This window comes from Panthera tigris, chromosome E2 (genome assembly GCF_018350195.1).
Source record: "Panthera tigris isolate Pti1 chromosome E2, P.tigris_Pti1_mat1.1, whole genome shotgun sequence".
In the NCBI taxonomy this organism is placed as follows: Eukaryota; Metazoa; Chordata; class Mammalia; order Carnivora; family Felidae; genus Panthera; species Panthera tigris.
The window spans coordinates 5671049-5815227 of NC_056674.1; the positions used below are offsets into that span (position 1 = coordinate 5671049).

General features: G+C 42.1%; 5 protein-coding genes and 1 non-coding gene across 9 annotated transcripts; 4 read left to right on the forward strand and 2 right to left on the reverse strand.

The window, feature by feature from the left end:
• Positions 1–542: 542 nt before the first annotated feature.
• Positions 543–615, forward strand: TRNAQ-CUG. Its single transcript has one exon. It is a non-coding gene; the product is annotated as a tRNA-Gln (tRNA).
• A 4720-nt stretch (positions 616–5335) lies between these two features.
• On the reverse strand, positions 5336–8807 carry LOC122234250 (zinc finger protein 354C-like). Its single transcript, XM_042970023.1, has 3 exons — positions 8676–8807; positions 8428–8493; positions 5336–5664 (listed from the first exon to the last, which is right to left on the reverse strand). The coding sequence occupies exons 1-3, from the start codon at positions 8805–8807 to the stop codon at positions 5446–5448; spliced, it is 417 nt and encodes a 138-aa protein (XP_042825957.1). The 3' UTR covers positions 5336–5445.
• Positions 8808–22365: 13558 nt separating this feature from the next.
• LOC102953335 (zinc finger protein 665) lies at positions 22366–70796 on the reverse strand. Of its 3 annotated transcripts, none has more exons than XM_042970218.1 (4): positions 70265–70796; positions 65954–66119; positions 55563–58440; positions 22366–23413 (listed from the first exon to the last, which is right to left on the reverse strand). In XM_042970218.1, exons 1-4 carry the CDS (start codon positions 70376–70378, stop codon positions 22804–22806), a joined length of 3768 nt encoding a protein of 1255 aa, XP_042826152.1. In that variant the 5' UTR covers positions 70379–70796; the 3' UTR covers positions 22366–22803. The 3 variants fall into 3 exon arrangements, with proteins under 3 accessions (XP_042826152.1, XP_042826151.1, XP_042826150.1); XM_042970217.1 differs by lacking the exons at positions 55563–58440; positions 65954–66119; positions 70265–70796 and adding exons at positions 32351–32477; positions 33934–34015; positions 37257–37416 and having other exon boundaries at positions 22366–24095; XM_042970216.1 differs by lacking the exon at positions 22366–23413 and having other exon boundaries at positions 54873–58440.
• Positions 70797–89976: 19180 nt separating this feature from the next.
• Positions 89977–90918, forward strand: LOC102954402 (vomeronasal type-1 receptor 4-like). The gene has a single exon (XM_007091062.2). The coding sequence runs from the start codon at positions 89977–89979 to the stop codon at positions 90916–90918; it is 942 nt and encodes a 313-aa protein (XP_007091124.1).
• A 468-nt stretch (positions 90919–91386) lies between these two features.
• On the forward strand, positions 91387–103067 carry LOC102954110 (vomeronasal type-1 receptor 4-like). The gene is given in 3 exon segments (XM_015541551.2): positions 91387–91417; positions 102099–102772; positions 102774–103067. Coding segments are annotated over 3 exon segments (999 nt in total).
• Positions 99926–119162, forward strand: LOC102953041 (vomeronasal type-1 receptor 4-like). Of its 2 annotated transcripts, XM_042970263.1 has the most exons (4): positions 99926–100069; positions 108927–108972; positions 112320–112452; positions 118188–119162. In XM_042970263.1, exon 4 carries the CDS (start codon positions 118233–118235, stop codon positions 119160–119162), a length of 930 nt encoding a protein of 309 aa, XP_042826197.1. In that variant the 5' UTR covers positions 99926–100069; positions 108927–108972; positions 112320–112452; positions 118188–118232. The 2 variants fall into 2 exon arrangements, with proteins under 2 accessions (XP_042826197.1, XP_007091120.2); XM_007091058.2 differs by lacking the exon at positions 108927–108972.
• The last annotated feature ends 25017 nt before the right edge of the window (positions 119163–144179 follow it).

Genomic DNA, 144179 nt, shown 5'->3' on the forward strand with positions numbered 1-144179 from the left:
AATCTTGCCATTTGCAACTACATGGATGGCAGTGGAGGGTATTATGCTAATAGAAATTAGTCAGTCAGAGAAAGACAAATGTCATATGACTTCACTCACATGAGGACTTTAAGAGACAAAACAGATGAACATAAGGGAAGGGAAACAAAATTAATATAAAAGCAGGGAGGGGGACAAAACAGAAGAGACTCATAAATATGGAGAACCGAGGGTTATGGGAGGGGTTGTGGCAGGGAGGGATGGGCTAAATGGGTAAGGGACATTAAGGAATCTACTCCTGAAATCATTGTTGCCACTATATGCTAACTAATTTGGATGTAAATTTTAAAAAATGAAATTAAAACAAATAATAATAATTGAGATTTGTTCGAAGAATTCAAGGGTAAATGGTTCAACACATGAAAATCTTTCAATGTAATAAACCACATTCATGTAAGAAGGCAAGAAAAAACACAAACCTACATAATCATCTCATTGTATGCAAAATGTTTGAAAAATCCAGAACTCTTTATTGATAAAAAAAAATTCAGCATACGAGGGGTGCCTGGCTGGCTCAGTCAGTAGAGCATGTGATTCTGGATCTCAGGGTTGTGAGTTCAAGCCCCACGTTGGGTATAGAGATTACTTAACAAATCAAGGAAAATATTTTTAGAAATTCAGTATACTAAAAAGAAAAGTGAACTTCCTCAACCCCTTAATGATCATTTATGAAAAACCCACAGCTAATATCACAGTCAACGGTGAAAGAATAAAAGCTCTCCCCCCATAGGCAAAGAAAAAGACACAAATGCACACTTTTACCACTGCTATCAATGTGTTCTGGAAGTTTTACCCAAAGCCATTAAGCATGAAAAAGGAATAAAAAGTATACATATTGGAGAAGTAAAAGAAAAACTACCTCTGCATGTAGATGGCATAATCCTATCTACAGAAAATTCCATAAAATACCCCCAACACACACACACAACCTTCTAGTGTTACAAATGATGTCAGGAAACACAGCATCAATACATGAAAAATCAGCTGTGTTACTACTACACATTAAATGGACAATGTGAAAAAGAAATGTTAAAAATTATTCCCTGTATAACATAACATCCAAAGAATCAGATACTCAGGAACAAATTTAACCAAGGAGATGAAAGATCAACAGACTGAAAACTATAAAACGTTGCTGAGAGAAATTAAACACCTAAATAAATGGAGAAGATGTTCCATATTTATGGATGGGAACACTTCATAGTTTTGAAAATGGTAACATTCACCAAAGTGGTCTGGAGATTCTACAGACACACTATCAAAATTCCAAGACTTGTTGAGAAATAGAAAACATGATCCAATACATATGGAACCACAAAGGGCCCTAAAGAGTCCAGACAATTTTGAAAAAGAAGAAATCTACAGAACAGAAAAACAGAGACAGAATGCACACAGGCAGTTTCAGGGCCTGGGGACAGAGGAAAATGTGGAGAAACTGATTAAGGGTAACGGACACTAATTTGGAGTGATGGGAATGTACAACCAGACAGAGATGGTGGTTGAACACCTGGTAAATGCACTAAATGCCACTGAATTATTCAGTTGAAAATGGTTAATTTTGTTACGTAAATTCCACTTTAATTAAAAGTGCATCTTTAGGGACGCTTGGGTGGCTCAGTTGGTTAAGTATCCAACTCTTTATATCGGCTCAGGTCATGATCTCACGGTTCGTGAGATCAAGCCCCATGTTGGGCTCTGTGCTGACAATGTGGAGTCTGCTTGGGATTCTCTCTCTCCCACTCTCTCTCTCTGCCCACCGCCCAGTATTTTTTAAAAAGTTAATTTTTAAATAACAATGTAAGTAATTTCACAACAGCTTTAAAAATATATATCTTCCAATTTTAATACCTTAAAATTTTGAAGCTAAGTCTGTTTATATTATATAAAAATAATAGTTTCTCTTAGGCTGGCTTCCTCTAATACCCTGAAATTCTCACTGGATCCCTCATCATAATTCCATGCATGAAACAGACATGAGGTGAGGGTAATACATTTTACTATGTATTAGTAAACATATAATTATCAAGAATAAATAAAAATTAATGTGCACTTGCCCACAATTAATAATCCTGACTTCATAAAGATTATTAGGGAACTATAGATAACCTTAAGGGTCATATGACCAAAAGAACAAGGAATAACTTTTTTTTTTTTTTTAATTTCTTTTGAGAGAGAGACAGAGAGACAGAGAGAGCGAGAGACAGAGGAAGGAAGGGGCAGAGAAAGAGAACCCCACGCAGGCTCTGCACAAGCATGGAGCCCAATGCAGGGCTCAAACCCACAAACTGTGAGATAATAACCTGACCCAAAGTCTGATCTTAACCAACTGAGCCACCCAGGGGCCCCAGCAAGGAATAACTTCTAATGAAGGCAGTTTTATCAGTTAAAAGAAGAAACAATATTTGCCAGTTCCAGAAGGTCCATGCAGGAGGTGGCTGTGCAGCGGTGACCAACAAATAAAAACCAATAACAGCCTGAGAACAACAGAACACCAGGATATGGGTCAAGAAGGACAATGTGCACTTCAAACAGAGTTGAGGTTAATAGAATATGGGGAAGAAAACAGCCATCGTGGGTTAATGAATAATAGGATTTCCAGAACCTTAGAAATTTTGTGGATACTGTCTCATGAATAACAGTGACGAAGAAGTACATGAAATGTAAGAAATTGGCTATGTTTCTATAAAATGAACTTAGATATTTAAGTACTAGTTCAATGTACCAAGAGTTACATGGTGAATCTAGACTGGGAGATGATTAATTAAAATAAAGCACTTAAACCAAAATATAAAACATCTATAAAATTCATATAAAATTCAACAAGTTATATTTAGAAAATTTTAAATATACCATAGAAAAAACAAGGTATTTTATATAACAAATTATGAATAAATTACTTTGTTTTTCTGGGATGAACAGAGTCACTTCATAACAAAAGCTTATTCTCAAGATATCCAATATTCTTGATTTTAAAAATCCAAATTCAGGGCGCCGGGGTGGCTCAGTCAGTTAAGCGACCGACTTCAGCTCAGGTCATGAACTCAGGGCTTGTGGGTTCGAGCCTCGCGTCATGCTCCGTGCACAGCTTGGAGCCTGGAGCCTGCTTCATATTCTGTCTCCATTTCTCTCTCTCTGCCCTTCCCCTGCTTGTGCACTATCTCTCTCTCTCTCAAATATAAAACAAACATTAAAAAAAATTTTTTTTTATTCTAAATTCATTCAGATGGGCCAGGTATTTGTTAATGAGCAGGTATGAATTCAAGCAAAACATGTGCAGGAAGGATAAATATGATATATCTTCCCAAAATTCTAGACATTACATAGGTTTTAGAAAAACGCTTGCTCCACCATAACCCTGAACACTCAGGAAGGAAATCTGTAATACCTGGAAATGTGCATCAAAGTACCAGCATCTTCAACAAAAGAAATGGAGTAGAGCTCAATAATGTAATAAGCATCATGAACTCATAAATTCCCTCGATACGATCATTTAAAATCTTATTTGCTGGGGAAGGAACAAGGACGTACACATGGAACGAACACTGTTGTGTGAATAATAGTTCAGTTAACAGTCTCATAGATGGGGTAATGAAGGCGGACAATGATCCCTCTAGAATAACTTCCTGTAATTCTTCAGCCAAATCAAGGGGGGTGACCCTTAGTGTACTCAATCACCACTGCCACAGTGCCCTTGAGAGGCACTTTTGTGACACTCCAAAAACCAGAAGTCCTGGAGCCCTAAGCCAGGCTCTCCTGCTACACTCGATGCCAGCATCCAGGAACATGCTGACCACTCTACTCAGGTGCTTTGGGGCACAACTCCACTTAGCAGAATGGTGCTGTGACATCTAAATATAAGTGTTCTGCATCTAGAATGTTCTTTTTACCACTAAAACTTCGTATGGAAGAGTTCACCACACAAGTCGTCTCCAGTACATAATGGGTAGGTTATCACAACAGAAAATACGAGGATAAAAGTTCAGACACTAAGGCAGTGTATTTCACAACCCAGAAAGTTTCAGAGGCAAAACCACACAAACTCAGGAGACTATGAAATCAGGGAGAGCCAAGGTTTTCGCACACTCCCAGACTAAGGAAGACCTGCAAGACAGAGACAAAGAAGATAAGAGACTAAGGAAAGGGGTTATACTTTGTGGGATGTTGAAACAGGACCTGGGATCTACCTACAGACTCCTGGCTGATGGCCTAAAGCCTGAAATATGGTTCCCATGAAGGACTGGGGATCAAACAAAGGTCCCCCCACCCAACCACCCCCCTGCCACACACTGTCTTTACAGCATTGCTGAGTAACAATCTTGAAACACCCACTCCATTCCCAGTACACATGCCCCTAGAGCGTGAAAGTGGAAATGAAGAAATGGCAGAGGCATGGAGCAGGCAGAGGGCTTGGGAAAGCCCATGCACCTGCCTCTGGCCCTAGATGCAAAGAGTGTTCCCATCGGTCACTCAAGCACATGAAACAGGATACAAGCTGGAGAAGGCCCGCAGTCAGGACCAAGGGGGCCTCACCTAAGATCTGTGTGACTGACTAGAGAAGGAGACGCAACGAAGGAAGACGCCCCTTACAAACAGCCCTCCGTGTGCTCCCCAAGGTCGAACCAGTAAGGACTCCTGGGGGCAGAGAAGGGCATGCCTGGGTCGTGACAAAGACTTTGCCCTTGTCGCTGCCAGGAGCTGCACTACCACTGAGGAGGGCAGGAGACACGCACACACCAAGAAGAGGGTGAAGGAGGAGAATAACACCCTCCTTTGAGAGCCCACAAGAGATCAACTCTTCTTTTCCAAACACCTCTCCCACCCGGGAGAATGTCCCAAACAACATTTCAGGGAGTCATTTCCTCTCTGCCATCTGACCCTCACTTGCCTTCACATCTTTGATACCTTCCCACCCACCTGGCTTTTGCCGCTAGTTTCACCCCACTCCTGGCCGTGCAAGGCTCTTCCTTCCTCCACAGTGGAGATGATATTCAGCTCAGAAAGAGGGTCTTGCTGACATGGAAACCGGTAGATGATGCCCTGCAGCTTTTCCATAAATTAATCCCAGTTCCTGGACAGCTGAGACCAAGGACATTCAACACAGGCGGGTTGTGAATAGCATTTCACAGACTTGTTCAGTCACCGACCTACATCTTCCAAATGCTTGAATGTCTGACATACACAGATATCCAGCTCTCTTCCCAGCACTACTGAATCAAGAGTACAGGAGTAAAACCAGGCAATCCGATGTGTCAAAGTTTTGACATAAAGTCTTGTGTCTCCTCAACTTCTAGCGCCACCACTAACCTGCATGTAGTGAGCACATCATCGGAAGAAAGGGGGCACTTCAAATCCAGACACCTCGGTGTGAAGCTTTTCATTTCTGGATCAACAGGGCTTCACTCTCAGTCAAACAGGGCAGGGACTCTCAAGCGCCTCCCAAAAGAAACACAAAGGTAGCCTAGAGCAGTTCCCAACCTCTGCAGGGAAACTATCCTCACCCAGGGAGACCAGGGTCCTGTAGTTCTCCAACATCACGTCCCGGTACAAGGCCCTCTGAGCGGGGTCCAGGCACTCCCACTCCTCCTGAGAGAACTCTATGGCCACATCCCTGAATGTCAACAGTTCCTGAAATGAAAGCACATTTCACCAAGAGGCCATCAGGAGAGTACTTCTTTCACAAAAACGAGAGGAGGAGAGAGGTATAAGCATCAACTAGAAATGAGTGCTGGAATAATCTACAAAAGATCATTTTCAGCAAGTCATATATCCCTGATTTTATACTTTCCATCAGAGAATTTCCCTTAGCTACACTCTGAGATTTTACAATATTGTGCAAGAAAAGAAAATATACATACAATACTGTATATATGAAAACTGCTGAGTTGATCTGAAAAGTTCCGATCATAAGAAAAAAAATGCCGTAACAACGTATGGTGATGGATGTCAATTAGACTTACTGTGGTGACAATCTCACAGTATATACAAATATCCAATCATTAGCCTACATCCCTCAAACTAGATTGATGCTATTTGCCAATATTCCTAAATTTAATAAAATGATTAAAACAAAAGAAAAGTAATGATAAGTAGTAACTCTACATATACTTAGTGGAATGGAGAAGCTGAGGGTACAATATTGTGACTGGGTGGAAATGAAAGGTACTTTTTTTTTTTAATTTTTTTTTAAATGTTTTTATTTTATTTTTGAGACAGAGAGAGACAAAGCATGAGCAGGGGAGGGGCAGAGAGAGAGAGGGAGACACAGAATCTGAAGCAGACTCCAGGCTTTGAGCTGTCAGCACAGAGCCCAACACGGGGCTCGAACTCATGAACTGTGAGATCATGACCTGAGTGAAGTTGGATGCCCAACCGACTGAGCCACCCAGGCGCCCCTGAAAGGTACTTTTGATGGTCATTCTATGTATGGCTTCAACTAGAAAACAAAGAAAAACGGTACCTGGGAGGCTCAGTCGGTTAAGTGTCTGACTTTGGCTCAGGTCATGATCTCATGGTTGAGGAGTTCAAGCCGTGTGTAGGGCTCTGTGCTGACAGCAGCCTGGACCCTGCTTCAGAGTCTGTGTCTCCCTCTCTCTCTGCCCCTTCCCCACTCACACTCTGTCTCTCTTTCTCAAAAAATGAATAAAAACTTTAAAAAAAAAAAAAAAAGGAAACTGATACTCTGAGGATGAACATACTTTTGTAAACAATGTACTGGGAAGCAAAGAATATCTAAGGAAATGCTTTTTGTTTTTTTGTTTTTACTTTTGAGAGAATACAAGAAAATTTCATGAAATCATCACATACTAGAAAGAAATAATGGTACAGAAGAAAAGACAACATGATCTTCCCATTAGGACAAAGAATTAAGTATGCCGGAGGCTTAAGGATGTTTGCTCACCTTCCACTGATATTTTCATGGAATAAAGGGGAACAAATGGACACTGCATTAGCTCTGGAAGTTAGCAGTATCACCCATCCACAGAATGATTTTCTAGTCCCCAAATTACTAAACGGGGCCCTAAGTGACAATAGCTGGCCCAGGAAGAATGGTGGATTTATATCATCTCCATAATGTACCCCAACATACAGACTTAACATTATGTGAAGGAAGGGAAAAAAATACACACAAACGAAAAACCTTCAATGGTAGATTATATGCAAGTTCTAGATAGTATGATTATATGAGTTCTATATCTAGAACTATTATAAGTTCTAGATAGTATGTTGTATACACCAAATGACAGCTAATTTCTCCATGAGCTAGGGCATGAGTAGTGTCTTCAGGGATGACCAAGTCCATACAGGCATCACCAAAGGTAAAAACTGGAAAGATGGGAAGCTAATAATTACAGAACTCACTAAAAGTTTTGAACATTTCCCATATGGTAAGCATTACTCTGATGCTTTACAAGTTTTAACTTGTAAAAGGATATAGCATCCAATTAAATTAGTATTTGTTCCCATTTTATACAGGACCCAATTCTGTCACACACACTCTAAGGAACATGCCTCAAGTCATATAGATAATAAGTGACAGAGCCCAGACCTGAACAAGTTGTCAGGCTTTAGCATGGAACCCATGGCACCACACAGTGAAGTAATGGACACAACAGTAAGAGTGTGTTGACAGAGGGCTTCCTAGTGGAGAAAACCTGAAACAAGTTCAAGGCTGAAAAATAAACACGGATAAAGATCAATATATATGTCTGCACACGTGCATGTGCACACAAAGTATTCCTACTGCTGTTATCTCATTTAGGTGATGGTGCAAAAAAGAATTAAAGGCCATGGAAAACATGTCAGGCATACTTTCAGAGTTAAAATAAATAAAAATTATTTATGAAATGAAACACACTGAAAATAACTGAAATCAAAGTACCAGTCTCTAAATGACATCTATGTTTAGATAAATCTTCATTATCTATGATTTTGTGCATTTCGTGTGCATTTCAGCATTTCTAGTACAACGAACATGTATAAATTGTACTAAATGTAAATAAAACTGTCAATGTTTTTCTCTTAGCCTACGACAAAAACCTTGTAAAAACTTTTTTAAAATAGCAACATGTAAATCCAATCTCCATTAAATACATCCACAGAATTGTAGGAGCTGGAATCTGCGTGGAGATAGAGGGGCTGAGATAAGGTCCTGGGGTGAGCGTGAGCAAGCATGTCAGGGGGGACGCTTCAGAGTGAGATGAGCATGGCCCAGTGGTGGTACAGGACGGAGAGGACAGAACAAGGAACCCAGATGTGACTTTACCTGAGAAAGTTATTCCTGACTCCTAGGCTTTCCTCCTCTTCCTTCTCAGTGATTCTCAAAAGGGGTCTTGAGACGTCAAACCTGAGTGTCAAATATATGCTGTTTAACGCTTAGAGTCAACTTACCCCTTTCTGTGCCACAACCACAGACAGGTAGACCTCCCCATGTGGGACACGGCCCTCTGCTGCCCACTGCCAAAGAGGGGTTCAGAACAGTAAACTGCTACACAGAGACCTCTTTCTGCAGAACGCACTCCCCTCCTGGTGAGGCACACACACAAGCTGCAGCAGGGGGGATCTGGGCTGCACTAACCCTCCCCTTGGAGTCACAGGCTCCCCCAATAACACCCCATGTCAAGGACAGCCCGCCTCACCTCTCTCCCTGTCTCTAGATCCGGGGCTGGTTCATTCCTCATTAATGGATGAGCTAAGGCCCTGGGGCCCAATGCTGGATACAAATTAGAATCACCTGGGGCATTTTCAACACCACAGAGTCTGTTCCCCATCATCCCAAACACAAGAAAGGGAATTCCTGGTGACTGGGCATAAGAGGTAACTACAAAATGCCTCAGCAATCCAATGCAAAGCCAGGGTCGAGCACCACTCAGAGGGCACCAGCCCAGCACACCTCCCACCTGAGGCTCTGCTCTCTCCTGGGCCCCTGTCCCCTGTATCCAGACAGTGGAAGAGGAAGGAGCAGAGAGACCCATGCGGAGCAGGCATTACAGACCAGAGCCGGGGTAGGGACGAGGCTAGGATGTGACAGGGCAGTGTCAGAGATGGCCCCACAAGAAAGTGATATCAAGACAAAGACCTGGGGAAAGAAGTTCACCACGTGCATTTGAGGAGTCACAGAATTCTAGGCAGAGGGACCACCCTTGGGAAAGCCCTGAGGCAGTGCTGACCCTGGCCCCAGGAAGAGCAGACCTTTGAGTGCCTCTATCCCAGCGAGGGAGGAAGAAACAAGCCGGGTATTAGGTCACAGAAGTAGATCAGGAATAGCCAGCCGGCCATTGTCTTCAGACACTGTTCTCCCCTATCCCAACTGAATTTTGGAAACCATGTAGTGTTTTACCCATATTAATGTATTTTCTTTTAATCTATTTCTTTTTTTTAACGTTTATTTTTAGGGAGAAAGTGTGCATGCACACATGCAGAAGTGGGGGGGGGGGGGAGAGAGAGAGAAAGAGAGAGAAAGAGAAAAAATCCCAAGTAGGCTCTGCACTGGCATTGCACGAACCGTGAGATCATGACCTGAGCCAAAACTGAGTTAACCAACTGAGCTACCCAGGTGTCCGCCCCACCCCTTTTTTTTATTCTGTCTTAAGTAAAAACACACACAATTAATGTAATATGCTCTGGAATTTGAAAACATGCCAAGATGGTCACCTAAGCCCCAGGACGGATGGCACTACTCTTGACTGAGAAGTGGAGGACTGCAGGGAACATAATTGGGGGAGTTCAGGAGCTCATGTTTGGACATCATTAAGGTGGAGATGCCTGTTAGAAGTCCCAGCAGACGTGTCAAGGAGACAGCTGGACAACACAATCTGGAGTTCAGGGAGGTCTGAGATGGAGTGTGTAACTGGGAGACTGAGGGGGTTTAAGGCCCTGAGATAAGGTGACATGGAAAGTCACCAGGTATAGATGGAGAAGAGAAGAGGTCCAAGACTATGCTATGGGGCCCTCCCCCAATCAGGGAGCAGGGAGTTTAGGAAAAATCAGCAGAGGAAACTGAGAAGTGAACATGGTGGGGAGAAGAAAACTGAAATGGACACACAGATGATAGATAAGATCTGTCAATAGTGGGATGTCCCAAAAGCCTTAAAAAAATGTCTTTAAAGGAAGAAGGAGTCATCAGTGTTCAACATGTTGCTGCTCAGACAGATGAGGAGAGCCAATTAGCCAGCGTTTCTGTGAAATGAGAGGACATCAGTGCCTCTGACACGGAGAGTGGAACAACAGCTGGGAAGCCCTGACTGGATGAGGGTCAGTGTTAATTACAGGGAAGACTGAAGAGAACATAGACAATTTTTGTGTATTTTGCTCTGAAAAGGAGCAAAGGGCTCTTAGTAAAGAAGACAATGTCCATAAAAGAAAATTTTTGTTGTTGTTGTGAAGATGAGAGAGAGAGTGAATGAAGGGCTTTGTTAAGGTTGGGCTATACTACAATCTGCGCATGATGGCTAAAATACTTCCCTAGAGGTAAAAACTGAGCACAATTTGGTAGGATACAATGTCCATGCTGAGATTTGAGGTGTCTGGGAAGTGGTGTACACCGTCAGGGTGGAGGACAGCTGTGTGAGAGGGCGGTCTATTCCTCGTCCACAGTGAAGGAGAAGACCCAGATGCATGAGGCTTGTAGGTGGCCCAATCAGGGAAGATCTCTTTCTCATGGTTCCCAGGTGCTCAGACAGACCATCTTGGACTGAAGTGAAGACAGGAAAGGAGCAGATGGCCTTCTCGGGGGCCCTGAAAGAAAAGGTATGGTAGGCAAGTAGGGAAATTCCAGAGGAGGTGGTCCAGGAATTTGAAGGGAGACCAGTCAACCTTGGTTTATGTTTTCCTCTAGCTCTGATGGAAGACGGACACAATAAGTAAGCAGAGCTGGAGGAGATGATGATATGGAGGAGAAAGCAAGGAGGTCAAGGGTTTGCAAGGGAATGGTTACATCAGTCCTTTGCAGGTGTTTAATTTGCGTGGCTCTTAGTAAGTGAAAGGTTTGTCTGTCGCCATCTTTTAAAATAACCTGAAAAGGTGAGGAGGGCATATTCATGTTTACCATTTATCCCCCTACAGCAGAGAAGAAAAGCCTGGGCCCCACACACACAGAATGAATGATTGAAGGTCTCTAGTGTAACCTTCATGCAGTGGTTTACGCAAGGGTCCTTGATGTCTACAAGGGTCCTGGTTGTCCTTAGCATGGTCTTCTCACAAGTGAAGAGCGAGCCAGCCAGGGGCACCAGAAGAGGCCAGAGCCAAGGGTCCTTCACTGAGACCACTATCCTCACCCCCAGCAGGTAAGAAAGGCACACTTAAGAAACTGAGTCGGTTGAACCACTGCCGTAGCCACCTCGGGCGGAGCACACCCACTCCAGCAATAAAGGAGCCTGAACTCTGCAGAAAGAGCAGAGGCCTCTGGGCTGCTGAGAGCCACTGATGGCGATGGTCCTGGTGTCAAAGATTTCTGACTTTGCAATGACATTTGGCTGAAATATTCACAGCCCAGATGCTGACTTATTTGGTCTACGACTGTGCAAACTGAGAGGTGGAGCAGATTGTGTGTGTGTGAACAGAACAGTACAGGGGAAGCTGGAAAACTGGAAGGAGGGGACACAGGAGAGGCACAGACAGACAAACCAGCTTTGTCCCTCAGGTCACCCACTTGGAAAAGCACCACTCTGCCATTCCAGAAAAGATGAAGGACAAAGGGGGAATCATGTATGTAGGGTGAATGTGTGCCTTGGGGGGAAATAACCCTTCTCTTTCCTTTTTTTTAGTTTTTTTTTTTTAATTTTTTTAATTTTTTTTTTATTTTTGAGAGAGAGAAAGAGAGTATGAACAGGGGAGGTGCAGACAGAGAGGGAGGCACAGAATCTGAAACAGGCTCCAAGTTCTGAGCTGCCAGCACAGAGCCTGATGTGGGGCTTGAACTCACAAACTGTGAGATCATGACCTGAGCCGAAGTCAGATGCTTAACTGACTGAGCCACCCAGGCAGCCCTGGACTCAGACACTCTTACAAGCCTCCCATGGAAGCCAATGCATTCCCTGGAGACACCATCAGGATCCTTCTATTCAGCTATGGAATCCCACAACATATTCCAGGCCCCAATAACTCAAGCATTTATGATAGAATAATACACATAAAAACGCCCAAAGACCCACTGATCCCTGAAGCTGTATTTTCATTCACAGTGACCCCACCCCAAATGTTGGCACCTCTGTAATCTACTAAATAAAATAACATCTCCAATGATGTACATACCCCAACAAGACCCCGGCATCTTCTATGGAAGCACCTCAAATTATCATTTGTATCCTCCCAAATGCATATAAAACTTTGACTTCCACCCTAACCATAAGAGTTCCCCTAAAAGACCAAAAATAACCTCCAAAATCACCTCTATTTTCCCTGTAATTCCACTGTTGGTTGCATAATGAATCTTACACCCTCAAGACGGCCTACACAAGTCACTTGCGGAGCAATGCTAAGGTACAGCTCCTGGATCCACCCCGTCAGGACCAACGCACTCCTGTCCCTGCAGACTGAAGGATAAAGAGCCAGAGTCATCATGGCCAAGGAACAAAAAGTGCAGGGAAAAAGACTCGAGACAGAAAAAAACGTTGCTGTGTGGGAACAGAGAAAAGGCAAATGTGACTGAGGCACAGGTAGCCATGAGAGGAGGGTAAGTGCTCTGAATACATATATATATATACCCCTTAAACAATAACTGCCATACCTCCCTGTCCCCCTGTGGCAACCACCACTCTACTTTCTATATCTGAATTTGGCTGCTTCAGGTACTTTACATAACTGGAAAAACACATTTGTCCTTTTGTGTCTGGCTCATTTCAATAAACATATGTTCATAGTTTATCTATGTTGTAGACTGTTTCTGAATTTCCTTCCTAAATTTTTAATTTTTTTTTTTTTACATTTATTTATTTTTGAGAGACAGAGACAGAGCACAAGTGGGGGAGGGGCAGAGATAGAAGGAGACCCAGAATCTGAAGCAGGCTCGAGGCTCCAGGCTCCGAGCCGACAGCACAGAGCCCGATGCGGGGCTCAAACTCACGAACCATGAAATCATGACCTGAGCTGAGGTCGGACGCTTAACAAACTGAGCCACCCAGGCGTCCCCCCTTCCTAAATTTTTGAGCTGAACAAGGCTCTGTTGGATGTATATACATTTTGTTCATCATTCATCCACTGACGCACATGTGGGCTGTATCTGTCATGAACACAGGTATAAAAATACGTGTTCGGGTCCCTGCTTTCTATTTCATTGGTACATACTCAGAAGTGGAATTGGTTGATCATATGGTAATTCTATCTTTAATCTTTTTGGGAAATCACTACATTCTCTTCCAGAGAGGGTACGCCATTACTTTCCCACCATCAAGGCACAGAGAGTTCAATTCCTTCACATCCTCTCCAATGCTGGTTATTTTCAGTTTTTTTTTTTTTTTTTTTTTTTAATGTTTATTTCTGAGAGACAGAGAAGGACAAAGCACGAGTAGGGGACAGGCAGACAGGGGGAACAGAATCCAAAGCAGGCCAGGCTGAGCTGTCAGCATAGAGTGAAACATGGGGCTCAAACTCCCAAACCGCAAGATCATGACCTGAGCCAAAGTCAGATGCTTAACTGACTGAAGCACCCAGGTGCCCCTTTCGAGGTGTTTTTTTTTTTTTTTTTTTTTTTTTTTTTTTTTTTATAATACATATCACAAAAACTGTGAAGGTATCTCATTGTGGTTTCTATTTGCTTTCCAAAATGATTACGGATATTGAGCATTTTCTCACGAGCTTACTGGCTATCTGTATATCTCTTCTATGGAGAAGCGTCTTTTGCCCATTTTTATTTAAAAAAAAATTGTTTTTTGTTTGTTTGTTTTTTTTAATTTTTTTTTTTCAACGTTTATTTTATTTTTGGGACAGAGAGAGACAGAGCATGAACGGGGGAGGGACAGAGAGAGGGGGAGACACAGAATCGGAAACAGGCTCCAGGCTCCGAGCCATCAGCCCAGAGCCCGACGCGGGGCTCGAACTCACGGACAGTGAGATCGTGACATGGCTGAAGTCGGATGCTTAACCGACTGCGCCACCCAGGCGCCCCAAAAATTGTTTTTTTTTTATTTGAGAGAGAGAGAGAGAGAGAGAGAGCGAGCGCACAGTCGTGAGAAGGAGAGACACAGAATCCCAAGCAGGCTCTCTACTGTCAGCACCAAGCCCAACGTGGGGCTCAAACCCAGGAACTCTGAGATCATGACCAGAGTAGAAATCAAGAGTCAGCTCCTTAAATGACTGAGCCACCCAGGTGCTCCTTTTGCTCATCTTTAAATTGGTTGGTTTTTGTTCTTCTTGAATTGTAGGTCTTCCTTTCCCTACACCTACACTTTCCGGGGAACTCTTCACACCTATTTCGCCTTGTCCTACTCTTTCTCCCCAGTCTTTCTGACTGTTCCACTCGCCATACGTTTCTGCCTCTCTCTGCCCCCACCGGTGTCCCCTCTGCTCTCCCTGTTCCATTCCCGCTTTCCGGTTACACCCCCTCCGCCCGGCTCACTGGCACCCCCATCGGATCTCGCACCGCTGTTTCTCTCCCCGCTGTCATCCTACCCTCTCCTGCTGTCTCTGTCTCTGCCTCGCCCGCCCGCAACCTTTTGCTCCTTCCCGCTCTGCGTTCGAAGCGCCTCGCTCTTGTGGCCCCACTTCTGCTTGTGCTCGCTATTTGGCTCCCCTTGTCCTGGGGCGCCTCCCTTTTCTCCACGTTTCGCTCTTTTCTCTTCTCCGCCTGCCACTCTCCCGAGTTACTGCGTTCGCTCCCACGGTCCCTGTGTGTCGACCCTCTCACTGATCTTCCCTCCCTCATTCTGTCTCTCTCTCCTCATCCCTGGCCTCCCTGCCGCAGTCACGGCTTCCACGAGGCCCCTCAGCCTCGCGTGCGGGACGTGACCCGCGCTCTGACACCCCGCGCTCTCCCGTCCTCGGTCCCGCTCCTGAAAGCCCCTGCTCAACAGCGTGCTCTTCCCGGGCATCCGTCCTCCCATCACATGCGGGGCTGCGGGGGAGACTCCTAGGAGGCGGCGGGGTCTGCGCCACCCCAGGGCCAGACTCCGAGCCCCGATGGGCCCAGACCTGCCAGGCTGCGGGCACAGGCGCCGAGCGCTGCCATCCACCCCGCACGCCCATCTCCCGAGACTCACGCGGCGCGGGGGACACGGGTGCCCAGGGACACAAGGCGGCAGGCGGCGTCTGAAGGCCCGAGGGCCCCGCGCACCACAGGCGGGGACCGACTCCGAAAGATCCGAACCGAAACCATCCGGGACCCCCGAGCCAGCCGCAGGGTTCGGTGTGTCCGCGACGCCACTCACCGCGGTGGGAGGCGCGGGGGAGGCGACGCTAACGTGCATTGAGACCCCAGACGCTGTGATGACCTTATAAGCTCTCTGGCCACTTGTGTGAGCGGCCTGTTAAACGCTGCGCGTGCGCGTTAGTGGAAGGGCAGGGCTGAGGCGGGCCCTAGGGAGAGCACTACAGGCCACGTGTTGGGTACGATAAGTTACACGCCTTGGGCGTGGCTGACGAAGCGCTCTGGCAATGGGCAAGTTATGAATAGTTATTTATATAGTTATGAATAGGTTATGAATAATATTTAGCCCGGATGCTCACCTTGGCGGGGCCTGGGAGGAGCGCTTCCGGCAACCGCCCGCCGGTCCTGGTCAGACCTGGGTCGCAGTTCCGGGTCGCAGGATGGGTCGGAGGTTGGGGACCGCTTCCGGTAATGAGATGGGGAAATAGGCCCCTGGAGCCCGGGCGGAGGGAGCGGTGCTGACAGCTTGTAGCCCTGGAATCGCCCGTAAGTTTGCCCTGGCTGGTCCCTTGGGGGTGAGTCCGGGACCTCTGGACGGGGTGGGCGGAGCTCCCAGGAGGAGTCTTTTTTGGAATCTCTGTGTCCTGTGTCACTGGACTGCTCCCTGCCTGTTTTGAGTCGATGTCTCCAACAATTTGAGGTAGAGCTCAGAGTTGTGTGGGCCACGTGTGTTGAAAGCGAACATGTTTACGTTTTATCAAGGTGAGCCAGTTTTCGTTAAAACGCTTTTGTTATAGAGGTAGAGATTGGCCTCCTGGGAGAGGCGAGCTGGGCTCTGCTGTCTGGGACCTGGTCCTGGGTGCGGAGTGATGTGGGGCCACGGCTGGATCCAGGAACTGCTCCTCTGCTAGAATTTAATTTAAGCAATTTAACTAAGCCAAGGAGTCCACCTGTCTGTGCAGGAGATGCAAACTGAAATATGAAATGTGAAAACCTACCAATGTGAAATGTGCCATTTTTACAGACATTTTTCAGAACCTCATTTCCACTATATCGACTTTCACCATGTGCTTATTTCCAGAGACATTCATAGGCACACACTAGGGTGTGGTAGATGATTTTTTTTTTTTTTTTTAATGTTTGAGAGAGAGTGCAAGAGATTGTGAGCAGGGGAAGGGCAGAGAGAGAGAATCCCAAGCAGCCTCTGGGCTGACATGGCCACTACCATGAGATCATGACCTGAAGCCAAAATCGAGAGTCTGACGCTTAACCGACTGAGTCACCCAGGCTCCCCAAGACATGTGATAATTTAGGTCACTAACCATTGCTTAAAAAAAAAAAAAAAAAAAAAAAAAAATATATATATATATATATATATATATATGTATATATATATATATATATATATATATATATATATATATATATATATCAGCACTGTTGACAATAGCCAAAGTATGGAAAGAGCCCAAATGTCCATCGATGGATGAATGGATAAAAAAGATGTGTTGTTGGGGTACCTGGGTGGCTCAGTCGATTAAGTGTCTGCCTTGGGCTCAGGTCATGATCTCACCATTCATGAGTTCAAGCCCCCCCCCGTCAGGCTCTGTGTTGACGGCTCAGAGCCTGGAGCTTGCTTCGGATTCTGTGTCTCCCTCTCTCTCTGTCCCTCCCCTGCTCATGCTCTGTTTCTCTCTGCCTCTCAAAAATAAATAAACATTGAAAAAAAAAATTTTTTAATGTGTTGTATACACACGCACGCACACACACACACACACACACAATGGAGTATTACTCTGCAATCAAAAAGAATGAAATCTTGCCATTTACAGCTACATGGATGGAACTGGAGAGTATTATGCTAAGAGAAATTAGAGAAAGACAAATATCATATGATTTCACTCCTGAGGAAGTTAAGATACAAAACAGATGAACATAAGGGAAAGAAAAGCAAAAATAATATAAAAACAGGAAGGGAAACAAAACATAAAAGTCTTAAATATAGAGAACAGAGGGTTCCTGGAGGGGTTGTGGAAGGGGGGATGGGCTAAATGCGTTAGGGGCATTAAGGAATCTACTCCTGAAATTATTGTTGCACCATATGCTAACTTGGATGTAAATTAAACAATAAATAAATTTTAAAAAAATAAAATAAAAATTTAAAAACCATAAAAAATCCCTTTAAAACATAGATCTAAGTTGAGTTCTCTGTATTTTTATTTATATATTCATTTTGAGAGGGAGAGCACGTGGGAAGGAGAGAGGGAATCCCAACCAGGCTCCACACTGTCAGCTTGGAGCCCAATGTGGGGCTCTAACCCACGAACTTTGAGATCATGACCTGAGCTGAAATCAAAAGTCAGACACTTAACCTACTAAGCCACCCAGGCGCCCTGAGTTCTTTATATTTCTCATTGCATTCCACACCTAACATGACTGATAAATTCAAATAACTTTGAGCTGAACTTTTGTGACATTATAATTCATTGCTCAATAATTTCCAAATATAATTTCAAATCCACTTTACTTTTAGCCAAAGTAACGTGTTTTTATACAAAAATTATTTTATATTTTGGCACTTCTGTTTTCTATTTCTGAATGCTCTGTGAGGTGTGGATTATAAAACTCTCTAACATATACATTCTTTAGAAGACTATTGAGTTAGTTTTCATTTAAATACTTTTGCAATATTTCCAGGGGCATTTGATAGGCATGTGTATTCTCATTATATGAACCCTAAAGAAAGTGAAGCTAGTTATCAATATTCCAATGGTTTTATTTATACTTTCAATAACCTTTAAGAGAATATCCATTAGTTACTATACACCATGAAATACAGGTTTCTCTAAAATACATTCATGTTAAAGATGAATTCCCCTGTAAGAAATGTTAATGAGATAAAGGTGTTTTGGATATGTATTTTAAACATATATTAAATTTACAAGGTTTCACTGTTCTATATATTACATAGTGTTTCATAAGCTTTAAGCATTAGTCATAGCCTTTTGATGTTCATTTCATTTGAATTACTTAACATTTACTATGGTTAAAGTATCATTACTCATAAAATTCTTAAGTTTTCACTCAGAAATTAATACCCTGGGGACACCTGGGTGGCTCAGTCGGTTGAGTGTCCAACTTTGGCTCAGATCATGATCTATCTCATGGTTCATGAGTTCAAGCCCCGCGTTGGGCTCTGTGCTGACAGTTCGGAGCCTGGAGCCTGCTTTGGATTCTGTCTCCCTCTCTCTCTGCCCCTCCCCCGCTTATGCTCTGTCTCTGTCTCTCAAAAATAAATAAATGTTAAAAAAAATTAATATTGTGATGATCCCACAGGATTGAATTTTGGATGAAAACGTTTTAAGATTTCTCTGAGGTATTTGCTGGTTTTAGTAATGTTTGACCCCTTGGTTAAATACAGTGGCCCACTGAGTATAATTTTAAGATCTCCCAGTATGAATTTCTGATTAGCGAAGATTCATCCTGTCTAAAGACCTTCCAAATTCATTACATTTGCCAACTTGTTTTCTACACACTTGATCTTAGCCAAAAGGCCGAGAAGCGATTGCCAAGTTCTTTTCTAATATGTACAACTGTGATATTTAATTATCAACAAAGGATGGATCTATTTAACATGAGGCACCTGGGTGGCTCAGTGGGTTAAAGCATCTGACTTTGGCTCAGGTCATGATCTGGTGGTTCATGAGCTGAAGCCCTGCATCCGGCTCTGTGCTGACAGCTCAGAGCCTGGAGCCTGCTTCAGATTCTGTATCTCCCTCTTTCTCTCTGCCCCTCCCTTGCTTGCACAAAACTAACCCATGTAGCTTTAGAAAAGGGGGGATAGATCAAAACTTCCCACATTTATGCCAATGTTAGTTTTGACACCAGCAAAGCTTCCTTCAGTTTGTGAAACTAAGAAACCATCTTGCTACATGTATTTACCTGATTACATTTACAATGTGCATCCTCAGTTTTAAATGTCAGCAAGTCACTCAGGTGTAACTGAACGAGAATCCAATCCTATTATCAAATCATTCCATGTGTTTTTTTTCTTGCATTTTAAAAAACATACAGTGCTAAGGATAGACTTGGTGATCGTAATATTGACAACCAGCCATGTTGGCATGGAAGATTTCAGCACGGACTCCCATGTTCACAAGCAAATAAGTGACTAGTGGCACTTTCACTAAACACTCCACAGTTGGGAAGAAGCCCATTATAAGTCAAAGTCATAGATCCATTTTGTTTATGGGGAATTTTGCTGCTGGTAAAATTTACAAGTCACTGGCTGCGGGGGACCCTTCTTTCCAGGGGCACGTCTGGAAGTCAGCTGAGTCCGCGGGCAGCACCCTTGACTGCAGCGCGGCTGAGAACCTACTGCTTGGGCTTTGGGACCCGCCTGACTCGGCCGCCATGCGCTCCGGGCTCTGCCTCCTGGTCCCTCAGCTTCCGCCTCCGTTTCTGGCCCGGGGAAGTTGCCCACAGACACCCCGAGTGCCAGCTAGAGTTCATCCCCCGAAGGCTGGAAGGCCTCTCCGCGCGGAGCAGTGGTTGCCCCAGCGCTCCGCTCCTGACCCGGAAGAGCTGGACTCCTGGGGTGGCGTGGGCCGCTCGGCCACCCCGTGTACTCCCCAAGCCCTCGGTGCGCGCAAGGCCAACCCCGCTGCTGGTCCCGCGGAACCACCTTGGGAGCAGGAGACTGAAAGGAGGCGTGCGGGACAATCAAGGGACTGCAAAGGGGCAGTGACAGTCCTTACCGTGCGAAGGCTTCGGCTTGTCGCTCCCTTTGGGCTTCCCAAGGTCTGGCCCACACCCTGGCTTCCCCAACCAGACAGGGCTCAGATGTGGGGAACGCATGAGCGGAGCGAGCAGGACCCGATGGAAATAGTGCTTCCGTCGCTGCAGGTAAGGGGCTCAAAATCTTTTGGTTTTCACTAAAAATTAGCGAGAGTTGGAGGCTAAAGGGCTGGAGGAAGGCACCTGAGCATGTATGTAAGTAAATAATCTTGCTTGCAGGGAATGTGGGGGCGGCCATCGTGTTGGGGGGAATCAGCCCTACACTTCCGTGTTTGAGCTGTGCGAGCAAGCTGGGTGAATCTGGTTCTTGGCGGTTTTCCATAAAGTGGAAGTCTCTACACCGTCACAGAACCAAGGACCTACTTCCAAGCTGACATTAAACGGAAGTTGTTTAATGGTGACCAAAGGGGAAGATTCACTAGGCGGACAGAAATCAGCCCCAGTCATGCTCCACGTTCTTACTGGGTCTTCCGTTAGTCCTCTTCGTGCCGCACGGTTTTCCTAACCGAAGAGAAAGTCAAGTCCCAGTGCTGTCCAGCCACACTTCGAATGAGCTCTGGGCCCCGGTGCATCTGCAGCTGCATGGAGCTGGGGAGGCAGTTCTCTGACCAGATGCGCTCATGTGGTGGCCCTTAGCTGCTGTTTTCCATCCCAGTAGCATTCCCTCCCTCACAGGAGACTGACTCCCTCTGGGAACCCTCCCCGCTCTGCCTTTTTCTGAAAAGTCCAGCTAAATTGCTCAGGAAACAGGCCAGCTTTCCTAATGTTCCAAGCTTCAGTCCTCAGGGCCTGCAGGGATGTTGGATGGGGGGGGCAGGTGCACCAGCCCCGCATTCTCCCTGGGACCCAATCCACACCGGCTATCCTGGTCAGCCAAGTCCCCAATTCCCAGGAGGCTTCTGTGGCTACCCGCAAGTTCTCCAGGATCCGAGTAGCCACTGAGGTGCACACCGGCCCCGGGGCGGGGGGGGGGGGGGGGGGGGTGGGGGGGGGTGGTGGTGGCTGTAGATGTGCTCTCAGAGTCCCATTGTGAGAAAGGGAGAGTCTGGATGTGTGGACCCATCTCTAGCTCAGAGAGAGCTAGGGGAAGTTTCCTGAAAGTGAGCAGTGCTGCTAACTGTAGGAGCTTTTCCTCCAGATAAAAATAATAATAATAATAAAGTCATATTAAAAATTTAGACTAGTACAATAATAATAAATTGGTCAGGAACTTTAAAGTATGTATCTCTGAATGGCACTGAAGGTCCCTGCATCTTTGATATGGCTGTTGTGTCTGTTCCTCTCACAAACACATCCTTAAGAATTAAGGCACATAGGGTTGAGTGATTTCACTAACTTCATGCCTTGTTTAGCAGCAGACTGAAGACTTGAACTTATGGGCGGTGGTAACAAATCACAGGATTTAGCCATCATGATACACTGAAAAAGCTGGATGGCAATGTTCTTCCAGTAATCTAGATTTACATTTAGGTGTTTTCATAACTTGTTCTCATATTTTAGATTACTGGTATATTATTTATAATACTGGCTATGACCAGTTTCCATTTCCATTCTGTGCAAAGATTTATTTTATATGCTAATAAAAATTAGGCATAAAGCTTCTGAGATCTTAATAAACTATAGATACTCTGATTGCAACAGAGTACCATAGGAACCTGCCTCATGACCAAGTTGGACTTAATGACTGCAAGATTCACTTGATAATAGTATGATAACAGAGAGTTCTTTTATACTGGGAAGAAAACAGAGTGGCACCTGTCACCAAAGCATTGAACTATTTCATACAATGTCCCAAAGTATGGTAGATAAAATACCATTTACACCAAGGCTGCAGGCTACAAGGTTAAGGTACAAAAGTTAACTGCCTTCGGAGATACCAGAAATGAACATGTGAATTGAAAATTAAAAACAAAACCCATTTACATTAGGACCAAAACAAAAGGTTCCATCACGGGCACTGTTAGGGCAATATGTGAAACGTCTGTGATGAAGACATAATGTCAATAACATATTTTCAACCACAGGTTCAAAGTCAGTAATAAAGTAACCTCATTAAGAAATCTAAAAGAACAGGGGCGCCTGGGTGGCTCAGTCAGTTGAGTATCCTGCTGAGGTCACGATCTCACAGTTCGTGAGTTTGAGCCTCACATCGGGCTCTGTGCTGACAGCTTAGAGCCTAGAGTCTACCTCAGATTCTGTGTCTCCCTCTCTCTCTGCCCCCAACCCCATTCTGTAGCTCTCAAAAATAAATAATAAATATTTTTAAAAACAAAAAAAAAGAAATCCAAAAGAATAAAAAGATTGTATAAACTTAAGGGGTTTCCACAGATGTCCCTGCTCCTTTGACACCCATCATCTCATGAATTTTAAAGCATTTTGACTTTTAATTTACCTGCAGAGTGTAACATTTGATTTGATTAACCTTCAAGAACTAGACTAAGTTCTCACTATTAGGAATTCTCTAATGCACAGTACATTGTAGAACCTGCTTAAGCAATGTACCACCTAATTATATTTGTAGGGTTTTTTCCAACATGAAATCTTGTGAATCCTGAGATCAAGTCATGGCATGAGGGCCGTGCTACATTCTTTTGTAAAGTTTCTTCACAGTATTCATTCCCCTATGACTCCAAAGGTGAGAACATTTAATAAAAGTCTTAACACACCTTCTATACCTTCACTGTATGTATATTCTGATGTCTACTGAGGCTTGAATACTGCTTAAAGGATTTGCCACATTCATGACATTTGTAAGGTTTCTCTCCAGTATGAATTCTTTGGTGAACTGTAAGGCTTGAATTCTGACTAAAGGCCTTGCCACATACATTACATTTGTACGGTTTCTCTCCAGCATGAATTCTCTTATGCTGTGTAAGGTTTGAACTCCCAGTGAAGGCCTTTCCACACTCATTACATTTGTAAGGTTTCTCTCCAGTATGAATTCTCTCATGATTCCAAAGGTGTGAACGGGTGGTAAAATCCTTACCACACTGATTACATTTGTAAGGTTTTTCTCCAGAATGGATTCTCTTATGTTGAGCAAGATTTGAACACTCAGAAAAGGCTTTGCCACACACATTGCATTTGTAAGGCTTCTCTCCAGTATGAATTCGTTCATGGCCCCAAAGGTGGGAACGTATCATAAAATGCTTACCACATACATTACATTTATATGGTTTCTCTCCAGTATGAATTCTCTGATGCCTTGTGAGGTTCGAGAACCTGTTAAAGGCTTTGCCACACTCGTTACATTTGTAAGGTCTTTGCTCAGAATGAATTCTTTGATGATTAGCTAAGGTCGAACAATGGCTAAAAGCCTTCCCACACTCATTGCATTTGTAAGGTTTTTCTCTACTGGGGGTCTTCTCATATTGTGTCAGTAATGAAGGATGCATAAGAACCTTCCCATATTTATTAACAATGTTGGTTGTGACACTAGAAGCAATTCTTTGAGGTGGTGAAACTGAGGACGTTTTGGTAGACTTCTCAATTTGATTACTTTGAAAAATTTCCTCTTGGGTTTGAAATCTCTGCAGTTCAGCCAGATGTGAATGAAAGCTTACTCCAAGCTTATTGCCCAAGCAGTTCATATACTTGTTTCCTGAATGGCCTACCATGTAGTTTAGTTCCTTGTTTGTCATATCATGTTTATAATATGGAGATGTACTTCTTCTTATGGAAACACTGTGCTTTACAGGGAAATTATTCCAGAATTTAGGATGTTGTTGGTCTTCTCTACAGGTGAGATTTTTATAATGGGATGTAGTTATTCCTTCATAATATTTTTCTTCATAAATCCACGGAGTCTCAAGTTTGTTCACATCTTGCTGGTCTTTCTTCAAATCAAAGTCATCAAAGTCATGACTTAGGTCTCTTTCAAAAGTCAACGTTTGCAGTAATTCTCCATTATTAATGTAGTCTTTTGGTGGTAATTGTTTGCCCACACATCTAGTAGCCTTATCTGTAAGATATAAATAATCGTAGGCGTCTTATTAACCAGAGTTGAAGATGGGTATTTACATTGAAACGTATTACACCAAAAGTAAAACTCATAACTGACAAGGGTTATCAAGTTTCTCAACCATGGCGTGCAAATGTACAAACACAGAAAAGACATAAAATTCTTCAGTAAAGAAAGGATGACATATGGTTTAAATTATTTTCAGGGAAATCTATGTTCAAAAGCTCTGTGGTCAAAAGTTCCAACTGCCCTGGGGCGCCTCGGTGACTCAGTCAGTAAGGTGGCCAACTTCAGCTCAGGTCACGATCTCATGGTTCGTGAGCTTGAGCCCTGTGTCAGGTTCTTTCCTGACAGCATGGAGCCTGGAGCCTGCTGGGGATTCTGTGTCTCCCTCTCTCTCTGCCCCTCCCCCACTTGTACTGTGTCTCTCTCAAAAATAAACATTAAAAAAAAAAAAAGTTCCAACTACCTTGAAATAATAGAATTTTCCCCAGGCACCCCAAAGTTTACAGAACCTCACAAGAGGGATAAAGGTGAATCATATTTGTAAAAAATATAAATATTAAAGCTAACTGAATACTTATTTTGTACACAATATTAAGACCACATTTTGAAGATAGTAAAATATTCTCCTGAAATACTTCTTCAAAAATATATCCATGCAAACAGGCATTCTGCAATGTTAATAATCAGTGCACTGAGGTTATATACTGTAATATACATAAAAATTAAGTGTTAATCAAAATAAAAAATAATAAAGACTTTAGTAACCCAAGGCAAATCCAGCACTAATTAATAAGTATGTTCATTTATTAAAAATATATGGACTTCAGAATTCTAAAGAACTCACCCATAAGAAAAAAAGAGGTTGTATTTCAGAAGCACATAATATCATAAATGGAAAACATGAATATTTTGAAATAGAAGTTCTGATAAATAAGTCATATTACAGAAATTAACAATGAGGAACTGTGACATCAAAATGGCAAGAAGGGAACTCCAAGTGTACCTCTTTTTACAAAGCAGGAGATAAACTAGCAAAAATTGTCAGAATGAAATTTATAAGACCTCTAGAAATGAGTCACAGGATTCTAGGCACCAGATACACTCTTAATCAAGAAAAAGGTATTTGTTTTAACTTGCTGTGACTCTGTGCTCTGCACCCCAGCTAGGAAGTGGCCTTGAAGATGGGAGCCTTTAAAGAATTGTGACTAGTCATTTGTTTGTTTCAATCTGTCTGCTGGCTCCCTGAGGGACTGGCTTAAAGTGTCTACCCTTCTTTGGCCTACCTCACATCTCTATCTAGGTGGAAGTGATAACTAGGGGCCATTTGTCACAAATATTTAAAGGTAAATGTAGTAGCCACTGCCATCTAGGGAAAGGGATAACAATTGGGGCAAATACTGGACAAACCAAAACCCTAAGAAAAACCTTGGGGAGTGAGGTGCAGTGGGGAATAAGGCTCTGAAGTCCCCCTACATACTCCAGGGACTCTAGAAGGATACAGGTATGTCCAGGACCAGGCTCATGAGAAGACCTGAGAAACCCCCAAGCTTTTACCTCCTGCTGACCATCAGATCCTGAGCAAGCAGAAGTGAAGGGAAGGCACCACTGTAAACTTCTATACTGTGTGTTTCATGCACTCCCCAACACACACACACTCATCTACAAAGTATGGAAAGTTGGTTTGTTTTGTGTTTGGTTCCAGCTGTTCCAGGAAATCTGTTGAATCACTAGCTGACCAATAAGCGAACCAAAGACTTTAGTGGCTACCTGTAGCAAAGAAAATATGCCACACAAAATTTGTTGAGAGAAACAAACACACAACAGTAATCACAAGAGACATAAAAAACCCTAGGAAGGGAGAATATTATGATTTCCAAAGTATCAGCATATTCATATTCATAATGTCCCGTTTTTTTAAATTGTTTTTAATGTTTGTTTCTGAGACAGAGAGAGACAGAGCATGAGAGGGGGAGAGAGAGAGGGGAAGACACAGAATCAGAAGCAGGCTCCAGACTCTGAGCTGTCAGCACAGAGCCCAACACAGGGCTCAAACTCACAAACCATGAGATCATGACATGAGCCAAAGTCGGTCACTCAACCAACTGAGCAACCCAGGTGCCCTAATAATGTCCCATTTTTTAATAAGAAGGTACAAAGGAGGCAACACAACAATGAAGTGCGACCCATACAGAAAAATAAATAATAACAAAGCTTGACCCTAACAAAGCCCAAACTTTGGAATTATTAAACAAACACTTTAAATCAACTATTTAAGCTAAAGGAAATGATGGGCAAAGAATTAAAAAGAAATCAGAAAAATTGTGTTTAAATAAACAGAGAATATCAATAAAGAGATAGAACGTGGAAGATGAAACAAAACACTTTCTCAAGTTTAAATGTAAAATACTCAAAATGTAAAATACACAAAATGAAAAACTTCACAGAGAAGTTCAGTAACAGATTTCATGAGGTAGAAATAAGATTCAGCAAACTAGTAGGGAAGTCATTTGAAATCACCTTGTCTGAGCAGCACAAAGAATGAATACAAATGAACAGAGTCTAACAGTCCTAGCAGACAACATCATGGGGAACAATATATGAACAATGAGAGTCCCACAAAGAAAGGGAAGGAGGCAAAGGAATATGGAGAAAATATGATAGACAATTCTGTAACTGTTAAAAGACATGAATCTACAAATCTAAGTACTCAATGAACACACAATTAAGAAAAATTCAGAGACGTACACTGCAACAAGTCATGATCACTATGTGGAAAGACAAAGGTAAAAAGAGAATCTTGAAAGCAAGAAGTGAGAAGCGTCATGTAGAAAGCACACACAATAACTTTCAGAGCTGAATGTTCAGCCAAACCATGAAGCAAAAGACCATGGGATAACATATTTAAAGTGTTGACAAAACAAAAACAAAAACCTGGCAATCAATTCAATCTCCAGAAACCCTGTCCTTTGAAAATAAGGGAGAAATTAAGGCTTACTAGAGAAACAAAAGGTGAGGAAGTTCCTTATAACTAAAATAACACTACAAGGAATAAACAATGGCACTTCCTAGTTTATTCTGAGGTAAACATTATTCTGATTCCAAACCAGACAAAGACATCACAAGAAAACTACAGAACAATACCCTTATTAATAAAGATGTAAAAGTCTTCAGCAAAATGCCAGCCAACTAAATAGAAAGCATATTAAAATAACACAACATAAGTAAAAGGGACTTATTCCAAGAATTCAGTGGTAGAAAGTTCAACATAAACATCTATCAACGTTACAATCCACATTAATATTAGGAAGACAAAAAGAAAAACAAAACCTAATGATCTCATTGTATGCAAAATATCTGAAAAATTCTAGAACTCTTAAATGACAAAACACTCAGCATACTCAGAAGTGACTTTCCTCAACCTTTAAAGATTATTTATGAAAAACTACAGCTAATATCCTCTAAGAAACAGTAAAAAACTTCCCCCTGAGATAAGAAATAAGACATGAATATCCACTTTCACTGCTGGTATCTAACATTATTCTGCAAGTTCTAACCAGAGCAATAAAACAAGAAAAAAGGAAAACAAGCATAGATAATGGAAGAGAAAAAGGAAAATTATCTCTGTGTGAAAATGACACAGATAAATAAATATATATAATATACATATATGTAAATATATAAAAATATATCTGTTCTATAGATTTTCTTTTTCTATTTTGTCTGGACTCTTCACAGCCCTTTGCAGTTCTGTATGTTTTGAGTCATGTTTTGCACTTTCTTTAAAAAAAATTTTTTTTACATTTGTTTACTTTTGAGAGACAGAGCAGGACCAGAGGAGGGGCAGAAAGAGAGAGGGAGAAAGAGGATCCAAAGTGGGCTCCACACTGACATACCCCCCCAACACACATACAACCTGCTAATGTTTAAAAAGATGTCAGGAAAGTTGCAGGATACGGTACCAAAATTCACTTGTGTTTTACACACTATAATGAACAATCTGAAAAGGAAATTTTAAACATGGTATCAAGTATAAAGTACCATCCAAAGAATAAAATACTGTGAAATAAATTTTAACCAAGGAGGTGAAAGACCTATAGGCTGAAAACTGTAAAATGCTGCTCAGAGAAATTAAACACATCAATAAAGAGAAAGACAATACATAATTATGGATTGGAAGATTTCATATTTTTCAAGATGGCAATATGAGGGCCCTGGGTAGCTCAGTCAGTTAAATGACCTTGTTCTCAGCTCAGGTCTTGATCTCAGGGTCGTGGGTTCAAGCCTGTATTGGTCTCCACGCCGGGCATGAAGCCTACCTAAAAAAAAAAAAAAAAAAAAAAAGGTAATATTGACCAAAGTGATCTGGAGATCCTACACAGACATGTCAAAACTCCAAAAACCATTTTTAAATAAGTGGAAAACATGGGGCGCTTGGGCGGCTCAGTCGGTTAAGCGTCCGACTTCAGCTCAGGTCATGATCTCGCTGTTTGTGAATTTGAGCCCCACGTTGGACTCGCTGCTGTCAATGTGGAGCCTGCTTTGGATCCTCTTCCCCCTCCCCTCCCCCTGACCCCTCCCCTGCTCCTGCTCTCTCTCAAAAAAAAAACAAACATTAAAAAAATTTTAAATACATACAGAATTGCAAAGGGCTGTGAAGAGTCCAGACAAAATAGAAAAAGAAAAACTACAAACAGATTAAACAGAGACAGAATGCAGACTGATGTTTCAGGGACTGGGGACAGAGGAAATTGGGGAAAAACTGCCTAATGGGTAAACTGGAGTGATGGAAATGTGCAACTAGGCAAAGATGATAGTTGAACAACCTGTAAATACACAAACTGCTCACTTGAAAATGGCTAACTTTATGTTATGTGAATCCTACTTTAATTAGAAGTTCTTTTTAAACTAGCTAAGAACTGAAGTTATTAATTTCACAATAGATTAAAAAATTTGAAACTAAGTCTATTTATATAACGTAAAAATAACAGTGTCTCCTAGGCTAGCTTCCTCTCATACTCTGCAGTTCTATCACTGGATCTATCGCCATGAAACATCCATGAGGTGAGGGATGCTATCACCAAATGTATTAAAAAACATATAATTATCACGAATGAATAAAAATAACGTGCACTTGCCCAAAATTAATAAACCCTGACTTCACAAAATTATCAGGAGACTATAGATAACCTTAAGGGTCATATGACCAAAACAACAAGGAATAACTTCTAATGAAGGTGGTATTACCAGTAGCAGTTAAGGGCAGAAACAATATTTGCCAGTTCCAGAAGATCAATGGAAGAGGTTGGCTGTGCAGAGGTACCAACAATACAGGAAACAATAATGGTGGCAGAACAACAGGACAGCGGTATGTGGATCAACAAGAACACCATGAACCTTAGAGTTCAGGTTAAATAGAAGATGAGAAACAAAATAGTAATCATGGGTTAACTGAAAAATGGTATTTCCAGAACCTTAAAAATTTTGTGGAGATCTATGCCATAAGTAACAGTGATGAAGAAGTACATGAAAGAAATTGGTCATGTTGCTATAAACTAAAATTAGATATTTAACTATTAGTTCAGTATACTCAGAGTTACATGGTGGATCTATACACAGAAATGACTAAAATAAAACATTTGAACCGAAATTAAAAAATATATCAAATTCATATAAAACCCAACAAGTTATCTTTAGACAAATTAAAACATACTATAGAAAAGGATGATATCTTATATAACTTTATGGACGAAATTTTTATAATTCTGGAATTAACAGTCATTTCATAACAAAACTATATTCTCAAGATATCCAATATTCCCAATTTTAAAATCCAAATTCATTCAAAAGAGAAAAGTATTTATTATTTTAATGTTTATTGATTTATTTTGAGAGAGAGAGAGAGAGAGAGAGAGAGAGCGAGCGAGCTTGAGGAGAGGAGGGGCAGATAAAGAGAATGAGAGAGAATTCTAAGCAGGCTCCATACTGTCAGTGCAGAGCCCAATGCAGGGCTTGATCTAGGGAACTGTGAGATCATGACCTGAGTTGAAACCAAGAGTCAGAAGCTTAACCAAGTGGGCCACCCAGGAGCCCAAAGAAAAGCATTTATTAATAATGTGTTATAATGTCAAGCAAAACTCATGCAGAAACAGTAACTATGATTTTACTCACCCCATTTTAGAGGTTATATAGGTTTTGGGAAAAGGTGTGCTCACCCATAACCCTTAACGCTCAAGAAGGAAATCTTGTAAAATGTATGAGACAACATTCATTCACTGATTAAATAGTCCCACAATTGCAGGTATAAGACTAACAACACTAACTTGAGGAGGAACAAGGGCATACACATGGAATGAATACTGTTGTATGAACATTAGTTTAGTCAACAATCTCAAAGACGGGTTTCTGAAGGCAGACAAAGATCTCACTAGAATACTTTCCTGTATTTCTTCACGCCAAATCAAAGGGGGATGACCCTTAGTGTACTCGATCACTATTACCACTGTGCCCTTGAGAGGCACTTTTGTGACACTCCAAAAACCAGAAGTCCTGGAGCCCTAAGCCAGGCTCTCATGCTACACTCGATGCCAGCATCCTGGAACATGCTGACCACTCTACTCAGGTGCTTTGGGGCACAACTCCACTTAGCAGAATGGTGCTGTGACATCTAAATATAAGTGTTCTGCATCTAGAATGTTCTTTTTACCACTAAAACTTTGTATGGAAGAGTTCACCACACAAGTCGTCCAGTACATAATGGGTAGGTTATCACAACAGAAAATACGAGGATAAAAGTTCAGACACTAAGGAAGTGTATTTCACAACCCAGAAAGTTTCAGAGGCAAAACCACACAAACTCAGGAGACTATGAAATCAGGGAGAGCCAAGGTTTTCCCACACTCCCAGACTAAGGAAGACCTGCAAGACAGAGACAAAGAAGATAAGAGACTAAGGAAAGGGGTTATACTTTGTGGGATGTTGAAACAGGACCTGGGATCTACCTACAGACTCCTGGCTGATGGCCTAAAGCCTGAAATACGGTTCCCATGAAGGACTGGGGATCAAACAACGGTCCCCCCACCCGACCATTCCCAGTACACATGCCCCTAGAGCGTGAAAGTGGAAATGAAGAAATGGCAGAGGCATGGAGCAGGCAGAGGGCTTGGGACAGCCCATGCACCTGCCTCTGGCCCTAGATGCAAAGAGTGTTCCCATCGGTCACTCAAGCACATGAAACAGGACACAAGCTGGAGAAGGCCCGCAGTCAGGACCAAGGGGGCCTCACCTAAGATCTGTGTGACTGACTAGAGAAGGAGACGCAATGAAGGAAGACGCCCCTTATAAACAGCCCTCCGTGTGCTCCCCAAGGTCGAACCAGTAAGGAGTCCTGGGGCAGAGAAGGGCATGCCTGGGTCGTGACAAAGACTTTGCCCTTGTCGCTGCCAGGAGCTGCACTACCACTGAGGAGGGCAGGAGACACGCACACACCAAGAAGAGGGTGAAGGAGGAGAATAACACCCTCCTTTGAGAGCCCACAAGAGATCAACTCTTCTTTTCCAAACACCTCTCCCACCCGGGAGAATGTCCCAAACAACATTTCAGGGAGTCAATTCCTCTCTGCCATCTGACCCTCACTTGCCTTCACATCTTTGATACCTTCCCACCCACCTGGCTTTTGCCGCTAGTTTCACCCCACTCCTGGCCGTGCAAGGCTCTTCCTTCCTCCACAGTGGAGATGATATTCAGCTCAGAAAGAGGGTCTTGCTGACATGGAAACCGGTAGATGATGCCCTGCAGCTTTTCCATAAACTAATCCCAGTCCCTGGACAGCTGAGACCAAGGACATTCAACACAGGCGGGTTGTGAATAGCATTTCACAGACTTGTTCAGTGACCGACCTACATCTTCCAAATGCTTGAATGTTTGACAAATACAGATAACCAGCTCTCTTCCCAGAACTACTGAATCAAGAGTACAGGAGTAAAACCAGGCAATCCGATGTTTTAAAGTTTTGACATAGAGTCTTGTGTCTCCTCAACTTCTAGCGCCACCACTAACCTGCATGTAGTGAGCACGTCATTGGACGAAAGGGGGCACTTCAAATCCAGACACCTCGGTGTGAAGCTTTTCATTTCTGGATCAGCAAGGCTTCACTCTCAGTCAAACAGGGCAGGGACTCTCAAGCGCCTCCCAAAAGAAACACAAAGGTAGCCTAGAGCAGTTCCCAACCTCTGCAGGGAAACTATCCTCACCCAGGGAGACCAGGGTCCTGTAGTTCTCCAACATCACGTCCCTGTACAAGGCCCTCTGAGCGGGGTCCAGGCACTCCCACTCCTCCTGAGAGAACTCTATGGCCACATCCCTGAATGTCAACAGTTCCTGAAATGAAAGCACATTTCACCAAGAGGCCATCAGGAGAGTACTTCTTTCACAAAAATGAGAGGAGGAGAGAGGCATAAGAGTTAATTATAAATGAGTAATTGGATAAGACACATCATTTTGAGCAAGTCATAAATCCCTGATTTTGCTTTGCTACACTTTCCATTAGAGAATTTCCATCAGCTAAACTACGGAGAATTTTACAATATTGTGCCAGATAAAATTCAAAAATGAAAAACGTCAACAAATGGTAGACTATATGCAAGTTCTAGACAGTATGTTGTATACACCATATAACACTTAATTTCTCCATGACTTAGAGCATGAGTAGTGTCTTCAGGGATGACCAAGTCCAAAGTAGCATCAGTGAAAAGTGAAACTGGAAAAAATGAGAAGCTGATGACAACAGAATCTATTCAAAGTTTCAAACACCTCTCATATGGTAAATATCACCCTACTTGTAGAAGAACATAGCATCCAATTAAATTAGTAGTGGTTCCCATCTTACACAGGACCCAACTCACACACACACGCTAAGGAACCTGCATCAGTCAATCAGGTAATAAATGGCAGAGCCTGTCCCTAAACAAGTGGTCAGGCTTTAGCATGGAACCCACAGGGCCTCACAGGAATGTAATGGACACACGGTAAAAGTCTGTTGACAGAGAGCTTCCTAACGGAGAAAATATGAAAGAAGTTAATGGCTGAAACTTAAACCCGGATAAAGATAAATATATTTGTCTGCAACAGGCGCATGTGCACACACAGTATTCATACTGCTGTTACCTCATTTAGGTGATGGTGTAGAAAAAAATTTAAGGCCATGGAAAACATGTCAGACATACCTTCAAAGTTAAAATAAATATGAAACTTATTTCTGAAATGACACGGTGTTTTATACACACCACAGGCTCCTGCTCACACACGTGTGCACCTACAACACACACACTGAAAAAAACCGAAGTCAAATTAACGGTCTTTAAGTAACATCTTTTTATAGGTAAATCTTCATTCTCTGTATCATTTTTACTCATGTGCATTTCAGCATTTCTGGTACAATAAACACGTATGAATTGCATTACAGGTAAATAAAATTGTAATGTTAAGCCTGCTTACAAAAACAACACTGTGAAGAAAAAAAAAATCTACGTAATCACACTCCCAAAGTCTGGCTTGAACCTCCAGATCAAGAGTCACTTGATCTACCTACTGAGTCAGCCAGGCAGCCTCTTGCAAAAAAATATTTAAAAATAGTAACAAGCGACTCAATCTCCATTAAATACACATACAGTTGAAGTATGAGCTGGAATCTGCGTGGAGATAGAGGGGCTCAGATAAGGTCCTGGGGTGAGCGTGAGCAAGCATGTCAGGGGGGACGCTTCAGAGTGAGATGAGCATGGCCCAGTGGTAGTGCAGGACACAGAGGACAGAACAAGGAACCCAGATATGACTTTACCTGAGAAAGAGTCATTCTTGACTCCTGGACTTTCCTCCTCTGAGCTTCTGTCCCAGGCAAGAGGGGTCTCGAGACGTCAAACCTGAGTGTCAAATATATGCTGTTTAACGCTTAGAGTCAACTTACCCCTTTCTGTGCCACAACCACAGACAGGTAGACCTCCCCATGTGGGACACGGCCCTCTGCTGCCCACTGCCAAAGAGGGGTTCAGAACAGTAAACTGCTACACAGAGACCTCTTTCTGCAGGAACGCACTCCCCTCCTGGTGAGGCACACACACAAGCTGCAGCAGGGGGGATCTGGGCTGCACTAACCCTCCCCTTGGAGTCACAGGCTCCCCCAATAACACCCCATATCAAGGACAGCCCGCCTCACCTCTCTCCCTGTCTCTAGATCCGGGGCTGGTTCATTCCTCATTAATGGATGAGCTAAGGCCCTGGGGCCCAATGCTGGATACAAATTAGAATCACCTGGGGCATTTTCAACACCACTGAGTCTGTTCCCCATCATCCCAAACACAAGAAGGGGAATTCCTGGTGACTGGGCATAAGAGGTAACTACAAAATGCCTCAGCAATCCAATGCAAAGCCAGGGTCGAGCACCACTCAGAGGGCACCAGCCCAGCACACCTCCCACCTGAGGCTCTGCTCTCTCCTGGGCCCCTGTCCCCGGTATCCAGACAGTGGAAGAGGAAGGAGCAGAGAGACCCATGCGGAGCAGGCATTACAGGCCAGAGCCGGGGTAGGGACGAGGCTAGGATGTGACAGGGCAGTGTCAGAGATGGCCCCACAAGAAAGTGATATCAAGACAAAGACCTGGGGAAAGAAGTTCACCACGTGCATTTGAGGAGTCACAGAATTCTAGGCAGAGGGACCACCCTTGGGAAAGCCCTGAGGCAGTGCTGACCCTGGCCCCGGGAAGAGCAGACCTTTGAGTGCCTCTATCCCAGCGAGGGAGGAAGAAACAAGCCGGGTATTAGGTCACAGAAGTAGATCAGGAATAGCCAGCCGGCCATTGTCTTCAGACACTGTTCTCCCCTATCCCAACTGAATTTTGGAAACCATGTAGTGTTTTACCCATATTAATGTATTTTCTTTTAATCTATTTCTTTTTTTTAACGTTTATTTTTAGGGAGAAAGTGTGCATGCACACATGCAGAAGTGGGGGGGGGGGGGGGGAGAGAGAGAAAGAGAGAGAAAGAGAAAAATTCCCAAGTAGGCTCTGCACTGGCATTGCACGAACCGTGAGATCATGACCTGAGCCAAAACTGAGTTAACCAACTGAGCTACCCAGGTGTCCGCCCCACCCCTTTTTTTTATTCTGTCTTAAGTAAAAACACACACAATTAATGTAATATGCTCTGGAATTTGAAAACATGCCAAGATGGTCACCTAAGCCCCAGGACGGATGGCACTACTCTTGACTGAGAAGTGGAGGACTGCAGGGAACATAATTGGGGGAGTTCAGGATCTCATGTTTGGACATCATTAAGGTGGAGATGCCTGTTAGACGTCCCAGCAGACGTGTCAAGGAGACAGCTGGACAACACAATCTGGAGTTCAGGGAGGAGGTCTGAGATAAGACTGTGACATTGGGACCCCGCGAGGTATTTAGAGCCATGAGATATAGTGACACAGAAAGTGACTTGGTGTAGGCTGAGAAGGAAAATGTCCAAGACTATGTTATGGGGCCCCCTTTCAATTAGAGAGCAGGGAGCAGAGGAAAAGTGGGCAGAAGAAATGGGCAAGTGAACAGCAAGAAGAAAACTGAAACAGACACACAGATGACAGGTAAGATTTGTCAACAGAGGGATGTCCTGAAAGCCATTAAAAAAAAGTCTGTAAAGGAGTCACCTCTGTTCAACATGTTGATAAGACAGATGAAGACAATGAATTAACCAGTAGATTTAGAAAACTGGAGGACATTACTGCCTCTGACAAGGAGAAAGAAATGGCAGATGGGAAAGCTGGGTTGGATGAGGACTGAGACAATACACACAAGCGTTTTGCGTTTTGCATAGAAGGGCTCTTTGGGTCTTTTGACTACTGTGAATAACGCAGCTATGAACATAGATGTACAAAATACCTGTTTGGGTCCCTGCTTTCAATTTCTTTGGGTATATACACAGAAGTAAATCTGGCGGATTATATGGTAATACTATGTTTAATTTTCTAAATTTATAGTGAAAATAATTATAAAATTATTTTATACAGGAGCTGTATAAACAGGAGTTCTGTAATTCTCTTTCCCATCGGTTCAATTCAAACAGGCAAATTTCAAGTTAAAAACCTTACGAAGACACAGGTCACTGGATCACAACTTAATCACCCATATCCCATCAACCACCACTCATCCAGACCTGGGTTCCCCCACTTTTCTCCCTCCGGAGCACTGATTTCTATCAATCTGTTCATGTCTCCCTCTTTCCTGATTCTCTCCGCTGTTTTTCCTGTGTTTCCCCATCTCCTCCTTGCTTTCTCCCCTTTCCTCTCTTCCTTTCCCTACACCTACACTTTCCGGGGAACTCTTCACACCTATTTCGCCTTGTCCTACTCTTTCTCCCCAGTCTTTCTGACTGTTCCACTCGCCATACGTTTCTGCCTCTCTCTGCCCCCACCGGTGTCCCCTCTGCTCTCCCTGTTCCATTCCCGCTTTCCGGTTACACCCCCTCCGCCCGGCTCACTGGCACCCCCATCGGATCTCGCACCGCTGTTTCTCTCCCCGCTGTCATCCTACCCTCTCCTGCTGTCTCTGTCTCTGCCTCGCCCGCCCGCAACCTTTTGCTCCTTCCCGCTCTGCGTTCGAAGCGCCTCGCTCTTGTGGCCCCACTTCTGCTTGTGCTCGCTATTTGGCTCCCCTTGTCCTGGGGCGCCTCCCTTTTCTCCACGTTTCGCTCTTTTCTCTTCTCCGCCTGCCACTCTCCCGAGTTACTGCGTCCGCTCCCACGGTCCCTGTGTGTCGACCCTCTCACTGATCTTCCCTCCCTCATCCTGTCTCTCTCTCCTCATCCCTGGCCTCCCTGCCGCAGTCACGGCTTCCACGAGGCCCCTCAGCCTCGCGTGCGGGACGTGACCCGCGCTCTGACACCCCGCGCTCTCCCGTCCTCGGTCCCGCTCCTGAAAGCCCCCGCTCCACAGTGTGCTCTTCCCGGGCATCCGTCCTCCCACCACATGCGGGGCTGCAGGGGGGTTTCTCAGGAGGCGGCGGGGTGTGCGCCACCCCAGGGCCAGACTCGGAGCCCCGATGGGCCCAGACCTGCCAGGCTGCGGGCACAGGCGCCGAGCGCTGCCATCCACCCCGCACGCCCATCTCCCGAGACTCACGCGGCGCGGGGGACACGGGTGCCCAGGGACACAAGGCGGCAGGCGGCGTCTGAAGGCCCGAGGGCCCCGAGCACCACAGGTGGGGACCGACTCCGAAAGATCCGAACCGAAACCATCCGGGACCCCCGCGCGCGCAGCGCCGCCAGCACGATTCGGTGTGTCCGCGACGCCACTCACCGCGGTAGGGGGCGCGGGGCAGGGAACGTTAACGTGTATTGAGACCCCAGACGCTGGGCGTGTGCGACTGTGGACTGGAGACGCTCACGTACAAAACAGAAAGTTCAAAACCCACTGAGGTCGATTCGACCTTCGCTTCGGCCAGCCGCTTCCGGGTCTTTCAATAACTGCGCAAGAGCGCAGGGGGAAGATCTGGCCTGGGACATGCCTGGAGGGAACGCTTCCGGTAATGGGCGGGGTGTGTCTATTGGCCAGGCCCCGACGCGCAACGGCTGAGGGCGGGGTTGAGGCGGGGCCTAGGAGAAGCTCCTCGGGCAACGGAGTGGACGCAGGCACCTGCCACACCTTGGCCCAAACGCTGCAGGCAGGATGGGGCGGAGCTTTGGAGGGGCGCTTCCGGTAATGGGAGGAAAACAAATATGGCCGCTGGACTGAGAGTATCCGGAGGGCCTTGACAGGGCGGTGACCTGAGCAGACTGTTTAGGCACCCGTTGAAACGCGATGTTCGCTCGGACTGGGGCTTGAGGGCAAGGCCAAGACTTCTGGGCGGGATGTGCGGGGGCTGGGGGGAGCCGTGCTGGTCTTCTCTGGGTGCCGATCCCTGGGCGTGTCTTGTTTTGGAAATTCCCACTCTCTGAATATGCTTTGTGTTCTCTGGGTCAAGACTGTTCCCTCCCCCCCAATAAATTTTTTTTTACGTTTATTTTTATTTTTGACAGAGTGCGAGGGGGAAGGGACAGAGAGAGAGGCAGAATCCGAAGCAGGCTCCAGGCTCTTAGCTCTCAGCACGGAGCCTGACAGTGGGGGATCATGACCTGAGCCGAAGTCAGAGGCTCCACCGACCGAGCCCCGGGGCGCCCCTAGAGTTTTAGAGTTGTGTGGGCCGCTTGTGTTGAAAGTTTACATTTTATCAAAGTGACAATGGCTTAACTCAAAAACTTTTCAGAACAATCTCTTTATCCCTCTCTCGCTGCCCCTTCCGCACTTGCACTTTCTCTCTCTCAAAATAAATGAACTTAAATATATATATATATATTTCCACAACAAGAAACACTAAGCCCCTTGGCTGGGTGTGGAGACAAAGGAACTCCCTTGCACTGTTGCTGGGAATGCAAACTGGTGCAGTCACTATGGAATACAGTATGAAGATTGCTCATAGATTTAATTCTGTAACTACCTTATGACACAGTAATTTCATTGCTGGGTATTTACCCAACCAAGAGGAAAACACTAATTCACAAGGATACATGCACTCCTGCGTTTATAACAGCATTATTTACAATAGCCAGAGTATGGAAAGCAGATTAGTGTCCATTGATAGAGGAATGGGTAAAGAAGATGTGGCATAAATACACAATGGACTATTACTCAGCCGTAAAATGGAGTGAAATTTTGCCATTTCAAAGAAATAGATGGAGCTAATGTATATTATACTAAGTGAAATAAGCCGGTCAGAGAAAACAAATACCATAGGAATTCACTCGTGGAATTTAAGGAAAAAAGAAAAAAGAAAGAACAAAGGCGGGGGGGAAAGACCAAAAAAAAAAAAAAAGCCTTTTTATTGTTTTGAGAGAGAGAGAGAGTGTGTGTGTGTGTGTGTGTGTGTGTGTGTGTGTGAGAACAGGAGAGCAGCAGAGGGAGGGAGAGAGAGAGAGAGAGAGGGAGAGAGAAAGAATCCCAAGCCAGCTGTTCATTGTCAGCCCAGAGCCAGACACATTCTGGTCTTGATCTCACCTACTGTGAGATCATTACCTGAGCTGAAATCAAGAGTCAGACACTGAACTAACTGAACCACTCAGGTGCTCACCCCCTAAAACAGACCTTGAACCTTAGAAAATTTATGGTTAGCAGAGGGGGAACTGGGTGGGGATATGGGAGAAATAGGTGATGGGGATTAAGACTATACTTATGATGAACACTGGGTAGTATACGGATTGGCTAAATCATGATACTGTACACCTGAAACTAATGTAATACTGCATGTTAACTATATTGAAATTAAATTTTAAAACTTAATTAAAAAAAACTTTTCACAAAGTGGTAACAAGGTGAGAGGCTAAGAGAAAAATTACCAGGTGTACTCACAACTGCAAAGAAAAGATCTCCCCCCCCCCCCCCCCCCCCCCCCACCGTCCAAAACCAGCCAGGGCGCCTGGTTGTAGTCTGACATAAAGGTGGGAACCAATCAAGTTCTGATGAATGGTTTAAAATAAAGACGGGAACCAATCGAGTTCTGCTGAGCATTCAAATTTAAATGTCAACCAACAACAGCTCTGTAACCTCTAAAAAAGGTCCCTAACTTGTTTGTGCCGGGCTGTAAAAGAAGCTGTAAGATCCTTACTCGGGGCCTCTCAGCGCCACCGGCAACGAGTGCGCGGAGGACCGGGTTCGAACCTGCAATAAACAACCCTTGCCACTTGGCTTTGATTCTGGACTCTGGTGGTTTGTTTTCGGGGGGGTCTCTCGAATCGGGGCATATCATTGGCACATCCTGTGAGAGGCAGGCAGGGTCTGCAGTCTGGGACCAAGTCACCCATGGAGAGTCTATGTGGGGCCATGGCTGGATCCACATATGTCTCCTGCATTAGAATTTAAGCAATTTAACTAAGTAAGGAGCGCTTCTGTCTGTGTAGGGGATGCAAACTGAAATGTGATATGCAATGCTCTACCAATGTGAAATGTGCCACTATTTACCGACATTTTTTCAGAACGTCATTTCCATTTCTATCCCCGTTTACCATGTGCTCAACCCTGTGCTCATTTCCAGAGATGTTCATAGCCACAACACCTGGGATGTGGGAGATGAGGGATAAGACGTGATAATTTAGCTTACCAACCATTGCTAAAAAAAGAAAAGAAACCCAAAACTTCAAAATGTGAAACTAAGTTGAGTTGTTCTTTATATTATTCATCGTGTTCCACACTTGAGGTGATTGATAAACTCAAATAAGTTTCAGGTAATCTTTATGACATAATAATTCATTTCTCAGTAATCTCTAAATATAATTTCAAAATCACTTTACTTTTTTAATTTCAGAAGATTTTTTTTATTTTTAAAAAATTGTTATAGTTTATTTTTATTTCCACTTAGCTAACATATAGTGTTAATATTAGTTTCAGGTGTAAAGTAGAGTGATTCAGTAATTCTATACATCACTCAGTGTTCATCAGGACAAGTGCACTCCTTAATCCCCATCACCTTTTTAATCCATCCCTCCATCCACCTCCCCTGTGGTGACCATCAGTTGTTTTTTTTTTAATGTTTTAAAGTTTATTTCTTTATTTTTGAGAGAGACAGAGAAAGAGTGGGTGGGAGGGGGCAGAAAGAGAAGGAGAGAGAGAAAATCCCAAGCAGGCCCCTCACTGTCAGCACAGAACTGGTCACGGGACTCGAACCCACAAACCCTGAGATCATGACCTGAGCTGAAATCAAGAGTCAGATCTTTACCCAACTGAGCCACCCAGGCGCCCCCTACCCCCATCAGTTTGTTTTCTATAATTAAGAGTCTGTTTTTTTATTTGTCTTTCATTTTTTCCCCTTTGGTCTTTTGTTTTCTTTCTTAAATTACACATGAGTTAAATCGTGTGATATTTGTCTTTCTCCAACTGACTTATTTCACTTAGCCTAATACACTCTACCTCCATTCATGTTGTTGCAAATGGAAAGATTTCATTCTTTTTTATGGTTGAATAATATTCCAGTGTGTGTGTGTGTGGCACGTCTTTTATTATTATATTTTAATTTTTTAAAGTAAGCTTTACACCGAACATAACACTTGAACTCACAACCCTGAGATCAAGAGTTCTGTGCTTTACCGACAGAGCTAGCCGTGCCCCTATACTACATCTGCTTTATCCATTCACCAATCGATGGACATTTGGGCTGTTTCCATATCTTGGCTATTGTAAATAATGATGTTGTAAACATAGGGATGCATGTATCCCTTTGAATTAGTGTTTTTGTATTCTCTGGGTAAATACCCAGTAGTGTGATTGCTGGATCATAGGGTAGTTCTATTTTTAACTTTTTAAGGAAGCTCCATACTGTTTTTGACAGTGGCTGCAACAGTTTTCATTCCCACTAACAACGCGTAAGCGCTCCTTTTTCTCCACGTCCTTGCCAACACCTGTTGTTTCTTATGTTGTTGATTTTAGACATTCTGACATGTGTAAGGTGATACCTCACTGTAGTTTTGATTTGCATTTCCCTAATGGTAAGTGATGATGAACATCTTTTCATGTGTCTTTTGGCGATCTGGTTGTCTTCTTTGGAGAAATATCTGTTCATGTCTTCTGCCAAATTCACTTTACTTTTTATCCATAGTAACTAACATGTTTTCATTGAAGAAAATTATTTTATAGTTTAGCAATTTTGTTTCTTTCCTGTTTCATTTTGGATAAAGACTTTTAACATTAAATTTGTAAGGTTTTTCTTCCTTACATGCATTATGCATGTAAGTAGTGCTTATAGTCTTTTGATGGTCATTACATTTGAATCACTTAACATTTACTAAGGTTTGAATATCATTACTCATAAAATTCTTAAGTTTTCATTACAAAATTAATAATGTGATTATCCCACAAGGATTGCATTTTGAATGAAAATGTTGCCACATATATGACATTTTAAGATTTCCCAGCACCTGAGTGGCTCAGTCAGTTGAGCATCCGACTTCAGCTCAGGTCATGATCTCGTGGTTTGTGAGTTCAAGCCCTACATTGAACTCACTGCTGTCAACCTATCAGCACAGAGCCTGCTTCAGATCCTCCACCCCCCGCCCCCCCCCTTCCTTCTCCCACTTGGGTTCTCTCTCAAAAAATAAATAAAACATTTTTTGTCAAGATGTCTCTGAGACACTTATTTACTGGTGTTTAGTAATGTTTGACTGTTGGCTAAGTACAGTGCCCCATTCAGTATAATTTTAAGATCTCTCCAGTTTGAATTTCTGACTAGTGAAGATTTATCCTAAAGACTTTCCAAGTTCATTACTTTTGTAGGTTTTTTTTTTTTTTGGTAATAACTGTGATATTTTATCAACAAAGAAGGGACCAAAACCTTCCCACATTTATACAAATGTTGGTTTTGACACTAGGGGAAATTGTTTCTGATTGTGACACAAAGGGACTATTTTGCTAGATTTCTTTACTTGATTACATTTACAATGTGCATCCTCAGTTTTAAATGCCTGGAATTCGCCCAGATAGATGTGAAAAGAGAATCCAATCCTATTATAAATCATTCCATGAATTTGTTTCCTGCACATTAAAAAAAGCACAGTGCTGGGGATATATTTGGGGATCTTCAGAAGGTAATGTATATAGATTATGCTGTATTACATAATATTAACAACCAACCATGTTGGTTTTAGAGATTTTAGCATGGACTCCCATGTTCACAAGCAAATAAGTGACTTGTGGAACTTCCATCAAACTCTTAATAGTTGGGGAGAGAAGCCAATTATTGGTTGAAGTCATGGACCCATTTTGTTTATGGGGAGTTTTGTTCCTTATAAAATTTACAAGTCAGCAAAATTAAGACATTCACAGGAAAAAGAAGAATCTATCTCCTCAATCACAGGAAGATTTTGACATATGTCTCCCTGTTACATCATTATATAACAGATGCAAATTATTAAAGATGGAAGACTGCAAAATCATTAGACTTCAAACTTCAAAAAAAGCATAGGAACTAGCTTAACTAGGTGAATTAAAAATTAAACTTTGTACCACAAAAACAGAGACATTTTTAAAGAACACATATTTATCAGTATAAAAATTTTTAAATCTGGACTTAGATAAGGAGAGTATATACAAAACATTCTTGCAATAGAGAAAATTCTCTGATCACAAAATGTGCAAATATTTCAAAGGACAGACAGAAAAAAAGTGTTTCTTTTATAAAAAGGAGTAAACAAGACCAGAGAGAAGAGGAGATGGGATAGTTGGATGAACAGGTGTCATGACCTATAGCTGATGAGGGAATGTTTTGCCCAGAGGTCAGCCCTCTCTTTGGACAGGCTATTAGGAGGAAGGATTTTTTCCTAATTATAATGCTCAAGGATGAGGCAATGTTCAGGGTCCTTAGGAGATAAGCTTAAGTAACATTTGATTAAATCATTTACAAATATTAAATTCTGATTGATCAGTAGGACAATCAGTTCACCTAATTATTCATAAGAAATGGGAATTTCAAGGATCTGTGTCTGACCTTGTCCTAAGCAATCTATGGGCTATCTATAAGTCCTAACAAGTAATATAAGAAAGGGTGTTTTTGCAGGAAGTTGTTTCCTGGAACAGATATAATTGGGGGAATTTCTTAACCATACTGTTTTCCAGGATCTCATACAGATAAATTTCAGTATTGTCACTACCCATTAGGAGACCCTAAAATGAATGTAGTTCGAAAAATGAATACATGTTATATTTGTAAAAAGTAACATTAAAAATGTGGATTAAAAATGTGATGATGAACTTGCCTAGGAACTTTGAAGCATATACCTTTGTATGTCACTGAAAGGCCCTGCATCTTTATGTCATTTTTGCAAAATTTTGACAGGAAGCTTAAAAATTATTATACAAAATACGATGAGGTGCAGAATGATAACCCCATTTTGTATGATAGTATCACATTTTATGAGAGTCCATTTCATCTTAAAGGGGTCTTTTCTAAAAACCTGGAAAAGAGAGTCCATGTGTATTTTCCTAGGATGCAGGGGAACAGATCATATTTAGGTAAGCAGAAGAACATGGAGAAGTGACGGTCGTATAATTGACAAAAATGGTGATGTTTAGTTAGTTCAGCTAGTATGGTTATGACTGGGGAAAGATCAAAACAAGCTACGGGAACACCTACTTGTAGCAACCTAATTTGATAGATAACATACCTAGGCTTTCGGGTATAATCAGTAGTAGCATTTGGGAACTAAAGGGAAATTGGTTACAGTAAAATCAAGTGGTCTTCAACATAGTGAACAGATCACAATTTTTGGTGACAAATCCAACAGTCAGAAAGATTTTCCCCTTTTGGAATGGATTGACACAGTGTTGGAGTACTGTCTAGGAAAGAAACCCCAGAAATTAAATCTTTGTGTGAAACCACAGAAGAAGAGTTTTCCTTGCTCAAGCACATGAATAAGTCCTGGAATAGAAGAGGGGTAGTGAGGAAACCAAACCCTGACCACTGGCCCCTCCAAGACAATGGCTTATTTTTTGGTTGGGAGGTTTTGATAACAGATTCCACTTCCTTACTTGTCATCGGTCTGTTTAGATAGATTTTGTTTGTGATTTAGTCTTTGTAGATTGTATCTTTCTAGGCACTTTTTTAGGTTATTTAATTTGTTGGATGGTTCATACTTTCTTATGATCCTTTGTATTTCTATGTTATCTGTTGTAATGTCTCCTCTTTTCATTTGATTTTGAGTTTTCTTTCTTTTCTCTCCTAGTGTAGCTCAAGTTTTGTCATTTGTATTTATTTGTTAAAAAAAAAACGGTCTTTAATAATAAAGGGGACAGTCCAACAAGAAAATATAACAATTATAAAATTTATGCACCCAACATAGAACACCAAATACATAAAACCATTAATAACAAACATAAAGGAACTATTTGATAATAATACAATCATAGTAGGGGACTTTAACACCCCACTTACATCAATGCACAGATAATCTAAATGAAATCAACAAGGAAACAATGGCTTTGAATAACACACTGGAACAAATGAATTTAACAGATATACTCAGAACATTTCATCCTAAAATAGCAGAATACACATCTTAAAGTGCACATGTAACATTCTCCAGAATAGATCATATATTAGCTCACAAAACAAGACTCAACAAATTCAAGATAGAGTTCATACCATGCATATATTCTGATCACAATGCTATGAAACTAGAAGTCAACCACAAGAAAAAAATATGGAAAGACCATAAATACACAGAAGTTAAATAACATGTTACTAAGCAATGAATGGGTCAACCAGGAAATAAAAGAATAAATCTAAAAATATATATGGAACTAAATGAAAATGAAAACACAATGGTCCAAAACCTTTGGGACACAGCAAAAATGGTTCTAAGTGGGAAGTTTATAGAAATACAGGAGTACTTGAAGAAGCAAGAAAAATCTGTAATAAACAACCTAGCCTTACACCTAAAAGAGCCAGAAATGAACAACAAACAAAACCTAAAACCAGCAAAAGGAAGGAAATAATAAAGATCAGAGCAGAAATAAATGATATAGAAAGTAAAAAACAAGAGAACAGATCAATGAGACCAGGAGCTTGTTCTTTGAAAAGGTTGGAAAATACACACACACACACACACACACACACACACACACACGCTAAACCTCTAACCAGACTTATCAAAAAGAAAAGAGAAAGGACTCAAATAAAATTGCAAATGAGAGAGGAGAAATAACAACCATCACCACAGAAATACAATTAGGGGCCCCTGGGTGGCTCAGACAGTTAGGCCTCTGACTTCGGCTCAGGTCATGATCTCACAACTCATGAGTCGAGCCCCGTGTCAGGCTCTGTGCTGACAGCTCAGAGCCTGGAGCCTGCTTAGGATTCTGTGTCTCCCTCTTTCTCTGCCCCACCCCTGCTTGCTCTCGGTCTCTCAAAACTGAATAAACATTAAAAAAAAAAAAAAGAAATACAAACAATTATAAGAGAATTATGAAAAATTATATGCCAAAGAATTGGACAACCTATAAGAAATGGATAAATTCCTAGAAACATAAACTACAAAAACTGGAGAAAGGAAGAAATAGAAAACTTGAAAAGACTGATAAAGAAATTGAATCAGTATCAAAAAACTCCCAACAAGCAAAAGTCCAGGGCCAGATGAATTCACAGGTGAATTCTACCAAACATTTAAAGGAGAGTCAAATCTTACTCTTCTCAAACTTTTCCAAAAAAGGAAAAGGAAGGAAACCTTCCAAATTCAATCTATGAGGTCAGCATTATCCAGATATCAAAACTGGATAAAGACAACACTAGAAAAGGGAATTATAGGTCAATATCCCTGATGAACATAGAGGCAAAAAAACTAAATAAAATACTAGCAAACCAATTAAAAGAATTGTTCACCATGATCAAGTGGAATTTACTCCTGGGTTGCAAGTTGGTTCAATATTTCCAAATCAGTGTCTACATCACATCAATAAGAGAAAAGATAAGAACTATATGATTATATTATTAGATGCAGAAAAAGCATTTGACAAAGTACAACATCCATTCATGATAAAAATCCTCAACAAAGTAGGTTTAGAGGAAACATATCTCAACATAATAAAGGCCTTATATGAAAAACCCACAGCTAACATCATCCTCAAAGGAGGAAAACGGAGAGTTTTGCCCCTAAGGTCAGGAACAAGACAAAGATGTCAACTCTCACTGCTTTTATTCAACATTGTACTAGAAGTTCTAGGCACAACAGACAACAATAACAACAACAACAAATTAAAAGGCATCCAAATCGGTAAGGAAGAAGCAAAACTTTCACTATTTACACATGACATGATACTATATATATAGAAAACCCGAAGACTCCACCTAAAAAATTTGCTAGAACTGATAAATACAGTCAAGTTGCAGGATACACAACCAAAGTACACAAATATGTTGCATTTCTATACATCAATAATGAAGCAGCAGAAAGAGAAATTGAGAAAACAATCCCAGAGCATCTGGGCAGCTCAGTCAGTTAAGCGTCTGACTTGGGCTCAGGTCATGATTTCACAGTTTGGGAGTTGGAGCCCTGCATTGGCTCTTTACTAATAGCTCAGAGCCTGGAGCCTGCTTCTGATACTGTGTCTCCCTCTCTCTCTGCCCCTCCCCCACTTTCTGTCTCTCAAAAAGTAAATAAACATTAAAAAATATTTTTTAAAATACCATTTACAATTGCACCCAAAGTAATAAGATACCTAGAAATAAAACCTAACCAAAGTGAAAGACCTGTACTCTGAAAACTTTAACACTGATGAAAGAAATTGAAGATGCATACAAATGAAAACACCCACACCCCCCCATGAGCGCACACACACACACACACACACACACACACAGGGAAAGACATTCCATGCTCATGGATAGGAAGAACAAATATTGTTAAAATGTCTATACTACCCCAAGCAATCTATACATTTAATATAATCCTTATCAAAATACCAATAGCATTTTCCACAGAACTAGAGCAAACAATTCTAAAATTTGTATGGAACTGTGGCACCTGGGTGGTTCAGTCAGTTAAGCGACCAATTTTGGCTCAGGTCATGATCTCATGGTTTATGGGTTTGGGCCCCATGTCAGGCTCTGTGCTGACAGCTCAGAGCCTGGAGCCTGCTTTGGATTCTGTGTCTCCTTCTCTCCCTGCCCCTCCCCCACCTGTGCTCGGTCTCTCTTTTTCTGTCTCTGTCTCAAAAATAAACATTAAAAAAATAATAAAATAAAATAAAATTTGTGTGAAACTGCAAAAGACCCTAAATAGTCAAAACCATCTTGAAAAAGAAAAGCAAAGCTGGAGGCATCACAATTCTGGACTTCAAGTTATATTACAAAGCTGTAGTAATCAAAACAGTATGGAATTTGCACAAAAATATTCACATAGATGAGGGAACAGATGGAAAGTTCAGAAATAAACCCACAACTATATGGTCACTTTCTCTTTGACAAAGCAAGAAAGAATATCCAATGGGAAAAGGACAGTCTCTTCAACAAATGGTGTTGGGAAAACTGGACATCAACATGCAAAAGAAAGACACTGGACCATTTTCTTACACCATATACAAAAATAAACTCAAAGGTCTAAATGTAAGACCTGAAACTATAAAAATCTTAGAACAGGCAGTAAACTCTTTAACATCAGCCATAGCAACTTTTTCCTAGATATGTCTCCTGAGGAAAGGGAAACAAGAGGAAAAATAAGTAACTGGGACTTAAAATAAAACTCTTCTGCACAGAGAAGGAAACAATCAACAAAACAAAAAGGCAACTTACAGAATGGGAGAAGATAGTTGCAAATGACATATCCAATAAAGGGCTAGTATCCAAAATATATAAAGAACTTATAAAACTCAACACCCAAAAACCAACTAATCCAATTAAAAACTGGGCAGAAGACATGAACAGAATTTTTTCCAAAGAAGACATCCAGATGGCCAAGAGATACATAAAACGATGTCATCACTTACCAGCAGGGAAATGCAAATCAAAACTACAGAAAGATGACCTCACACCTGTCAGAATGGCTAAAATCAACAACACAAGAAATAACAGGTGTTGGCAAGGATGTGGTGAAAAAGGAACACATATATTGGTTGGTGGGAATGCAAACTGGTGCAGCCACTCTCTTTTGGTTTCATTTACATGGAATATTTTTTTCCATCCATTCACTTTGAGCCTTTGTGTATCCTTAAGTCTAAAGTCTCTTGTAAGCATCGTGCAATTGGGTCTTTTTTTTTTTTTTTTAAGCCTTCCAACAACTGTCTTTGATGAGATAATTCATTCATTTACATTGGCTAATTATTGATAGGTAAGGGCTTACTAATGCCATCTTATCAACTGTTTTTCTGGCTGTTTTGTAGTTCCCTTATTCCTTTCTTCCTTTCTGGTTTCCTTTAGGAATTGATAATTTTCTATAGAGGTATGCCTTAGTTTCCTTTTCTTTCTCTGTGTATCTACTGCAGGTTTTTGCTCTGTGGCTATTATAAGGCTTACATAAACCATCTTGTAGATAAAAGTTCATTTTATGGTGATAAGAACTTAAATTTGATTGCATATAAAAACTATTCCCCTCTCACATTTTGTTTTCGATGTCACTGTTTTTACATTGCATGTGCATTAAAAAATAGTTATATTTTTATTACTTTTGTCCTTTAATTTTTTTATACTTGATCTAAGTGGTTAACACACCACTATATTGCAATATTAGAATATTCTGCATTTGACTACATACTTTACTAGTGTGTTTTCTATTTTCATATTTTTATATTACTAATTAGCATCCTTTCATTTCGGCTTGAAGTCCAATGTCTGGACATCCTCAAAGGTTGTTTCTGTTTTTTAATTTTTTTGTTGTTGTTGCTTTAATACGAAATTTATTGTCAAATTGGTTTCCATACAACACCCAGTGCTCATCCCAACAGGTGCCTTCCTCAATGCCCAGCACCCACTTTCGCCTCCCTCCCACCGCCATCAACCCTCAGTTTATTCTCAGTTTTTAAGAGTCTCTTATGGTTTGCCTCCTTCCCTCTCTGTAACCTTTTTTTTTCCCCCTTCCCCTCGCCCATGGGTTTCTGTTAAGTTTCTCAGGATCCACCTAAGAGTGAAAATATATGGTATCTGTCTTTCTCTGTATGACTTATTTCCCTTAGCATAACACTCTCCAGTTCCATCCATGTTGCTACAAAAGGCCATATTTCATTCTTAATTTCTTTTTTCTTGTGACTGAGTCATACTTTTGTTTCTTTGCGTTCCTCGTAATTTTGGTGAAAACTTGCATTCAAAATAATATAAAGTGGAACTCTGGAAATCAGACTCTCCTCATTTTTTAGAGTATGTTTTTGCTGTTTGTTATGGGTTATAATTCGCTTAGTGACTTTCTCAAACTAATTTTGTAAAGGCTGTTTCCATTATCATGTGTGATCAATAGTCTCTCTTCCATTAGCTTAGTAATCATATTGTGGTTTGACAGATTTCACCAAATGTCTAGCACTAAAAGAAAGAAAAGAGGAAAAGAAAAAGAAAGAGGAAACGAAAAAGAAAGAGGAAAAGAAAATATTCTCCCATCATTTGCAGATTTGCTCTTAGTTGTGACACTCCAACTCTTAACGAAGCAGTTTACCACTCTGCTTTTACCTTTGTTTTACACTTTGTGCAGAGCCAGAGGAGACAGCTTATGGTTTTCTCAGGTACTTTATTCTCCAGTATATGTAGGCTTTATTCCATACCCTTTTTTTTTTTTTTTTTTTTTTTTTTTTGCTCAGCCTCTCCCCATGCTTTTGGTCTATTGCTTATCCTATTTTCAGTCTACTATGGTCAATCTTTTGCTTTTAAATTTTTTTTTCAACGTTTTTAATTTATTTTTGGGACAGAGAGAGACAGAGCATGAACGGGGTAGGGGCAGAGAGAGAGGGAGACACAGAATCGGAAACAGGCTCCAGGCTCCGAGCCATCAGCCCAGAGCCTGACGCGGGGCTCGAACTCACGGACCGGGAGATCGTGACCTGGTTGAAGCCGGACGCTTAACCGACTGCGCCACCCAGGCGCCCCAATCTTTTGCTTTTAAACACTGTATGATTCTCACTGGGTTGCTAATGAGAAAAACCTAGATGGAATTTGGAAGGCAAAGTGAAACAGAAAATGTTAATCTCGGGAGAAACCAGTGACCGGATAAAGATTTTGCAGACCTCCCCACTAGCTCTAACTACATATTTAAGGCAACCAGAGGCAGTAATTTCTCAGATATATGCATGATTTTTGGCTTCTCCACCCACTGTGGAGCTTTAAGATGTAACTGTTAGTAACTGTTCCTATGATCTACCAGTCTTTCACACATTTCACTGCTCAAACTCCTTCCAAAATCTTGCCTTAATTTATACAATTTTTACTCTTAAATAATTGTATGTATATATTTCCCTGACCAAACACTGATCACTACAGTCCCTCAGAATACTACTATTTACATATTTTCAAAGTCTAAAAATGTCAACCAGCCTGACTATATTGATTCCATGGCCTAGTGGTCTTATCATTTCTCTTAATAAAAGAACAATTTTGATCTTTTTAAATATAGTAAAGGAACTCTGATGCTTAAAAACATTGAATAGATGGTGGGGAGCCTGGGTGGCTCAGTTGGTTAGGTGTCCGACTTTGGCTCAGGTCATTGATCTCACAGCTTGTGAGTTCAAGCCCCATGTCAGGCCCTGTGCTGACAGCTGTCTGGAGCCTGCTTCAGATTCTGTCTCCCCCTCTCTCTCTCTGCCCCTACCCCACTCATGCTCTCTCTCCCTCTCTCAAAAATAAACATTAAAAAATTAAAATATATATATATTGAATAGATGGAACAACTGGGTATCTACATGGAGAAGGATGAAGTTGGACCCCTACCTCACACCATATACAAAGGTCAATTCAGAGGCACCTGGGTGGCTCAGTCGGTTAGGCATCCGACTTTCGTTCAGGTGATGATCTCATGGTTCATGGGTTCAGGCCCCACATTGGGCTTTGTGCTGACAGCTCAGAACCTAGAGCCTGCTTCAGATTCTGTGTACCCCCCCCCACCCCTCCCTTGCTTGTACTCTCTCAAAAATGAATAAATGTTAAAGAAATTTTTTTTTAAAAAGTCAATTCAAAACAGATCAAAGAACTTAATGCAAGAACTATAAAATATTTGGAAGAAAACATAGGTATAAGTCTTCCTGACATTTGAGTTAAGCAATGGTTTCTTAGATACAACACCAAAAGTGCAAGCAACCCCTTCCCAAAATAAAGTTTCACCAAAACTTAAAAGTTGTGTGTCAAGGACATTGTCAAAAAAGTGAAAAGATAACCCACAAAATACTTACAAATTATATACCTGATAAGGGTATATCTATCATATGTAAATTATTCTTAAAACAAAAAACAACTTCTCAATTTAAAAATGTGTATAGCACTTGAATAGTTTTTTTTTTTTTTTCTCCAAACAAGATATACCTATGGCCAACAAACACATGAAACACATTAGTCATTAGAGAACGCAAGTCAAAAACACAGTGAGACACCACTTTCACCTGTTGGGGTAGCTGTAATAAAAAAGGTGGAAAACAACTGTTAACGAGGAAGTGGAGAAACTGAAACACTTGTGTATGATTCTTATGATACTACAATCTCAACTCAATACATGTACCCAAGAGAACTGAGAATGTCCACCAAACACACACACACACACACACACACACACACACACACACCAAAAACCAAAACCCAAAAGGTTGTAAGTGCAACATTACTTAAATAGCTTAAAAGTAGGAGTCCAAAGAATTTCTTACAATGATTTCATATACAATATTTCAGGACACTTATAATACTACAATTCAGCCATAAAAAGGACTCATGTAATGATCCATTACAACATGGATCAGTCTTGAAAACATTTTCACAGAAAAAAGACATGACAGGCCACATATTGTATGATTTCATTTATATGAAATGCCCAGAATAAGGACAAACATGGAAACAGAAATTACAGTGCAATTTCCAAGGGGTGGGGGTGTGAAGTGCTAAAGGGTATGGGGTTGCTTTATGGGGTGATGAAATTGTTCTGGAGTTAGTACTGATAGGTTTTACAAAATTGTGAATACAAAGTGACTTAATTGTACACAGTTAAGGTGCCAGTTTTATGGCATGTGAATTATATATAAATAAAATGAACAAATATCCATTATATTTGCATTGAATTCAGGAAAACATTCTGACTGACTGTCCTGCAAGACGTTGGAGATATGGGTCCCAATCTCCATTGCAATAGAAGTGATGATGACAGCAATTTTAACAGCAGAAAGAGCATGTATTTTAGAAACTTTTCAGGTGAAATGAGCATATTTTTAACTAAAATTCTAGTGTGACTTTCAGGGAAGCACTAGGTCTCCTGCCTCCACATTACAAGATACCAGTTCATCATCCTGTACCATTGCAATTGTTGCACTGAACTAAAGACATGACAGACCCTCTTTGTTTACATTCATAAAGCACTTTGTACCTCTCATTTTTATGTTGTAAAAGTTTCAGAAGCCCTTTGTCATACATCCTCCAAATTTTTTACTGACTAAAGGGATAAAATGTAAATTAAATATATAAGTTGATTTAAAAGATGTGAAGGGAAAAGTGGTAAGAAAAAAACTTATAAGAAAATCAACATGAGAGGTGCCTGGGTGGCTCAGTCGGTTAAACAGCTGACTTCAGCTCAGGTCATGATCTCGTGGTTTGTGAGTTTTAGCCCTGCATTGGTCTCTGTGCTGTTGGCTCAGAGCCTGGAGCCTGCTTCAGATTCTGTGTTTCTCTCTCTTTCTATCTCTTCCCTGCTCACACTCTGTCTCTCTCTTCCTCTTAAAAATATATAAACATTTAAAAAGTTAAAAAAAAAAAAAGAAAATTAAAATGAATCTCCAGCAAAGTTGAAAAAGAACCATGAACCATAAGGCTTGTTACCATAATCCCAAATTGAGATTTTGATAGCCTTTGAAAAACTGCTTTCCTAGTAAAATCCCTAAATCATATCTATTGTCTGATAAAACTTCCTACACATTCATTTTCATGAAATTACCCTAAAAATGTCACAGGCAATTTATCTAAACAGTATTTCACAAACACTTTCAACATATTATATAAATGATCCTACATGTGCAGCAAAGGACACGCGATTATTAGTACGAGGAAAACTCATCTTTCCCAACCAAGAAGTGAAAAACTTAAAGAGTAAACAGTGTTAAATTAGTCTGACTTTATTTTTTGTTTATTCATTTTGAGAGAGGGAGGGAGGGAGGGACAGAGAGAGGAAGAGACAGAATCCCAGGCAGGCTCTACATGTTAGTGCAGATCTGATGTTGGGCTCAAACTCAGAAACTTCAAGAGCATGACCTGAGCCAAGATCAAGAGTCCAACACTTAATTGACTGAATCATCCGGGTGCCCCATTCTGACTTCATTTTTTAATTATTTGACTATTAACGGCTTCAAGTCTCCCACCCCTCCTCCCTTCTACCAATTAGGTAAGCTGATTAGATAGCCTATCTACTCTCTCTTTGGCATTGGTTGGGAAGTTTAAGCCACATTCAATACTCTCCTCAGTTCCACTATAAAAGCCCCATACCAACAAATCTGGAGAAGAGGGTCCTTAACACATTGATCTTGAAGACTGAGATCATAGTTTTACATCCACTATATGCCACCCACACTGTCACTCTAATTCATGGTTCTTGTTCTTGCAGGAAACTCTGGACATGGATGAACATCACCTAATGAAGTTTGCCCTTTTATCTTATTAAACCCTTCCAAGAGATCTTCATGGTGACATGAAAGGATTGTAATGAAGGTATAACATGAACAGATTTCAAACCTCAGGATGAAAATCAACAGTAACTTGGCTTTTTCAAGAAACCTGAAATAAACTATATAATAAGAGGAAAGTAACAGGACCTTTTCACAGATAGCCTTGTAACTTAAATAACCAATTAATAGGTATTATTTTGATTTTTTAACTAATCACTATTAACATTATTTGGATTTTAAATTTTTTTTTTTTTAGTGTTTATTTATTTTTGAGACAGAGAGAGACAGCATGAGCCGGAGAGGGCAGAGAGAGAGAGAGGGAGACCCAGAATATGAAGCAGGCTCCAGGTTCCGAGCCGTTAGCCCAGAGCCCCACGTGGGGCTCGAACCCACAGACCGCGAGATCATGACCTGAGCCGAAGTCGGACGCTCAACCGACGAAGCCACCCAGGCGCCCCAACATTATTTGGAATTTAATTGAATAATCCTTCAGGAGAACTTAGACATTATCTTCTCCACTATGAATTATCTGATGTGTAGCTGATTGTGAGAAATGGTTAAAGAAATTATCACATCATTTCATTTTTAAGGTTTCTCTACAATATCAACTCTCTGATGAATCTTAAAAGTCAGACCATTGTCTAAAGGCCTTGCCATTTTCAATACATTTGTATGTTTTCTCTCATGGCCCCTAAGGTAAACATTTTAACATCTGACAAAAGTTTAACACATTCATTATATTTATATGGTTTCTTTCCAGTAGGAGACATTACATACGCTTGATCTTTGGATAAAAGCCTTGCCATACCCTTTACCTTTTTGTGGTTTCTTTCAAAGATGCATATTCTGGGGTCTAATTAAACGTGAACCCTCGTTACAAGCTTTGCAAATACATGACTTTTATATGGTTTCTATTCAGCATGGATTCTTTGATGTTGAGTAAGTCTTGAACACACATTAAAGGTTTTACTATAAACATTGTATTTGTGAGGTTTCTCTTCACTACAGATTCTCTGATGATCCCCAGTACTTGATTTTTGGACAATAGCATTTCTACACATATTGAATTTACAGTGTTTCTATTCAGTATGCATCTTCTCATGTCTAGTAAGGTTTGCAAATTGAGTAAAGGACTTGCCACATTCATTGCATTTGTAAGGCTTCTCTCCAGTATGGATTCTTCGATGCCGGACAAGGCTTGAACACACATTAAAGGCTTTGCCACACTCATTACATTTGTAAGGCTTCTCTCCAGTATGAATCATCTGATGTATGACAAGGTTAGAGGACTGGTTAAAGGCTTTGCCACATTCTTTACATTTGTAAGGCTTTTCTCCACTATGGATTCTCTTATGTTGAGTAAGGCTTGAACCCTCCATAAAGGCTTTGCCACACTCATTACATTTGTAAGGCTTCTCTCCTGTATGAACTCTCTGATGAATTATAAGATTTGAATATTGACTACAGACCTTGCCACACACATCACATTTATATGGTTTCTCTCCAGTATGGATTCTGTGGTGTCTAGTGAGGTGTGAGATGCAGTTAAAGGATTTGTCACACTCATTACATTTGTAAGATCTCTGCCCAGAAGGAGTTCTCTGATGATTGGTGAGGTTTGAGCTGCCTCTAAAAGTTTTCCCACAATCATTACATTTATAAGGTTTCTCTCCAGAATGGATTTGTTTATGTCTAGTAAGGCTTGAATACTCAGAAAAGGCTTTGCCACATTCATTACATTTGTAAGGTTTCTCTCCTGTATGAATTTTCTGATGCCGTGAAAGATTTGAATTTTGACTACAGCCCTTGCCACATATATTACACTTATATGGTTTCTCTCTGGTATGGATTCTCTGATGTCTAGTAAGTTTTGCAAATTGGGTAAAGGCTTTGCCACATTCTTCACATCTGTAAGGCTTTTCTCCACTATGGATTCTCTTATGTTGAGTAAGGCTTGAATGCTCCATAAAGGCTTTGCCACACTCACTACATTTGTAAGGCTTCTCTCCTGTATGAACTCTCTGATGAATTACAAGATTTGAATATTGACTACAGACCTTGCCACACACATCACATTTATATGGTTTCTCTCCAGTATGGATTCTGTGGTGTCTAGTGAGGTGTGAGATGCAGTTAAAGGATTTGTCACACTCATTACATTTGTACGGTCTCTGCCCAGAATGAATTCTTTGATGAAGGGTGAGATTTGAGCTTCCTCTGAAGGTTTTCCCACATTCATTACATTTATAAGGTTTCTCTCCAGAATGGATTCGCTTATGTCGAGTAAGGCTTGAATACTCAGAAAAAGCTTTGCCACATTCATTACATTTGTAAGGTTTCTCTCCTGTATGAATTTTCTGATGCCGTGAAAGATTTGAATTTTGACTACAGCCCTTGCCACATATATTACACTTATATGGTTTCTCTCTGGTATGGATTCTCTGATGTCTAGTAAGTTTTGCAAATTGGGTAAAGGCTTTGCCACATTCTTCACATTTGTAAGGCTTTTCTCCACTATGGATTCTCTTATGTTGAGTAAGGCTTGAATGCTCCATAAAGGCTTTGCCACACTCACTACATTTGTAAGGCTTCTCTCCTGTATGAACTCTCTGATGAATTACAAGATTTGAATATTGACTACAGACCTTGCCACACACATCACATTTATATGGTTTCTCTCCAGTATGGATTCTCTGGTGTCTAGTGAGGTGTGAGATGCAGTTAAAGGATTTGTCACACTCATTACATTTGTACGGTCTCTGCCCAGAATGAATTCTTTGATGAAGGGTGAGATTTGAGCTTCCTCTGAAGGTTTTCCCACATTCATTACATTTATAAGGTTTCTCTCCAGAATGGATTCGCTTATGTCGAGTAAGGCTTGAATACTCAGAAAAAGCTTTGCCACATTCATTACATTTGTAAGGTTTCTCTCCTGTATGAATTTTCTGATGCCGTGAAAGATTTGAATTTTGACTATAACCCTTGCCACATATATTACATTTATATGGTTTCTCTCTGGTATGGATTCTCTGATGTCTAGTAAGTTTTGCAAATTCGGTAAAGGCTTTGCCACACTCATTACATTTGTAAGGCTTCTCTCCTGTATGAACTCTCTGATGAATTCTAAGATTTGAATGTTGACTATAGACCTTGCCACACACATTACATTTATATGGTTTCTCTCCAGTATGGATCCTCTGGTGTCTAGTGAGGTGTGAGATCCGGTTAAACGATTTGTCACAGTCATTACATTTGTAAGGTTTCTGCCCAGAATGAATTCTTTGATGATTGGTGAGGTTTGAGCTTCCTCTAAAAGCCTTCCCACAATCATTACATTTGTAAGGCTCTTCATTATTATGTGGTTTTTGATGTGTAAGTAATGGAGGATGAATAAGAAATTTCCTGGATTTACTACAAATGCTAATGTTGATATTAGAAGGAATTCTTTGAAATGGTGAAGCAGAACTACTGTTGATCAACCTCTCAACTTGATAACATGCATGAATTTTCTCTTCAGTTTGAAACTTCTGAAGGTCAGTCAGATGTGACTGAAACCTTAATCCAATCCCATTTTCAAAACATTTTATATACTTGTTTCCTGCACAAGTTATGTTATTTTCTAGTTTTAACAAATAACTTTTATATGACTTGTCGCATTTGTAAGATTGAGAAGTACTTTTCCTTACAGAAACATCCTGTTTTAGAGGGAAAACACTCCAGGAGATGTTATGCTGTTGATCTCTTCTACCAGTGAAACTGTGGTTATGGGCTGCAGTTACTCCTTTGTAATTTGTTTCATTATATCCATAGTGACTCTCAAACTCATGTGTATTTTGCTGGGCCTCTCTGAAACCCAAACCCTTGATGTCATTTCTTTTGTGTCTTTCCAACATCAGTGTTTGGAACAGTTCTTCTTTGTTAATATCCTCTTTTGTTGATAATTCCTTAATCACACTTCTAACAGAAATATCTGAAAGATATAAAGAGCCATAGGTTTGCTATTAACTAGAGTTGTAAAATGAATATTTTACCTTGAAAACATAACATTATGCCAAAAGTTATTCTTAGATAGTTCTAAAACTTCTCAACCAACATATGCAAATATTTAGGAATACAAAGGGAATTGGATTCCTCAATTAAGAAAGGGTGTTTACACATAGATAAAATTATTTTCAGGAAAGCCTACTTCCAACACCCTATGATCAAACCACTCAGAGTATTTACATAGGTCCTGAAACAAGTAGTATCTTTCTGTTGCCACCCCAAAGTACTCACCATTTGGCAGTAGATATTTGGGTGTCTCATATTTGAAGAAAAGCAGTATTATATTAATGCACATACACTGTAAAGGTACCTAACTATTTAGGTACAACAATAAAGGCTAAAGCAGAGCATTGATAATATAATGATAATTAATATCTTAATTTTTTTTAATGTATGTTTATTTTTGAGAGAGAGACAGACAGAACACGAGCAGGTGAGGGGCAGACAGAGAGGGAGACACAGAATCCAAAGCAGTCTCCAGGCTCTGAGCTGTTAGCACAGAGCCTGACGCTGGGCTCGAACTCACAAACCACAAAATCATGACCTGAGCCAAAGTTGGACACTTAACAGACTGAGCCACCCAGGCACCCCAATGATAAATAATATCTTAACAAATTTCTCTAATAAATAAATGGCAATTCACAATTACAAAATAAAAACAGCTCTGAGAAAATGAGGCAAACTTGATAAAACACCATTGTAAGAATAACAAAATATTGTTCTGAATTTCTATAATAAAACTATATTCATGCAGACATTAACCACTGGTGCATGACAGTCATAATACATAATGGATACGGAAAACCATTATCTGTAAATCATAATAAAATGAATCTAACATTTTTAGAAACCCACAGTAAATCTAGAAGATAAATAATAAGCAAACACAATTACAAACCATTTCAATCTGTGGCATTCTAAAGACTTCTTCCGTCAGAACAAAGAAAAAGGCTCCTATTTCGGAAGGAGTACGTACTATGAGCATTGCAGTCAAATGTTCTACCACTGAGCTATACCCCCACCATAATATGAGAATTGAAACATATGTTAAGAACCACTGATGTTTTAAATATCTGGTTCAGGTATATACATAATATTTTAAGATAAAGAATTTGGGAAGGCGATCAGAAATCAGAATTATGATTTCATACTTGCAGTTAACTAACAACCAATAGAGCTATTTCCTAACTATGAAACAACACTTAATTATGCAATTCTGCAATTAAGAAATACATGTACTAGAGGGGCGCCTGGGTGGCTCAGTCAGTTAAGTGACCAACTTCGGCTCAGGTCATGATCTCATGGTTCATGGGTTCGAGCCCCGTGTTGGGCTCTGTGCGGAACGCTTGCTCAAAGCCTGGAGCCTGCTTCAGATTCTGTGTCTCCTTTTCTCTCTGCCCCTCCTCCGCTTATGCTCTGTCTCACTCTCTCTCTCAAAAATAAATAAATGTTAAACAAAAAAAAAATTTTTTTTTTAAAGAAATACATGTACTAGAGTATGTGCCTCGAAAATTTACTAAGGCAGAGACAACATTGAGATGAGACAAATTACAAAATGAATACAAACACCACACTGCAGGCAAAGGTCAATCACGTAAGAGGGATTAAAAAATATTAGAAAAACAAAAGTAAATTTTCAGTCCTTGCTATATGGTATACAAAAATCAAAATGTTCTCACAGCATTAACATATTTAATATTCTTGAGGTAAATCACCACATTACTTCAGGTAAAAACAATGGGCCCATGGTGTTTACGTATCCAATACTAATTCACCCAGAAAGTAAATGTGAAAGCCAAAACTTGAACCTGGGCCTGCAAGCTCAGAGCACAGGTCCTTGAGCACTAGACACCGCTGCCCACCCCAGGAAGTAAGCAAAAGGGCATAATAAATCCCATCAACCTGCAGAGAAATGCTTCAGGAAAACTACGGGAATTGAGTCATGTCACTAATATTGTTACTGACTCCTCCCTCCTGGATAACAGCATCTGAATCATCACTCCCTGAAAGTGTTGATTTAGAGAGTGACCAGGAGTGGTGCTATCCTGAGCAAGATGTCCTCTGGAAGAGTATGGATCTTTGTACAATGTGGGAGAAGGGGTAAGGATAGGGTTCTCTGAGGAGACTTGGGTGTCCAGGAGCTCAACAATAATACGCTAATAAAGGAACAGTATGCTCCATTCAGATCAATGAACAATCTGAGAAAAGGTAGAAGAACAGAGCCTATGCTTGCAAATTTATGAGAATACAATTGTGCTGGGACAGTACAAATCTTTACCTTACAAAAAGACATGAACTGATTTATCAAGTGGCACAATACTGACCCATTCTTTAGGAAATGCACTATGGGTGTGGCAGCGGTGGGGCAGGGAAGAATGAAGAGATTAGAAAGGCAGTAGGTATGATACAGTGGGAGGAATATAGGTTTACCTTCCAACATTTGCCTTAAAATTTATCAAACCGAATATCCTTGGCTTTCTGTTTATAAGCATATACTCAAAAGAGTTCTACATACATATTACATCAGACATATACAAAAAATGTTCTCAACAGTTATCAAAAGCAAAATTCTTAGGGCGCCTGGGTGGCTCAGTCAGTTGAGCATCTGACTCTTGGTTTAGGCTCAAGTCATGATCTCATGGTTCATGGAAATGAGCCCTATGTGGGGCTCTGTATTGACAGCATGGAGCCTGCTTGGGATTCTCTCTCCCAGAGAGAGAGGTTCTCTGCCCCTCCCCACTGTGTGTGCGCTCTCTCTCTCTCTCTCCCCAAATAAATAAACATTAAAAAAAATAAAAGCTAAATTCTGGACATGGCCATCAAGGAGAGAATGGATGAATTCATTCCAGGTACACATGCAGATGCAAAGAAAGTCTGTCAAGAATTCAGCAATGGAGGGTGACACATGGCAAGATGATGAATCCCTGGTAGGGAAGACAAAGGGTTTGTTAGGAGGAAACAAATTTAGCAGCAGATTTTTGTCAAGTTCTGAACTTGGGGGGATGTGGTTAGATTAGCTAAAAAAATAAAAATAAGGGGCGCCTGGGTGGCTCGTTCGGTTAAGCGTCCACCTTCGGCTCAGGTCATGATCTCATGGTCTGTGAGTTCGAGCCCCGGGTCGGGCTCTGTGCTGACATCTCGGAGCCTGGAGCCTATTTCCAATTCTGTGTCTCCCCTCTCTCTCTGACCCTCCCCCGTTCATGCTCTGTCTCTCTCTGTCTCAAAAATAAATAAATGTTAAAAAAAATTTTTTTTAAATAAAAATTGAAAATATATATATATACCAACCAAATTATTTACATATTTCATAAATAGAAATTTACCAATTTTGGCATGTTAGCCTTTTTGAGGCTAAGTATCCTTGTTTGTTATGTAAAAATAAGAGCGCTTCTTTTGCACTCCCCTCTAGTTATCTGAAATCATATATTTGGATCTCTTCACACAACTGCTGGCATAAAGAGACATGAGGTAAAGGATGCTCTTACTATAGGTATTGGTGGATATATAGTTATTATGAATCAGTGGAAATTATGTATACTTAGCCAAAATTAATAAATTCTGATCTCATTAACAATTATCACAGCCTAGGCAACCTCAAGGGGAAAATAATGACTCACAGTGTGGAATGGATTCTACCAAAGGGTAAGGTTAGTACCGGGTGACTCTACAGAAACAACTTGTGGCAGTGCCGCGCAGGAGGCAGATGCGCAGAGAGGTGGTTAGCAATGTAAGCAGTTGACTGTAGCCAGGGAACTGCAGAGTACTGACAGGTGAGAGTCAACGAGGACCAGGTGAACTTTTTGGGGAATGCAGTTTAAAAGATGAAGATCAAAACAGCCTTCAGGTATTAAGCGAAGAATGTAGTTTCCAGAACATGAAAAATCTGGTGGAAAATTCCAGGAGTTATGGAAGCAATAGTGGTGAGGATGTACATGGAGTGGAAGAGGTTGGCTAAATTCCCAGTAAGATAAAATGAGACATTCAAACATTAGTTTAGTATACCAAGATGTACATGATAAATCTAGAGAGGGAAATCAATTATCAGAGTAAAGCATTTGGGGGTGACTGGGTGGCTCAGTTGGTTAGGTGACTGACTTTAGCTCAGATCATGATCTCACTGTTCATGGGTTTGAGCCCCGCATCGGGCTCTGTGCTGACAGCTCAGAGCCTGGGGCCTGCTTCAGATTCTGTGTCTCCCTCCCTCTCTGCCCCTCCTCTCTCTTTCTCCCTCTCAAAAATAAATAAACACTAAAAAAATTTAAAAAATAAAGCATTTGTACCAAAATAGAAGAAGTCAGTAAAATTCAAATAAAATCCAAGAAGTTGTATGTATGCATGTATTTATTTATTTTGAGAGAGCAAGAACACGAGTGGGGTAGGGGCAGAGAGAGGGAGAGAGAGAATCCCAAACAGGCTCAATGCCTGGTGTGAAGCCCGATGTGGGGCTCAATCTCATGACTGTTAAATCAATCATGACCTGGGCCAAAATCAAGAGTCTGATGCTTAACCAACTGAGCCACACAGGTGCCTCCAAGAAGTTGTATTTAGAAAACTTAAATATACTATTAAAAAAAAAAAAAAAAAAAGCAAGGTATCCTATATAACAAATTGTGGCAAATCAATTTAATGGTTTCTGGGATGAACACAGTAACTTAATAAAAAAATATTTTCTCAAGATATCCAATAGTCCCACTTTAGAAATCCCATCAATTTGAGAAAAGGGTACTTTAGTAACAGGTAAACCAGGTGAAAGAGAAATAAAGGGACTAAGATAAATTTTTCACAAAATTAGGAGTTTGAATAGATTTTGGGGAAACTGCTGCTGAGCCATAACTCTCAACATTCAAGAAGCAAATCTTATAAAACACATTTAAAAATATTTATTACTTGATCCAGCAGCCCACAAATCACAGATATAAAACAGAATTCTGAATGTCATCAAAAACATAATCAATGATTAAATTTTTGAAGTTCATTTTTTAAAAATGTTTATTTATTATTGAGAGAGAGAGACAGACAGAGTACAGGCGGGTGAGGAGGCAGAGAGAGAGGGAGACAGAATCTGAAGCAGGCTCCAGGCTCTGAGCTGTTAGCACAAAGCCCAACAAGGGGCTGGAACTCATGAACCGCGAGATCATGACCTGGGCCAAAGTCAGACATTCAACCGACTGAGCCACCCAGGCGCCCCTAAAGTTCATTTTTAATATGTACATGGAAACATAGATAATGAAAACTGCTGTGGTTTAAATATAACAAATTAGAAGTTAAATGGAGGCATAATATTGTACACCTAAAACTAATACAACACTATGTTAACTACACTAGAATTAAAAAAAAAAAATGGAGGCATCACTTAACTTCAGAAGTTCCCTCAAGATGGATCACAATCAGGGACGCCTGGGTGGCTCAGTCAGTTAAGCGTCTGGCTCTTGATTATGGCTCAGGTCATGATCTCATAGTTTCATGAGTTCGAGCCCCGTGTCGGGCTCTGCGCTTACTCTGCAGAAGCTGCTTGGGATTCTCTCTCTCTCTGCCCCTCCCCTGCTCATGCTCCCTCTCTCTCAAAATAAATAAACTTAAAAAAAAAATCATTATTTGTTTGAAGGAGTGTAAACAATGGTGCATGCCAGGGGAAAAATGTGACACGAACCACAGTTTGGCCAAAGCCTCATAGACACACAGTTGTGACATTTTCCTTTGGATAAGTTCATACACCTTTGATTGCTGGCTCAAAGGGAATGATCATTAGATATTTGATCAATACCACCACACTGCCCTTGAGAGACAGGGTGACACCCCACCAACAGCAGAAAGATAACTATTATCACTGATCAGTCGGGCTATCCTGACACTTTCCACGTCAGCATCCCTAGGACTTGCTGACCACTCCACTCAGTGGCATAAATGGGCACTTCCTGTAAGTAGCAGGACAGCACTGTAATACATTAATCAAAGCGTTCTTCAAAAATTTTGTTACCCACTAAGCCCCCTCCATAGGTAAGTCCACCAGAGGTTGCCCATCATCTAAAAGTGGGTTATCAGAGCAGATAAAGAAGCTATTTCAGACCCTAGGAAAACAAGTTTCACGGGCAAAATTGCACTTACGAAAATTGTACTTAGGAAAAGACAAAATCTTGAAGAGCCAAGTTTCATCTGCATCCCTAGCCTAGGCAGAGCGCTGGAAGGACAACAAGGCAAGATAACAGAAGTAACGGAGTTAGATTTTATAGGGTCTTTGAGAAGACTAAGGCACGCTCCCCACATAGGACTGGGTTTCAAAGAGACGATCTCTCTGTCCACTGTCTTTATGGTACTGATGACCAACAATCTCAGAAGAGCCACCCCACTGCCTGATTATACTCTTGATGTGTGGCAACAGCAGGTCTGACAAAATGGCTATGAGGCCTTGAGGCAGTCCCACGAAGCCTTGGGGCCCAAATGCAATGGAGGAGCACTGTGTTTTTCTATCTCGTAAACAGTTCTCCCAAACACAGGAACTGAGGACGAAACCTGGACAGGTCCTGGGGCCAGGACTACAGAGGAACTGATGGATCAGTCAGAATCAGATGGAATCAAGTATGGGAGGAGAGACCACGGGAACGAGGGCCCCCGTGACACAGCCCTCCTCATCCCTCTCAAAGCCTAGGGCCCAAAAAGGTCACAGCAACCAGATAATAGAGTGTTGTAGGTCATGATAAAGACTCTGCCTCTGTCTCTGCATCAGCTGGGACACCGTCAGAGGGTTGGAGGATACTCCAACTGTACGACAGAGTAATGGGGGCGATTTCCTTTGCGTGCTCACAAGTACTTCTCTTTTCCCAGACCTCTCCTTGTTGGGGAGGGTTTCTCAGACAATATTTGACGAAGCAGCTTCATCTCTGACTGCCTCAGCTGTTACCAGCGTTCACAGCTTTGACACAGATGTGGAAAACCCACTTGGTTTTCTCACTATTTTCATCTTGCCCTCCAGACCCCTGGGCTCTGTCCCTGGCTCCAAAACAGAGATAATATTCAGGTCAGAGAGATTCCTGCTTATAAGAAATGAAAGTTATGTGCTGGGGCTTTTCCAGAATATAATCCCAGCTCTTAGTTCATCTGAAGACGGAAGATGTTACAGATGGGTCTACACTAATTTCATCCACTGACTGCCTTCTTCTGCTTAAGGAACATTTTACATATATAGCCATCTAGCTCTCTTCTGAGAATTACTGGATCAAAAGCATGCGAGGAAAACCAGGGAATCCAGTATTTTAAAATTTTGCTGTACGGTTTGGTGATTACTCAGGTGGTGGAAGCAATACTAATCTAGAGAGGAGTGGGCAGATAATCTGAAGAAAGGAGGAGATGAAAGTCCAGATGCCACTTCATAAAGCTTTCATTTCAGAGTCAAAACAGCTTTGATCACAGTCAGGCAGGGCAGAGGATCCCAAGAAACTCACTAGGGCAGATCCCAACATCTGGACGCACTTTATCCACACCCAGGGAGACCAGGTTCCTGTAGTTCTCCAGCATCACGTCCCGGTACAAGGCCCTCTGAGCGGGGTCCAGGCACTCCCACTCCTCCTGAGAGAAATCTATGGTCACATCCCTGAAGGTCAACAGCACCTGTAACGAGAAACACATTTGACTAAGTGACCATGAGGAGAGTTGTTATCTTCACGCAAATTATAAGAGAGAGATGTAAGGATTGATTTGGTGGTAGTGAGTTTTTTGACAAATCAGTAGAAGATATTTTTGAGCCAGTCATATAGCCCTAATTTTGTGTTATTATACTTCTCAAAGAGAGGACACACATCCACAAAGTCACTGTGCATTCTGCAATTTTGTGAACAAAATGCACAAATTAAAAAGTTCATCACAAGGTGGACTACACAGAAGTGTTAGATAGTATATTTTACACATTAATGATTTCTCTGATGAGCTACGCTGAGTAGTGTCTTTAGAGACTACAAAATTCAGAGACTTTTAAGAAAGTCTGAGATCTAAGAATGTGAGGATGATTATAAGAACAGAGACAAAAAGTTTTTGAACATTTATAACGTTCTACATATTATTCAAATGGGTATTATTTTGGGTAATAACATTAAAATTTTTTTTTAATGTTTATTTATTTCTGAGAGACAGAGTGCAAGTTGGGGAAGGGCAGAGAGAGAGAGAGAGAGAGAGACACAGAATCCGAAGCAGGCTCCAGGTTCCGAGCTGTCAGCACAAAGCCTGATCCGCGTCTTGAACTCACAAACCATGAGATTAGGACTTGAGCCAAAGTCAGACGTTTAACTGACTGAGCCACCCAGGCACCCCTTAATTTGGGTAATAACATTAGAGAAATATCTGTTCCTGCCTTATAGAGGAGGCAACTGTCACAGAGACTCTAAGAAATTTGCCTTGGGTCAAATAGCTAAGAAATGGCAGAGCTGGAACCAAAACCAGGTGTTCGGAATTTAGACTTGAACCTAGAGTCCACAGTTAAGTAACAGAAGCAGCATTAAAATTACACTGAGGGGTGCCTGGGTGGCTCAGTCCGTTAAGCGTCCAACTTCAGCTCAGGTCATGATCTCACAGTTCATGGGTTGGAGCCCCCACATTGGGCTCTGTGCTGACAGTGCAGAGCCTGCTTCAGATCCTCTGTCTCTCTCTCTCTCTCTCTCTCTGCCCCTCCCCTGCCCACATACTCTCTCTCTCTCTCTCAAAAATAAACATTTAAAAAAAAATTTTTTTAACGTTTTTATTTATTTTTGAGACAGGGAGAGACAGAGCATGAACAGGGGAGGGTCAGAGAGAGGGAGACACAGAATCTGAAACAGGCTCCAGGCTCTGAGCTGTCAGCACAGAGCCCGATGCGGGGCTCGAACTCACGGACCGCGAGATCATGACCTGAGCCGAAGTCAGCCGCTCAACCGACTGAGCCACCCAGGCGCCCCAACAATAAACATTTTTTTAAATAGTACATTGCTAGCAGGTTTTCTAAGTGAGAAAGCATGAAGAATTCAAAGCTGAAAACATGGACCTGCATATAATGTCATTATATGTGCACACACATAGTACATTACTATTCTTACCACTATTAATTTACTAATGAGTTAGTGCAGAAAAAAACTTAAGGCCATGAAAAGTAGGTAAGAACAATTATCAAAAGCTAAAATAAATATAAAAGTTATTTATGGGGGCTCCTGACTGGCTCAGTCAGTTAAGCATCTGACTCTTGATCTCGGCTCAGGTCATGATCTCAGTTTCATGGGTTCAAGCCCCATGTCAGGGTCTGCACTGGCAACTCAAAGCCTGCTTGGGATTCCCTCTCTTCACCCCTCCCTGTTCATGCTCTCTCTCTCAAAAATAAACATTTTTAAAAAGTTATTTATGAAACAATGTGTCTTTAATACACACAAGTTTTTTTTTTTTTTTAATGTTTTTTAACGTTTATTTTTGAGAGAGAGAGAGAGAGAGAGAGAGAGAGAGACAGAGTTAGAGCAGGGGAGGGGGAGAGCGAGAGGGAGACACAGATTCTGAAGCAGGCTCCAGGCTCTAAGCTATCAGCACAGAGCCCAACATGAGGCTCAGACTCATGAACCATGAGGATCATGACCTGAGCCGAAGTTGGATGCTTAACCGACTGAACCACCCAGGCGCCCCTCACATCATAGGTTTCTGCTTGCATACATGCACACACACTTAAACACACTTTCATTAAAAGCAGTTGTCTCAGACACATTTGGGGGATGAATTTTTTTAATCTATCATTTTTTTTACTCATCTGTATTTCAGTATTTTGGGTAAAATAACATTCAGAAATTGTACTTAATTTTAATGAGGTTGTTGTTAACATTATTCTTGTATTAACCTAGTCATAAAAAAATAGAAAACTTTACCTTTTCCACTAAATACATATATATGTAAATATCAAAATTTTGTCCATTTAAATATAAGCCAAGCATAGTATATCCAATAATAAAACAATGATTGAAGATTATAAAATGCATTAATGTTCTACATCAATTTAATAGATTAAGATAGAAAAATGTTTTGAAAGCATTAGATCTTTGAAGATATTATTGGATAATTAAGTCATGCTGAATAAAAAATCAGAAGTGTCATTAAGCAAGAAAATTCTAGTAAACATCATGATCAGCAGTAAACAACAGAAGCATTTCCACTAAAACTGAGGCTGACACAAGGGACATTATGGCTCCTGCCATTCACCACTGCACACAGTGCCTGTTCATTGGGAACCATGTGGGATCCATGCATCCTCATTCAGAAAGTGCTTTTTTTTTTTTTAATGTTTATTTATTTTTGAGAGAGAGAAAGAGAGTGCAAGCAGGGAAGGGTCAGAGAGAGAGGGAGACACAGAATCCGAAGCAGGCTCCAGGCTCCGAGCTGTCAGCACAGAGCCCGACGTGGGGCTCGAACCCATGAACCGTGAGATCATGACCTGAGCCGAAGTCAGACGCCCAACCAACCGAGCCACCCAGGCGCCCCTAGAGAATGCTTTAATGAGGATCTAAAAAGAACAAGCTGTCTCTATGTATACTGGCACGAAAACAACTCCACGATCTGTGTACGGAATAAAATAGCACAATATAACATTCACTGAATAATTTTAACTAAAATCAACTAATGCTGCTAAATGCATTTTTATAAGACTTGCACTTAATCTTGCACAGAACTAACAAAAGTCAGCGAGTGATGATGGAGGGCGTGACAGGGAAGTAGATGTTTTACTTCTTAGTCCAGAACGTGCAACACTGTTTGGAGTTTCACCTGAAAACAAAGATATATAGCATGTGATGTTTAAAACAAACTGGTGTTTAGTAACAACTGGTGGGGCCAGAATTTGCCTCCAGGCACTCTGACGACAAAGACCAAGTTTTTTGCTTCACTGGAATTGCTGAAACATTTTTACGTCAAACACCTGCGCAAAAGCCCCAGGGTGAACAAGGTCTTCCCGGGATGGATATGCTTTGAGTGATCTTAAAGAACTTACTGTTAAAACAAATTACACAATAAAACACCCTTTATCATTGTTACGTTTCAGAACTTTCCATTCCAATCCAAATCATTACTATCTCAGAGCCAGAAACACGCCCATTCACTTGGTTAGTTTCAAACGCCTTGTAAAAGCAGGGACAACAGGTTTCCCCTCTTCAGTCTTCTTTTCCAGCTGTTCCTGCAGGTTAACTGGGCGCACAAATGTGCAGTTCTTATTAATTTTCTTTTTTAACGTTTTATTTATTTTTGAGACAGAGAGAGACAGAGCACGAACGGGGGAGGGGCAGAGAAAGAGGGAGACACAGAATCGGAAGCAGGCTCCAGGCTCTGGGCCGTCAGCCCAGAGCCCGACGCGGGGCTCGAACTCACGGACCGCGAGATCGTGACCTGAGCCGAAGTCGACTGCGCCACCCAGGCGCCCCTGCAGTTCTTAAAGCTGTCCACATGGACCTGACGGCGCGTTCCTATGCAACCCGTAAGACAATCCCCTCTGCCAACCTCACTGACACCAAAGGCCCACTCCCGGCTTCTGATCCAAACCTAAGCATGAAACCTTCCTCCCAGATGATCCCCAGCACGGCCTCTTCACAAATTCCACGTCTCCGGGTCTCCATGCGGGAGGAATGGAATCTAAGTGACGATGAGAGGTACTGAGACAAGGTCTGGGGGAGTTCCTGCACACGTGTGAGGCAAGTCCCTGGAGAGAAAATTACCAATTTCAGTTAAGAGACACAGCAGAAACAAACCAAGAATGTGACTGTTACCTGGGAACGATTCATTTCGACCTCCTCTTTCTTTCCTGTTCCTCGGGGCTTCTTTCTCGGATAAGAATCAGTCTTGAGAAGTGAACCCTGAGTGCTGAAAATAGGCTGTTTCATGCTTAGAATGAACAAAGCGTCTTCCGGTGACACAACCACACACAGAGGTAGAACCTCAACACGGGAAGGGACAGGGCTCTGCCGCCCCAGGAGGAGCCCGAGGAGGGGCTCGTGAACGCAGAGGCGAGCAAAGGAGCGGGTTCTTCCCCTTTTCTGCAGAACTCGTTGGCCTGCTGAGTGGCCCACGCGCTCTGCTGCTGCAGTGGGACCTGGGCTGGACTGACACTCCCCTCCAAGCCACAGACCCGGCCCTGACCAAACACCGCGCAGAAAAGAGCCCCTCCCCTCCCCCAACCCATTCTTGGACCAGGGACGGAGGAACAGGACAGTGAAGCACGTGAAGCGGCGGAGGGGCTGTAAGCGGAGCCGCACGCCGGGACGCGGGGCTACCGGGCCTCGGAACGTCTCACAGCCACGCCGGGACTCACCGTGAGCGGGAGGGCGAGAACGGTAGTTGTAGCCACCAGAGAACCTCGGAGTGGAGGACAGCAGGCTGTGCTGCCTCGAAACACGGGTGTGAGACTGGGTATCCCAAATTCACTCACCGGAGAGTTTCTGCCCGTCAGCTCGATTCACTTCCGGGTCTGAAGGAAACTGCGCACGGCGGCCTGGAGAAGTGGTTTAGGGGGCGGGGCCTGGGCGGGGCCTGGGCGGGGCCGCGTCCAGCGAAGGGCGGGACGTGGAGCGTAGGGACTGGGCAGGAAGCGCGCGGTGGGGGCGGGCCAGTGTGGGGGCGGAGCCTCGACTCTACTGGCCCTGCTCCGCCCCTGGCTCTTTATGGGTCTGTTAGTCCCTCTGCCCCGGCTGTGCTTGTTTCTCTGCTTTTTGATCGCTGTGGAACACAGCTGCTTCCTGCGTGTTCTAAATTAACGTTTCTAACAATTTAAGGTAAGAGAGTAGTTATAAGGCCAATTATATTATAAGCTGAGATGTTTTCCTCGAGTTGAGGGTGACTAAATTCAAAAGCTCTTGGTGCCAGCTGGTGGAGACGTGCCTTGTGAGCGATGGACGCTGCAATGACATCTCAGGAAAGAACTAAGAAGTATCATCGGGAGCTGAGACCTGACAACGAGTAAGAAGGACCATCGTTTACATTTATTCTATTGCCACAGTTAGTTGAATTTACCAGTTTGCTTCTACAAATTAGTTAGAAAGGATTTGGATTTGATATAGGTCCTGAGTGTAATAATATGCTATATTGATGATATCATAAGAATATCAGAAACTTAAAAATAAGATAGGTAGAACTGATATAAATGCATTAATGGCACCAAAAAAGACTGGTTGTTAAATCTAGCAAAGATCTAGGGACTTGCCCAAATGGTGAAATTCTTGGGAATATTCTGGGCAGAAGCCATCCATGACGTTCCACAGGTGACTACAAAGAAACTAGTATCCTTACCTACCCCTAGAACTAAACAAGAAGCCTTATGTTTGAGTGGTCTATTTGGATTTTGGAGAATGCATATTCTACATCCAGGAATATTGCTAGTTCCTATCCATGAAACTATCTCAAAGAAGGCCATATTTAAATTAGGACCTAACAAAGACAAGTCATGCCTGATTTGCAAAAGTAGTGTCTCTCAATGTCTATCTTTGGACCCCTGTGATGCTTTAAGAAACGATTTTGGAAGGGACTGCAGTGCAGAGTAGTGCAGACTATAATTAAGGGTAAAAGCCTTTGAGTGCCACCTAGTGGCAGCCGCTAAGATATGGGACCAGAGGATGTTTGGATGCCTGGGCATTACATATACTATCTGAGATAAAGTTACTACCTTGCTACTAGGTGTTAACTGAGATGGCCATAAAGGACATAAAATAATATTGAAACACGAAATTATTATGCTGTTTCGGCCCATACTGGAGAAACACTCTGCTAAGGGATGAAGTGCCTATAAGTGTTCCATAATAAAAAGGAAACCATTTTCACAGGAGCGTGCTACAGGGGGAGTGCAAGTAGGCAGCCATCATATCCACGGCCGGTAGCCTCTTTTCTCCTAAGAACAACTTTAGCAACACCTAGCAACACCCGAATTACTGCCAGAGCCTACTGACACTTGTTTTTCTGGATGGAAAGCTATTAAACAGAATAGGAGAAAACTATGGGCTTCTGATGACCAGTAGGCATCTTACGGTGGATCTGATTTCCCCTGGAAAACTGCCCCACCCTGAACCTAGGAAGGCAGTGGGAAACCCAATGACATACTCAAACTAAATTTTGTCTAGGTGTAACTACTATGCATTTAACTCTAGTTTGGGGGACTCCACATTTTCGGATACAAAACATGTATCACCCTCACATACATATACATACGTTGGTGAGCCTTTATTAGTATTACATTGGGTTTGCAGATTATTAGCATTAAGAATTGATATATTCATGCTGTGAATGAAGATGCTCCCACTGACGAAGATGCTCTTTATTCAAGTCTTTCTCATATCCCAGCACTCTGAGGCTAACTCTCCTTGAAATTTGTCCCATGCAGATAATCCAAGATATTCTCTGCATCTCAAGATCCTTAATTTAATCGCATCTGCAAAGTCTCATTTGCTTTGTAAGGGAACGTAGTCAAAGGTTCCAGGAATTAGAATGCAGAGATCTTTGGGGGGGGGGCATTATTCTTTATACTATAGGTTCTAAGCTTCTCTATTACATTAATTAATAACATGGAAAAATATATAATATATATAATATATATAATATTAATATATAATATATAATATATATTATTATATAATATTATATATAATGTATAATATATAATATTATATAATAATATATATATATGGTTCTTTAAAGAATTGAGCACAGTATTTCTTTCAATGCCTGCTGCTCCTACTAAATTACAGCTCTTATATGGGCAGAGACTCTCACTGTTCACATTCTCACAGTTATGTGATAGCTTATTGGAACTTAAAACTCTGAGATGGATGACTGAATAAGTGACTATAATTGTGAGGAGAAAACATAAAATTATATCTGTCAAACAAGATTGAGGGATTTTATTCTTTTTATTTTTTAAGGTACACTTCACATCTTCACAGCATGGAGCCCAATGTGGAGGGCCTGAACTCATGACCCTGAGATCAAGACCTGAGCTGAGATCAAGAGTCGGATGCTTAACCCGCTGAGCCACCCAGATACTCCAAGATTGAGAGATTTTATATAACTTCTAGAGGTAAAGGAGACACAACAGAACCAGGATAAATGGGTGTGCCAACTATTGAAGGGGCTAACAGTTGAGAAGCATGAAGGCATTAGAGCAGAGGTGTTCAGGAACCAGCAACTGGAATTCTCCAAAATCACCATATAAATTGAATAGAGGAAAGAGATGATGTAATAGGATACTAAGGTGCTCACTAAGACAAGGACATATCAGGTGGCCCTGGTCTCAGGGGAGGACCTGGCAGAGAAGTTGGTCCTGTGAATGTGCGTCTGTATAGGGTGAATATGCGTCTGTATAGGATGAACATCATGGAGCTTCTGGAGAAGTTTGTAAAGTCACAAATGTGCAACATCCAGAGAGATAACAATTCTGCATGGAATAACTGTGATTTTCTTACCAACCATTCCAGAACAATATGCCAGATCCTTTTGCTTTTGGGATATTTTTTGCTGCCCCATTTGCCAGAAACATACATAGGAATTATGATACTTACAAGCATTTGTATGGTCCAGAATAGGGTAACCAAAGAGCCAACGCACTTGGGACCTTACACTTTAAGCTCTGTTTGCTCTGAGTTCCTGGGGCTGATCGTCATGGCCTGGAAGACACTCAATAGGCCGATGGTGCCAATGGACACACCTCTGGCAACCCTGAATACTGAGAGAGTTTACATTCAAAATTACTAAAAAAAAAAAAAAAAAAAAAAAAAAGCTTTAATCCAAAAGCTTCCAGTGTATGAAGGACTCATTTAGAGACAATAAACAAGGAGTTGGCTAAAATCAGGTGCTTGAGAATCAGATCTCTAGACCTTAACATACATCCAAGGAAGCAAAGGTAGTGGTAAATAAGAAAGAAATTCTCCAAGGTTCCAACTAAAGTCTGTGATAAGAAGATCATCTCTATTGCCAAATTCCTGGTGGCCATTCTATCATTTCCCACTAAATAATATTCATATTCAGAGTCCTTCATGGAACCAAGAGTTTTGGGTTATTATTATCATGGCATCTGAAATCCTACGTTCTCCACCTACAATTTTTTTCCAAGATATATCTCCTGTCCTTGTAAGATTGTCTAGGTTTGTACATTTTACTCAAGGAGAACCCCTTTTCCACATGTGAACAGTTAATTACCTGGATTCTTGATAAGCCTCCTTCCCATACAGAACATCACTCAAACTGAAATAGAAAGTACAGTAAAACCTTGGATTGCATGTAACTTGGTCTTCGAGTGTTCTACAAGACAAGCGAACATTTCTAACAAATTTTAACTTGATAAATGCGTGATTCTTGCAATACAAGTAGTACATGATGCCGAATATGACATGATCACAACTGAGCCAATGTTACCTAAATTTGTTTTCATATACAAGTGCTTTGGATTACAAGCCTATTTCTAGAGCGAATTATGCTCAAAAACCAAGGTTTTACTGTACTCACCTGATTCTTTCCTGATGATATGGACACCTCTGCCAGGATTACTCACAGGAGATATTCAGTTTAAGTGTGATGGCAGAACCAGCTATAAATTAAATTTAAGACACTTGCAATGGTTTAGAGTGCTGTACCAGGATGGAGGTTATTTGCTTCTGGAGGGAAGCCCTAGGGGCAGAGATTCGGAAAGACAAAATATCATCAACCCCCTCCCTCCTTGTATCTCCTGGGGCTAAGATGTTCCTTAAAACACAAACCAAGACAAAAGTAAAAACAGGTGCCAGTTTTTTGCTTTTCCTTTTCCTACAGAAATCAATGTATCCCATTTCAAGATCTACAGTTTTATTCTTCACAATCATCTCTTATTTCTATCCAGACATTTCATCCCAAAGAGCCAGGTTATAAGAGGGGCACATTCTTCTGTATAAAATGTAACCAGACTTACATTTGGGTCCTATAACTCCCTTCGGGCTGGGTTACCACTTTGAGGTATACAAACCCATCTGGCCTGGGGTGGCCACTGAAGGAAGGAAAGCCACATTATGCCCAGGAATGGTCAGTGTGGAATTCAAATTTGGAAAACAGATCCATATAATCCCCACTGCTCCTTCCCTCCTTTTCCTGGAAGCAGCTGAGAGAAACTGATAATCCCTTTTTGATTATCCCTTTTTGACACTAACATCTAATCACCAAATTACCTTGTAACCAAGACATTGGACCAGCTGGAAGAAAGGAAGTAAAATGGGTCAGCCCATTTTTTAGTGGTTTTTGTGATAAAAAGCATAACATGGTCAAGGGTGCAAACGGACAGGAAAGTCTAAAAGGCGACACAGATTAGTTTCAAGGGGCACAGTGGTGTGGCTGGAGTCAATCTATAGGAATGTGTGAGCAGTAGTGAGGCATGACCAATAAACTGGACAGGCGGGTCAAAGGTCCAGTGAAGTCATTCCACCAGGAGTGACTGGGAGCCTTCCAAACCACGAAACAAACGGGTCAACTTTTTCCTGCAGCCACAACTCTGGCATGCAATGGTAGCCGATGCATCAACAGAGAGCTGGGTTTGATCAGCATCTTGACAGTGGTCAGTCTGCTCAGACAATAGGTCCTTACCATGGGCTTCCAAATGAGTGGCTCAGACAACAGGGCAACAGCTGAGATTTATTTCTGATTCACAGCCCCAAAGAAGGTGTCATTAATCAGACAGTCTATAGTTTCCAACACGGAAGACCAAATCACTAAAACATGGGCAACAACCCAAACCCCTGAGTTCCGACCCCTGAGTGGAGTGATTGCACTGCTTTCAGTTCTGCATGGCCGGCTCTGAAGCTAAACAGCCGCAGAGCCCAGAGGACATCAGCTCCTGTGACCCATCAGTGAACAAGGGACAGATATTTAGAAGACCCTTGGTGAACCAGGCACCCTATACAGCCAGCAAGCTTTGCTTCAGGCACTGGAGGGTGGCATAAAATGTCCATTGAACACAGCTCCAAAATTTTCCTGGATAGCCGAGAACTTGCTTGGGCAAGTCAGGTTTCCTTTTAAATATACCATATCCAAATAAACCAATACATGTAAGTAAACTTCTGAGTTCTGTGAGCCGCTCTAGCAAATTAACTGAACCCAAGGAGGTGGGGGTCATTGGAACCTCCGGTCTATAGCTGGTCAGTCAGAAGCACAGGTTGACAACCTGTACTTGCAAGTGGCATCTGAAGGGTGAGGGAGGAGGGTGGTCTTGTGGGACTGAGCCCTTAACCTGTGGAATCTGATGCCAGCTTGGGTGTCAGAATTAAGCTGAGTTGTAGGACACCCTGCTGGTGTCTCAGAGAAGTACTTGTTGGTGTTGGGAACACCCTCCCCCCCCACACACAAACACACCCCCGCCACTGCCATACCCCATGGTGGAATTTAGTGCTCAGACCCCTTCTTAAGGATCCATACCTAAATAGTATGTATTTCCATGTGTCTGGCTTCTTTCACTCAATGTTAAGTTTATGGGATTCATCCATCTTGTTGAATACAAATGAATTTTATTCATTTTTATTACTAGAGAATTATCCCATTGTGTGAGTAAATTATAATTGTAAACCACACCAAAAATACACACACACACACACACACACACACACACACACACACACCCTATATCTATTTGGCAAGCAAAGTCTTGGGTATTCTCTACCTACTAAGTTCATCAACCCCAAAATGAAAATATTGGACTAGGAAGGTCCATTCTCTATGGGTCAGGCTTCAGTTTTAATCAGAGCTCTGTAGCAACCAAGTAGCCTCTTTTGGAATCCACATCACTATAAGCTGTGACAGGGCAGCTCTGAGTCCAAGACCCCAAGGGGGGCCCTCAGATGGAGGCTGTCTCCCTTTGCCAGAGGCTTCAAATGACGAAATTACCAAGTTTTCTTTGGTCACTGGAAGAATCGAGTGTCATAAGTCTGCCCATATAGTTCCAACAAACTTTAACTGGATGACAGGACTCTGATTATTTTCAGGTTTTATCAGCCTTCCCTAGTGTCAGAGATGTAATACAGACAACTAAGTGCTATTGATACCGAGACTTATTACTTTCCAACAAAAAGACCATCTATAGGGTGAGCATTTGGATACCAGATGATAGAGACATCATGCTAGATTCTGACCTACCCACAGGGGGCAAATGACAGTGGAGTGTGTCTCTTGAACACTTTTTTTTTGTTTACTTTTAAAAATTATTTTATTTTTTATTATTTTTTAAATATTTTTTTAATGTTTATTTGTTTTTAAGAGAAAGAGAGAGAGAGCGTGAGCAGGGAAGGGGCAGAGAAAGAGAGAGACACAGAATCCAAAGCAGGCTCCAGGCTCTGAGCTGTCAGCACAGAGTCCCATATGGGGCTCGAACTCACAAACTGTGAGATCATGACCTGAGCTGAAGTCGGACGCTTAACCGACTGAGCCACCAAAGCATCACTAAAAATTATTTGAGAGAGAGACAATGTGAACAGGGGAGAGAGGCAGAGGGAGGGGGAGATTATTTATTTATTTATTTATTGGGGGGGGGGAGGGGCGCGGAGACAGGGAATCCCAAGCAGGCTCCACACAGGGCTCGAACTCATGAACTGTGAGATCATGACCTGAGCCAAAACCAAGAGTTGGACGCTTAACTAGGCACCAAGCTAGAGAGAGAGAGAGAGAGAGAGAGAGAGAATGAAAATCTTCAGCAGGCTCCATGCTTAGCTCCTGAATACTTTGAGACCAAACCCAAGTCTATCTGCCCAATGCACAGCAAAGCCGATCACTGAGACATCAGGCTTTCAGCAAGGAAAGGGTTTGAGAGGCAGCCAGACAAGAAGACAGGAGGGCAAGCCTCAAATACCCTTCCTCCAAGGTGGAAAAAATGAGGTGTTTTTTTTAAATGTATATATAATCATAGGGGTTGAGATTACATACATATTGATGAGAAGGGCCAGAAAAGGTATGACTATTCATGAGGAAAGATGGAGCGTGCACACTGAACAAATATATGTAACATGCATTCTGTGTTCACTTTGGGGTGGAGACTTAACATCAGAATAGGGCAAAATTCAGTCCCTGACATCAGGAGTTTATCTTAGGACAAGGAGAAGGGCTATGGGTATGCTCTGAGAGCTGGTACAAACTGAATGGGGTCTTGGGCTCATTATCTCAGGTAAGCAATGCAGGCCCTTGCTTGTTCATGGGCTGGAACCATATCAGTTGACCTTGAGCCCAGGCTTCTGTAGAGACAGCTAGTGGGTTTTTTAGTTGGGTCTGAAAAGGCACAATCTTGTTTCCTGAAAAACAAGATTTAAAATTTTTTGCCAGTTTCAACCTCATTAACCCTATGGGGCACGGTTTCAACTTCTCAGCAGATGGCAATAATCGCCTCTCACACTACGGGACCAGAAAGTACAAGAACATACTGCCTCAATCCCTATTATAGATGCTGATGTAGACACAGCAAGAGGATGTGGAATTAGCACCTGCATCATCATTGTAGCTTCATTCTGCCACTGTGGACCTTGCCCACACCTTATCAGTTGAGTTTGGGTCCTTTTTTTCCCTGTGTGAACACGGATGAGGACATTTAACACCTGTGTGAGTCAGAGGCTGTAGTAAGATTATGTTATTCCCTGAACAGGAGCTTGGAAATGCAAGGGGCAAGAAAAAGCTAACATGGAGGGTGGGGATGGCCAGGGAGGTGGGGAGGGTACCCCTACTTTTCATTCTTTAATGCTTTTCACCTTAAGGTCTGATCTGGCTTCCTCCTTGCACATCCCAGAAACTGAAGGGTGGCCTGGTTTAGAGGTTTCTTTATTCCTGCCTATTTGCAACCATAGTTGACCCTATAGTCCTTGTCACTTAGCCTTCCCTCCCATCTAGTAAGATGAGGTGTGGCACCTGATCTAACACAGCTATACAATTTTGAGTTCCTTCCCTCCCTCAAGCATATTCAGCTTGCTGCTCAAGCTGTTGAAGTCTGAGAGAGACTGAGGTGATAGGCTGAGAGACACATCAGGAGGTCCAGAGGGAGAGAGTGACCCCGTGCTGTAAGCAAGGCGCTAGCAAGGCACATTGCCTTTTGGTTTCTAGTGGGCTACAGGCTGCGTGCAACTCAATCACATTAACTTATAATGTTGATTCACCCGAACCTCTTTATTAGCTCTGGGGACTCCTTGTTCCTCCCTCCCCTGCATCAGAAGAAGAATGAGCAGTACTTCTAGACCCTTCCTCCTTCCTCCAGGGAGTGACTGAACAACAAAGCACATTCAGGTTGCTTGCTTCAATCCTACCTCTCACACAGCAGCCTCCTTAACAAGTAAGACAGTGGAAGGCCCTACTCACACCTTGTGCAACACCTGGGTGAGAGAATTTGCTACTGGTCCCAGAGAACCTTCTCTTATTCCCTAACCAGACCCATAAAGGGACCTTGTCCTTTTCTTTACAAAGAGTCATGCCTATCTCACCACCCCATCCTTGTCACCAAGACTGCCAAGACTGCTGGCAAGACTGTTAGATTTTATAACTTATTTGCAAGCCAAAAAACTAGTTTTCCCGTTTCATAGCTGCCAGCAGAAGGCATGAGACTCCTGGATTGCCCACAAAGGGGCTTATTATTCCCTGTACAATTGGAAGCACAAACTTCAGTTCACCTGCCCCTTCCTCACCCCACATCCCACAAGGTGAGGCAAAGAGGCTCAGGTAGATGCTACACAAACAATAGATCTTTGTCACAGATGATGAAAGTCAGTCCAGATCTTTTGCCATTTATCACACACAACCATTCAACTTTTGTCTCAGAAGGAGGCATAATTGTTGTTATACTGGTCAGGAAATCAATCCATCCCTTGCTCTAGAGAAAGACACTACCACCATCTTACAACCATCTGTGGCAAGAGAACCTGGAACAGAGCTGACACAAGACATGAAAAAAAATCCCACCCAAAACTGAGATGCCCACAGAGAGGGAGAGAATAAAATGAGTGGGGAGGGCAGAGAGAGAGAGAGGGAGACACAGTATCAGGAGTAGGTTCCAGGGGCGCCTGGGTGGCTTGGTTGGTTAAGAGTCCGACTTCGGCTCAGGTCATGATCTCACAGTCCGTGAGTTCGAGCCCCACGTCGGGCTCTGTGCTGATAGCTCAGAGCCTGGAGCCTGCTTTGGATTCTGTGTCTCCCTCTCTCTCTGCCCCTCCCCTGTTCATGCTCTGTCTCTCTCTGTCTCAAAAATAAATAAAACGTTAAAAAAAATTAAAAAAAAAAAAAGAGAAGTAGGTTCCAGGCTCTGAGCTGTCAGCACAGAGACCGATGCGGGGCTTGAACCCATGATCTGCGAGATCATGATCTGAGCCAAAGTCAGATGCTTAACCTACTGAACCACCCAGGCACCCCCTCTTTTGTGAAAGATTTTTAAATATAAGGCATATATAAAAAATAGAATATATCGGTGAGAGATCTTGTGCATTATATACCTATAATTAACAGAGTTTGGGATTGACATAAGAATACGTTTTAGTCAGAGAGTGTGTCACAAGATACATTTGACCCTAACAGAGGTTCTTGGAAACCAATCATTATGAAGTTATCTTTTCATGAAATGCTGCTTCCCTAACTACAAGAGGGAAACAGTCTCACCATAATCAACAGACACAGGTGTTTTCAGTAGAGAACCATTCACTGTCTCCACTAAACCCTTCATGCACCCAGAGTTAGAGGAACATTTTCTAGTTTAGCAATTGCCTTCAGACTCATTGTTTCTGCACAGAATTAGATGATGTCTATAGATTCATCCCACTATTTATAACAAGCATGGAAGCGTTATAGGCACACTTCTAGCAATTCCTGAAAAGATAGTCTATGATTCTTATAAGGTAGACTGAACAACAGACTGATTTCAAAACTATAGTCCTCAAGCATAAAGTCTATAAGCAGAAAACCAGAATTCATTACCACCTGGATTAAACTTCAACAACCAATGTCATTGTGGATTACACTAAATTATAAAGAAGTCATCAGAGGTTGGTATAGAATCTTGAACTCCCATCTCTCTTTACACGTCAGTTCATGTCTCAGCAATTACTCTTCCCTTCTTTGAAACTGGACCAGTTTCAAACTCAGAAGAGTCTCTTTTTCCAATTTAAATATTTGCCCAGATTCCTGATACACCTTCTTCCCTTATAGACTCTGCCTCTGACAGTGAAATAGGACACGCTCGCCTGCCTCCTTCCTGTTACCAGAACTCTAGTCTCAGTGTGATGGTCATTTGCTGCCTCTCCTCCCCATGGAACATAATTATCATCTCACCTTGTAGCAGCAATGGGAATGCCACCTTGGAGAGATGCGAATATTTCTTAAAAATTTGTCCCAGTTCCTACTTACTGAAAACAATTACAAGTACCTACTTAGCATCTCGTAAAAGACTGCCGGAGTGTTTGGATGAGGCTCTTCCTTTTTTATCAACCCTAGATTCAAACCAGGTCTCACGTGAAGGAGAGCAGGAAATACCAAGGTCACACATGTGAGGGACTGGCAACAAAACATGTGTGGCTCACTAGATTCTCTGCGAGTACCTTTCCCTCTCACCTGGGAGCAACTCTCCACATAGGCCCAACTCTGGAGGCCTCTGTGCAGACAGTTTAACCATGAGATACTGCCTCACGACTGTCAGAGTGGCTAAAATAAAAAAGATAAAAAATAACAAGTGTGTCAATGATGTGGGGAAAAGGGCACCCTCAAGCACTGTTGGTGGGACTGTAAATTGGTGCATCTATTGTGGAAAACAGTATGGAGGTCTCTAAAAAAATTACAAATAGAATTACCCTGTGATCCAGTAATTCTACTACTGAGTATTTATCCCCCCAAAATGAAAACGCTAATTTGAAATGATATATGTACCCTCTATATTTATTGCACCGTGTTTGCAGTAGCCACGATATTGAAGCAACCCAAGTATCCATCAATAAATGAATGGATAAAGAAGATATTGTACACATGTACAATAGAATATTAAGCAGCCATAAAAAAGAATGAGTTTAGGGGCGCCTGGGTGGCTCAGTCAGTTAAATGTCCGACTTCGGCTCAGGTCATGATCTCATGTTTCATGGGTTCGAGCCCCACATCGGGCTCTGCGCTGACAGCTCAGAGCCTGGAGCCTGTTTTGGATTCTGCGTCTCCCTCTTTCTCTGCTGCTCTCCCCACCACCACACACACTCTCTCTCTCAAAAATAAATAAAAACAGTATAAATTTTTGGAAAAAAAGTGAATTTGTGCCATTTGCGACAATATTGATGGATGTAGTGGGTGTAATGTGAAGAGAAATAAGTTAGTCAGAGACAAATACCATATGATTTCACTCATTTTTGAAATTTAAGAAACAAATGAAGAAAAAAAGACAGACAAAAACAAAAACAAAAACAAAACCCACACTCTTAAGCACAGAGAACAAACTGTCCCTCACATTCTTCTACTGCTCACAGACATTAAGTCTTAGGTGCCTTTTACTCGTTATTGGTCTTTGACCACTTTTTTCTATCTATCTATCTATCTACCTACCTACCTACCTACCTACATCCAAGTTAGTTAGCATATAGTGCAATAATGATTTCAGGAGTAGATTCCAGTGATTCATCCCCTATGTATAACACCCAGTGCTCATCCCAACAAGTGTCTTCCTTAATGCCCCTTGCCAATTTAGCCCATCCCCTCACCCACAATCCCTCCAGCAACTTTCAGTTTGTTCTCTGTATTTAAGAGTGTCTTATGTTTTTGTCCTCTCCCTCTTTTTATATTATTTTTGCTTCCCTTCCATTATGTTCATCTGTTTTGTATCTAAAATTCGACATATGAGTGAAGTCATATGATATTTCTTTCTCTAATTTCCCTGAGCATAATACCGTCTAGTTCCATCCATGTTGTTGCAAATGACAAGATTTCATTCTTTTTGATTGCCAAGTAATACTCCACTGTATGTGTGTACACACACACACACACACACACACATACACTACATCTTCTTTATCCATTCATCTGTCAGTGGACATTTGGGCTCTTTCCATATTTTGGCTATTGTCAATAGAGCTGCTATGATCATGGGGGTGCATGTGCCCCTTCAAAACAGCACACCTGTGTCCCGTGGATAAATACCTAGTAGTGCAATTTCTGGGCCATAGGGTAGTTCTATGGTAGTTTAATTTTTTGAGGAACCTCCATACTGTTTTCCAGAGTGGCTGCACCAGTTTGCATTCCCACCAGCAATGCCAAAGAGATCCTCTTTCTCCGCATCCTTGCCGACATCTGTTGTTGCCTGAGTTGTTAATGTCAGCCATTCTGACAGGTGTAAGGTGGTGTCTCATTGTGGTTTTGATTTGTATTTCCCTGATGATGAGTGATGTTGAACATTTTTTCATGTGTCGGTTGGCCATCTGGATGTCTTCCTTGGAGAAGTGTCTAGTCATGTCTTTTGCCCATTTTATCACTGGATTATTTGTTTTTTGGGTGTTGAGTTTGATAAGTTCTTTATAGATTTTGGATACTAACCCTTTATCTGATATGTCATGTGCAAATATCTTCTCCCACTCCATTGGTTGCCTTTTAGTTTTGCTGATTGTTTCCTTCGCTGTGCAGAAGCTTTTTATCTTGATGAGGTCTCAATAGTTCATTTTTGCTTTTATGCCTCCAGAGATGTGTTGAGTAAGATGTTGCTGCGACCAAGGTCAAAGAGGTTTTTGCCTGCTTTCTCCTCTAAGATTTTGATGGTTTCCTGTCTTATGTTTAGGTCTTTCATCTATTTTGAGTTTCTTTTTGTGTATGGTGTAAGAAAGTGGTCCAGGTTCATTCCTCTGCATGTCACTGTCCAGTTTTCCCAACACAATTTGCTGAAGAGACTTTATTACGTTGGATATTCTTTCCTGCTTTGTCAAAGATTCGTTGGCCATATGTTTTTTATGGGTTCATTTCTGGGTTCTCTATTCTGTTCCATTGATCTAAGTGTCTGTTCTTGTGCCAGTACCATACTGTCTTGATGATTACAGCTTTGTAGTATAGCTTGAAGTCCAGGATTGTGATGCCTCCTTCTTTGGTATTCTTTTTCAAGATTGCTTTGGCTATTCAGGGTCTTTTGGGGTTCCATACAAATTTTAGGATTGTTTGTTCTAGCTCTGTGAAGAATGCTGGTGTTATTTTAATAGGGATTACAGTGAATATGTAGACTGCTTTGGGTAGTATTGACCTTCAGTGATATTTGTTTTGCCAATCCATGAGCATGGAATATTTTTTCATATTTTTGTGTCTTATTTAATTTATTTCATAAGCTTTCTATAGTTTTCAGTGTATAGATTTTTTTTACCTCTTTGGTTGGATTTATTCCTAGGTATTTTATGGGTTTTGGTGTAATTACAAATGGGATGGATTCCTTGATCTTTTTCTGTTGCTTCATTATTGGTGTGTACAAATGCAACCAATTTCTGTGCATTTGATTTTATATCTTGCGACTTTGCTGAATTCAGGATCAGTTCTAGCAGTTTTTTGGTGGAATCTTTTGGGTTTTCCATATAGAGTATCATGTCGTCTGCAAAGAGTGAAAGCTCGAGTTCCTCTTTGCTGATTTGGATGCCTTTTATTCCTATGTGTTATCTGATTGTTGAGGCTAGGACTTCCAATACTATGTTGAATTAACAGTGGCATGAGTGGACATCCCCGTCGTGTTCCTGACCTTACAGGGAAAGCTCTCAGTTTTTCCCCATTGAGGATAATATTAGTGGTGGGGCTTTCATATATAGCTTTTATGATCTTGAGGTATGATCCTTCTATCCCTACTTTCTTGAGGGTTTTTATCAAGAAAGGATACTGTATTTTGTCAAATGCTTTCTCTGCATCTATTGAGAAGATCATGTGGTTCTTGTCCTTTATTTTATTGATGTGATGTATCACATTGATTGTTTTGTGGATATTGAACCAGCCCTGTTTCCGAGGTATAAATCCCACTTGGTTGTGTTGAATAATTCTTTTAATGTATTGTTGGATCCGGTTGGCTAGTATCTGGAAGATTTTGCATCCATGTTCATCAGGGAAATTGGTCTGTAGTTTTCCCTTTTGGGTGGGTCTTTGGTTTGGAATCATAACCACTTTTTTCTCATGATCTTTTCCCTCTTAACCCACTTATTTCCATCATATTTGTAAGCCATCCACCCAGCATGCATCTCCAGCTCCCTGAACTTTCTGGCACACTTTGCCCCTTGTGCTCTTAAATCCTGCCCTTCAACACTCTGTGACTTTAGCCTTCTTGTGTCTTGTAACCTCTTTCCTCTCCTTCCATGTCCTGGGCTGTCTGCACCGTTACCTATACACCCCTTCCCTTGCTCTCACTTTACCCCTCTCTCCCCACTTCCCCTTCCCATCCCCTCACATGCACACATGCATTGTCACTCTCCTGATATCACAGCTCTGCAGCTATGTGCCTTGAATGGAAATGACAGTGCTCACAGCACAATTGAAATGTTGTGCTTTGTAAATACCCTCTTTACAGGTTATTGGAGGGATGGAAGGAGTAACAAAGGTGAAAAACGCCCTTTTTGGGGCATCTAGTGGTGTGATGAAACTATTTTCCATTTTTGCACATCTTATCCAGATACACATGCAATGATGGTGTGTGACTTTGTGCAACTGCGTGTCATAATGTGTACAAATGCAAATATGTGTTGATATGTGTTGAGCTGTGGAGGAGTCTGAGTTTATAAAGCAAAGTCTATGTAAGTGTGTGTGTGGTTAAGTATGTGAGGGTGTGTGACTGTATTTGTGTGGGTGTACATGCACATGTGTGTTTGCATATGTGTGTAAGGGTATAAATTAGAGTGTGTGTGTGTGTGCGTGTGTGTACTAGAGTTTGTCCACCATTATGGTATTAATCCCTGACTTTGAAATTGGGGGTGCATTAAATACTGAATGTGGATCATAGTGGGCATTTGTTTGTAGGAAAAAGCAATGGACTAATTAGAACTCATAGGGTGTTGTTGTTGTTGTTGTTGTTAATTACAGAAGAAAACAAGGCTCCTTATGAAAATTCAGGAAAAAAATAAATAAATAAGGGCATGAGACTGGTAATCATTCAGTGTTCTAGAATTGAGGAAGTGGCATTGGCTTATCTCATAGCTGAAGGAATTGTAAGAATTATCTGTACAAATCATCTGATCCTGCCTATAAAGCCATGCTTTATTAGCAAGTTCATAAACCTCTATCTTTCAATGGATTTTGTTCTATTTATAATTCATATCCCTACTGGGGGTGATAGGGAAGAGTGAATATGGGGAGAGTACATATTGTTATAAGTTTTCCACATCACCTAGACTTCCAAATCAATTGCCATTGGGCTGTGGGTTTCTCGTCCAGAGATTTCCAGTGAAAATTGTCATCTGTGCTTCCTTGACATCTATCAGTTTCAAAATCCTTCTCAGGTATGTCATCTGTTTCCACTACTCTCCCGTTAATTAAATGATGGTGTGACTTAGTGGTTTGAAGATTAAGACAGAACTCACTTTGGGCGGTGGGGGTTGGGGGGGGGAGACTTTTCCGGAGAGCAGAGAATCCAGTGAGACACATGAGCTTCCCCTGCCAGCTTCTCACATGTCAGACCTCAGAATTTCTTGCTCCTTCCATCCGATACCCTGTCTGTCTCCAGGGATAAAAGGAAGAGCTTCTTCCAAACTCCATAATGATCTCTTTGGAGATAATACCTACAAACTTGTAATTGCTTTTTTGGTAATTGGCAACTGATGAAAAAAAGTTTGTCACAAATATTCTCAGTTTGCCAAGGCTGTTTTCTCACTGCAGCTACAGGTGAAGAGACAATGCAGTTCCACAGGGAGACGATGTCGCAGAACCACAAACACATATCTAGTGGTCTGGCTGCCTCCCTATTCCATATGCTGGCTGTTGCAACTGTCACTCTGACATCCATGCTGACAGCCAGAGGAAGTCAGGTGAGTATTTTCTATTTGGTCTGAGAGGTAGAGTCTGCAACCAAGGAATGGTATCAGGAGTCTGGGTAAGAGGTCATCTTGGGAAAAAAAGATTCTTCTGTGTTTCAACCTGGTCCAGAGCCAAAGACACAAGGGAAGGAAGCATAACTCTGAGGCTTGAATTGAACTAATAGAGAGAGAAGGGGTTGTAGACATTTACCAATCTCTGATGGCTCCTGATGTGTTTAGTGTAATCCTCACTGAAAGTGACTATTGGTATTTAATCAAGTGATAAGGAAACCTGGTTCCTAGTGTTTAGGACTGAACTACCAAAATCAATCTGTTGTTCCCGCTGTGTTACAGGAATCATAGACTAAATTCTCAGGATTGCCAGAGGTGCCTGTAACACTTCTGTGTTGTTAAAAAAAAAAAAAAAAAGTGGGGTGAAACCACAGGAATCCTCTAACCTTGTGTAAAAAGGGTATTTCCAAATGATAAATGCAAGAGTAGAAAGGCTTTCTCTGACTGTGTTAAGTGTTTAATGGAGACAGTGATAGTTTCCTATTGAGAATATCCAGGATATGTTCATTTTAGTGAGAAACAGCAGTAAATGAAATGGTAACAGAATAACAATTGGTGTCAGATAGTGGCTTTAGGCCCAATGTATCTGTTGATGTGCTATCTGATTTAAAATTTCATGGCACCTGCGTGGCTCAGTAGTTTGTTTGAGTGTCTGACTCTTGATTTCAGATCAGGTCATGATCCCAGGGTTGTGGCATTGAGCTTCCTGAGCTGAGCATGGAGCCCGCTTAAGATTCTCTTCCTACCTCTGTCCCTACCCTGCTTACACACTCTGTCTCTCAAATAAAAAATAAGTTATCTCATGAATTTTAAACTTTTTAATTTCAATTTATAAAATACACATACATCACATTCTTGAGATTCTGTTTTGAAATGAGTCTATATTTTAATAGTTCATAAATCTTGCCTTATTGTTAGCACTTTTTACTTTAGCCATGTATTAATAAACAGGTTAGTTTATGATTTGAAAATGCTAATGTTTAGTTTCTACCTTACATGATTTTATCACATACTGTGGTTCATGTCCCACAGTTCAGGGACTGACATCGTGTTAAATGATTCCTGTGATAGGTGCCATATTGCACCCAGCATAAAAGCATATTAGTGTTTCTGTTGCCATCCCAGAATAGAGCCAATTGTACCTTCTTTAAAGATAATTTATCATAATGCAGTCCCTGACAGAATTATACTATAATTAATGTATCAATATTTTATTATGAAATCTAAATCTATATTTGTATTTTGTAATGGCCTATACACATAAATGGAAACTTGTCACACAAAATTGTAAAACAAAGTAAAACCAATCTAAAATAAGAAGAGGGGCGCCTAGGTGGCTCAGTCGGTTAAGCGTCTGACTTCGGCTCAGGTCATGATCTCACGGTCCGTGGGTTTGAGGCCTGCGTCGGGCTCTGTGCTGACAGCTCAGAGCCTGGAGCCTCTTTCAGATTCTGTGTCTCCCTCTTTCTCTGCCCCTCCCCTGTTCATGCTCTGTCTTTCCCTGTCTCAAAAATAAAAATAAACGTTAAAAAAAATTAAAAAAAAAAGAAGACAAAGTATGAAAATGAATAAACATACATCTGTATTCTTCAGGAACACAGTTAAGTAGTCATGTTAGAATAGTTTAGTGGGTTTTTTTAAATGCTTATTTTTGAGAGAAAAAGAGACCTTGGGGTGGTTGGGAGGGTCAGAGAGTGGGGGACAGAGGATCAGAAGCAGGCTGTGTGCTGACAGCAGTGAAGCCAACAACACAGAGCTGGAACTCCTGAACCTGAAGGTCCTGAACTCAGCTGAAGTCTGACGCTCAACCAACTGAGCCACACAGGTGCCCCAGAATAGTTTAGTGTTTAAATGCACTGTTTTTGGGGGCCTGGGTGGCTCAGTTGGTTAAGCGTCCTACTTGGTCTCAGGTCATGATCTCATGGCTCATGGGTTTGAGCCCCGGGTCGGGCTCTGTGCTGATGGTTTGGAGCCTGGAGTCTGTTTCAGATTCTGTGTCTCCCTCTCTCTCTGCCTCTCCCCAACTCGCTCTCTCTCTCTCTCAAAAATAAATAAACATTAAAAAATTCTTTTAACGCATTGTCTTTTTACCAGCCAAGCCAAGTCCACCCTTTGCCCATAATATGGCTTACATTTAGAGAAATCATTAAACTTTATCTGTCCAAGTCCTCCCTATTTTTCTAATAGAAATAACGCTATTGCTTGTCTCATGGAGTTATGAAGAACACAGAATTTATTATAGGTATGGCCTCATTGGAGTGACTTGTATTTCGTGAGAGCTTTTCAAAGGTGATGTATTCAACTCTTAAAAACGCGTAATAAGAATCATTGAGTAGGTATTTCTAAGTATGAACTAAAATTAGTGGAGAACATTGAATTCCAGCCAACATGACATGTGCCTCACGCCTCCTGTTCCCATGCAGGAACCTGGCTCAGAAGAAGAATTTCACTCCTTGGGATTTTGAAGAATGACCGCCATTGATTTGGTAATGGTAATGATCTTCTTATTACAAACTATAGTTGGACTTCTGGGGAATTTTTATCTTCTTTACCATTATCTCTTACTTTCTCTAACGGGATGGGGGTTCAGGTCCACAGATTTGATTCTCAAGCACTTGACTATAGCCAACTCCTTGGTCATTCTCTCTAAAGGAGTCCCCCACATGATGGCAGTTCGGGGACTAAAAGAATTCCTCAATGATATTAGATGCAAATTTGTTTTCTATGTTCACAGAGTGTGCAGGAATGTGTCCATTGGCACCGTCTGCCTCTTGAGCCTCTTCCAGATGATCATCATCAGTCCCAGGGATTCCAGGTGGGGAGGGCTAAAAGTGAAAGCTTCCAACTACCTGGGCAGCTCCAACATCCTCTGTTGGATCCTGAACATTATGTTTAGTATTATCATTCCTATGTATATAACTGGCAAGTGGAGCCACCCAAATGTCACAAAGGCAAAGAGTTATGGCTATTGTTATTCTAGAGGTCCTGACTACATAGCACAGTTATTGCATTTAGCATCAGTATTATTCCATGATGGTTTCTGTTTGGGGCTCATGATCTGGGCCAACGGCTCCATGGTCTTAATCCTGCACAGGCACAAACAGCAAGTCCAATACATTCACAGCAACAATCTCTCCACCAGATCCTCCCCTGAGTCTACAGCCACCCAAAGCATCCTTATCCTCGTCATCACCTTTGTATTTTTGTGCATTCTCTCCTTCATCTTTCACAATTGTTCAGTGATTTTTGACAATCCCAGTTGGTGGCTGATGAACACCACTACACTAATCACCGCACGTTTTCCAACTGTAAGTCCCTACATCCTCATGAGCCATGACTCTAGATTGTCCCGGTTCTGCTTTGTCAAGAAAAGAAATACAAAATTGCTTACATTTATCATAAATGTGTAAATAATATGCATATCCACAACAATTAGTTTTTTTATTCATTAATTCATTTGATGGTTTAACCACAATCCTGAAACCGTCATATTACAAGAGGGTGATAACACAGACTAGGCTTCTGCTGTGAAATGAATAAGTGAAATGCAATTATAAATGAAATATTATATGATTATCATATAAATACTATATAATATAAATGTCTTAATATTTGAAGTGAGGGAGTTTGAAACCCATGTACTATTAAAACAGCAGTTCCTGAAACAATCTGGAGATTATGAAGTCATTGAGCATGTAACTTTCAATGTGACATAATAAATTTTCTGCAAAATTAACTAGTCATGGGATTCTATGACAAATTCCCTAAACTAGGGACACCATTTGACATGGTCATTTAATATACTGAAGACAACAAAAACTTCCGCAGAATAATGGATAACCCAGAGTTAAGCTGAAGAGTAAATTCGTTTTCAGAGAATGGAGGCATCACAGGCCAAGTATGAGTTTGGTATGTCACACTCTTCTAGAGGTGTTAATCATTTGAAATCTGATGTTTAGAAGGGAGACTTAAGCATTTTCTTATAGAAGGGCCACACTGACCTGGTGTAGGACAAGGAAAACACAAAATAAGTTTTGCTGGTTTTTAAAAAAATATTCAACTGAGTGTTGACTCTTAAAAAAACACATGTTGTCTGGGATAAAAATGCATAGATTTGGGGGTCTGTGGAGGTTTGATCTTGATCTATTATGCAAAGATGCCATGAAGGCATGTTGGCAAGAAACAGTCTCCATGGTGCACTTTCTTGGGTAAGGAAATAACTTTATTTAGGGGACTTTAATTGAACTTGAGTAGTGGGGGAGTAGCCATTGGAAGAATAAGTCATGGATCCGTTTTGTTTATTTGGGGTTTTTGAGTGAGGTTGTCAAAAGATGAAAATGGACATTTTCTTAACTTTAGGAAATATTTTAATGTAGCTGTCTCTGTACTTATAAAGTTGATGTAAATATTAATGATTCATAATTTGAAAAACAGAAGAATTAGTTTGATCTAATGGATATATATTGACCTCTTTGCCACAAAAAATAGAGAAATGCATACTTTTTTAGCTCATGTGAAACACAGAAATATTTACCATACATTAGAACCACAAGCAGTATGTAGATGGATAGATATAACATATCTATGTTTATATTTGTGTATATATATGTGTATGAGTTTGTATATGTGTATATATGTACATATATGCTCATATAAGTCATTTTTTCTGTCAGTAATATTGGAAAACTAAATTGAGGAATAAATATAATACTCATTATAATAATATGTTTTAACTGTAAATTGTATATTATCTGATCTCTCCATCCTAGTGGTTTAATTGGTAGAAGTTATATAGAATACATTTTTAATTTTTCTATTTTAATCCTTATGTCTTACCTATATCTCTGGAAAATGAAACCAATTGAATATAGTAAGAAAATGTTTGACTTTATTAGTTGTAATTAGCCTTTTATGGTTAGTATAAGAGTCCATATATCCAGAATTGGATTCATCAACTTTTTATATGCTCATTACACCTGTTCTATTTTCTTATCCTTTCTCCATTAACTTATTCTGTATCATGTTTTAAACATTATTTTAGAGAGAGAGAGTGAGTGCGTGAGTGAGGGAGAGGGGTGGAGGCAGAGGGAGACAGAGAATCTTAAGCAGGCTCCAAGCTTGGTGTGGAGCTGGAGGTGGGGCTCCATCCCACAACTGAGATCATGACCTAAGCCAAAAATTAGAGTCAGATGCTCAACCAACTGAGCCACCCAGGTGCCCCTGTATCCATTTTTTAAAATAACTCCATATTTTGTCCCCCCCTTTTCTGGAGTATGTGTAATTACTGGGAAAATTATATAGAGTATGTTTTTCTTTTTTCTATTTTAATCCTTATATTTAACTTTATCTCTTGAAAAATACTCAGCTGTATATAGTAAAATGTGTTTGACTTGAATGAGATTAGTCTCTTATGTTATCATATTAAATATATTTCAGATTGCATTTATCAATTTATACTATGTTCTTCATTATGCCTATAGTCCATTCTTAGTTTGCCAGTTCTAACTTCTTCTGCATTAATTTTAAATAATTCTACATTGTACCTCTCTTATCTTGGAAGTCATACATTCAGTATTTCTTAGTTTTTAACCTAGAAATTATAGTGTACTTTAAAAAACTAGTCAGAGCCTGCTTTAGAACTTCTGTCATTTTCTCTCTCTCTGCCCCTCCCCAACTTGTGCTCTCTCTCTCTCTCTCTCAAAAATAAATAAACATTAAAAAAAAACTAGCCAGAATGTAGTTATTTAATACGTCTGTCTCTACCTGGACAATATGATGGCAATCCAACACTAGTAGATTAACTTTCACTCAATTTGTTTTTGTTTATATGCTCTATATGATGTCTTTGGGACTTATTTATTTTATAGATGGAAGTCTGTACCTTTCAACCACCTTCTCCCATTTCACCCTTGTCTCTGGCAATCACTGATCTATTCTCTGGATTTATGAGTTCAGGTTTTGTTTCTTAGTTAGTTAGTATGTTTGTTTTAGATTCCAGATATAAATGAGATTATATGGTGTTTGTCTTTGTCTGACTTATTTCACTTAGCATAATTCCCTCAAGGTCCATCCATTTTGTCACAAATGGCAAGGTTTCTTTCTTTTTTATGGCCAAATAATATTCACGAATATACTACATCTTCTTTATCCATTCATTCATTGATGGACCCTTAGGTTGTTTACATGTCTTTGCTAGTGTAAATAATGCTGCAGTGAACACAGGAGTGCATATATCTTCTTGAGTTAGTATTTTTGTTTCCTTTGGATAAATACCCAGAGGTGGAACTGCAGGATATGGTAGCTTCAGTTTTAATTTTTTGAGGAACCACCATACCATTTTCCATAGTGGCTGCACCAGTTTACATTCCCACCAACAGTGCACGAGGGTTTCCTTTTCTGTGCATCCTCATCAACACTTGTTATTTCTCATCTTTTTACTAATAGCCATTCTAATGGGTGGGAGGTGATATCTCATTGTGGTTTTAATTTGCATTTTCCTGATGATTTATAATCCTGAGCACTTTTCGTGTACCTGTTGCCCATCTGTATGTCTTCTTTGGAAAAATATCTATTCAGATCCTCTGTCCCTTTTTAAATCAGATTGCTTGTTTCTTTTTGTTGTTCTTGTTGGTGTTTGTGGTAGTAGTTGTTGTTTTTTGCTATTGAGTTATATGTGTTCCTTATATTTTTTTGATACTAATCTCTTATCAGATATACAGTTTGCAAATATTTTCTTCCATTCAGTAGGTCGCCTTTTCATTTTGTTGATGGTTTCCTCTGCTGTGCAGGAGCTTTTTACTTTGAAGTAAAAGCATTTATTTTTGCTTTTGTTCCTTTTGATGTTAAATCCAGAAACAACATGGATGAACCTGTAGAACATTATGCTCAGTAAAATAAGGCAGATACACAAAGAGAAGCACTGCATGATATCCCTTATTTGTGGAACCCTAAAGAGTTAAACTCGGGACGGCTGGGTGGCTCAGTCGGCTAAGCGTTCGACTTCAGCTCAGGTCACGACCTCACAGTCCGTGGGTTCGAGCCCCGTGTCGGGCTCTGTGCTGACAGCTCAGAGCCTGGAGCCTGTTTCAGATTCTGTGGCTCCCTCTCTCTCTGACCCTCCCCCGTTCATGCTCTATCTCTCTCTGTCTCAAAAATAAATAAACGTTAAAAAATTTTAAAAAAAAAAATTAAAAAAAAATAAAAATAAAAAAAGAGTTAAACTCAATATATTTAAATATATATTTAAACTTTGCTAAGAGAGTAGATCTTTAGTGTTCTCCCTACACACACACACACACACACACACACACACACACACACAAAAGGTAACTGTGTGTGGTGATTGATTTGTTAATTTTATTTCATTAATCACTTCACAGTGTATACATCTACCAAAACATTATGTTGCCCACTTAAAATATAAACATTTTGGTTTGTGAAACCTCAATAAAACTGGAGAGAAATAATTTATTTAAGATCTGTCTATGTCTGACTTTGTGAATAAGATATGTATTATACTTTGGAAACATTAAAGAGGTTTTCATTATGCCCTATTTCAGCACAAAACCTCAAGACCTAGGCCAAGTTGGGTGGAGGATATCCAGGCACCTCTTTCTTTCACTGAACACCCAGTACCAGTTAACAGCCCCTCCTGCCACCTAGCTCACATCCTATATACTTGTTATTCTGAAAGAAGAACAAGATGGCTGGGCCATTGTGCACCCCAAGTCCCACATGCAGACATCTACTCTATGTTCAATTTAAAGTATTTTGGTGGTTTGGGGGTGGGGGGCACCTGGCTGGCTCTATCAGTAGAGCATGCAACTCTTGATCTCGGGGTTGTGAGTTTGAGCCCCACACTGGGTGTAAAGATTGCCTAAAAATAAAAATAAAATCTTAAAAAGTATTTTAGGGGTATTTTATATAGGCACTTTTTTGGCCTAATGAGCTGAAATTAGAATCTATTTATGATTAAGTTGTGACTCAGTCCTCTACGAGGGAAATAATGAATGGCACTGAATTGTTGACTTCCAAATTGCCCTTGTGACTTTCATTACAACAGCCTGCATTTTGCACCTAGCTCTTCCTCAGTGACCTCCACCCTCATGAACTGCAGCCCTCCCCTAAAACTACCATAGACACCCCCACCATTCCAACACTCCTAGATTGTTTACAACTAACCCCTACCTCCATCTTGTGAACTTTATAACCTCAAAATCTTCAAAAGTTCTATCCCCACATTTCAACGACCACACACAAATGCTCTTTACTTTCCATCCCCCTTGAATGCACCAGCCTCCATTCCCTCCTTCTTCCTGTCCCTAAATTTACCCTCCTGTTCCAATGATCTCAGGCCATTTCCCATGTCCCCTGTGGCCCTAGGCCTCCTCAGCCCTTAACCATTGGATTGCCTCATCTTCCCCATGACTTCCATGCATTGTGCCTACCCTACAATCCCTACCCACTTCTCCTGGTCCCTTTAGCTCAAGATTCCCACCATCCTTCCCAGCTTCCAGCAGCACTCTGCTCCCATTTTGCCTCTTTGTACCCACTCCCAACCCTCAAGTTCCATCTCTCCCTCCACCCTGCATCTCTACTTTCATCAACTACTCCTATGAACTGAAGGCCCCAATGGATATACCCCTTCATTTGTCATATTATCTGACTTCTCACAGACAATAACTATAACGTACCTTTTACCTACTCCTGCACTTTAACCACCTCCCGCCATTATTATTCCATCCTTAGTGGCCCCTTCATCCCCATGACCTTCTCCATCATCCATCCACCAAGTCCACAAGTTCTCTAGTACCCTTAACTTCCTTTCACTCTAGACCCCTTGTGCCAATAAATCTTTCTGTTTAGCTTCTCAGTTACTTGAACCCACTTGTTCCTTTTACCCCTCTTTCCTCTCTCTCCCTATGGTTGGTTTGTACCCTTCTCTGCAGCTTCCCAGATGTTCTCAGAAACTGGCCTCTATACATGGAGGTCAGGGAGAGAGGAAGAAAGAGGCAGGCCACTCCACATTGGTAGGTGGCAGTTTAATAAGTAAAGGGAACTTACATAGGAGGCTTGTCTTGGGCAGTGACACAGTGAGCAGATCCCTATACCTGCCTGTCCAGTCTTAAAGTTGATAGAGAGAGAAGACTTAACTGGGCTCATGCACACCATGTAGGTGTTCTCCACACCATGTCACCATCTCAAGGCTGTGTCCTTGGAGCAGCCTCTGGGAGTGGGAAAGGCAAGTGGAACCCACATTCCAAGGACGGGGGAGCAGGTGAGGAGCCTCTGAGTGCCTGGGGGCCAGCTCATGGGGCAATCAGTGATCACATTTCACTTTTTTGATGATATTTCCCGGTACCCCTGAGCTCTCCCTCTCTTCACTCCCCATGCTGTCTGCACCCTACCTGTATGCCTTTTCCCTGCGTCTTCATTTTACCTTGTATGCAGTCTTGGGGCGCCTGGGTGGCTCAATCAGTTAAGCATCTGACTTCAGCTCCGGTCATGATCTCATGGTTCATGAGTTCGAACCCCACTTGGGGCTCTGTGCTGACAGCTTGGAGCCTGGAGCCTACTTCGGATTCTGTGTGTGTGTCTCTCTCTGCCCTTCCCCTGCTCATGCTCTCTTTCTCTCTCTCAAAAATGAATAAACATTAAAAAAATTAAAATATCTGTGTGTGCTCTCTCTCTCTCTCTCTCTCTCTCTCTCTCTCTCTCTCACACACACACACACACACACACAGCCACTCCCCCAACATTTCACCTTTCCTGCTATGCACCTTGACATGAAGTAGTAATGCTCACAGCAATTTCTAATGTTGCACATTCTGAATATCTTTGTAGGTTGTTCAGAGATGGAAAGAGTAAAACACGGCCTCCCTTCCTGTACCTCCAGAAGGTCGGAACATATCATGATTCTTTCACATGTGAATACCTTTCTGAGATACGAATATCTGTGTTGATGGTGTGACTGTTACTTTATGAATATGAGTTAGCTGTGTGAGCTTGTGTGTGTCATAGTGTGTATGACACACTGTGCATATGTGTATATACAGTGTGTGTGTTTATATATAGTGAGTTTGGGATGAGTGAGAGTTTGTTACAGAAAGTGTGAGTGTATATGTGTTCAAGTAAGTGAGCGCGTGCGACTGCATTTGTCTGTGTGTGAACACATGTGTGCGTTTGCATCTGTGTGGAAGGCTGGAAAGCACATGTAGACGAGAAACTGAGCACCATCAGGATTCTAATCCCACACTTGGAAAGTAGGGGCTTTAGATAGAGAAACTAGATCATATTGTGGATTTGTTTGAAGGAAAAACAAAAGGATTAATTTGGACTCATATTTTTAAAATCAATTATGAAAGCAATCAGGCTCATTACTAAACATTCAGCAAAAAACATTAAAAAAAATAGGGGCGCCTGGGTGGCTCAGTCGGTTCAGCTCAGGTCATGATCTCGCGGTTTGTGGGTCTGAGCCCCGCCTTGGGCTCTGTGCTGACAGCTCAAAGCCTGGAGCCTGCTTCGGATTCTGCGTCTCCCTCTCTCTCTCCCCTCCCCCGTTCATGCTCTGTCTCTCAATAAATAAATAAATAAATAAATAAATAAATAAATAAATAAATAAATAAATAAAACGTTAAAAAAATAAGTAAATAAAATAAATAAATAAGGTTTGAGGGGCGCCTGCGTGGCTCAGTTTTGCATCCGACTTCAGCCCAGGTCATGATCTCACGGTTCATGAATTTGAGCCCTGCGTCTGGCTCTGTGCTGACAGCTCAGAGCCTGGAGCCTGCTTCAGATTCTGTGTCTTATTCTCACTGTTCTACTCCCATTCATGCTCTGTCTTTCTGTCTCTCAAAAATAAATATTTAAAAAATTAAAAAGATAATAAAGCTTGAGGACCAACGTAACCATTCAATGCTCTTGGATTAAGGAAATAATATTTGCTTATATGCTAATTAAAGGATTGTAAAATTATCTCTTTAAATTATCTGATCCCAGGGGCGCCTGGGTGGTTCAGTTGGTTAAGCATCCAGCTTCATCTCAGGTTCATCACGGTTCATGAGTTCAAGCCCTGCGTCGGGCTCTGTGCTGACACCTTGGAGCCTGGAGCCTGCTTCGGATTCTGTGTGTGTCTCTCTCTCTGCCCCTCCCCCAGTAGTGCTCTATCTCTCTCTGTCTTTCAAAAATAAATAAATGTTAAACAAATTTTAATTATCTAATCCTGTCTGAAAAAAGCACGCTTTCATTGGTGACAGGCTCATTAACTTGTGTGTTTCTATGGTTGTTGTTATTATTATTATTATTATTATTATTATTATTATTATTATTTAAATAAGTAGGCTTCACACCCATCATGGAGCTCAATGCAGGGCTTGAACTAAGGACCCTGAGATCAAGGGTGGGACGCTTAACCAACTGAGCCTCCCAGGTGCCCCTCTACAGTTATTACTCTGTTTAGATTTCCTATATTACATGGGTGGGAGAAATGGTGAATATTGGTACACTATATTTTGCAATATATCTGGCCCAAAGACTAGAAATAATTTATTTGGGGAAGAAAAACTTTTCAAGGGAACAGAGAATTCAGTGAGACACTGTGGGAGGCCGGACCCCGGTGCCAGGCTAAGACCGGGTTGAGCAACGGCTCCCTGTTGACTCAGCCAACCCGGTGGTTCCCCTTCCCGTTCCACCACTTACAAAGGCATACGAAAGCCTTGCCAAGGCTGAGAAATCTAATTCCTGAAGCCTGTGGTCTGTGGGTGTTGGCAGTAATGTTACCCCTTTCTACCCCAGGTCAAATAGGAACAAACATGGGAACTGTGCTTCGCTAGCAATCTATCAACAGGGTCTTGCGGTGACCCGTTTAGAAAGTTCACAATGTACACGGAACTAAATGTTTTGGTTGGCAGCGATCATGTGAAACCTGTTTATTCTTAGAATGGCCTGACCCATAAGAATCTTGATATAAAAGATTGTGTACCGCAACAATAAAGTCGTCACTTGGGCCATCAGCCCAGGGACCCTCCTGTTCCCAAAGTGGCTTCTCTTTTCTTTCTTACATTCCCCTACCCTTAGGACCCTGATCTCGGTGTTTGTCGTGCTGGTCGTGACAAGACACACGTATTTCATGGCTAGTCCCACACGTGTCAGACTTCAGTATTTCCTCCTTCCTCCCTATGAGACCCTGTCTGCCTCCAGGGATCAAGGAGAAGAAAGAGCCCTCCAAATACTTGCAAAGGTCTCTTTGGAGATGATAACTAGAAACCTGCTGTTGTTTTCAGCAATTAATAATTGGGAAAAAAAGTTTGTCACCCCCAAACCTGTACTGTCACTGTGGATACAGGTGAAGAGAAAATTGCAGTTCCATAGGGAAGTGACATCACAGAACCGGAAGCCCGTATCTAGTGGTCTGGCAGCTTAACCTCTCTCTCACATGATACTAGCTGTGGTGACCATCGTGTTAACCCCCCTGTCCTGGCAGCCAGAGACACTCCAGTGAATATTTCTATTTCAGTCTAAGGGGGCAGAGTCTGCAAGCAAAGAGGGGTATCAGGAGTCTAGGTAAGTGATCATATTGGGGAAACAAAATGACGCTTCTGGGTTTCAGCCTGGTCCAGTGCCAAAGCCACACAGGAAGGAGGAATAATTCTGATGCTTGAGTTGAATTGGTAAAGAGAGACAGGGTCCTAGACTTTCACCAATCCCTGATGGTTCCTGATGTGATTTAGTATAACCCTGACAGTGACAGTTGGTGTTTAATCCAAGTGATTATGAAATGTGACTTTTAATGTGAATCATGGCTGTAGTTCTAAAATAGATCTGCAGTCAGGCTACCTTACTAGTGTGGGTCAGGATTACTACAGGTGCCTATAATACCCCCATGGTTAATAAATGCTAGAAAAAATCTACAGAATTATCAAATCCTTTGCAGAAGCAGTGCATATGAATGACAATGGCTGGAGGAGAAATGTTTCTCTAACTCAGGGTGTGTGACGTGATTAGTAGAGACATTAATTTTTTCCTATTGAAAACATCCATGATCTGTTGATGTTAGTAAGACTATTTTTCCATCTTTGAATTAGGGGAGGAGCACTTAAAGAAATGACAATATTACGAAATGGATTTCAGATGGCCATTAGACACAAAACTATCTTGTGAGCAATTCTCCTTTTTAAAATTTTATCATATCAGGGCACCTGGGTGGCTCAGTCGGTTAAGCGTCCAACGTCAGCTCAGGTCATGATCTCACGGTCTGTGAGTTGGAGCCCCATGTTGAGTTCTGTGCTGACAGCTCAGAGCCTGAAGTCTGATTCGGATTCTGTGTCTCCCTCTCTCTCTCTGCCCCTCCCCTGCTCATGCTGTGTCTCTCTCTGTCTCAAAAATAAAATAAAAACATTTAAAAAATTTTTAAAAATATTATCATATCAATCACAAGCTCTGAAATTTCAATTTATAAAATGTACAAGTTTTCACATCTTAGAGATTTCATTTTATATATGTGTCATAGGTAAACATGTTTAACAAAGCTTGCCTTATTTCCAATGTGTTTTCTTTTTTTAAATTAATTTATTTGAGAGAGAGAGTGTATAAGTAGAGGAGGGGCAGAGGAAGGGAGGCAGAGAGAGAATCTCAAGCAGGATCCACATTGTCAGCACAGAGCCTGATGTGGGGCTCAATCTCACAACCCTGGGATCATGACCTGAGCCAAAATCAAGAATCGGATGCTTAACCAACTGAGCCACCCAAATGCCCCGTCAATGTGTTTTCTTAAGCTATGTTACTAAACACATTGGTTTGGAACTTGAAATTAGTGATACTGAGTTTCTACTCTATAGTACTTTATCACATATTGGTGTTTCAAGTTCCATAGCTCAGAGCATAATAGAGCATTAAGTGATTTTTGTGATAGGTGTCATGTCATTGCTGATATAAAAGCAAATTAGTGTTTCTGTGGCCAATCCCCACAGCCAGTAGTGCATTCTTTCAATATAACTTGTCATGGAGCAGGTCTGTATACAATTATACTACAATCAGTGCACCTAGATTTTATGAAGATATTTATAACCTTATTCATAATAGGTCTTAGCCTATATAATAAAAATTTACACATAAATGGAAACTTGTTACAAAAATATAAAAACGCCAAGTATAAAATTATATGTACAAAAACATCTAAATATACACCTGTATTTTGAAGAATACATCTAACTAGCTTTGTTAGAACAGCATTGTGCTTAAAGGCACTGCCATTATACCAGCCCAGTCAGGTTCAAATGTCCCCATTCCCGTAAAAACTTTGAATTTGACAAATCACTAACCTTTCTCCATCTCAGCGCTCCTTATTTTGTCCATGAAAATGCTCATACTGACACTCTCATGAAGTTGTGAAGAATCCAGGATGTACATACACACCTTTTCTAGTATTAATCATACTCTGTAGAAAGTACCTAACATTAACAGTCAATACATGAAAACCTGTTAAAATGTGTTAATTGTAAACAATTATTTCTAAGTGGGAGCTAAAGTAAGAAGAAAATATTGAATTCAAGCTGACATGACACATGTAATCATGCCTCACATCCCCACACAGGAATCTCTGGCTCAGAAGATGACTATTGCTCCCCGGGAACTGGGAGAAAGGCCAACAGGGATTTGGCAATGAGATTGATCTTTCTATTACAGACGATAGTTGGGGTTCTGGGGAATTTCTCTCTTCTTTGCCATTATCTCTTCCTTCACTTGAGAGAATGCAGGGCAATGTCCACAGATCTGATTCTCAAGCACCTGATTGTGGCCAATCTCTTAGTTATTTTTTTCCAAAGGAATCCCCCAAACATGGTAGGTTTGGACGTGGAACATTCCCTTAGCGATTTTGAATGCAAACTTGTTTTCTATGTTCACAAAGTGGGCAGCAATGTGGCCATTGGAACCATCTGCCTCTTGACTGTTTCCCAGGTGATCATGATCAGTCCTGTGGACTCCAGGTGGGCAGGGCTTAAAGTGAAAGCTCTGAAGCACCTGGGCACCTCCAACATCCTCTGCTGGGTCCTGAACATGATGCTAAATATTATGGTTCTTTTCTTTATGACCAGAAAAAGGAGCAACACAAACATAACAAGGAAAAGAGATTATGGCTACTGTTATTGCATAAGTAGTAGCTATATAGTACAGTCACTGTATGTAGCATCAGGATTATCCCATGATGGTTTCTGTTTGGGGCTCACAATCTGGGCCAGTGGCTCCATGGCCTTCATCCTGCACAAGCAGGCACAAGCAGCAGGTCCAATACATTCTCAGGAACAATCTCTCCACCAGATCCTCCCCTGAGACGAGAGCCACCCAAAGCATCCTTGTCCTGGTGAGCACCTCTGTGTCCTTGTGGGCACTGTCATTCTTGCACATTTGTGTGGTAGTGTTTAACAACCCCAGCCTGTGGCTGAGGAACACTTCTACACTAATCGCTGCATGTTTCCCTACGGTCAGCCCCTGCATGCTCATGAGTTATGACCCCAGAGTGTCTACCCTCTGCTTTCCTTATAAAGGAACACAAATCACTTAAACTTGTCACAAATATGTAAACTGTATGTTTATTCAAATGGTTGTTTGTTTATTCATAATCCCCTTCAGTGTAGAAACACAGCTATGAAATAGTCACAAGAGTAGCAAACAAGAATGACCAACCTTCTGCTCCTAAGTAAATAATGTGAATGGCAACTGTAAATGAAATATAATCATGTTAATATTTATGTAATTGAAATTTATTTATTTATTTATTTATTTATTTTTGAAATTTTAATCTTTATTTATTTTTGAGAGAGAGAGAGGCAGAGCCCCAGTGGGGGCAGAACAGAGAGAGAGAGGGAGACACAGAATCCGAAGCAGGCTCCAGGCTCTGAGCTGTCAGCACAGAGCCTGATGTGGGGCTTGAACTCATGAACTGTGAGTTCATGACCTAAGCCGAAGTTGGACACTTAAACGACTGAGCAACCCAGGTGGTCCTATGTAATTGAAATTTATTAATGTTTGCTGTGGAGGAGTTTGGCTTCTATAAAGTGATTATTCCAGAAACAATTTGGATATTATAAAGAAGTCATTAAGAATACAACTTTCAGGGCATCTGGATGACTCAGTTGGTTAAACATCCAACTCTTGGTTTCAGCTCAGATCATGATCTCATGGTTTGTGAGATCGAGCCCTGTGTTGTGCTGTGTGCTGACAATGGGGAGCCTACTTGGGATTCTTTCTCTCTGCCTGTCCCTCACTCATGTGCTCTCTCAAGATAAATAAGACTTTTAAAAAAACAAAAAGGATACAGCTTTCAACCTGACACAAATTTTCCAGACATTGAGTGCTAATAAGATTGTAGGAAAAGTTCCCTAAAACAGGAGCACCAATATAGATTGTCATTCAAGAAACTGAAAAATGAAGAGCAGTAAGTGAAATTGGTGGGTAAATTCAATTTCAGATAGTACAGCCATTGAGGGATAAGTAATGAATTTTACATTACATCTTCACAGAGACCCTAGTCATTTGAAATAAGACGTTATGAAAGGAGAGGAGTATATTTAAAACATTTTCATGGGGAAGTAGCCATTTAAACTGAAGTCAGACAAATGAGATATAATTTTGCAGATTTTTTAAAAATATTGTGCAAAGTGTTGCTTATTAAAAATGCATTCCACTTGGGATAAAATTTTATGGATTTGGGAATCTGCATAAGGTAGTTTCTTTCTATGATGTGAAGATGCCAGTTGGGCATGTTGGCAGAAATACGTTCCCAAGGTGCAATCCCATCACCCAGAGGTAAAGAATAAGGTTAGGGCAGTGTCTTCCATTACCCAAGAAGTGATGGGGGAATGGCCATTTGGAGGGGTAAACCATGAATCCACTTTATTGACGTGTAATTTTTGGCCTGTGGCTATTGAAAGGAAGAAAATGGACATTTCTACAATTTTACAAATTATTTTAATACTGGTTTCCACTATATTTATATCATAAAGCTAATAGGAGGAACTGAAGTTTTAAATATCAGAAACAAAGAATTTGTTTTGCCTGATATATATATATATATATATATATATATATATATATATATATATATATTCTATCAAAGAAATGAGAAACATATCTTAAACTCACGGTACACTTAAAGATATGTACAACATATTACACACTAAACGATATGCTTGTGTGTATTTCCATCTGTGTATTTGTATTTGAATGTATATACATATGTGTATTCATGATTGTTGTGTTTATAAATGCACAAGTATACATTTAAGATCAAATTATGTTTGTTTTGCATCCAAAACATTGGAAAATTGTAAATTAATGAAAAATAATAGCAAATTGCTTTAACATTAAATTCTATTTTATTTGATATGTGTATCCAGACATTAGTTGTTTAAGTTTACATGAAACACATTTTTCATTTTTTTTATATGAATCCTTAAATTTGAGGTATCTCTCTTGGAAAAATACCCAAATGAATACACTAATTTTTTTTTAATTTTTTTTATTTTTAATTTTTTTTTTTTTTTTTTTACTTATTTAGAAGTAGCCTTTATGGCTAATACAAAAGTGCATATATTTAAGAATGGATTCAACAAGTTCGTGTCCAATCTTCATTATACCTGTTATATTTTCTTATTCTTTCTAAATTAATTTTTTCATATCAAGTATTTAAAATAACTGTAACTTGGGACACCTGAGTGGCTTAGTTGGTTGAGCATCTGACTTCAGCTCAGGTCATGATCTCACAGTTAGTGAGTTCCAGCCCCACATCAGGCTATCTGCTGTCAGCACAGAGCCTGCTTCAGATCCTCTGTCCCTGGCTCTCTGCCCCTCCCCTGCTCTCTCTCTCTCTCTTTTTTCTCTCTCAAAAATAAACAACATTTAAAATAACTAGGTGCTTCTGGGTGGCTCAGTCGGTTAAGCACTGGACTTCAGCTCAGGTCATGATCTCATAGTCTGTGAGTTCGAGCCCTACGTCTCACTCTGTGCTGACAGCTCAGAGCCTGGAGCCTGCTTCAGATTCTGTGACTCCCTCTCTCTCTGCCCCTCCCCCGCTCACGGTCTGTCTCCCTCTGTCTCAAAAATAAATAAAAACATTAAAATTTTTTTTTAAGTTTTTAAAATGCTTCTTCTGTTATGTCCTGCAGATCCTAGACAGCCAGAAGCATTCATTCTTGGGTAAAGATTTGAGGGAATTTGAGTTTAGGGCTGAACTTTGTGTTATTGATGGAAGAGGTCATCAAGAAGATGTGACCACCGCTTGACTTAAGAGCTTGCCCTAGGCAACAGGCTCCTCATTCCCTCTCCTTCCCTTGGAACGTACACTCTGCCCACTGTGCCTAGTAGGAGCTGTTCCAACGACATAGCCTTGAGAGTAAGAGGTTGTTGAGACCATCTATGCAGTACACGTGACTAAATCCTGCTAAAACCACTCCATAAACTTCTAAGATTCTGGCAGATGGGTATGAAGATCTACTCATCTTGTGGCCACCCAAGACAAGCCTCTTAAATTCCTTTGCTCATTAAAGCTGTCACCTACCAAACTGAGTGGCCTGCCTCTTTCTTCAGTGTCTGTCTACCCTCTGTGGACTGCCAGTTTCAGATTTCACCCAGAAGCTCATGAGTTTGTGACCCAACAGTTATGCTAGAAGTACCAGGTAATCTGGAGCCATCTGTGAAGGGCCAATTTAGAATAGGGTCTATGGGGAGCCCTATTCATTTATACCATGCAAGATGGTTCTGGGTGTCCAGTTCCAGGACCTTGATGTTTAGATTTCAGGCAGGTGATTTACAGGAAGCACTGGATTCAGGTATGCACCTCTGTCCTTGGGCACCCACCAATAATGGATTTATCTTACCTATCTCCCCATACATCCATGGGAAGGAAGAGAATTAAAATAGGGGAGGAACAATGAAGCACCCATGGAGGGGATGGTGTCGAGTTGGTGGAAAGAACAGTTTTGTGCTACAGATTCTGGTCTTAGGAGTGCCTGGGCTCTGACTCAGACCTGTGCTCTTGAGGCCAAGTGCATTCTAGGTAAGTGGTTCATAGGCTGAGGTCTTTGGAGGGACGAGCTTCCTCTACTGGCCTTCGTGGCTAGTATGGAGCAAGGATGTGCTGGGAGTCTTTTGGACACATAATCTAATGTGTGGCATTTGGGTGGGGACTACTTGGAGCACTAGCATGTGAGGAGTAAGTCCCTGGGACTCAGTGGGAACCCAGGGGCCAGAGTCACAGCATTGCTCTGGATATACACCTGGGTCTGTAGGGTAGAAGATCCCCACATTTCAATGTAAGAATTCCTCTCTCCAGTCCCTTTTTCCTGGGAAGCCTCCACTCTTTCTGAGGCCCTGCCACACTGGGGAAGAGGTACAGGAAGACCCAGAACAGAAAAGGAAATAAAAAATATATGGTGTGGCATGTGAAGTCACAGTTGGTGGGACATTATGTTTTATATCCAAGTGCAAGGACCTATTAGCAATTCCCCATCAATAGTGAAAGTGTGCTCATGATGGTGAAGGAATCCCATGTCTCAGAACCATATGGATAACCCACATGTGCACAGATCAATATGATTAATGATCTATTTGTCATAATGTGTCTGACAGCAGGTGACAGACATATTTAGCCCTGGACATGTATAAATAGGAGGTGTTTCAAAAAGATGGTTCATTGGTAATCAACATGGAATATGATGTAGCATTTCAGAGGATTTGGTATAAGAATATCTCCTTCCTAGGTCACTGATTGAGGAAGGAAAAATTATTGAATAAGTGTAATATGATAATATTTATGGAAATATTGAACCAAGAAAAAAAGAATGTTAATGCTGTGTGTGTATATTTTTCATACAATTTGGGACATAGTCTAAAATTCCATAAGAAGGAGGATACAATTGGCACAAAAAACAGACACATAGACCAATGGAATAGAATAGAAACCCCAGAACTAGACCCACAAAAGTATGGCCAACTAATCTTTGACAAAGCAGGAAAGAATATCCAATGGAAAAAAAGACAGTCTCTTTAACAAATGGTGCTGGGAGGACTGGACAGCAACATGCAGAAGGTTGAAACTAGACCACTTTCTCACACCATTCACAAAAATAAACTCAAAATGGATAAAGGACCTGAGAGACAGGAAACCATCAAAACCCTAGAAGAGAAAACAGGAAAAGACCTCTCTGACCTCAGCCACAGCAATTTCTTCCTTGACACATCCCCAAAGGCAAGGGAATTAGAAGCAAAAATGAACCATTGGGACTTCATGAAGATAAAAAGCTTCTGCACAGCAAAGGAAATAATCAACAAAACTAAAAGGCAACCAATAGAATGGAAAATATATTTGCAAATGACATATCGGACAAAGGCCTAGTATCCAAAATCTATAAAGAGCTCACCAAACTCCACACCCGAAAAACAAATAACCCAGTGAAGAAATGGGCAGAAAACATGAATAGACACTTCTCTAAAGAAGACATCCAGATGGCCAACAGGCACATGAAAAGATGCTCAACGTCACTCCTCATCAGGGAAACACAAATCAAAACCACACCAAGATATCATCTCATGCCAGTCAGAGTGGCCAAAATGAACAAATCAGGAGACTATAGATGCTGGAGAGGATGTGGAGAAACAGGAACCCTCTTGCACTGTTGATGGGAATGCAAACTGGTGCAGCCACTCTGGAAAACAGTGTGGAGGTTCCTCAAAAAATCAAAAATAGACCTACCCTATGACCCAGCAGTAACACTGCTAGGAATTTACCCAAGGGATACAGGAGTACTGATGCATAGGGGCACTTGTACCCCAATGTTTATAGCAGCACTCTCAACAATAGCCAAATTATGGAAAGAGCCTAAATGTCCATCAACTGATGAATGGATAAAGAAATTGTGGTTTATATATACAATGGAGTACTACGTGGCAATGAGAAAGAATGAAATATGGCCCTTTGTAGCAACATGGATGGAACTGGAGAGTGTTATGCTAAGTGAAATAAGCCATACAGAGAAAGACAGATACCATAGGTTTTCTCTCTTACACGGATCCTGAGAAACTTAACAGGGACCCATGGGGGAGGGGAAGGAAAAAAAAAGAGAGAGGTTAGAGTGGGAGAGAGCCAAAGCATAAGAGACTCTTAAAAACTGAGAACAAACTGAGGGCTGATGGGGGGTGGGAGGGAGGGGAGGGTGGGTGATGGGTATTGAAGAGGGCATCTTTTGGGATGAGCACTGGGTGTTGCATGGAAACCAATTTGACAATAAATTTCATATATTTAAAAAATAAAAGGAAGGAGGATACAAGACAAACACCTAAAACTGGATGCGGGATAATTAATGTGGGATTTCTTTTACTTCGTTCTATAACTCTTTTATAATTACATTTATTTCCACATGTACAGGCATACCAGAAATATTGTGGGTTTGGTTCTAGACAACGCTGACAAAGTGAGTATCACAATAAAGCAAGTCAAGTAAATGTTTTGGTTTCCTAGTGCATATAAATGTTTACATGACACTGTAGTTTATTGAGTATGCAATAGCATTATGTCTAAAAAAAAGTGTATATACCTTAATTTTAAAATACTTTATTGCTACAACGTGCTAACCATCATCTGAGCTTTCATTGAGTTGTGTTTTTTTGCTGGTGGACAGGGTCTTGCCTCCATGTTGATTTAGCTGCTGACTTGTCAGAGTGGTGATTGCTGAAGACGGGGTGGCTGTGACAATTTCTTAAAATTAGAGAACAGTGAAGTTTGCCACATGGATTGACTCTTCTTTTCACTAACAATTTCTCTGTAGCACGTGGTGCTGTTCCATAGCATTTCACCCAGCAGAACTACTTTCAAAATTGGAGTCCAGGGGCGCCTGGGTGGCGCAGTCGGTTAAGCGTCCGACTTCAGCCAGGTCACGATCTCGCGGTCCGTGAGTTCGAGCCCCGCGTCAGGCTCTGGGCTGATGGCTCAGAGCCTGGAGCCTGTTTCTGATTCTGTGTCTCCCTCTCTCTCTGCCCCTCCCCCGTTCATGCTCTGTCTCTCTCTGTCCCAAAAATAAATAAAAAACGTTGAAAAAAAATTAAAAAAAAAATTGGAGTCCATCCACCCAAGCCCTGCTGCTGCTTTATCACCTAAGTCTATGTAATATTCTAAAGATTTTGTGGTCATTTCAACAATCTTCCACAGCATCATCAACAGGAGTAGATCCCAACTCAAGAAACTACTTTTATTGCACATCCATAAAAAGCAACTTTTTCATCCATTAAAATTTTATCATGTGATTGCAGCAGTTCAGTTCCATCTTCAAGTTCCACTTTTTTTTTTAACGTTTATTTATGTTTAAGAGAGAGACAGAGAGAGAGCATGCACGCACACACACAAGCAGGGGAGGGGCAGAAAGAGAGGAAGACACAGAATCCAAAGCAGGCTCCAGGCTCCAAGCTGTCAGAACAGACCCTGACGCAGGGCTGAAACTCATGAACCACAAGATCATGACCTGAGCTGAAGTCAGACGCTTAACCGACTGAGCCACCCAGGTGCCCCCAAACTTCTAATTCAGGTTCTCTTGCTGTTTCCACCACATCTGCAGTAGGTTCTTCCCTGAAGTCTTGAACCCTTCAACTTCATCCATGAGGGTTGGAATCAACTTCTTCCAAACTCCTGCTCATATTGATATTTTGAGCTCTTCTCATGAATCAGAAATGTTCTTTTTAAAAAAATATTTTATTTATTTTGACAGAGAGAGAGAGAGAGTCAGGAAGGGACAGAGAGAGAATCCCAAGCAGGCTCTGTGCTGTAAGCACAGAGCTCAATGTGGGGCTCGATCTTGTGAACTGTGAGATCATGATCTTATCTAAAATCAAGAGTCGGATGCTTAACCTACTGAGCCACCCAGGTGCACCTGAGTCAAAAATGTTCTTAATGGCATCTAGAATGGTGAATTCATTCCAGAAAATTTTCAGTTCACTTTGCCCAGATCCACCAGAGGAATCACAATCTATGGCAGTCAAAGCCTTATGAAATTGCTTTCTTTTTTAAAAAAAAAATTTTAACGTTTTTTTTTTAATTTTTGAGACAGGGAGAGACAGAGCATGAACAGGGGAGGTTCAGAGAGAGGGAGACACAGAATCTGAAACAGGCTCCAGGCTCTGGGCTCTGAGCTGTCAGCACAGAGCCCAACTCAGGGCTCGAACTCACGGACTGCGAGATCATGACCTGAGCCGAAGTCAGCCCCTTAACTGACTGAGCCACCCAGGCACCCCGAAATTGCTTTCTTAAATAATAAGACTGGAAAGTCAAAATGGCTTCTCAATCCATGGGTTGCAAAATGGATGTTGTGTAGCAGGCATGCAAAGAACATTAATCTCATTGTGTGTCCCCATCAGAGCCCTTGGGTGACCAGGTACGTTGCCAATAAGCAGTCACATTTTGAAAGAAATCTTTTTTTTTTTTTTTTCCTGAGCAGTAGGTCTCAACAGTGGGCTTAAAATATTCAGTAACTGTGTTGTAAACAGATGTGCTGTCATCCTGGCTTTGCTGTTCCATTTAGAGAGCACAGGCAGAGTAGATATAGCATAATTCTTAAGGACTCTAGGATTTTCAGAATGGTCACTGAGCACTGGTTTCCACTTAAAGTCAGAAGCTGCATTAGCCTCTAAAAGGAGTCAGCCTGTCCTCAGAGGCTTTAAAGCCAGGCATTGACTTCTCCTCTCTAGCAATGAAAGTCGTACATGACATCTTCTTCCAGTAGAAGGTTGTTTTGTCTACACTGGAAATCTATTGTTTGGTGTAGCCACATTCACAAAAGATCTTAGCGAGCTCTGGACAACTTGTTGCAGCTTCTACATCAGCACTTGCTTCTTCGCCTTGTGATGTTACGGAGATGGCTTCTTTCCTTCAGCTTCCTGAACCACCTCCGCTAGCTCCAGACTGGTCATCTGCCGCCTCCATGCCTCTCTCGTGGCCTTCACAGAATTGAAGGGAGTCAGGGCCTTGCGCTGGATTAGGCTTTGGCTTAAGGGAATGTTGTGGCTCTTTTGATCTTCTCTGCAGACCATGACAGATTTCTCCATATCAGCGTAGGCTCTTTTGCCTTCTTATTTGTGTGTTCACTGGACTAGCACTTTTAACTTCCTTCAAGAACCTTTCCTTTGCATTCACAGTTTGGCTGTTTGGTACGACAGACCCAGCTTTCAGCCTGTCTTGGCCTTCGACATGCCTTCTCACTAAGCTTAATCATTTCTAGCTTTTAAGCTGAGAGGCATGTGACTCTTCCTTACACTTGGAAGCCACTCCCTCTCTCTCTGCTCCTCCCCCCTTTCTCTGAATAAATAAACGTATATTAAGTCGCCTGATCTCAATGCTGTTGTGTCTCAGGGAATAAGGAGGTCTGGGGAGAGGGAGGGAGGGAGGGAGGGAGGGAGGGAGAGAGGGAGAGGGAGAGGGAGAGGGAGAGGGAGAGGGAGAGGGAGAGGGAGAGGGAGAGGGAGAGGGAGAGGGAGAGGGGGAGGGGGAGGGGGAGGGGGAGGAGGAGGGGGAGGGGGAGAGGGAGAGGGAGAGGGAGAGGGAGAGGGAGAGGGAGAGGGAGAGGGAGAGAGAGAGAGAGAGAGAGAGAGAGAGACGGGGACATAGCTGGCCAGTGAAACACTCAGAACACACACAACGTTTATCGATTAAGTTTGTCGTCTTACGTGGCTGTGGTTTGTGGCACCCCAAAGCAATTACAATAGTAACTTCAAAGATCACCAATCACAGATCACCATCACAAATATATTAATGGAAAAGTTTGGACTATTGCAGGAATTACCAAAATGTGACAGAGACACAAAGTGAGCAACTGCTGTTAGAACAATGGTACTGATAGATTTGCTGGAGGCGGGGTTACCAGAAAGTTTCAACTGAAGCAAAACAAAGTGAAGCATAACAAAATGAGGTATGCGTATTTTGTATTTCCAACCTAACAAATTGCCACATACTTAGTGGCTAATATAACACCCACTTATGGTCTCACAGTTCATAAATCAGAAGTTCTGTAGGCTTGGCTGGGTACGCTGCTTAGAAGCTCAAAAATCAAAAATCCAGAGGGCAACCCACATGGGCTCTTCTGTGTAACACTAGGGAAGAATTCGGGTTCCAAGATCCTTTGGTTATTGGCAGGAATTATTTCCTCCTCATGGTTTCCATGTGCCCCTAGTCACCTGTCTCCAAAGAGAGTCACAGCATGGGAAGAAACCCTCAGGCCTCTCATCTCTAACTTACTCCTTGGTCTAAGACTTCATCTGGTTACATTGCGCCCATTCGATAAACCCTTTTTGTGGTCACTTTATCACCTACACGCAGAACCTTAAGGACATCTGCAACCTTAAAGACATCTGCAAAGTCCCTCTTGTAAATTTTTTTTAACGTTTATTTATTTTTGAGACAGAGAGAGACAAAGCATGAACGGGGGAGGGTCAGAGAGAGGGAGACACAGAATCTGAAGCAGGCTCCAGGCTCTGAGCTGTCAGCACAGAGCCCGATACGGGGCTCGAACTCACGGACCGTGAGATCATGACCTGAGCCGAAGTCGGTCGCTTAACCGACTGAGCCACCCAGGCGCCCCTGCAAAGTCTCTCTTGTAATGCGACATGACATAAACCTCCCAGTTACAACAGTGGGTGGAGATGTATTGGCCACATTATGAGACCAGTGATTTTTCTCAATGAAAACATAGGTTTAAAATAAATTTCAGTAAATCTACAAAAATAGTACAACTCTTCAAATGGTTTCCAATAAGGGGACAAAATAAAAGAAAAAAGAATACTTAGAAATTTAAGTTTTACCTTGCTCTGTCTCATATTTTAATAAAGCACATATTATATTCTAGCAACAGTGGAACAAAGGGATTTTCACCATTAACTGTGAGGTACTCAAGGTCTTCAAGACATAGGTAAAGCCAGATAAGGGACATTCTGACACCACTTTCCATCACTGAGTACCTGATACTGGTTAAAGGTGGCTCCTGGCCAAACTGCCATGGTCACACTCTTTGCTTCACATCTTAAAGGAGCAAAATGAGGGCACCTGGGTGACTCAGTCAGTTAAGCATCTGACTCTTGATTTTGGCTCAGTTCATGATCTCATGGTTCATGAGCTTGAGCCCTGCTTCATCAGGCTCTGCACTGTCAGTGCAGTCTCCAAAGACTGGGATTCTTTTTCTCCCTCTCTGCCATGCCCCCCTTTCTCTAAATAGATAAATAAACTTTAAAAACATATTAAAAAAAAAAGAGCAAAATGGCTGTGGCTTGTAGTACACCCCAATTCCTGCATCCAGTTCTCCACTACATATTCAATTTCAGGTATTTTATGCCTAAGTTTTTTTTTGCCTTGTGAATTAAACCTAGAATCTTTCCAAGATTAAGTTGTGAGTCAAATGTAAATGAGGGAATTAATGAATGTGGTGAGTGAATTAGTGATATCCAGTCTTCCCCTGTGACCTCCATCACTCCAGGCTCCATCTGTCCCCACCCTTTGGCTTTCCCCACTCCCACTCACTTGACCTTGAACGTCCCCTAAAACTCCATAGGACCTCACCACCATATGATCCTTCAAAACTCCTCTATTGTGCTCTGAACTCAAATCTCCACCCCTCCTGCCCTACTGCATTCCAGATATCACAGACGAGCTTTCTTCACCAGCCATCACCCTTCTGTTAGCCCTCCAGTGCTGCCTTTCCCTAGACATAAATCAGTCCTCTGTTCTAGAGATCCCAGTCTGTTTCCACTGAACTCGGTGCTCCTGGAACCTAGCAGCCCTGGGCCCCCATCACCCAGCTTTCTTCTCTCACCCAACAGCCTCACACACCATCTCAACCATGAAATCCCCGCCCCTTTCCCTGGGCTGTTTAGCACATGGTGGAAGTATCCTCCCAATCTCCGTTCATCACTCTTCCGCCATTTTGCCTCACTCTTCATTACCATGGCCCACAGCTCTACCTCCCCTTCTACTCTCCGCCACTGTTTAGGCTCATTAACCACCCCCAGGACCTGCATGCCCTACTTGTAATACCCCCTCACCCATCACAGTCTTTAACCTCTCAAAGATGTAAAGTCCCTTTTACCCACTCTCCTTAACCACCTTCTCCCATTACCTGCCCATTCCCATTAAGCCCTTCTTTCCCGGGACCCCAAACCACTTATTCACCCAGCACACACAGTATCTTCCTACCCTTAACTTCTCTGCACAATTTGCCCCTCACTTAGCGAAACCTACACTTCAACTGCTCTATGAATCAACCACTCCTGTATCTTTTAAACCCCTTTCCTCTGTTCCTCAATTTCTGTCTCCCCACATCCCCATGCTCTCTAAACCATATCTATACCCCCATCCTGTGCCCTTGTTGTAGGTCACTCTATCCCACATTCTCGTTCTCTGTCACACATGCAGAGCAGCACATCCCCAACACCCCAACTTTACCACTGTGTGCCTCAACCTGAAGTGGCCTTATCACAGCATCTTTGAAATGTTACAGTTAGTAAATAACATCACAGGGATGGAAGGATGTAAAATGAGCAAGATATGTCCACTTTGCAGGTATCTAGAGTTCTGGAGCTACTACTGTTCTACACGTGAACCCCTTTTTAAGACTTATTGAGGATTATTAGGGCTGTGTGTCATAGTCACATAGGAATGTGACTGTGGCTGATCATGAGTTTGTCACCGAAAGTACATGTGAGTGTGAATGTGTTTAAGAAGTGTATATTTGAGTGTGTTGATATGTATGTGTGTAAATTTACAATTGTGAAAGTGTATGTGTGTGTAGGGGTTATCATCATTATGTCTCTAATCCCTGATTTGTAAATTGGGGAAACTGGATAGTGTAATAGTGTTAAATATTGGATTTGTTTCTTAGGCAAAAAAAAAAAGAAAAAAAAAAGCAATGGATTAATTGTAGAAGTTCCACCATTAGCGGTCTTGAAGTAGTATCAACTTATTTCATAGTTTAAAAATTACACAATCAGCCTGAATAACCATCTGATTTTAGTGCTTGTCTTTTAACAGACACCTATAAATCTCTAATGTTCCATGGATGTTGTTCTGTTTAGACTTCCTATTGGAAGTTTTTATAGACTTCTTCTATGGAAGAAAAAAAATCCCATATCACCTAAACTACCAAATTAATTGACACTGACTTCTGGGGGGAAAAGAGTCCAATGTTTTCTAATATAAATGATTATTATGTTCTTTTTTTAACCACATTTTTTAACTGCTTTAAAAATCCTTCTGAGGTACATTATCTGGTTTATGTTCTCGTAATTTAAATGATGGAACAGAACACTGGCCTGAAAATTAGTTAAGGCTCACTTCTGGGATGAACAACTCAGGGGAGCAGAGAAGCCCATGAGACACCTCAGCCTTACTGCCAGTCCCACACGTGTCAGACCTTACTATTTCCTGCTCCCTCCCTATGAGACCCTGTCTGCTTCCAGGCATTAAGGAAAAGAAAAAGCCCTCTTAACACTTGCAAAGTTCTTTTAGGAGCTGATAACTAGAAACTTGTCATTATTTTCAGCAATTAGCAACTGGGGGAAAAAGTCTGTCACAAATATTCTCAGTTCCCCAAGCCTGTCCTCTCACTGTGGCTACAGGTGAAAAGATAATTCTGCAGGGAGGTGAGATCATAGAACTGCAAACCCATATCTTACAGTCTGGCTGCCTCCCTCCCTATCACACAAACCCTGATTGTCGTGACCAGCACACTGAGCCCACCGTCCTGGCGGCTGGAGGGAGTCAAGTGACTTTTTTCTTTATCAGTCTGAGAGGCAGAGTCTGCAAGCACAGTGGGGTACCAGGAGTCTTGGAAAGTGACGGTCTCAGAAAGAGAGAGTCTTCTGGTTGAGTGCCAAGGGTGCACAGGAAGGAGGAATAATTCTGAGGCATGAGCTGAGCTAGTAAAGGGAGATGAGTTCCTAGACCTGATGGCTCCTGATGTGATTTAGTGTAATCCTAACTGACAGTGACTACTGGTGTTTAATCCAAGTGATAAGGAAAACAGACTTTAAAGTACTTAAGGACTGTGTACAGGAATCATAGACTACATTTTCAGGATTTGTAGCAGTGTGACTCTAACATCTGCATGCTTGTAATAAGGATTAAAATAAATCTACAGGAATCCTCTAAACTAGTGTAAAACCAGTGCATCCAAAAGGCAATTTCTGATATAGGAATGATTTCTCTAATTCTGGGTGTATGAAAAGCTATGGAGACAAGAATTGTTTCCTACTGAATATATCCTTGGTCTATTGAGTTTGGTGAGACTATTGTCCCTCTTCAAATTAAGGGGGAAGCAATTGAAATAGTAACGTTACAAAATGGGTTTCAGACAGCAACTATTACCCGGGAAATATCTTGTGATGTATTCTCTGGTTTAAAACTAGTCTTATATTAACCTCAAACTCTACAATCTCAATTTATATAATACACACACTTTCAAGCTAAGAAATTCTCTTGTGTAAGTCTTACATTTTGATTTTTCACAAACCTTCTTATTGCTAATACCTTTTCTTAAGTGGTGGTAAACAGAGCAGCTTAAGATTTGAAATTACTAATATTGAGTTTCTATTCTATACCAGCTTATCACATATTGGCATTTCAAGTCTCACTATTTAGGGCATGACATGGCATTCAATGATTTCTATGGTAGGTGTCATAAAAGAAAAATAGTGGATCAATTGCCAATACGCTAGAAAGCTAACGACACACTCTTTTCTTTAAACACAATTTGTCATGGAGCAGGTCCCTAGAATTATACTACAGTCAGTGAGTCTAGATTTGATGGAGATATTAAAATATTCATTATTGTTAGTGGTCAACACAAGAAATCTTTAAACATAAATGAAAAAATGTTAGAAAAAATACTACTTATCTAAAATAAGATCACAAGGTATGAGAATGTCTGAATATATGCCTGTATTTTGAATGTTTTTTAAAGTTTATTTATTTAAGTAATCTGTACACCTGATGTGGGCTCTAACTCACAACTCCCAGATCAAGAGTCACATGCTCTTACAACTGAGCCATCCAGGCATAACTATAGATCTGTATTTTTTTAAATATTTATTCAATGAGCGATTGAAAAAGAGAGAGAGAGAGAGAGAGAGAATGAGAATGAATCCCAAGCAGGTTCCACACTCAGTGCAGACACCCTCAGATCACGACCTGAGCCAAAATCAAAAGTTGGATGCTCAAGCGACTAAGCCTCCCAGGTGCCCCTATACACCTGTATTTTGAAGAATACGTCTAATTAGCTTTGTTAAAACAGCACTGTGTTTAAAGTCACTGCCATCATACCAGCCCAGTCAGGTTCTAATCTCCCCATTCCCATTCAAATGTCAAAACATTTGAATTTGACAAATCACCAAACTTTCTCTGCCTCCTTATCTTTTCCATGAAAATACTGGACTCTCAACAACTTATGAAGAATACAGAATGTACTACATACACAGCCTTTATAGCAATGATCTATGTTATGTAAAAAGCTCTTCTAGTGTTCTAAGTTCAGCCCTTGGAAACTTGTTAAAAAGTAAATATTCTAAATAATTATTTTTAAGTGGGAACTCAAGTTAAGTGGAGAACATTGGATTTTAACCAATGTGACACACGTGCCTCACACCTCCTGTTCCCATGCAGGAACCTGGCTCAGAAGAAGAATTTCACTCCCTGGGATTTTACAGAATGACCACCAGGGATTTGACGATGGCAGTGATCTTTTTCTTACAAACTACAGTTGGACTTCTGGGGAATTTCTCTGTTTTTTACTATTATCTCTTCCTTTATTTGACAGGATACAAGCTTAGGTGCACAGACTTGATTCTCAAGTATCTGACTGTAGCCAACCTCTTAGTTATTTTTTCTAAAGGAATCCCTCAAACAATGGCATCTTTTGGGTTGACACATTTTCTCGATGATTTTGGATGCAAACTTGTTTTCTTTGTTCACAGAGTGGGCAGGGATGTGGCCATTGGAACCACCTGCCTCTTGACTGTCTTCCAGGTGATCATGATCAGTCCTGGGGACTCCAGGTGGGCACAGCTTAAAATAAAAGCTCCCAAGTACGTGGGCACCTCCAACATCTTCTGCTGGGTCTTGAATATAGTGCGAAGTATTGTGGTTCCTTTTCATCTAACTGACAAAAGGAATAACATAAACGTCACAAAGAAAATAGATCAGGACTACTGTTACGCGATATCTTATGACAAAATCGCAGAGTCATTCTATGTGCCATTGCTATTATCCCATGATGGTTTCTGTTTGGGGCTCATGTTCTGGGCCAGCAGCTCCATGGTTTTCATCCTGCACAGCCACAAGCAGTGGGTCCAATACATTCGTAGGAACAATCTCTCCCCCAGATCCTCCCCTGAGAGCAGAGCCACCCGAAGGATCCTTGTGCTGGCGTGCTTCTTCCTTTCTTTATGGATGCTGTCCTCTATCTTCCACATTTGTTTGTCAGTTTTTAACAACTCCAGTCTGTGGCTGAGGAACACTTCTACACTACTCACTACGTGTTTTCCTACTCTCAGCCCCTACATCCTCATGAGACATGACCCCAGAGTGTCCACCCTCTACTCTGCCTGGATAAGGAAACAAAACCCCCTAAACTTATAAATATGTAAGTTATATGCCTATTCACAGTGGTTATTTATTAACCCCTTTCAATGTGCAAGCACATTTATGAAATATTCATATTATGAGAGAGGGGTAAACGAGACAAACTGAGCTTCTCCTAAATAAACAACATCCAGAGCAATTATAAACGAAATGTGGTATAGTTATCAAGTTAAAATACAGTAGCACCTCCTTATCCAAGGTCTCACCCTCTGCAGTTTGAGTTCCATGTGGTCAACGGCAGCCCACGAGCAGACAATCCTCCTTCTGATTTATGGTCAGAAGCTCCATAGCAGCCTAGCGCTAAATCACAAGCCTACCTCATTCCCCTCACTTCATCTCATCACGTAGGCATTTTATTGTCTCACATCATCATAAGAAGTGTGAGGACAGCACAATATTTTGAGGGAGGAGGAGAGAGAGGGAGAGAGAGAGACCAGATTCACAGTATTATTACAGTATATTGTTATAATTTTTATTATTACTCATTATTGTTAATCTCTTACCACATCTGACTCATAAGTTAAACTGCATCATAGATATGAGATATGTATGTGTGGAAAAAATCTCGTATGTATACAGTTCAATACTATCTGCAGTTTCAAGCATCCACTGGATCTGGAATCCGGAACATATCCCGAGTGGATAAGGGAAGACTGCGGTATATTTCTACGTATATGTTGCCAGATTAATATCTTCTCCATCAAATAATATTGGATAATTGCACATTCAGGAACATTAAAATAATTCTTAGTCCAATAACTGCAAACTGCCTTTTCTTTAAATTCTTTTTAATCTGATATTTATCTCACCATGCTGGTTGATTAATTGGGTGAAGTTGCATGCTTTTCAGTTTTCTACTATATTCCTTATGTTTTAGCTCTATCTCTTAATACATGTCAAATTGTATATACAACGTTTGATTTTAACAAGAACAATTTGATAGGATGTATATTTTTAGGATTTGCTTTACATATATGTTGTGGGCTCTCAACGACATGTTTTAATTTCTTATTCTAGCTTACTTCTCTCGTGTTTTCTTTTTTTTTTTTTTTTACATTTATTTAGTTTTTTTTTTTTTTTTCAACGTTTTTTTTTTTTTTTTTTTAATTTATTTTTGGGACAGAGAGAGACAGAGCATGAACGGGGGAGGGGCAGAGAGAGAAGGAGACACAGAATCAGAAAGAGGCTCCAGGCTCCGAGCTGTCAGCCCAGAGCCTGACGCGGGGCTCGAACTCACGGACCGCGAGATCGTGACCTGGCTGAAGTCGGACGCTTAACCGACTGCGCCACCCAGGCGCCCCAACATTTATTTAGTTTTGAGAGAGAGAGAGTGTGTGAGAAACAGTGGGGGAGGAGCAGAGAGAGAGGGAGAGAGAGAAACCCAACCAGGCTCTGTCAACTCAGAGCCCGATGTGGGGCTCAATCTCATGAGACCATGACCTGAGCTGAAATCAAGATGTGGATGCTTAACCAACTGAGCCACAATCAGGTGCCCCTTTTGTGTTAATTTTTAAATTATTGTACAATTTATCCTTTTTCTTTAGAGATTGTAATATTCACGATCTCTTCGTTTTTAACCCAGATATTACAACAGATTTTTAGGGTTTTTTTTCAAAGTTATTTACTTTGAGAGAGAGATGCGGGAAAGGCAGAGAGAGAGGAAAAGAGAGTCCCAAGCAGGTTCTGCACCATCAGCCCAGACCCTGATGCGGGTCTCAGACCCATGAACCACAAGACCATGACCTGAACCAAAACCAGGAGTTGGATGCTTAACTGACTGAGCCACCCAGGTGCCCCACAAAAGACTTAAAAACTAGCCAAAGTGCCAAGTTATTTAGTATCTTTAACTTATACCTGGAAAACATAAGGACATTTCAACACTAACATATTTACATCTTCCCAGCTTTTTAACATTTCTTTGCAATGATAAGCCTTGTATCTCCTACCCAGAGACTCATGCCCTCTGCCAGCATCCATGAAACTTACAGGTAACTTGTTGGTTTGCAAATAGGATAAAATGGAAAACTCTCCATGCTTCTTGACAGTTTTGGTAAGGGGAATGATAGAAGAGGAAGAGAGACTTTCTGGAAGAGAAAATGACAAGGCCCTTTGTGGGGCTGGTTAGGGGACAGGAGAAAGTCTCCTGAAACCGGTAGCTAGTGCTCTTCACCAATGTGGGTAAAGTTGCAGAAGAGCCTCCACATCCTCCATGGTGATGAGGCTGGAGGGTGAGTGGCAGGACTGAACCAAGCAGCCTGTAAGAGCTTTGTTTGTCCATTTACCACCTGGCAGGAGGGAAGGCCAAGGAGCCCCCAAACTTGAGGTAAAACTTGGAATGAATCAAAATACAGTAAAGCCTTGGTTTGCGAGCATAATTCATTCCAGAAACATGCTTGTAATCCAAAGCATTGGTATATCAAGTGAACTTCCCCATAAAAAATAATGACAATTCAGATGATTGGTTCCACAACCCAAAAATATTCATATTAACGATTACAATACTGTAATACAAAATAAAGAAAACATAAAATATAAAGAAAAATAAACAAATCAACCTACACTTACCCTTGCAAACCTTCATGGCTGGTGCGAGGGAGACAAGAGGGAGGAGTGTTATCTATTAGCACAATAGTGCTAACCTGTGGGGGGTCAGAACATATCATGAACTCTTTTCCACAGTAGAGATATAGATCACATATACCATGTGATCGGGCTACTCCAGATCTTCTAGCTCTTTATACGAGAGAATCTTCTGCAGAAGTGCACATGGTATATGCTTCTGCTTTCCCACCCCATACAGCCTGGGATGATCCCCAAAACTCGACTGTATCTTGGCACCTGTGGGGGGTCAGAACATATCGTGAAGGTCTTCACATGCCACGTCCTCTTTTCCACAGTAGAGAGAGGGTGTTTGTTGTGAACACCAAGCGCTTCTGTCCCAAGAGCCCGGATAAGGATTGAGTCTTCTGTCCGTGACTGTGGTGAATAAAGCCCTGGTGAAACTCTGAGTCCTGTTTTCACTTTAAGGCTTTTTGGAACAATGAGGTCAGTTTATACTGCTCTACTCTTCCAGAAGTTAGGGGAAGTGGGCCGATTCTTTTTTTTTTTTCTCCCAATGTTTGTTTTTTTCACATTTTTATTTAAATTCTGGTGAACATACAGTGCAATATTGGTTTCAGGAGTGAGTTTCAGTGATTCATCACTTACATACAATACCCAGTGCTCATCCAAACACAGGTCATCCTTAGGACCCATCATCCATTTAGCACATCCCCCACCCACTTCCCCTCCATCAACCTTCAGTTTGGTCTCTATCATTAAGAGTTTCTTTTGGGGGGCGTCTCGGTGGCTCAGTTGGTTGAGCACCCGACTTTAAAAAAATTTTTTTTAAATTTTCCCCTTAATGTTTATTTATTTTTGAGAGAAAGAGAGATGAAGCACAAGTGGGGGGAGGGAGGGAGAGAGAAAGATGGAGACACAGAATCTGATGCAGGCTTCAGGCTCCCAGCTGTCAGCATAGAGCCTAACACAGGGCTCTAACTCACTAGCAATGAGATCATGATCTGAGCTAAAGTGAGATGCTTAATCAACTGAGCCACCCAAGCACCCCGGACTGATTATTTTATGATCCAGAACCTCTGGCAAAGGGAGGCATCCTCCACCTGAGGGCCCCCCTTGGGGCTTTGTTTTATGGGCTCCCTCTCAATACTACTAGCTACACTGCCTTTGGAAGTCAATTATTATCTTGCTACTTAGCTTTTGCCAAAACTGATGCCTGAACTAGAGAGGCTCTTTGGCTCCCCAAACTGAAATTCCCTCTTTAAATTCCCTCTTGAACTCCATGACTAACAACTTTAAAGGGTGCCCAAATCCTTGACAAATAGAAGTGTAATATTCAAGAACAAAACCAAACTGCCCCAGGAACGTCTCAATAATATCAGAAACGACTGAGAGAGAGCTCTCTTTGGTGTAAATGATATGCCCCCTTCAGGCACAGGAAGGAGAGTCTTGTGGAAACTTTTCATTACAACAACCCTCCCTCCTGAACACACAGTGACTTGAATTTCAGGGGTGAGGGGATCCATTCGTCTTGTTGCTGTTCAAGACAAGTCTGGTATAAAAGCACCCTTTGCTTCTTAAAACTGCCACCTACTGCCCTGAGTGGTCTGCCCTTTTCTTCAACTCTCCCTGCCCTCTGTACAAGGGCTTGTTTCAGATTTCACCTGGGAAGATCCCAAGAAAGTTTCAAACTGACAGCCATTTATATCCAACCATCATATCTCAAAACAGAAACTCATGGATGGTTCTCCATGAAGACCACCTGTCACTCCCTGGAAAGAGCACTTTCTTTGCTGCCCTTTTGGAAGATGAGAAGTTAGTGATGTGGGAAACAAAGGCAAATGAAAAGTTTCCTTACAACTTACAACCCATGAACAAGTCCTTGAGACAGGCAGAGTGACCTTCTGCTGGGAACTCAACTCCTCCATGAGGACACTTTGCTAAGGGCAAAGGCAACCTTAGCCTGGCCCCCCAGGATCCTAGAAGTCTCCTATAATTAATCAAAATTCCTTTGGAAACTTCCCTTAGCTCTACCCCCGAAGATATAGGCTGGCAATCATACTCCAAGCTTATGACCCAGTGTTACACATTTGAGGGGTCTGATGACTCAGGTTTTACTACACAGTAATAAACGACCTTTTCCTAACAGTAGCTAGCCCCTCAAGGTCCTGGAAACCTCGTTTCCAAAATTCCTTAGAGATTTACTCTATCCCCAACCCCCTCCCAACCCGAAGGCATATCGCCAGTCACTCTTCACAGCCCCAGTGCAGCAATTCCTGCTGCAGGTCCTGTCCCTGTGCTTTAATAAAACCACCTTTTTGTACCAAAGACGTCTCAAGAATTCTTTCTGGGCTGGTGGCTCCAAACCCCAACACTTCAAACCCCACCAGTGACTTGCAGGAAGCAGCACTTGGAGTCTCACTTTATTGGGGGAACAACATGCATTTATTCACCAGAGTGGTTCTTACTGAGCATCTCCTCTGGGCTCACACGTGTGTTAGTCAAGGGGCACTGTGAACAGGGCTCTGTGACTGGAATCCCACACGTGTGTGCAACACCCAGGACTCACTCACATAAATGATTGGATATTGGCGAATATAGATAAGGAGTCCTGTGGGACTGGGAATGAAACTCTGCTATCTCATCCGATTTTCTGATCCCCCGAGAAATTTTTCTACCCCAAAAAGAAGGGTTCCCCATTTTCAGACACCTGGCCTGCAGCATCATTAAATTATGAGTAGAGATATTTGGCCAAAGTTCCTGGGAAGGATTTTCAAAGAGATACAAGTAAAAGGAAGAACACCATGACAATAATTTGCATTAGAAACCACCGGACGTTTTTGGTTTTTTTGGTTGTTGTTCACTATTAATTTGGAAGTATAGGGGAGTTGGAAATTCTTTAGCATAATTTATAACATTGATCTCTCCCCCCGACCTCTAGTAGGGATACAAAGGCCGAACAACATCCATCAGAAAAATATAAAACGATCTCCTACAAATAAAAGCACACGGATCAGATGAGTCAATGGGCAGATTCTAGAAGTCTGGGATAAGCCCATGCTGCTTACTCATTTTAATGGCATTGGGTGGTTACATTTTTCTGCACCTATTTTTTGCTGAATGTGCAGTAATCACCTGTGGTTGCTTTTTTAAATTAAGAAACATAAAAGGAGCTCAAATTAATTCTTTGGGGTTTTTTTCCTAAAAAATAAACTTACAATTTGATGTCCACTATCTAGTACTCCCCATATTCAAGTCAGGGATTAGAGGCATAACTGTGGACTACCCTTACCGCACACACACGCCCGAATACAAACACATTTCTACATAAATGACGACACATGTATATGCAAAAAACATATTCGGATACAGGCATATACCCTCACATCTTCCTCTGTAACTCACGCCGACCATACTCACACATTCCCATTCACATTAATAAAACCACATACATGCCATCAATTGTGTATCTTGATGATATGGTTCTATACGGGAAGGGGAGATATATTGTAAAGCATTGGCCCACGGGATTAATGGAGGCTGAGAAATCCCAAAACCTGGGGGCCTGGGTGGCTCAGTCTGTTGAGCGTCTGAATTCAGGTCAGGTTATAATCCCGCAGTTCGTGAGTTCGAGCCCCACATCTTTCTCGCTGCTGTCAGCACAGAGCTCGCTTCAGATCCTCTGTCCCTCTCTCTCTGTACCTCCCCCACTTGTGCAGTCTCTCAAAAATAAATGAAAACTTTAAAGAAAATTTAAAAATTTTATTTTTGAGACAGAGCATGAATGGGGGAAGGGCAGAGAGAGAGGGAGACACAGAATCTGAAACAGGCTCCAGGCTCTGAGCTGTCAGCACAGAGCCTAATGTGCAGCTTGAACTCACAAAGTGCGAGATCATGACCCGAGTCAAAGTCAGATACTTGACCTACCGAGCCACCCAGGCGCTCCTGAAATCCCAGATTTTAAATATGTGCAATAGAAACTTACATGCCTCATAAATATATCCTCAGCATTTTACACCATCATGGTAAATATATCCCCACCCCAGAAATGTTCTATTTTCTCTGCCTAAAAGCATTTTGTCTCATCTGCAGGAATCACTACTTCATTCATTTCAGTAAGAATCAGAATACTGGCATCTTGATTGTCCCCAAATGCTAAAATCTAGATCACCAAAAAACAATAGCTTTACTGAGATATTTTCAAAAACCAAGAATTAATAACAGCTCTACAAGGAGTTTTAAAAATATTCAGAATTGGAAATATATATTGAACTTAGGAAATTGAACATTTCCTGTGATGAATGTTTTCCATTCTATCAATTTTTCAATAGTATATGGTTACCAAATTTATACCAAACACTTTAAAACTATTATCTGTTGCTACCTTATCTCATTTTTACTGTTTCTCTCAGTTGTTAAACCTCTCCCAGTAAATTCTAGGCTCAATAAACTAGGTTCAAACTCAGTCCCAAAAGTTCACTAGGTATTTTATACAATATTCTCATCAAATGGGAATTAAGGTGTCTCATGAATGTGTGGTTTTATACATTAGTGTAATGATAACACAATTTATAATATAAAAAATGTTCATAATATAAACAGTTAAATGATATCTAATGTGTAAGTGTTAAATTATTACTTGAGACCTTTTTATTTGTGTTTTTTTTTTTTTTTTGTAGCATGAAACCCAGGAACAAACCATCAATTTCTTGACGTTAAAAGTTATCCAAGGAATATTTTCTTAACATTCTAGCTCCTTGCCATTCAAGGGGTGATCCATACACCCCAAAATTTGACATCACTGGGCCTTGTCACTTGTTAAAATGTGGAAATCTCAGGGCCCACCCCAGACTTCCTTGAACAGAGTCAGCATTGTAACAAGATCCCAATACAATCTTGTGAACATCAAAATTTGAAATGTACATTTTCCACTAACCCGACTTCTCCCATATGTGAAAAGTAGGGCATGTTGTCTGTATGATACCAAGAACACTCAGTACAGTAGGTACATATGTGTGTGTTGCCTCTTACACTGGCCACCTACCCATCTAGGGCGACCTGCCTCTTTCTTTGGTCCCTCCTGGCCCTCTGTGCAGGGGGCTGGTTTCAGATCTTAGCTGGGAAGCTCTCAAGTTGGCAAACCAACACTTGGTGTATCCTCTCTCTTTCCATTGGCACCTGGACGTCTACACTAGGAATCAGGGCTGTCAGGAAGACAGAATGACCTAAAGTGGTAAAAAAACCACTTAGTTCAGCTCCCGACATGGACCAAATGCTAGCAGCAAGAAGGGTGTTGTCATCATATTATAAATAGATTTGCTACTGTCCTTCATACAGTGTTTAGGCATACTATGGAAAAGAAATCCAATATCAAATGTATATTTAAATTTTTATTATTTATTTACCTATTTACTTATATACAGAGAAAGAGCACATGTGTGCAAGCAGGGAAGGAACAGAAAGAGATGGAGATATAGAACCTGAAGCAAGATCTGGGTTCTGGGATGTCAGCACAAAGCCTGACACGGGGCTTGAACCCACGAACTGCGAGATCATGACCTGAGCTGAGGTTGGACGCTCAACCTACTGAGCCACCCAGATGCCCCACAAATGTATATGTTTTAAATAGTTACATGTATGAAGAACTTACCAAAGTCAACACCCAAAAAACAAATGATCCAGTGAAGAAATGGGCAGAACACGTGAATAGACACTTTTCCAAAAAAGACATCCAGATGGCTAACAGACACATGAAAAGATGCTCACCATCATTATCAGGGAAATACAAATCAAAACCACAATGAAATACCACCTCATCCATGTCACAATGGCTAAAATTAACAACTCAGCAAACAACATGTTAGCAAGGATGTGACAAAAGGGGAACCCTTTGGTACTGTTGGTGGAAATGCAAACTGGTTCAGCCAGTCTGGAAAGCAGTATGAAAGTTCCTCAAAAAATTAAAAAGAGAACTACCCTACGACCCAGAAATTGCACCACAAGGAATTCATCCAAAGGGCTACAAAAATGCTGACTCAAAGGGGCACATGTACTCCAATGTTTATAGCAGCACTATCAACATTAGCCAAAGTATGGAAAGAGCTCAAACGTCCATCAACTGATGAATGGATAAAGAAGATGTGGTATGTATGTATGTATGTATGTATGTGTACACACACACACACACACACACACATACACTGGAATACTAATTGGTGATGAAAAAGAATGAAAACTTGCCATTTGCAACAACCTGGATGAACTAGAATATATTATGGTAAGCAAAAAAAGTCAGAGAAAGACAGGTATCATGTGATTTCATGCCCTATGTGGAAATTGAGAAACTCAACAGATGAACAAAGGGGACAGGAAGGAAAAATAAGACAAAAACAGAGAGGGAGACAAAACCATAAGAGACTCTTAAATACAGAGAACAAACTCAGGGTTGCTGCATGGGGGATGGGTGGAGGAATGGGTTAAATAGATAACCGGCAATAAGGAAGACCCATTTCCTGCTGGTCCATGGGCATCATATGTTAAAGGTGAATCACTGGGTTCTACTCCTGAAGACTACGGTGTATGTTAACTGACTTGAATATAAATAAAGAAAATAAGGAAAATGAAACCACTTATTTTCACTAAATTTTTTTTTAAGTTTAACCATGTGTGGATCTAGGAAGATCCACAAGTTTTTGGCAGAAAAGATAAAGAATAAATTCATAAAACGGAAAAGATAGTTACATGTACAAATAAATTCTCTTAAATAAAAAAATGGGGGACAAATATCTCCTTTCAAAGGTATTCAGTGCCGGGTTGGTCCAATCGACCAGCTGGATTATAGAGGGAAAGAGTATCTAATGCCGGAGATTACACCATGAACACCAAATGCAAAGCAGGTGAGTCTTTGAGTCGAGATTTCCCTGTGAGTGTTTGTTAGTACTTGTCTCTAGATCACCTGCCTCAAACACACCCAGGACACTAACACGAATCACAAGTTCCTAAATCAACATAGTGAGAATTTCTTTTGAGGATCCTGAATTTCCACTTATCAAAGCATCTGGTGATAGTAGGGCTCACGTTTCCAACTGCTCTTAGCTTTCTCCAACGTGCTGAGCAGGCGCGGGGACAAAGGAGCCTGGGGACTCACTGAGACTTGGAAGCCTATGTCTGTATCATGTTGTTATCCTGCAGTCCCTGATGGGAATCCTGGGAGTGTGGTTTCGGTTTCCAAGAAACCCCATTGCAGCAACCTGGGTAGCCCCAAGTTGAAGAACTGGTGCTGATGTGGATGGAGTCTTTTGATCTCCCCCTGTCTTTTCACGGGTTTGGGGCCCTCGACCAGGGGGCTGCCTGGACAGTCCTATCACATTGCCTGTTAGGGACAGAGTCCTAGCAAGACAGAGAAGCTCTCCTGAGACACAATCTCACAGGGGAAAATGGGACATCGGGTTTGCTCCCCTAGTGAAATCCCACTCTGCTGAAAATGTGAAAGTTGAATGGACATGGTGCCCCTTATGTCCAGGGGTTTTCACGTGGAGCTGGGAGGCCATTCAGGAGGCAGGTCTTATGCCTGTCCTCACCAGGTGGAACCAGGAACTTTGAATGAGGCCAACCCGCAAATATCTCCAGGACTGTGGATGAACACGCCTTTGAGTTCCTACAGTAACTGACTTTGGCTCAGCGAGAGCTTTAGCAACCAGTTGTGTTCAACCAGGATTGCATTTTTGCCACCAATACCAATCAAAATTCTTTGTAAACAATGTATTCATGCGTCCCCTTTTGTCTTTAAAAGTCCCTGACTTCTCCCTTGTGAGACACTATGGGTGTTGCCACCCAAGTCTGTATCCCCTGCATTGCAATTCTTTGATCCTAGATTAACGCTTTTGCTTAATTATTGCCTCCTGGCAATTTTAGGTGATGAGAGCCATTTGCTGTTGTTGATTCAAGACAGAGCTTTCCCCAGAATTAAAAGAGAAGAGAGGTTAATGATGTGTTATCTTTGCCCTCTCCCTCCAGCTTCCTGGCCTTGGTTGCATGTTACAAATAACCACAGTGGGTTTAACACCCAAACACCCAACATCCACACAGGTAAGGAAACAGTTTCTATCTCCTCCATCTCCAATAAGGTCACACAGAGTACTTCACTTGTGACATTTCTGGGCCCCACAGGTGGGCGGTTTTCTGAGACCAACAAGCAAGCCTCCGACACCAGCTGGGTGTCCAAGAATTCAGCTCAATTCTGCCACCATCTACCCGAGACAGCAGCAAGTTCCAGGATGAGGGCTCAGCCCCAAAGGCCACCCCACACACACATACACACTTCGAATGCCTGTTATCACCCAGGGTTCAGAGCAATGGGCGACAGACCAGAGGTTCCAACAACCCCTCCTTGAGTTTGATTAATTTGCTAGAGCAGCTCACAGAACTTAGGGAAACACTTACATTTATCACTCTATTAAAGAGCTGGGATGCGTCGCCCTCCTGGTATGGGTGTGTGCGCCAGGCTGGAAGCTCTCCAAATGCTCCACCTTTAGGATTTTATGGAGGCTTCCTCACGTGAGCAAAATGGATCATTAACTCCATTTCTAGCTCCGCCCTATGGGGGAGAAGGGAGGTGGGGGTGGGGCTGAAGGAAGGTGGTGGCTTGTTCTTGCTGGAGACCAGCCCCATCCAGGAGCCCACCCAGGGTCACCTATTAGCGCCTATTAGTGATAATGCTCTTATCACTCACAAGGATATTACAGGGACTTTAGGAGCCCTGTGTCAGGAACCTGGGGCAAGTTCCATATATATATATATATATATATGTATGTGTGTGTGTGTATGTATATATGTGTATAGTCTATATATATACACATATTTTTCAAGTTTATTAATTTACTTGAAAGATCATGCTCACACAAGTGGGGAAGGGGCAGAAAGAGAGAGAGAGAGAGAGAGAGAGAGAGAGAATCCCAAACAGGCTCTAGGCTCATTGCACAGGCCAATGCGGGGCTCGAACCCACAACCGTGGGATCATGACCTGAGCTGAAATCAAGAATCAGCCACTTAACCACTGAGCCATCTCTACATATTTTTCTATTATCTCATGCCACATTTCAAATCCAACCCAGCAAATGAATATCCCCAGGAGTGAACCACATTATGGTAGTTAAAACTTACCAGGTGATTCTGATGTGTCAATTAAGAACCATTCCATTTTCACTCTTCAACCTGCATTTGGAATGCCTGGGATTGTTACTGAGAAACCCCAGATCCTGGTTCAGTAGGGCTAGCTTGTGCCTGAGAGTTTCTATTTCCTACAAGTTACAGGTCCTTGGATTGGACTGTGCATTCCCTTTTGTCTTTAAAAGTCCCTGACTTCTCTCTTGTGAGACACTATGGGGTTCACACCAAGGTCCTCATTACTCAGGTGAAATTGGATGAAGAAAAAGAAACTGACCTGAGGTGTAAGGAAAAATGACAAAAGTTGTAATACACGTTCCATTTCAGACAATTTTATTCATATTGAAAGAAAGTAGTCAAACATAACATTGCAACCACTTTTAATAACAAAATGTGCAAGGTTAAAAGAATATTCCCATTTCCCCAAGGCAAGGAGAATTTCCACTGAAATTCCTCCAAAGTCAAAATCTCGATAACCAGGAGAGGGCACTCTTCCGGAGGGTTCAGGCCTTCTCCACCATCACAGAGAGGCCTTTTCCCCAGTTACCCAAATACTAGTCATTTCTCCACCCACACAGATGAATTAATAGCTTTCCATTCATGTTAGGGTACAACATAGCTTCCCCTTGTTGACTTAGTTTCTTAAATAACGTCTGATTTACAAAGGACTACCCGTGACAATTTCATACGCTCCATTCCCACCGTGACTTAAATGCACAAAATGTAACGGTGATGTCTGTGCGGTGACCCACAGTGTCACCTGGAGCCCCAGCAGGTGCACAGGCACCACCGGCAGAAATGCCGACTCACGGGACACAGCTGTTCCTGCCTCTTTTCCCCCCTTTCAGCCACTTCCAGGGTGGGACATTGGCCACACTCAGTCATTCTCAGCAGGGGAAGAGACCAGGAGGTCCTCTCAGTGGAACACAGGGAACCTGTCTCTCCGAGGCCTCTGACCAGCGGGTGGAGACTTCTCCAGAGGGAGACAGGAACAGTGGAAAACCTGGAGCTCTGCCACGCCCTGTCCCATCTCATGTCCCATCCTCGCCCCTGCTGGCGTGGAACATGCCTGGGTGGTCAGGGTTAGGGGACAGCACAGGTCTGAACGGGGCTCAGACCAGGTGAGTCAGGTGGAGCCTGGCGTTCAAGACTGGGCATTAGGACCGGTATCTTCCCGGTCACTTGAGGTATCTGTTTGGATACTGGGGGGAAGCTGAGACCGGGACAACCCCCAGACCAGGTCACTGAGACCCACCTGGGAGGGGGGTTAGAAGAAGTTGAATCTTGCTTTCTTTGGAGGGTTCTGGGAAGGCTGCATGGGGACCTGGGGAGACCTCTTCCCCTGTGCCTGGATGCTGACTTTGGAGCTCTGGCCATGTGTTCCCGTGGCAGGCTGTGGGTGGGGCTTTGAGTCCACAGGAGGATGCTTGGCTTGTGCCTGGCGGTGACACACAGGACCCAGGGCCAGTGTCTTCCTGGCCAACGGGGGAACATCACGGGAGGAAACCTCAGGCCACCCGGCTGTCAACTTGGAAATGAGAGCCTGGTCCCAGAGGGAGCTCTTTGGATCTTCGCAGGGCAAGTCCGCCCTGCATCTTCGGGCTGGTTCACAAGCACGCACTTCAGGGGCCTTATGGAGGGGCCGTGTAGGGCAGGACGACCGCATGTCAGCTGTCCTAGCAGGTGGCTGACCCGTGGGGACAGGGCCCAGGACAGATGGCTTCGTATTGGTTTGGACGGGCAACGGCCTGGTGGGGCGCTGTGGGAGAAGGAACCTCATATTAGACACCTCAGGAGTCAGGACAAGTTGGGATTCTCTCTACGTCAGGGAGGAAAAAAGGAGCAACCCAATTTAAACAGACAACTCATGCAATACTAAGTGTCACCGAAAACGACGTGCTCGTAGTCACTGCACATTTGCAGAGATCCGCTCCTCAGAGGTGGTGGGGAGAAACAATTACAAGGCCCATCTGGTTTTTGCTGCTTCTCAGATATGACAATTGAAACTTCCCTTGTCTTTGTTGTTAAGATCCAGGGAACACACAATGTGCAGACTATAAATGGCAACCATCCTTTTCAAGGGTGATTTGGGTATTTACAAAAGTTTAAAAGAAGCCTCATCTTGGGCGTCTGGGTGGCTCAGTCGGTCAAGCGTCCAACTTCAGCTCAGGTCACGATCTCCCGGTTCATGGGTTCAAGCCCCGCCTTCGGCTCTGCACTTGTGGTGCAGAACCTGCTTGGGATTCTCTGTCTCTCGCTCTCTCTCTCTTTGCCCCTTCCCACTCATGTTTGCTCTCTCTCTTTGTCTCAAAACAAATAAATAAGGAAATAAATAAATAACTTTTTTAAAAGTCTGAATTATGAAAAAGATAAAAATAAATAAAAGAGGCCTCGTCTTGACATAGGATCACAGAAGGCATCCGACAGAACCCTTCACCTGTGCACAGAAATGCCCCCACCAGCGTTTGCTGGCTGACTTGCACAAAATCGGGAAAAAATACATTTTGAAAATAAAGAAGCTGGGATTTGAAAACTCCCAGGACGCCTGTGCGGCTCCTACAGTCCAGCCCGGAAGTGAACATGGCCCTGCACCCCCCAGCAAGTCACAGATGGAGACGCAGAGCTTCCTAGAAGCAGGAGCGAGCAAGACTCACCCGCAGGTGGGCGCCCGAGTCCGCGGGTTCCCTGCAGGCGCTCTGCGGCTTCCGCTGGGGTCTCCCGGGTAATTTCCGGGGCAGCTCTTTCTCTTTCCGCTCTTCTTGCCTGCGGAACAAATCACGGGAACTGTCGGATGCCCCCGACCCCGGTCGCCACCACTGACTGGGAACCAGGAAGACCCCGGAGCCCAGTCGTCGGCCTGGTTTAGGGGCGACGGAGGCCCCGAAGCCCCTGTGGACTTTGCCAAGGCAGCTCCTTCCGGGACCTCAGCGCAGCCCCCGCTTCCAGGAAGCATCCCCTTCCCCGCCGTGGCTTCAGCATGAAATACTCTCACTTAGACTCCCTGCGCCTCTGCCGCGTGCAACACCCCAAGATAGATATTCCCGGCCCGACTCCTTGGAAATCCCGAGGACTCGAGGGAGCTCTGAGATCAACCCCGGGCACCGCTTGCCTACTTCTCTCCGGTCCGTGCCTGACACAGCTGCACGGGGACAGCAGGGGAGGGGGGGTGCTCCCCGTCCTCGGGGCTCCGTTGCCCCAATCATTCTGACCCTGCGAGTCCTCACCTCTGTCCTGGTTCCTTCCCGCTGCCAGTCGTGTGGAAGGACCCTGGGGTGTGGCAGTCCTGAGGCCTCCTGGGTTCCAGGTTTTCATTCTTCCTGGAGCCCAAGGGCTGGGGGGCAAGGGCCCCACCCCAGCGCTTCATGGGGCACCTTCTGCTGCTGGCCAGGTGCCCAAAGGCTCCGCAGTTCTCGCACTTCACCTGTGGATGGAGGGAGAGGGTCCTCCGTGAGCCCGCGGAAATCAGGGCAGAAATGAAAGGTTAACAGGACAGGTATTTGGAGTCGAGTGGGGGGAGGACATAGACCCAGGGCCCCTGGCCAGGAAATCCGAGAGGCTATGGTCCTGCCCAGGGCCCGTTTCACAGAAAGTGACCTGAGAGGAAGGAACTTCGTGGCTAAAGGTGATGACTATGAACTGGATTTGAGTGTGGCACCAAGCTGAACGTGACGCTAAATACGGAGTCAGTTTGCTCCTCAGAGGATCCGAATGGGCCCGTCTGCCAGCTGAGGCCCTCACAAACCCGGCCAGCCTTGGATAAGCAAGAATCCCTGAGGACAGAGACACACAGGTTTCTGTTGAAACCCGCTCTTTGGGGTCCATGCCGATCCTCTGGTTCTTGAAACATCCACGCCTCCACTTACCCTGGTATTCTCCTCTTCTGGTGGGGGATTCCTCTGCCCCACCGGTCCCTTCTGGAGCTTCTTCGGGTTCTGAGTCATGGGGAGTCTTATGGGCCGCTGGTGTATGTAATGACGTGCCATCTGCCCCATGTCCTTGGGCCTCCGGTCATTCTTCCTCAGGACCTGATTGTTGGATTTCCTATTCACAAGCAAAGGACAAAAAAAGAAAAGAAAAAGATGTAGACACGGAGACAGAAGTCCCTCATAGCCTTTTACATGCATGGAATGGATGGGAGACTCGCTGATCACTGAGTGACCCCCCAGTGATGGGGTCTTCTCATGAACTGAGGTCCCATTGTGTGCCATTTTGTGACCTGTTTTCCATCATTGCGTACTCCCAGAATAGGACACTGCCTGAGAAAAGGCCACTTGGAATAAACATGGTGAAATGAGATTGGCAGCCATGAATGTCTGTACAGGTCCTCCCCGAAAACCTCAGTGTCACTCAGGCCTGTGTGCTGGGTTTTTGTCCAACTGCTTCCTCCAAGCTTAAAGCGTCTACCCATATTTATCAAAACCAATGAGCAGGCCAACACTATTGAGTTTTTCCCCCTACGCATTTCCAGAAAACTCGCAATTTTCATAGAACATCTTCCTGAGAAAACCTGCCATTTCCTCTGACAAAGGTTTGCAGAGATTTGATGTGACGCTAATGAACACCTGTGAAATGTCATACGTGACCCCCGTAACCACATGCCAGTTCTCAACAGAGGCATGCACAAACTCACGCTGGGACACGCAACATGTGGATGCCCGTGCCAGCTCACATCCACGTGCAAGCTCACAGAGAAAAGCCTGTGTGATGGTGAGGGACACACAAGTCAGAAACCCCTTCCCCACCACCCCCCTTGGTCTGAGCAGAAGTCTACAGCCCACACCTGCACCTGGAGGGGATTTTTTTTTTCCCCCAGGCTCTACCCACGTCACTCCTGACGTTTGCCCCACCTCTCCTCTTGGTCTTTGTGTCTTTGTGAAGCCATGAGCCGGTCCACTGAAGGCTGACATTTCTTATTGGAGACACAGCGGGCACCTGGATCCTCTCCCGGCATCAGTGGGAACCGTAGCAGAACCTCCACGGCGGCATCAACGACCCATTTCTCTGTCATCGAGTCAATCTGACAGAGAGTAAAGAGAACCAAGATACAATCAGAGTTCTGCACGGACGAGGAAGCCTTGAGATATGAGAAGATAATAAACCAGCTCCCAATTCTGTGAGTTCTTCCACTCAGTGTTAATCAGAGAGTAAAGGCTCTTTCCTCTGGTTCAACAGTGAGTTTGCCCACGACCTCCACGCGGGGGAGCCCTGTGCTCAGGGAATGCTGGCGGTCCCAGGAGGGAACTGAGATTCCTGTACCCTGCCCTCTGATCACTGCACATCCCTGTAATTGGCCAGCCAGCAAATATCCACATCGCTAATCACGGGCTTTCACCCATGGTCACCGTCATGGGAGGGGAAGCTGCCTCAGCACTAGACTGGGAGGCCACCTCCTTCCTCCACATGTCACCTGCCCAACCTCTCCCACACTTACATCTCTCTGCGGAATTCCAAGCTGCTTTAAGAACTCTTTCCCCTGTTCCATGGAAAGCCTGTTGGGGTCCATCGGGGTTGGTCAGTCCCAGGGACTCTGTTGCCCTGTGCGGGATAGAAAATGAAACCGCTGAACGCTGCACACCCCTGGACCCCTCCCCCCCCATGCTCAATGCAGCCAGCTCCTACCTCTCTGCCCACCATCTCCCCTTTCACCTTTTGTTCAAACTACATGTGCATATCCTTCTACTAGTAACATAGTACAAATGAATGAGAAATAAGATGATAAATTTTTTCTAAATTTCTCCACTAGACTTAACATGTTTTATATATACATGAAATGCAGATTCCATATTTAGAGACCTTATGTAATACACCATAAAACCCTTGGAAAAAAGTGATCACATAGTTGGTTTCAAAGAGAAAATTCAAAATGTAAGAAAACCGGATATTTTACATTCTCTAGTTCCCCTCTGGCATAACTGAACAAAATTAAATATAACTACATTATTTAACTTCTTTATCAGATGAACTATTTTCAAACTATGCAATATATTTCCAGCAATTTCTGAAATCAGATTCCTTAAAATCAAAAATGAAATTCAAATGGAAATTATAAAAAAGAGAAAAAAGATAAAACAGTTTATGCCAAAACTTAGGAGCAGGGCAAAACATGGTTTAGGGGTAAATTCCTTAGTCTAAACACGCATATTATATACAAACATAAAATTTATAGGAAGTTTTCATCTTAAGAAATTGGAGCAAGGAAAATAAAAGATTACAAAAGGAAGAAAGAAATGAAATTGATGAATCAAAACCTAAATGGGATTAGGAGTGCTTGGCTGGCTCAGATGGTGGAGCATGCAATTCTTGAAATCGAGGTGGTGAATTTAAGTCCCACATTGGGTATAGAGTTTCCCATAAACAAACAAACAAACAAGTAAATAAAAGCTAATGGGAAAATGAAGCATAATAGGAAAATATATTGTATCTTCGAAAACAGCAATAGAATACATTATCCGAGACTGTCATAATAAAAAGACAATAAAATTTATCGTAATAGATTATATTAGGAGGAAAAAAAAGACGAGGGGCATGTGGGTGGCTCAGTCGATTAAACTTCCGACTGTTGATTTTGACTAAGGTCATGATCTCACGGTTGATGAGTTTGAGCCCCGAAATGGGCTCTGCACTGAGACTGTGGAGCCTGTTGAGATTCTCTTTCTCTCTCTCTCTCAAAATAAATACATAAACTTAAAAAAAAAAGACCATTTTCCCATAGAAACAGGAAGGAAAGGGGTCAGGGAATCTGTATCTAATCTCAGGGAAACATATTTGCAAACCTAGAATAAAGTATATGTTCCTTTTCAATTTTTATTTTATTTAAGTAAACTCTGTGTCCAACATGGGGCTGGAACACCTGACCCCCTTTTAACATTTTAAAAAAAATGTTTATTTATTTTTGAGAGAAAGAGTACCAGCGAGGGAGGGGCAGAGAGAGGGGGACAGAGGATCTGAAGCAGACTCTGTGTTGACAGCAGCAACCCCGATGCGGGGCACAAACTCATGAACTCTGAGATCCCTGAGATCGTGACCTCAGCCAAAGTCAGACGCTCAGCCAACTGAGCCACCCAGCCACCCCTATCCTTTTCACATTTCAAATGGCCAAAACTGAGTAAGGAGGAAGCCTTTCCCAAGTACAAATGAAGGTAGAGTAATTCTTGCCTCTCCATTCGACTGGGAGCTTCATAGCTCAGGTACTGCTGTTTTATTTACAGGTTCAGGATCAGGGTTCCGAATTTCAACCAGCTTTCAAACAAGTTCTCATGAATACACTGGCATAAAAGATAAATTACTAAATCACCCACAGTTTTAAAAACCCTGGGTCTGGGTGATCATTCTCTGTAATGATCTAAAAGTTAACATTTGCTTGGGGCTCCTGGTTAAGGGTCTGACTCTAGATTTTTGCTCAAGTCATGATCTCACGATTCTTCAGATTAGGCCCCAAGTCAGGCTCCTCACTGGCAGCACGAATCCTGGGATGCTCTCTCTGACCCTCCCCTGCTCATGCTCTCTCTCCCTCTCGCTCCCTCTCTCTCTCTCTCTCTCTCTCAAAACTTTAAATAAACTTTAAAAATAAAAAAGGGCCATCTGGGAGGCTCAGTTAGTTGAACAACCAACTATGTTTGTGCTCAGGTCATGATCTCAGGGTTCTGGGATAAAGCCCCATGTCTGGCTCCTTGCTGAACATGAAACCTGCTTAAGATTTTCTCTCTCTCTCTCTCTGCCCCTCCCCCCAATCACTCTCTCTCTTAAATAAAATAAAATAATAAAAGTTAACATTTGTCTAAAAATTAACATTTTTGAAATAGTTTTTTAATCAGGCTCTGTGCTAAAAATTCCATTAGTTAAGGGGTGCCTGGGTGGCTCAGTCGGTTGAGCGTCCGACTTCGGTTCAGGTCATGATCTCACAGCTCATGAGTTCGAGCCCTGTGTCCAGCTCTGTGCTGACAGCTCAGAGCCTGGAGCCTGCTTCAGATTGTGTGTCTCCCTCTCTCTCTGCCCCTCCCCCACTCATGCTCTGTCTCTCTCTGTCTTAAAAATAAATAAACACTACAAAAAGTTTTTAAAAAATAAAAAAATTCAATTAGTTAAGGAATCCTTACTTCAACACGTAAAATGGCCCTCTCCCCTTATTTCCTCCTATTTCTGTGAGGGGTAAAGGGAGGCCCCGAATAGTCATGGAAACTAACCTGGATTTTGTGCCTGTCAGTGGCCACTCAGATAACGTAGACGTTGGTCCAATACTACTGGACCCAGAAGGGTTTCCGGGATGACTGAGAAGGTCAGGTCTCTGCTGGGCTTTTATACAGCTCAGGAATCCCAGGAAATCCCCTTCCACCGATAATCAGCTTATCCTAATTGAGTGTGAGCTCATCTTTGTGTGTGAGCTGGTTTTAGCCGGCTCACCCAGGATGAGAAAGGACGTTTCATTGGGAGAAATGTTTATTGAGTTATTGAGTGTTTACACCCTCAGCACTTTCATTGTATCTCATATGTGTGTCTGATACAATACACTATAATTTGGTCTTTGCCATTCCCAGGGATTTTTAAAAGATAAACCTATAACTAGGCAATTTTAACACTATACACAATGCTGAAAATGTTTACACACATGTTGCCAATGGGAGGGGTTGTGCCTGCATGGGGGCGGGGCTCTATTTGAGATCTCTGAACCTCTGCTCGGTATCCTTTGAGCCAAAGATTGCCCCAAAGAATAAAATCTCATTTTTAAAAAATAGTTACGCATATGCCAACGCACTGGCTGATTCCTTCTGCATCTTGCTGCAGATGGGATAAGGTTAGTCTCCCCAAGGCAAGGAGCTCATTGGCATCCAGGGATTCAAAAACCAAGGGGGAAGAATGGCTTTCTTTATGCACGGAATCAGAGCCCCGCTCAGATGCAGGGAATGCCAGCATTCCCGGACTTCATGGCCAGGGCCAGGTTCCAAGATAGCGCAGGCAGGATGCTGCTCTCCGGTCCCCAGGGGACCTGCAAACCAGCAGGTCTGGCTGAGCTGGGAGGGAGATGCTCTGCCATGGAAAGGGATCTCGGGAAGATTTGTTTATGAGGACAGAGGGGTGCAGAAGGAGATGGGCGGAGCTCAGCAGAATTCACAGGGAGGCATTTCGCTGGGTGGGGTCGGCATTCAGGTGGGTTTCTCCACCCACATGCTTCCTGACTCTCTCCTAGGACTGGGGAAAGGGAAGGCTCTTCTGCATTTCAGAGTCCTTCTGCCAGGGGATGCGGGGGCGATGTGGGGGTGGGTATATTGATGACCCATTTCTCAAAACGCAGGGGTGATGTCCAAGATAATCTCATCTGAAGGCGAAGCTCAGAGAATTAGGAGGAGAAAGAGAAGGGGGAGGAGGAAGGAATGACTGGTTTCAGGTAAATGTCCCATCCTAGATGGATTAATGTGTTCTCCCTGTCTCTACAAACACCATATACTTAGACCTTGAAAACACTGATTTCTCTACCTCTGATGTTCCAGCCTAGTGAGTTTTTAAAACCACTTTGTTCCCTCGATTCTCATTCAAGTCAAGGTTGGCTCACTCGAAAAATAAAAACAGATTATTTTTGTGGTTTTATGTATTCTAATGTGAAAAGCATTTAGAACGGTTTCCAGTAAATGGAAAATGGTAAAATTCTTTGTTTTTGCTCTTCTCAAAACTACTTCAAACCCTGTTATTTCTCTAAAATTTCTTGATTACAAAGTGCTTCATTACACCTTTCCTCAGTATCTTAATTCCCTGTCACTCAGAGTGTGAACCACAGATTGGCAGTATTCGCATCAGAGATCTTCCACAAATGGAGAAGCTTTGGTCCCACCCAGCATTTTTCTATAAAGTTCTGCTATTTAACATGGTCTCCAGGTAATCATTGAGTACATGAAAATTTGAAAAGTGCATTACTTTTTTTTGTAAGAAATATACCAGTAAGTTTATTTCAAATTAAAAAAAATTTTTTTAACGTTTATTTATTTTTGAGACAGAGAGAGACAGAGCATGAACGGGGGGAGGGTCAGAGAGAGAGGGAGACACAGAATCTGAAACAGGCTCCAGGCTCTGAGCTGTCAGCACAGAGCCTGACACGGGGCTTGAACTCACGACTGTGAGATCATGACCTGAGCTCAAGTCGGACGCCCAACCGACGGAGCCACCCAGGTGCCCCAGTAAGTTTATCTCAAAATCTATCTGCATACAAAAGTGTTTATGTTTATAAGGAGTAAAGTGCATTTCTAAGTCACCCTGCACCTCCTGAAAAATACACAACACTATGTATGATTTAAAAAAGAGCTCTTAGGGGCGCCTGGGTGGCTCAGTCAGTTGATTGTCCGACTTGGCTCGGGTCATGATCTCACAAACTGTGAGCCCCATGTCGGGCTCTGTGCTGACAGCTCAGAGCCTGGAGCCTGGTTCGGATTCTGTGTCCCCCTCTCTCTATCTGCCCCTCTCTCACTTGCTCTGTCTCTCCCTCAAAAATAAGTAAAAACATTAAAAAAAATTTTTTTAAGAGCTCTTAGATACGCATATAGGTGCGTATTAGATAGGTGGACAGGTGCTGGATAGACAGACAGACAATCTGTGTTGCTTCCATGCCTGTATGTTTTTTTGTTCCTCAAAAATATTGTACTGATGATAGTTTAACAACTCTCGCGTTACCCTCTTTCTTTCAATCAGTATCTAAGACTAAATTAAAGAATATTATTCTCCCAGGGAGCGTGGGTGGCTCAGTCAGTTAAGCATCTGAGTCTTGATTACAGTTCAGATCATGATCTCATGGTTGGTGAGACTGAGCCCCATGATGGGCTCCGTGGGATTCTCTCTCTCCTTCCCTCAGTGCCCCTCCCCCACTTCTGTGAGAGCACCGACGTTCTCTCTCTCTTTCTCAAAAAGAATTTAAATTTTTTTAATTAAAATAAGTATTATTTCCCCAAAAAGTTACTTATTGAATCCATCAGATCGCTCATATCAACTGAAACGGTTCTTGCAACCCTTTCCTTTTGTCTTGGGGTAAATTAAGAAGTCTTCTCGCGAGTCTTGCCAAATGTGTTTTCATTTCAGAAAATGTTTCCCTTCAGAATTTTATGTCCATGTAAAATTGACAGTGGGAATGCCTGGACGCTCTTTAACCTTGAACTGAAGTGGAAACACTGCTTGGATTTTGTCCTTGAGCGCTGGGCTATGCAGAGATAGATCAGGAGTTTGGGACAGAAGCCCTATGTATCCCCGTTCTCATGGAAACTTCAGCCCCGCTCACACTGCTTCTTAGAAGGACGATGTTCTAATCTTTCCTGAGATTCCCTCTCTTCCGTTGTCTCCTCACTGCAGTATAATTGATTCTAAGTGGGAAAAGGAAAATGCTGGCCGCTGAGAGGAGAACTGTCTTACTCGATTATTCTGTTTTACGCAAATTCTGATTTTTTTCAAAAAACAATTCTTCTGTAGGCAGCCGGGAAAAAGAAAGAGGCGCTGCACCCCACACGGGATCCGTGAGGCACCGAGTCCAGCTTCACGTCACCACAGGCACAAGTCTCCTCAGACGACACTTAGCAGTCTTCTGTCATCAGAAGACATACCTTCAGGTGGACCTGTGGGTGGAGACAGAAGTCCCAGGTCTGCATCACAGAGGAATGGAGCAGTCATGAAGGAGACCCAAGTATGGAAGCTGGAGCCAAAAGAAGGAAGTGGACCCTCCCCTCGCCCACCCTTCTCCAGTCCTGCAGACCCTCCACCTCCCCTCTTGTCATATCGTGCATATATTTTTGTTGACTCTGTTTATTCCTCATGCAATCCCTACATCACAGGGGTCCACCTTCACTCTCTGGAAATCTTGGTTATGATACCATCCTTTCCACAAATTTAAAGGTCAGAAGCTTCCCCAAGAGTTGTTGCCAATTCTCAGGGATCAATACTCTCATGATTTTCTCTGTTCTCCCCTCAACCTTCCCCCATAAAACCCATCTTTGCCTCATATCCACACAGACCTAGAACTCAGCCCCCAACATCACCAACCTGAAAGAATCCACGTGGAGACAAAATGGGCTAGTTCTCCATGTGGTCTTTATTCAAGACTCTGAAAGCGTGATGGTGGGCGAGGAGCCCTGGCACACCCAGCAGTGTAATGAGTGCAAATCCGCACAGCACATTTCCACTTGACCCAAGAAAATAATTCCACATATTGACATTTCCACTTGAACCAAGAAAATAATTCCACAGCATGGTATATTATTTACCATATAGACTCCGCCTATGCCAGAAAGGAGGGCATCCAGGACACGTGCAATATCAGACCCCCAACACTCCAGCTTTTCCACTTTGTGCCTTAACCTAGAGTAGCAATACTCACATCATTTTTTATACATTGCACATCATGATATCCTTGTGGGTGGTTGCAAAGAGGGAAGTATAAAAGATGGATTCATAAAGAGGCAGGTACTGCTCTCTTCTTGCATACATGGCTATGATGGCTAGATACACATACATGCGTGTGAGTGTAATTTTTGAGATATGGTGGCACTGTGGGAGTCCATGTGAGTGTGAGTCGTAGGAGGCATGTATGATTTTGGCTGAGAGTTTGTACATAGGGATGGGCATGAGTTGGTGAGAGAATATGTGTGTCTATAAGTATGTGAGTATATGTGACTGTGTATGTGATTTATATGGAGGTGTGTGCATGTGTTTGTATGTGTGTGCATGCGTGTGTGCTCACATGCATGTGCAGTAGAGGCTGCCCACCGTATGGCTCTCATCCCAGGCTTGGAAATTGAGAGGCATTGGATAGTGGGCCTGGATAAGATGTAGATTTATTTGTAGGAGACAACTAAGGGGTAATCTGAACTCCTATTTTATATTTCTTCATGTGTTACAAAAGCAACAGTTCTCATTACTGAAAATACATCAAAAAACAAGTATGGAAAACTGTGGTAACCATCCAGTGCTCTTGAGTTGCATATGTAGCATTTATCTCATAGAAAAGGAACCATCTGAGGCTTAATTTAGACTCCCAAATTAATTGGCATTGAGTGCCTGTCTTTGATTTTCAACATTTGAAAACCCTCAGGTATTTTTTCTGGTACCAACTTTTTGCTTCTAATTTAATGGTAGTTCACCTCTGTGGTCTGAAGATTAGGAAGAAATCACTCTTGGGTGGAAGAACTTGTCAGCAAAGCAGATCCAGGGAGAGACACCTACTCGTTCCCAGTCCCTCACCTGTCAGACCTCTGCGTTTTGCTCCCCTCCACGTGAGACCTGTCTGCCTTCAGGAATGGAAAACAGCCTGTACCAGTCATTTCA

Coding starts and splice junctions, on each gene's coding strand:
- LOC102953041 (XM_042970263.1), top strand. CDS start 118,233: ATGACCACCAGGGATTTGACGATGGCAGTGATCTTTTTCTTACAAACT.
- LOC102954402 (XM_007091062.2), top strand. CDS start 89,977: ATGACCGCCATTGATTTGGTAATGGTAATGATCTTCTTATTACAAACT.
- LOC122234250 (XM_042970023.1), bottom strand. CDS start 8,807: ATGGGGAACAGACTCTGTGGTGTTGAAAATGCCCCAGGTGATTCTAAT. Junction 8,494..8,675: donor ATCTAGAGACAGGGAGAGAG/GTGAGGCGGGCT, acceptor CCTCTTTGGCAG/TGGGCAGCAGAGGGCCGTGT. Junction 5,665..8,427: donor TGGTTGTGGCACAGAAAGGG/GTAAGTTGACTC, acceptor CTTTCATTTCAG/GAACTGTTGACATTCAGGGA.
- LOC102953335 (XM_042970218.1), bottom strand. CDS start 70,378: ATGAAACAGCCTATTTTCAGCACTCAGGGTTCACTTCTCAAGACTGAT. Junction 66,120..70,264: donor TCGAAATGAATCGTTCCCAG/GTAACAGTCACA, acceptor TTCTCGTTACAG/GTGCTGTTGACCTTCAGGGA. Junction 58,441..65,953: donor AGATGTTGGGATCTGCCCTA/GTGAGTTTCTTG, acceptor TATATCTTTCAG/ATATTTCTGTTAGAAGTGTG.